Source organism: Stomoxys calcitrans, chromosome 5 (genome assembly GCF_963082655.1).
Source record: "Stomoxys calcitrans chromosome 5, idStoCalc2.1, whole genome shotgun sequence".
Lineage (NCBI taxonomy): Eukaryota > Metazoa > Arthropoda > Insecta > Diptera > Muscidae > Stomoxys > Stomoxys calcitrans.
In genome coordinates, this window is record NC_081556.1 from 33,332,874 (window position 1) to 33,451,265 (window position 118,392).

Sequence of the window (118,392 nt, forward strand, 5' to 3'; positions counted from 1 at the left end):
TCTTCCAAAAGGGACCCGTCTAGGGGTTCAATATTCACAATGGTCACAGAATCCTCTTCACATCAAGTGAGCCAAATTTCATTGAAACTCTGATCAGATTTAAACATAACGTCGATATTTGACTTTTATATAATATGCTCACCAATCTTTCGAAATCTGTGTTGTAGGTCATTATTTGGTCTGCTCTGCCCGACTTTTCATTTTCCTTACGACTTTTGTTTTATTTTGTTGCAAAATCCCAAAAATCTTCCAAAGAGATTTTAATTGACCTCTTTAAAATTTTTATTACATTTTTGGGCGTAGGAGAAGAAATCAACACAAATTGAACTACTTAAGTTTAATAGTGGGCAATTTCAATTATTAGCATTGAAGTCACGGAAAATCACTTAATAAATGAACCAAAAATGTTAAGGAAAACAAGAAGCAAGCGGCAATCTCAGATACCAGCACAACATTTTTTTTTTCGTCTACTGTTATTCAAACAATCCATTTCAAGCAATGAAAGTTTATAATAACCTCACTGTTAGATAGACAATCAAAATATAAAAAAAATAAACGATAGCCACTATTGCAGCAATGCTAAGGGAAAGGAACATTTGTGCAAGTTTGTTGCTTAAGTCTTTTGTTTGCTTTGGTCTTTGGCCTTTCAACAGCCAGGGAAAATTATGAAAAACGTAACACCTAAGGTTGGCTTCTGTTTGAGTGCATGATTTTTGATTTATAATTGAAATATTAGATTTAATGAGAGAGTTGACTCTTTAAGGGTAAGGCCTTAAGCTTGAAAATATTTGTATGTTTCTTTGCTGAAACAGCAACTCAAACCAAGAAAAGTGATATAATAGCGATAGCTAGCTGGCTAGCTGTTGGCAGGAAATTACATATATCAATGTCACATAAAATTTTTGGAACTTACCTAGGTTAACTTTGTTTTCATCTTCTGTGTATATTTGGTGTTAGAAAGATGAAGCTGAAAGAAAGTAAAGAAAATATTAGTGAGAAAAGATTCATTAGAGTAAAAATTAAAAAATAAGATAAATTAAATTAATAAAGCAAAGTAAAATAGGATAGAATAAAATAAAAAATAAAAAAAAATTAGAAAACCGTTTTGATAACCACTCTACTGTCTGTCTGTCTACTACACATACTGTCTGATGTTCTTAATCTATATCCAGCAATATGAGTTGAGGTATTTTACATGTACTCCCTAATCCATATCGATTGCCTCGGTCAAAACGGTCAACCTAAGCCCAAAATCCGTCGTCGTATTGGTGCTGTACAAAATTTTCACCTATAATCATCCCCTTTATATTTTTCAAAAATTTTAAGCAATTTTTGCAGAACCATCATTAAAGGCAGCTGGCGAGCTATCTAATACGAGGCTTTATTGCTTCAATGTTAACACATAGAAAGCCATACCTTATCTTGTCTAGGGTAAGCAGATCATGTAAATCTGATTCCACCCAATCACAGGGAGAGTTTTTTCGTCCGCCCATTTCTTCACGACAAAGTCTTTCTCAAGAAAACTCTTGCTAACCTTAACGTTACCGGTTGATGACAGCTAGTTGAGCTTTAAGCGCTACACCAACCACAAAGAGAGTTCCAGAGTGTATCCCCCATTTGAAGGTTTTTCAAGTCTGCACGACAATACCGTTGTCTAGTGAACAAGCTGATCTTTATGGGCCGAAGGAACCCATTTTTACAAACCAATTCGAGCTCTGAACACTCTTGCTAATACAAATCTAAGCATCAAAATAGAGCCTTTACACTAGCAGTTTATTATCAGTATATGTGGCCCCTTCGTTAAACAAAACCTGCACCAATTAAATTCTCGCAAATTTTTCGACAATGCAGTTTCCTAGTAAAATTGCCACCCTAAGTTTGGATTTTAATTGCACACCGAAAAAATTCACATTTACACGCCAAGTTGAGTTTTTAGGTGTGAGAGCGAAGATCTAATTTAGCCCTACCCTCCTCATTAGCCCTACCCTCTGATCCAAGGATACTTCCCTCCTCATTTTTACCGCAGAATACCTTCTATCACTTCACCACAATACTGTTGTCTAAGGCACTTACGCCCCTAACCTTTGAGTTAGGTCTTTTCTTTTATAATCCTAAGGATTACACGACAATAAGTCCCGTATTGAGCCAATAAGTCCCGTATTGAGCCTTTCTTGAATCGAGAGAGATCTGACAATCAGACCTAATACAAGAAAAATTCATTCCAACTGTTTCTGCCCGTGCATCAAAGTCCAGCTTTCTAGAATGCAAAGAAATCTGAATATCCAGACCTACAGAAGCAAGAAAAAATTCTTTCCAGCTTTTGCTTCTTCCTGCTGAAGATCGTCAATTTCTGGAGAAAAATTTCGTTGCCTGGTTCAACTTGCGGCGCTAACCTTTGAAAGGCGTCGTCACTCACTGAATCAAGCTTGAAGCTTTAGGATATAGAAAGACAGGAACCTATCCTGATCCAAGGAGAGTTCCTTCTTCCTTCTTCTCCATGTCTACCATTTCATCACGAAAGAATTTTTAACAATTTTATGGACTTGCCATAAACTTTTAGGTAGATATTTGTCGGATGATGCTATTCCATCACACTTTGTCATGCTTTGAACCCTTCCTCGGTATAGGGAAGTTCCCTCTTCCTTCTTCTCCATGTTGTCTACCATTTCATCACGAAAAAACTTTTAACAATTTTATGGACTTGCCGTAAACTTTAGGTAGATATTTGTCGGAAGATGCTATTCTATCACACTTTGTCAAGCTTTGAAACCTTCCTCGGTATAGGGAAGCTGTCTATGATTGACTTCCTCAAGGTGCTAATGCAAATCTTTGCTTAAAAATATACCCCTTACTTTCGTAGGTCATTAACTACATAGTTGGTCACTGGTTCGGTTGTTCAATCATCTAAAATCAGTTGTCCAAATCATCCAGACTGGTTTGCAGCCTGGTTTGGATTTTTGGCATAAGGAGTTGGCTCCTTACTTCTATTAGCTACCAGCTTTCCCTTTTTCTCTTCTCAAGGGTATCCTTTGAAATCTCCTCTTCTTTGCAGCCATTCAGATTTTGTGAAAGAAGTCTTTTGCGAGGCTCTATTCTGAAAACCTTGGCTCGGTCTTTTCCAGTTACTTAGAGGGAAGCTATTTATCAGCTGTATTCGAATTCGTGAGGAAACTGTTACTATTTTCAATTCCCATAGAGTAGTAGGACCAAAATTGCCATATTTTGGTCTTGTTGTCTACCCACTCATCTCACTATGAGTAATTCTTAAGGAAACTGTTACTATTACGAATTCTTGAGGAAACTGTTACTATTTTCAACTCCCATAGAAGGACCAAGATTACCATATTTTGGTCTTGTTGCCTACCGACTCATTTCACTATGAGTAATTGCCTTTATCCTTCTTTGTCATAAGTTATCACATCAATATTTCGAGTAGTTGCAAACAAAGCGAAGAATGGAGGTCATCGCCCTTGAGCTTAAAACTTAAATTGGACAGCACTCATTGATATGTGAGAAGTTTCTCCCCTGTCCCTCAATGGAATGTTTATAGGCAAATTTCCATTTGGAGGCCACCAAGGCGAATAGGTTCAAATATTGGGGAAATTGACAATATTCATCCCCTAACTTGCGAGACTAGGAACTACCTTACACATTCCAGGGGAACTGTATTCTGTGGGTTTACCTCTAGCAACATGTAAGCTAAGTCTTCAAGGATCAGGCCCGAATGATAGATGGTCACCAATTTTGAACATTTCAAAATTATGTGGTCTAAGTTAGACTTGAAGAGGTATTTTTGAGGATTTAGGCGGGGAAATTAGGACTCAAGTCGAGACGATCAAGAATATATACACTTTATAGAGTCCTAGATCAATATTTCGAGGTGTTACAAACGGAAAGACTAGATTAGTATACCCCCATCCTATGGTGGTGGGTATAAAAATGATGTTGCTCAACTGAAGTTGTGTATGTTTCTTAAGTCTTTTGATTTGTTTTCCAAGTCATTTATATTTGTAGGTATTTTTGAGGATTTAGGCGGGGAAAATAGGATTTTGAATATGAAAATTGTACTAAGACAATAAAAAACAATATGGCTTATATTATATATTAAATTCTTTGATTTTAGGTTTAAAAATTTATTAAAAATTTAAAAATTTTTTTTTAAAAAATATTTTTTGATAAGCTTTTTAGTGCCATCTATCTGAATTTTTTTTTTAATTTTTTGATCTTCTTATATTTAAATTATTTTAATTTTATAATCATATTCAAATTTGTTTTTATTTTTTTTTGGATTTTTTTAATTTTCTATTTTTTATTTATTTCTATTTTTTCAATTTTAAATTTTAAATTTATATATTTTTTTGTTTTTTTATTATTTTAATTTTAATTTATTTTTATTTTTTTTTATTTTTTTATTTTTTTTTTTTATTTTATTTTTTTTTTCTTTATTTTGCATTCAAAAACTGCAATGTCTATACATCATAGGCCCTTATCGAAAATTATTCAGCAATTGTTAAACTATATAAAACACCAACTTAAAACAAAACTTGTTGCCTTAAGTTGTTCAAAATTTTTCCTCAAATCAAAGAATGCCGCCCGCTAGCATATGCATCACAAAATATAAGCCAGGTTTATGCATATTTCTCTTTTATTAAACATTTTGCCCAAATCAACCCTCATCATAAGAAGAAGCAGGCGATGAAAAAGAAATAAACCGCCCGCCACCACCATAATTAATAAAACACTACAATTTCTCACTGTCAGCGCTCAATGACATTTAAATCACTGTATTTGTCTTGTTTTTGGTGGCTTTCTGCATCCTCTGGGGGGCAAAATAAAAAAAACCGACATAAAATACATGATTTAGATTTTATATTTTTTTTTTTTGGAATAGGATGTTATAAAAAACGAAAAACTACTAAAACACCCAAAGTTCAAGTTCATGTCAAAAAATGCAAAAAAAAGAAGAGCGTATACAAATTTGCGCATGCACGCATATTTTATCGATTATTTTGATTTTTTTTTTTTTATTTTGAATTTTCAACAAAATCATTAAACTGTCCAAAAGGCTTGACATGCAACACATTCCAAACATATAATCATTTGCAGCATGCATATAACGTGGCTATTATATATTTGTTGTGGGGTTTTTTTTTTTTTTTGGTTTAATTAATTTGGATGTTAATAAGTGCCTATTCAGCCAACATCATAAATCAGGGCTGGACTTTGGCATTTATTAAGCTATTTGAATTGATATGGCCGATATGGTCTGCCTTCCCTTTTGAAGAGTTTTTTTTATCAATGAAATTTGCTTTAATCTGGGATCAAAGCAGATGGCGATGATGGCGGTAGAGCTATTTAGGCGCCATAATGACAGCAGTCATCACCATAGTTTAGGCCACACTTTAGCTGTGTCTTTTGGTATTTTTATGATGATTAATTTTAGCACCAATATTAAACCAAAGCAAAAAAAAAAAGATGTTTATGGCCTGGGTTTAGGTATTGTGATGAATGATGTAAGACAAAATATTTGTAGGCTTATCTAAATGGTATATTAACAAACCGTGGCATTTTTATGGTAATAATTGTCTTCACAAGGGGGGGTGATAATTCATATAAATTTATTACTGAAATATCAAAAAAAAAATAAAAAAAAATAAAAAAAAATAAAAAAAATCAAAAAAAAAAAATAAAAAAAATCAAAAATTTTTTATAGAGATTTTGACAAAATATTGCACATAGCTTTTCATTTAGGATTTTCCTACATCTGCCACGTAGCATAAAAAATCATTGCTGGACTTTCCCTTATGGGGTCACACATAGCTATTTTTATGTTATTTCTTTTCGGTTTTATGAACGCAAATTTCTTTTCGGTTTTATGAATCAGGCTAATCGGTTAGGTTGTCAAGCCACTGTAGACATACAAACGACCTATGTTTTAGATTTTTATACCCTCCACCATAGGATGGGGGGTATACTAATTTCGTCATTCTGTTTGTAACTACTCGAAATATTCGTCTGAGACCCCATAAAGTATATATATTCTTGATCGTCGCGACATTTTATGTCGATCAAGCCATGTCCGTCCGTCTGTCCATCCGTCCGTCTGTCTGTCGAAAGCACGCTAACTTCCGAAGGAGTAAAGCTAGCCGCTTGAAATTTTGCACAAATACTTCTTATTAGTGTAGGTCGGTTGGTATTGTAAATGGGCCATATCGAGCCTCTAGAGGGCGCAATTCTCTTCCGATTTGAGTGAAATTTTGCACCTAGTGTTTTGGTATCACTTCCAATAACTGTGCGATGTGTATGGTTCAAATCGGTTCATAACCTGATATAGCTGCCATATAAACCGATCTTTGGTCTTGACTTCTTGAGCTTCTAGAGGGCGCAATTCCTATCCGATTTTGCTGAAATTTTGCATGACGTATTTTATTCTTACTTTCAATAACTGTGTCAAATAAGGTTCAAATCGGTTCATAACCTGATATTGCTGCCATGTAAACCGGTCTGGGATCTTGACTTCTTGAGCCTCTAGAGGTCGCAATTATTATCCGATTTGCCTGAAATTTTGTATGACGGATCCTCTCAGGACCATCAAGATACGTGTTTATTATGGTCTGAATCGGTCTATAGCCCGATACAGCTCCCATATAAAACGATGTCTCTATTTTACTTCTTGAGCCTCCAAAGGGCGCTATTCTTATTCGAATTGGCTGACATTTTACACAGGTCTCCAATGTATAATTTAATTGTGGTGCAAACCGAACCATATCTTGTTTGTTTTTTATTTTATTGACTTAATATGTCAAATTCTCATCGATTATTTAGCCTTAGCCAGTATTTCAATTTTATTTTATTGCTTTATGCTCAGTGAATAGTTGTAACTTCAATGTTATATTCTTTGCAATTTATGTTTCTCAAAATAAAAAAAAAAATCATAAAACATTAAAACCTCTCAAACTTCCAAAACTTCCAATAACAATAAAAAAATATCATTACAATCATAAACAAAATTTTGATAATAAAAATATTTGCCTCTCTTGTGCCTAACGCATGTGTCTTAAGTCTTTCGTTATTTTCCAGCTGCCATAGTCACCAAGTTAATCAAATTTACACCAAGCAATGGCATAAATCTAAGACTCTAGTTCAGCTTAAAAAACACATCATAATCAACAACTTTTATAAATTGATTCAAATTTACATAGTGAATTTCAAATTTTCGTATAAAAAATGGATTTTCATAAGAAAAACACATGGAACACCACAATATATACACAAGACAGACCACCTCGAAGGCATAGCAATTACTGAACATAAACAAGCAGCTAATCAAATTTAAACATAAATGATTGCCAAACTTGTCTTTGATGATCTTAAAACAGATTTAAGATATTCACAGGCACATAAATGATAAAAAGGAGATTGCATATAAATTTCTTGATTTTTAAGAAAATTCAGTTTTCCTCTCAAAAAATTGCCTATGTGACATTTAGATATACTTGGTATAATAAGGTTTAATTACTCATTTTGGATCCCAACAAAAGACAATCCCTTTTCTTTTGAAGCAACAACAAGCCTCCCACATCATAAGAAACCCCACAAACATGCAAAATGCATTGTTTGCTTATAGGCATCTAACCTAAGACTCAAAATTGTCTTATTAACCTCTTACTGACAGCATGTGACAACATAATTTGTTACCAGCAAATGAAAATCGAAAAGAAAAAAAAAACAAATTCAAATATTCCTCAAACAGCAATTGAACAAAATCGCTTTATAATCTTAACATCTTGTACAACAAGTGCCCCCCTTAACGGAGAGCAACAAAATGTTTTCGTCAGTCATAATCTAAGCAAGGCAAAGCTTCCCATGAAGATTTATGGCTGCCAAACTAAGTTCATGTCTGTCCAAATATACATCCAGCCATTCATAGCAGTGTTCAACTTATGCCGCGTTTGTGTGTGGCAGGGCTCTTCACATTTTTTTTTTACTTCTTTACTTTTAGACCAGGTTGTTATAGTTTTTTCATGATTTTTTTTTTTCTTTAACATTTTTTTTGCTGCTGCTTTTTATTGTTTCGGCTATCAACATTTTTTTGTTCTCTGATATAAATCATGAATATTTTAACTATTCTATTACTACAAGCCTCAGTCTGTCTGGCTGATTCTTTCCGCTTTAGATGCGACTACTCAGCGCCATGGTGGGGTGGCCATCATTTCTGCTCAAGTAACTGCAATGTATTTTCAAGTAAACGACGTTACATTACATTGTCGGTGCTTAAGTGAATTGTGAAAGATTTTTCTTAACTGCTATAACATTTGACTAATTCATTTTTGTCTTGCCACTCTTATTAGCATATGCTTGCAAATCATACGACAGCTTTCAATTAAAATAAAGATCAGATTAAACTAAACAGATAACTGTGAGTAAGGCATGACTACATTATAACAGATTTCAACATCATAAATTGTAAATTGAAGTGATTTAAGAAAAAAATAACAAAAAGAAACGAAACATTAAATGACAGTAAAACTATTGTTAAATATCATTAAAATTTTCAATTAATTTTATTAATACTTGTTTCAGAAGAAAACAATGTAAGTGGCATTAAATCATATACCCATTAAAAAAAATAATAAAATTTTTTAAATGGCTGAACTTTTTAATTCCCCTGCTGCCATTAGAAAACTTATTTTGGGAACTTTATATCCTATAAGGCTTATATTACAAATTTTGCCCATGAACATTCCACTAAGGAACAGGGGCTAACTTCTCACATATCAATGACTGCAGTCCGATTCAAGTTTTTAAGCTCAATGATAAGACGCCTCCTTTTTATAGCCGAGTCCGAACGGCGAGCCGCATTGAGACACCCCTTTGGAGAGAACTTTTTACATGGCATAATGCCTTACAAATGTTGTCTGTACTAGGAGGGGAAAACCACCGCTGAAAAATGTTCTGAAAAATCTTAGGTAGACATGATAACCTCTGCGCTACGGTGGCCTTATATACAGAAATTAAATTTTTAAGGACCTATAGAACCTTCCCTAAGGCCTTCAGAGAGCGTAAGGCATCCCACTTATAGCGCAAAAATTTAAAAAAATGTTTTAATATTGTTATCCCAATCTTAAATTTATATATTTCCAAATTTTAAGGAAAAATTTCCTTTGGTGAAAGATTGTTTACTTGATATTAAGAAATCTTAATTTAAATGATATTTTAATATATCCTTAAAATATTTCAATTCTTCAAAGAAAACGCTACTTTTGATGAAAAAAAAATTTACTTGACTTTAAGAACATTTTCTTAAATATTAAAGAAAAATTTACTTCGGTAAAAGAATTTTTTTCCCATATAAAGGAAATGTTATCCCAAATGGTAGTAATGGTTGTATAATGGATTCTTAGCATTGCATCTGAATAGCTCCTTTAATAAGGGCCAAGTTTTTAAGATTTGTCACTTGAAATAAGGAAAGGCAAATTTGCCTTGTGAAAGATTTTTTACTAGATATAAAGTAATTTTTATCCTGAATTGGAATACTACATAATTTCCCATGAACAATTTATTAAGGAACAGGGGATCTTCTTCACTCATATCAATGAGTGCAGCTCGATTAATATTAGGGCACAAGGATAAGGGACCTCCTTTTTTGTGTCTAGTCCGAACCGCGTGCCGCATAGTGACACCACTTGGAAGAGAAGTTTTAACATGGCAGGATACCTCACAAATGTAGCCAGCATTAGTAAGGGGATAGCCACCACCGAAAAATTTTCTGATGTTCTCGCCGGGATTTGAACCCAAACGCTTGGCGTCATAGGCAGACATGCTAACCTCTGCGCCACGGTGGCCTTCATACTAAACTTTTACTTTTTATGGAAAAATTGTATTTTGTTGAAAAAGTTTATACTTGGCCTTAAGAATTTTTGGCTTAAATTTTATAGAAAAATTTACTTTTGTTAAAGTTTTTTTACGGGTTTTAAGAAAGTTTAATCCTAAACTAAAGAAATGGTTTAACTTAACGAACTTAACTCTTTAAGGAAAAATTTTCTTTTATTGAACAAGTTTATACTTGATTTTAAGGAATTTTTCCTAAATATTATAGAAAGTATTACTTTTGGTTAAGATTTTTTTACCGATATTAAGGAAGTTTTTCCTAAATATTAGAAATGGTTGTATAATGGATTCTTAACACTACATGTGAATAGCTCTTTAAGTAAGGGGTCAATTTTTCAAGATTTTTTATCTGACATAAGGAAATTTTTTCTGAAATTTTAAGACACCTTTGCCCGGTAATGTTAAATAGTTTTTTTAATCCTCTTTATAGGACGGGCGTATACTAATTTCGTCACTCCGTTTGTAACACATCGAAATATTGATTTGAGACCCCACAAATTATAAGGAAGATTTTTCTGTGGTGATAGATTATTTTACTTGAAATTAAGATTGTTATTAAATATTAAGAAAAATTTCCTTCTATGAAAGAAATGTTACTTAAATTCTTGGATCTTGACTTCTAGAGCCTCTAGAGGGCCTCTATTTGACTGAAACTTAGCATGAAGTGGCTTGTTTGGACTTCCAACAACTGTGACAAATATGGTCCAAATCGGATCATAACCTGATATAGCCCCCATATAATCCGAACTTGGATCTTGATTTCTTGTGCCTCCAGAGGGCACAATTGTTATCCCATTTGGCTGAAACTTAGCATGAAGTGTTTTGTTTGGACTTCACATAGGTTCATAACCTGATGTAGTTGCCATATAAACTGATCTTCATATTTTACTTTTTGAGCCTCTAGAAGGCGCAATATGACTTCCAACAGCCGTGCCAAGTATGGTTCAAATAGGTCACCTAAACCTATTATAGTTACCATAAAACCGATTGGGCGATTTGACTTCTTGGGCCTCTAAAAAGCGCATTTATTATCCGATTAAGCTGAAATTTTGCACAATGACTTTCGACATACGTCCCAAGTATAACCTGAATCGGTCTATAACCTGATATAGCCCCCATATCAACCAATCTCCCATTTGCACTTCTTAAGCCCCTAGAGGGCGCAATTCTTATCCGATTTGATTGAAATGACTCTACTTTGGTCTCCAACATCCAAACCAATTGTGATCCGAATCAGTCCATAACCTGATATAGCTCCAATAGCACAGCAAATTCTTGTCCATGAGCCTTTGTTTGCCTATAAAGAGATTCTAGGCAAAGAACTTAAAAAATGCGATACATGGCCGGTCGAAAATAGCATGATTTTAACTGTTAGTAGGAATTTGTTGTGTATACATTGCACGCCTACTGCCAGCATAGGGAAACAGAGACATGCCTAAAGTAGACCAAATTGGCCCAAAGTTTATTATGCCCGTCTATGACTCTGAACTGTTACTTGTTTCAATTTGGATTATAGCAAATATTTTGTATTTTATAAAAACTGTTTTTTATATCATAACTAAACATTTCTTCAACCTTCCCTTCTGTCATTTTCTTGCAGTGCTTCGCTACAATTGCTTTCTTGGTCTGCCTTTCCGTCGTCTCTGGCGAACCTCCAGTACCCCAGAATAACTATTTGCCCCCCAATCAACAACAGAGCCCCTCCAGCAACTATCTGCCACCCCAGAACACATATCAGGCACCCAACAGCAACTATTTGCCTCCCCAGCGTGGTGGTAGCGGTGGCGCAGCTGCAGCTCCCCAAAATAGTTATGGTGCTCCCGCTGTGACCGGTGCCATCTTCCCCAAACAGGGTGGTGGCGGTTATGCTGGTGGTGCTGGAGCTGCCGGAGGTTATGGTGCTGGTGCTCAAGGTTCCGGCTATGGCGGTGAAGAAAACTACGGTCCTGCTAAATACGAATTCAAATACGATGTCCAAGACTACGAATCCGGCAATGATTTCGGTCATATGGAATCTCGCGATGGTGACTTCACTACTGGCCGTTACTATGTCCTCTTGCCCGATGGTCGCAAACAAATTGTTGAATACGAAGCCGATCAAAATGGTTACCGTCCCTCCATTCGTTACGAACAAGTCAACAATGGTCAACAAGCTGGCGGACGTGGTGGCAATTACAATAACGGTGGTTACGATAGCAATGCACAACAAGGCAAATTTGGCGGTTATCAATAAGGCTCACAAAGTATAGGAAAACTAGGCTTAAAGAGAGATTTTATTTCATCACTTAGTCGTTATGAATTTTTTTTACCATAATTTTAGTATTTAAAAACGAGCATGCATTGGAGGGCCTAAAGTAAGCTTTAGCTTTAAAAGCTGTCGAAAAGCTTTTTTAGAAGTATTCCTTAAGTGAATCCATAATTCTCTCTTAAGATCCTTTATGCTCAGTCTCTCTCCCTCTTTTCAAACACTCTCACATTCTCTGCCTGTATTATTTCATCGAAACCTTAAACCGAATTTTGTCTCATTTCATAAAAGCCTTAGCCTTAAGCATTAACGCCAACTTGCCATAAAGCTTTTCTCTATTCATGGCCAAAGACCAAATAAGTTTTGGTCTTCTCCAGCTTTCAAATGAATTGAGAAAAGCTTTTTTGTTGTGTATATTAATTATTATTAAACATTTTTATTTTGTTTATCGTTTTTTTTTTGTATCATTTTTTTTGCGCTACTCGTAATATCACCGTCGTCGTTGAGTGCTTTCATTGTTCTCTTTTGTATATTTCAAACCTTTTTTATGCTTACACACAAACAAAAGCACAATCACACACACACACACTCAAAAACCCCCCATTTATATGTATACACAAACATTAAAAAAAATGAGCATACAAATCACACCATGCACACATGAAAAACGAACATTTCTCGTCCCATACATCCACCCACATTAAAACAAAAATCAAGAACAACCATTTAAACTTATTTTATAATACTCATTATTTTAAAATATGTATTTTTTTAAATCATAGCAATTCATGTAAAGAAAAAAACATGTAAAAAAATATTAATTAAAAAATAAATGCATTTTTGTATAAAACAAAGTAAAATTTTATGAATGTGTTTTCCTTTTCAATTTTTAATGGTTGCCTAGAAAGTTTACTAAGGGAAAAGTAAAGTTTGTGGATCAAGAATTATGAAAACATGTGGACACTACATTTGTTTCTATTATAAACTACTGATCTTTCGTCTTGATCTCATGTCATAGAGATAAAGGACAAAGTGGTACAGGGCACGACGCAGTGGGTAATTTCATCGCCCATCCTATGGGTGGCATCCATAAATAAATTGTATAGCATCTGCAAGGACTGCCGCCTCAGTGTACAACACATTGCTAAAACAACAACAACCATAAATAATCTTCACGGATCCTGACTGAGAAGGGTTTTGAGCCCATCTGTTTCGAAGACGATGTTATACTACTAAAGGGTAGGAGTCGGAATCTGCTATACAGAAGGGCCGAAAGGGTCAAAGATATGGAATACGAGGGGTCCGAAAGATAGCCCAGAGAAGACTGAGATTAGCCTGTTTACGATGAAGACAATGGTGGGCCAATTTGAGGCGCCAAATTTCCTTAACAGAATGATTTTGACATCCGACAAAGTCGAATGTTTGAATGTGATCTTTAATAGGAAATTGAACTGGAAGTGCCACAACCAGCAGCGTACAAAAAAAATTCACCGATGCTGAGTATTATGTAGACCGTAGGCTTGAAATGGGATCTAAATCCGAACATAGTCCTCTGTCTCTACAGGAGCGTGTTTAGTAACTCACGACCCTTCAAGCCTTCAGTTGGTGGTTGAATCCTCTTTTGCAGGGAAAAACAGACTCATTGTAGGAAGTGATGCTAGTGCACAGCACCCGGAAATGGGGAAGTTCACATATCTACGGAATGGGTGAGATGCTAATAGAATGTTGCCCAAAAAGTAATTGCGGATTTTTCATATAGTCGGCGTTGACAAATATTTTCAAAGCTTGTGACTCTGTAATTGCATTCTTTCTTCTGTCAGTTATCAGCTGTTACTTTAAGCTTGCTTTAGAAAAAAAGTGTAAAAAAAGTAAATTTGATTAAAGTTCATTCTAAGTTTTATTAAAAATGCATTTACTTTCTTTTAAAAAATCCGCAATTACTTTTTGGGCAACCCAATATATAAACATCAATTTGTGTTTGCTTGTCTGTTCCGCATAGACTCAAAAACGGCTGAACCGATTGTCTTTAAATTTTCACAGTTGGTGCATAATGATCCCTTGGTGAAAATAAGGTACTAAATTGTTTGATATCTGAAGGGGGCGGACCTTCCCCCTAACTCTAATATTCAGAAATGCCAGATCCAAGAGATGGATGATGCGATTTAAGCGAAATTTTGTTAAAAACAAACATTTTCCATCCAAATTTCAGATGGGATACCTAGGGGGGCCGCCCCACCACAAAAATCCACCAAATGTATATATAGAGCAATCACGACAACATGGGATCCAAATGAAAAGTATTTAGGAGTAGAAAACATATCCTGATATCCAATAGTGGGGCCAAGTGTTTGGGGAACCACCCCAAGCCCTAAAACACCGCTATATCGGACATATTTACCGACCACAGCAATATGACGCTCAAATGAAAGGTATTTGATAACCACTTTCAGGACCAAGTTTCTGGGGGTCCACCCCTTTTCCAAAGAACCCCCCACACAGGACTTATTTACTGACCATGATAATATCAGGATCAAATAAAATAATATCCAACTTTGAGTGTAGAATATGAATCTGCTATCCAAATATGGGACCAAGTGTTTGGGGGAGCCGCTCCTCCCCCAAAACACCCTCCAAAGAGGACAAATTTACGACCATAGCAATATAGGACTCAAATGAAATGTCTATGGGAGTAGAGCACGAATAGGATATAGGATATCAATATTCGGGAAAAAGTATCTATGGGCCCATCCTACCCTGTAACACTCCCAAACAGGACAATATGGGGGTCAAATAAAAGGTATTAATCATGAATTGTCTTACAAACGAATAATACTTGCAAAAAATAGAATTTTATAATAAAAATGAGTGCTCTGTTAAGAAAGTTCGTCGCGCGTCATCCATTTAATGGTTAAACTCAATTTTGGCTCAATGGGTAGGTACATAAGCAGAATTGTCGATTTTGGAGTGAAGATCAGCCAGAAGCATTGCAAGACCTACCAATGCATCCAGAAAAAGTCATAGTTTGGTGCGGTTTATGGGCTGGTGACATCTTTGAACCTTACTTCTGCAAAGATGATGCGAATCGTAACGTAAGTGTGAATGGTGGACGCTATCCTAAAATGATATCCAACTTTTTTTGACCAAAATGCAAGAGCTTGTCTTGCATGACATGTGATTTTAACAAGACGGTGCCACATGCCACACAGCACGCTTAACAATGGCTAATGAAGATCACCGGAGGTGGTCGAAATATTGGTAAAATCTACAAACAAAACAATTACATAAAACACCAACACCTGTTTTTGTAAATTGTTCGCTGACCTCGAGCCAAATCAAGAAGACAAAAGTAAAAAAATTTTAGTGATTTTTTTTTTTAAATATTTCTAAAAACAACATTTCAATGCAATTTTCTCTAAAGACAAAATATGAATGAGATTTTTTTCTAGAGATAAAATTTTAATAATGTTTGTTAAAGACAAAATTTTAATGAAATTTTTTCTCAACACCAAATTCTAATGAAATTTTTATTTAATTTTATCTTAAGACAAAATTTTAATGAGATTTTTCTTAAGACAAAGTTTTAATAAATTTTTTTTCTTTGGAAAAAATTATTGAAACCTTCTTTAAAGACAACACATCAATAGAATATTCTCTAAAAACAATTTTTTCGATAAAAGTTTCTCTAAGAAACATTTCCTTGAAATTTTCACTGTTGAATTGTTTAATATTTATGTTTCCGCAGCCCTGGTCTTGAGTCCATAAGAGGCGCATTTTCAAACAGAATTCGATGAAATTTGTAACAGACTCATTGACATTCGTCTGTTCGAAATTGGACCATATTTGGATTAAGCTGCCACATAGCCCGAGGTGGCTATCCAAAGATCGGCAATGTCGAGCTTTCTCGTAGTCATTTGAACTCATAAAAAAAATATCGTTTGGATAGGTAACACCTCGTGTCAGCTACTTTGTATAATGAATGAATAATTAGATGAATTTCAAACGGAATTATCAGATTTATACACCCCCCACCTTATGGTAATGGGTAAAATCACAATAGGATAACTAACCATTTTTTTGGTGAATGTTAAAATTCCTATTTGCCATTATTTTTACATCTAGCCCGCATTTACCAAATGAAGGAATAATTTGCAACTTAAGTATTACAAATACATAGGCATTTGGAAAGAACCATAGGCTCACTGTTCCATTCTAATCTTATTCATTTAAAATCCCTCAACTTTTCAAAACTTAATTGATATTTCTCATCAAAAATGAATCGATCATCTGCCCAAAGGTATGCAAGTCTATAACAATTATAGAGGTATGTTAATCTTCGCAAACTTTGACACTCACAGACATAACACTGTGCGTCATCATCATCGTTTGTAGAAGTGATTTTTTTTTTCTAAACATCATTAAAATGGCCTTGTCACAAATTTTTTTGGGCAAATTATTTTTAAATGCTACCATTTTTTCTTAGCTTCTTTTGAATACAGACAAAAACCAAAACAAAACAAGTGTAACGGTTTTAGTTGAACTTTTTGCCAACAATATATTTTTATTGAAATTAATAGTCTTTAAATCACATATTATCGCATACGTGAACTAAAAGCTAGTTTAACATATTATTTAGAAGAAAATATTTCAAGTAATTTATGGTTAAGGTGTTTTTGGAAAATAAGAAAAAACCATTTAAGTTCGCAGAAAAAAATGACTTTCAATTCACACCAACTTAATGGTCAAACATAGCCTGCTAGTCATTGTGTTTTTTTCGTTTTTGTTTTTGGCAATTCACACTACTTGGAAGACTCCAAAGTAATGGCAAATTAGTATTAGGTTGCATTATTAGAGCTTGAAGAAAAAATTTAGCAGAGAAAAAAAATTCGAAAACTAAAGTCATAATTAGCAAACAATTAGCAATGATTTTTTTATGCTTCCATCTATAGATGGCAGACCAAGGAAATTGGTGTTAACAAGAACAAAAAAGTGGCATTCTTAGAGACATTGGTTAAAGTACTGAGCAGAAGTCGACCAGTAATGTACATGTCAATAGTGTGCGCCGCACAGTGGGATAGAATAAAAAAATAGTAAAAATAAGTAGTTTAGGTTGAAAAGAGGGTGCAGATATTATTCCGCCCCATGACACTACAACAAGCCAGTAATCGGCTTGTTGTGCGCTCTAAAAACTATAAAGTAACCTCTAAAAAGAAAATTTTATGTTAGGAATTCCGTGCTACTTACAAAATCCTTAATTGTTTTCAATGCCACTCCCCTAAATTAGTTTATGTCTAATATTGTGTCTCAACCTATGTGCCGGTATCTGTTGGACGCGAAAGCCGGGCAATGACAAGGAAATGCTCCAACGTCTCACCATCTTGCCCGCATGCCCTACACATGCTATCACTTGCCGCACCGATTTTATATAAGTGAGCTCGTAGTCCTATGTGTCCCGTTATGATACCTATAGCTATACTGACCTCCTTCTTACTTCCTTTCAGTAATAGCCTGGTCTTCTCACGATCTGGATCCCCTCATAGGATTTTCGCCGTCCTACCGACTGTTTCGCTGTTCCACAATGTTGCATGCGCATTCGTAGCCCACTCCCTTAACTTGGACTGCGTCGACCGAAAGGGTTCGGGTTTACCAAGTTTATTGACGGCAGTCCTCTGGCCTTCACCGCCAAATCGTCTGCCCTTTCATTTCCCCTTACTCCGTTATGGCCCGGCACCGAAACCATGCGAATTTTCCCATCCTCAGAGAAGGCGTTTATCTCCTTCTTACACTGCAAGTCTGTTCGTCCTGGTTGTTATTGCCCTTATGGCAATTTTACTGTCCGTAAAGATGTTAACACTGGACGTCCTCGCGTTAGCACCACACCACTTCACGCATTCCTTGATCGCCCGGATCTCCGCCTGCAGGACCGTATTATGGTCAGGCAGTCTAAAACAGACATCAGTCCCTAGGTTTTCAATGTAAACCCCCAGGCCCACTCTGTCCTCTAGCTTTGATCCATCCGTGTAACATGATCTTCCAGATGGCCATACTAGGGTTCCGTCAATCCAAGACTGTGCCGATGGCAGTAGTGCGTCGCACTAAAAATAAGTAAATGTGTGTTATGTTTGGCCAGGCCGAATCTTATATACCCTCCACCATGTATCGGATTTGTAGAGTTTTTTTCCCGGTATCTCTTTTTAGAAAAGAATTGCTATGCTATTGGAGCTATATCAAGTTATGGTTCAATTCAGATTTTAATTAAATTTAATGTTGGAGAACATAGTAGAAGTCATTGTGACAAATTTCAGCCAATTCCTTAAGAATTTCGCCCTTTAGAGGATCAAGAAGTAAAATCAGGAAATCGGTTTATATGGGAGCTGTATCAGGCTATAGGCCGATTCTGAAAGTATTTCACACGTATGTTGACGGTGAATTTCAGCCAAATCGGATAGTAATTGTGCCCTCTAGATGGTCAAGAAATCAAGATCCCAGATAAGTTTATATGGCAGGTATATCAAAATGAAAATCGAACCATAAATGCCTTCGCAAATCACAAAATATTTACGACGCCAATCCATGCCAACATTTCAAAAAATAAAAATTAAAAGTCGAATATTCCCAAAACCAGTGGAGATGTTGTGTACCTCAAGCGCACTTTTTTAGTAGGGATTTTTGAGCACTATCCAAGAAAAATTTATTTTTAAAATCGGACCACAAATCAAGATTTGACAGCCCAAACAATTGTTCGAAATGGCGAGGTGATCTACTTTAGGGCCATGAAAATGTGCACATGATCTCGATAACACCCCAGCTCTAACCATATAACAATTCCAATTTTTACTAGTTTTTTGCGATCCTATTCCACTGTGAGCCGTAGCTTCAATGACAATGCAATGAATATTTACCCTTGATCATTTCTTTGAAGAACAGTGCCGATATTTCTCTTTTAGTGCTGTTCGATTTAAGTTTTAGCTCATTGATAAGTGGCCTTCTTTTTTATGCCGAGGTTGATAGGCATCCGAAGTTCGACGTGGCTTCACAAATATCGCCAACATTAGTGAGGAGATAACTACCGCTGACATATTTTTCTGATGTTCTCGCCAGGAATTGAACCTAGGCGTTCAGCATATTAGGACATGCTAACGTCGCCGCCTCAACTACTAAGGCGCTAAGTAAAAAAAACTATTGTTAACCCCTTATTTACAGAAAATAAATAAATGAAATTTTCTCGAAATTTAATTTCGAAAAATATTTTTTTACCAAGAAAATTAAAATTTCTATGTTAATCATTACAAACCGTTGCCATTAACTAATATCACCAATATTTCTAAACGCCTTTTCTCACAATGCATCACAAATAATTACCAATCATATTGCAGTCAAATCATAATAAATATAAATTTAATGATCTGTTTTTAGATATGAACCAAGCAAATAAAAAAAAAAAACATTAGAAAAAAAACCCCAACAATAAGGCAGGTATTGAGCATGAGGATAGAACCAAACAAAAAAAAACATCACCCATAAAGTTCATGTACACACCAAAGAAGCCCTTGAATTTGAATGTTGTTCGTTGGGTGAAACGTGAGTTAAGTTTTTTGTTGAACTATTCCTTTTTTTGTTTTTGGTGTTCTTTGTTGCATGGGTTTTTTGGTTTAGTTTCTTGTTTTTGTTCTATGATTTTCAAGTTGTAGAAAAATGAAACCATTTTCAATTTATCTTCTATCTAAGTATCACAATAGCTAATGGGAATTAGAAGACTTATCATGAGTAAGCCAAAATTATGGATGGTTATTTTTCTTGATTCTTTTTCTTAGGATGGTATTAGCAGGGATTGTTAATGGTGTGAAGATATTTTTAATCATAGATCAATTGCAAATTAGTCCAATGAATAAAGGCTATAATGTGATTTTAATTTTCATTAGCGCCATATTATAATTATATTCGATTTTTTCTAGGTTATCAGATAGGTGTACAAAGAAATAAAAAACGAAAAAAAATAAATGTAACACGGTGGGATAGACTCGAAAAAAAAACTATTAAAAATAATGCCATTTGAGCTCTATACATTCTCAAACATTCTCAACTATTTGAAATTTTAAATTCAATTTCGTGACTCTAGGTGGCGAAATACTCGGGCATGTTTAAAAGCATTCAGAACAAATCCTTTGTCTCGTATTGAACGGTTCAGCGAGATTCTATACCTTTCACCATAGATCGGCGTATACTAATTTCGATTTTGTAATTCCGGAATTTTTCGGAATTCCTAATTTTCAGGTTAATTTTTTTAGTATGTAGAGCGCACAACAAGCCGATTTCTGCCTTCCGCACCCTCTTTTCAACCGAACCTAATCTAATTTCGTTATTCCGTTTGTAACACATTGAAATATTGATCTGAGACGCAACAAAGTGTATATATTTCAGATCGTCTTGAATTCCAAGTCGATTCAGCCATGTCCGTCCGTCTGTCGAAAGCACGCTTACATTCAAAGCAATAAAGCTAGGCGCTTAAAAATGTTCACAAACACTTCCTATTTCGATATCGAAAAATTCTTAAAATCCATCGGTAACTGCGAATTTGATATTTGAAATTTTTTTATGGTAAATTGTAGTCGATAATGGGTCCAGGAAGTGGCCTATCGGCGGTGATATTTAGTTAGGTTGTTAGGTTGTGTATTGGTTGCTAAAACAATAGTTTAAACTAAGATGGGCCTTTTCAATTATTTTGTTAAATATTTCGGCGATTTGGCTTCAGTATTACAGAACGGATTTTTACTTTTGTTAAATATTGCAAAAAACCCAAAACATTTAATAAACAAAAATTTTAAGATATTTCAAGAATATAAATTTTGGCCAAGTTTTACAAAAAAGAACACCTACATTCTGCTCAAATGACGCCATCAACTTCTTCTTCGAATTTCAACAAAATCGAAAATCCTTTTTTCATGTAAAGATATGGTGAAAATCGCATGCAAATAATGCGCCATATGCCTATTGCTCCTACATTTTGCTAGGAGCAAAAATCGTATATATATTGTCGAATTCTTTTCCCGACATCTCTTCTTAGGCAAAAAAAAGATAAAAGAAAAAATTTGCTCCGCTATTAGAGCGATATCAAGATATGGTCCGGTTTGGACCACAATTAAATTATATGTTGGAGACCTGTGTAAAATGTCAGCCAATTCGAATAAGAATTGCGCCCTTTGTTGGCACAAGAAGTATAGTAGAGAGACCGATTTATATGGGAGCTGTATCGGGCTATAGACCGATTCAGACCATAATAACACGTATGTTGATGGTCATGAGAGGATCCGTCGTACAAAATTTCAGGCAAATCGGATAATAATTGGTTGATATATGATAAAACATGGTTGTTGAAAGTAAGAATAAAATACGTCATGCAAAATTTCAGCCAAATAGGATAGGAATTGCGCCCTCTAGAGGCTCAAGAAATCAAGACCAAGATCGGTTTATATGACAGCTATATCAGGTTATGAACCGATTTGAACCATACTTGGCACAGTTGTTGGATATCATAACAAAACACGTCGTGCAAAATTTCATTCCAATCGGATAAGAATTGTGACCTCTAGAGGCTCAAGAAGTCAAGACCCAGGATCGATTTATATGACAGCTATATCAGGTTATGAACCGATTTGAACCATACTTGGCACAGTTGTTGAATATCATAACAAAACACGTCGTGTAAAATTTCATTCCAATCGGATAAGGATTGCGCACTCTAGAGGCTCAAGAAGTCAAGACCCAAGATCGGTTTATATGGCAGCTATATCAGGTTATGGACCGATTTGACCCATACTCGGCACAGTTGTTGGATATCATAACAGAACACGTCGTGCAAAATTTCATTCCAATCGGATAAAAATTGCGCACTCTAGAGGCTCAAGAAGTCAAGACCCAAGATCGGTTTATATGGCAGCTATATCAAAACATGGACCGATATAGCCCATTTACAATACCAACCGACCTACACTAATAAGAAGTATTTGTGCAAAATTTCAAGCGGCTTGCTTTACACCTTCGGAAGTAAGCGTGCTTTCGACAGACAGACGGACAAACGGACGGACATGGCTATATCGACATAAAATGTCGCGACGATCAAGAATATATATACTTTATGGGGTCTCAGGCGAATATTTCGAGTAGTTACAAACAGAATGACGAAATTAGTATACCCCAAATCCTATGGTGGAGGGTATAAAAAGCCTGGGTGTAATAAAGTGTACATTTTTAGCAATTATCTTCTTGCCAACACTGGTTTAAACACCTCACGCACGTTTCGTGTTTTGCTTCACTGTCAAACATCTTCAGTTTGGTCTATAATTTAACCATGAATCGTCTTACAAACGAACAACTCTTGCAAATTATTGAATTTTATTATAAAAATGCCTCCTCTGTAGAGAAAGTTCATCGCGCCCATTTTTTATTTAATTTCGAAGCTAATTTTTCGCTCAATGGGCACTTAAATAAGCAGAATTTAGGATTTTGGAGTGAAGATCAGCCAGAAGCATTGCAAGAGCTACCAATGCATCCAGAAAAAATCACAGTTAGGTGCGGTTTATGGGCTGGTGGCATCATTGGACCGTACTTCTTCAAAGATGATGCGAATCGTAACGTAACGTAAATGGTGAGTACTATCGCGAGATGATATCCAACTTTGTTTACCCAAAATGCAAGAGCTTGACTTGCATGGCATGTGGTTTCAACAAGTCGGCACCACATGTCACACAGCACGCGTAACAATGGATTTACGTAGAGGCAAGTTCGGTGAAAATTCCATTGCACGTTCGGGACCGGTCAATTGTCCGCCTAGATCGTGCGATTTAACGCTTCTAGACTATTTTTTGTGGCGCTATGTTAAAGCTCATGCAGATCCCGCTTCATTTGACGCATTGGAAGACAACACTGGGCACTTATTCGTGAGATACCGGCCGAAATGTTGGAAGAAGTATGCCAAAATTCGACTAAACGTTCCGGGCTTCCTCCTGGGCAGAATTTTCCGTACTCGTTATCTAAACTGATTTTTCTTTCATATGAGTACCATACAACGTAGATTGAAGGGGTCCAAAATTCTCCGGACCCTCAGGACTCTCAGCGCTTCCAATTTGGCCCAATTTAACGATTTTCGTAATCAATAGGAAATTTCCAGAATTTCCGATTGTCTGACAACCAAAACGGAGTTCAGATTCGTTATCCTGAATTCGAATAATGAGGGTGTGCAAAAAATCAAAAAGAAAATCGTATTTCGAAATAGAGGTAGATTATTACCTAGCCGCATTCCACCTTCCACTTTGCCTAAGTAATAATTAATATTAAATCGAAGCTACGGAGGACATGTTGAGGCTTTTGATGAAAACGCATTTTCCACAGGATACGACAGGGCTGACGGAGACATCGCAGTCTTGGAATAATGCGATTGACCGAAGGTTTATCATAACGGAATTTATCAAGCAAGCCTTGAGAAGCTTTAAACCATTTAAGTCACTCGGACCTGATGGAATATTTCCGGCGTTACTACAAAAGGAGGCGGACTATCAGGCCCCTCATCTGGCCACTATTTTCACAGAGTGCGTGGGACTTGCAGATACTCCGAAAGCCTGACAGGAGTCAAGGGTGGTGTTTACACCCAAGCCCTTGCCAGGCTAGTTATGCGACCCCAAGGGCCTACAGGCCTATAAGCCTTACGTCCTTTCTAATCAAAACCATGGAACGCATTGTGGATACCATGATAAAGAGTAGGACATCCAGCGAACTGCTTAAATACAAACAGCATGTCTATGTCAAGGGAAGATCGGTGAAGACTGCCCTGCACGAGGTTGTGTATAAAATAGAAGAATCCTTCGATGCCAAGAGGTACACATTGGCGGTTTGTACTGACATCGAGGGGGCTTTTAATAATGTGCGGACCGATACATTGATCCAATCCTTAGACCAGCGCCGGGTGGACCGGGTCTCTAGAGACTGGATAAACCATATGCTAAGGAAGAGGTGGATAAATTGTGGGTCCCACGACATAAATATAAGGGAGAAAGTGGCACAAGGCACGCCACAGGGGGGCTTTTTATCGTCACTCACACTTTGGGTGACCACCATAAATAACGGATGCTGATGGAGGAGGGATTTGACCCATCTGCTACGCAGACGATGTTATAATACTTCTAAGGGGTAAGGATCCGAACCAGCTATGCAGAAGGGCCGAAACGGTCTTGGATATGGCATATGACTGGGCTAGACCCCGATATCTCAATGTTAACCCAAAAAAGACAGAAATATGCCTGTTCACGAGGTTGGCGAAGGTAAGCCAATTAAACGCACCACGTTTTTTCAATAAGACGATTTCGATAGGTCAAATATTTAGGTGTGATCTTGGACACGGAACTGAATTGGAAGTGTCACTTTCAGGAGCGTACTGAGAAGGCTCACAGATGTTGGGCACCATGTAGACGGGCCGTAGTCTCGAAATGTGGCCTGAATCCGAGGATGGTCCACTGGCTCTACAGAAGCCTGAGTAGACCAATAATTACTTACGCTCAGTAGTTTGGTGGACTGCTGTGGAGAAAAAGTGCGACATAAGGACCAACAGGTTCGGAAACATGTTGTCTTGGCATAGGCGAAGCGATGACGTCCACGCCCACTAGGACACTGAAGACTATTTTAGATATCCGACTCATTGACATACAGATTAAGTGTGAGGCAGCCACTGCGGCTATGAGACTTAAGTCGATGGAAGAATGGATTGAGGATGAGGCAGCTCATACCATTGCGGTATGATCGAGGCGACGATAGGAAACCTGGAAGGAAGGGAAGAGGTTTCCGATCGGATACCAGAGATGAACCTCGAAGTCGAGTGCGAGGCACTGCTGCTAGCGATACAGTCTTGGACTGACGGAACCCTAGTATTACCATCTGAAAGGTCAAGTCACACGGATGAATCAAAGCTAGAGGACTGAGTGGGCTTGGGGGGTTTACATTGAGAACCAAGGGACTAAGATCTGCTTTAACTTGAGGTCAGGTGCGAGGCACTGCTGCCATCGGCACAGTCTTGGACTGACGGAACCCTAGTATTACCATCTGGAAGATCAAATCACACGGATGGATCAAAGCTAGAGGACAGAGTGGGCTTGGGGGTCTACATTGTGAACCCAGGGACTGAGATCTATTTTAGACCATAATACGGTCCTGCAGGCGGAGATACGGGCGATCACGGAATGCATGAAGTGGTGTGGTACAAACGTCGAGTGTGAACATCTTTACGGACATTAAAATGGCCATAAGAGCAGTAACAACCAGGAGGGTAAGGTCACGTACAGTCTTGTAGTGTAAAAAGGAGATTGCAGCCTTCTCTGAGTATGGCACAATTCACATCGTTTGGGTGCCGCGCCATAACGTAGTAAGGGAGAATTAAATGGCAGGCGATTTGGCAGTGAAGGCCAGAGAACTGCCGTCGATAAACTTAATAAACCCGAAGCCTTTCGGGTCGACGCAGTCCGATTTAAGGGCGTGGGCAACGAACGCCCATGTAACAATGTGGAACAACGAAACAGTCGGTAGGACGAAGAAAATCCTATGGGGTGATCCGCATCGAGAGAGGATGAGGCTACTACTGAAAGGAAGTAAGAAAGAGTTCAGTATGGCTTTTATATAGGTATCATAATGGGAAACATAGGCCTACGAGCTCACTTATGTAAAATCGGTGCGGCAAGTGATAGCATGTGTAGGGCATGTAGGGAAGATGATGAGACGTTGGAGCATTTCCTATGTAATTGCCCGGCTTTCGCGGCTAACAGACACCGGTACTTAGGTGGGGACACAATACCAGACATGAACCAACTTGGGGGAGTGGTATTGAAAACAATTAAGGATTTTTGGAATTCCTAACTTAAAATTTTCTTTTTAGAGGTTATTTTATAGTTTTTAGAGCGCACAACAAGCAGATTGCTTAGGTGTATGGCCATACTGGCATGGGGCGGATTAATATCTGCACCCACTTTTTAACCTAACCTAAATCGAAGCTATTTTTGTCCATGCTTCGTTAGGTTTAGAGGTATGTCACTATTTTTAGCACTTTCCTCCAATGACATGTCCATGTTAAAGGAATATTGAGGGCATAGCTGAAAGTAATCGGTTACTGAATTTTGTTTCGGGCTACCCACTGACTTCCATAGTGACATGGGGCGAATTAATATCTGCACCCACTTTTCAACCTAACCTAAGTCGAAGCTATTCTTTTCCATGCTTCGTTGGGTTTAGAGGTATGTCATTATTTTAAGCACTTCAGTATTTGTACATCTGGTGGCATGTTTACTCTGAAGCATTTTCCGCCAATGACATGCCCATGTTAATGAAATATTGAGGGCATACCTGAAAGTAATTGGTTACTGAATTTTGTTTCGGGCTACCCACTGACTTACTCCGTAATGTGTTTTTTTCTGGGAAAGATCACGAGTAAATTTGTAATTTGCCCCCAGAGAGAGCTATTATTTCCCAATTTAACCGAAGTTTTGCACAATGAATGCCACTTTGACCTCAATTATTTGTGTTAAATATGGTTTACATCGGTCTTTAGCCATATAAACCGATCTCCCGAAAGTACTTCTTGAGCCCCTAGGGAACACAATTCTTAACCGATTTTGCTAAAATTTTCCAAATGGCTTCTTCTATAACCTCCAACACTCGTGCTAAGTATGGTCTGAATCGGTTCATAAGCTGATATAACCCCCATATAAACTATTTCTCGATTTGACTTCTCGGTCAACTAAGGAAAGCAATTCTTATCTGTTTATTGTCCATTTGCCCATTGACATATGCGATCCATGATGGAGGGCCTATAACATTGGGCCTCGCCGAACTTAGCACGCTTTTACTTCTGTCTTTTTTTTTATAAAAAATTTAGTTCAAGAATTTTCCTTATAAAACTATTTTTTTCATAAAACCAAAACGAACCCTTTTCTTAGTAATTACCCAATCTATCATAATTTAACACTGACTTTTAACCGTTACTCTTTTTGTTCCAAACATTTTCCAAAACTTGCCAAAATAAATAAAAATTCAAAACCAAATTTTGAAATCCGAAACCATGTTAAGGTGTGATAGTGTTAATGAATCGTGGTGTCTGATGGGTGATGAATTTTGGAAGTTGTCCAGAAAAAAAAAATATTTTTTTTTTTGGCAAATTTAACATTTGGCAATGGTGGGTCAATGTTATCCCCCAGTTAGTCATGAGCGCCAATCAACAACAGATGGGGGAGAATTTTAACAACAACAATGTGGCTTAAAATACATTTGAGTTTTTTGTTATAGGTTTCCTTTGGAGTTGCTTCGTAAGTCCTCTTCACACCACTCTCCAGTTTTACGTCATGAATGAGTGTGTTGAGTGTGCTTTTATTTGTTTATTTCTTTTGGATAGCTTCACGATTTGTATGTTAATTTTAAATTTAACTTTTTTTTAATGTAATTTAAAGTGGAGAGAATCCCCCATAGAAGAGTTGAAGAAGAAATGAAGGCATATGTATATCACAAGGGCCAAAATTACAAACATTTCATTTTCAGTTTCAAATTCACTAGACTTTCTGTTTTATTTGGAATATTTTTGGTTGATTTGTGGCTTAATAATTGCCTACTTTTTAAGGTATTATTGTGTAATCGCTTTTTGATGTTCAAGAGACTTTTCGAAATACATTCCATTGTAGCGTTAAGTACAACAAATCATTGACACCATACCAAAAATCCATCAAATCCCTGGTATCGAAGTATATATATTTTTTTTTTTATTTTGCCGACAGCACCAGCCCCTCAAAGCCATCAAGGCATTGTATCATCATGATGATCATTTTTTTTTTACCCTCACCACTTAGAAAATCCAATGTGCCATCTTTTCTCCATGGTCTTGATTATTTTCAGTTTTGTTTTTTTTTTCAACTCCCCATAATGATGACACTTGACACCAATAACAAGTGTAACTAGCGTCAACGTCTTCCCTAGATAACGCCACCACACCAAACAGACATCTCTAAAAATTTCACATAGAAACAAAAACAATCAAATGGTAACAATTTCATCGTCTCATTGCGTGTCATAACGAAGCTGGTGTTGTTTTTTCAATGATTATGAGGTGTTTTTTGCACACATGAAACAAAAACAAAAAACAAAATGTTACAAGAAAAAAAGAAGAAAATTATAAAAAAAATAATCATCAAAATAAAAAACTGAACTTAAAGAGGGGGACATTTTTTCACCTTTGTTTTATGCCAACAGTATATAGCACTTTAAATTTTTTTTTGCGGAGTGAGAATATGCCTTCAACCCTTTCAAAAATGTTTTCTAGGCTTAACTAAAATAAATTAGCCAGAAAAAAAGACTTGTTACATGGCACTTGTTTTGACACAAAACGTGCTGCACCACTGAGAGATATAAAGGGTGATTTTTTTGAGGTTAGGATTTTCATGCATTAGTATTTGACAGATCACGTGGGATTTCAGACATGGTGTCAAAGAGAAAGATGCTCAGTATGCTTTGACATTTCATCATGAATAGACTTACTAACGAGCAACGCTTGCAAATCATTGAATTTTATTACCAAAATCAGTGTTCGGTTCGAAATGTGTTCATTCACCGTAACGTTGCGTCCAACAGCATCTTTGAAAAAATACGGTCCAATGATTCCACCAGCGTACAAACCACACCAAACAGTGCATTTTTCGGGATGCATGGGCAGTTCTTGAACGGCTTCTGGTTGCTCTTCACTCCAAATGCGGCAATTTTGCTTATTTACGTAGCCATTCAACCAGAAATGAGCCTCATCGCTGAACAAAATTTGTCAAAATTTGAACACATTTCGAACCGAACACTGATTTTGGTAATAAAATTCAATGATTTGCAAGCGTTGCTCGTTAGTAAGTCTATTCATGATGAAATGTCAAAGCATACTGAGCATCTTTCTCTTTGACACCATGTCTGAAATCCCACGTGATCTGTCAAATACTAATGCATGAAAATCCTAACCTCAAAAAAATCACCCTTTACAAAAGAAACTATTTGAGGCATTTGACAATATTTCATCTTTCTGCCAATGGAATTCCATCTTTGGCTCTTTGGGTGGGAGACACGAATCATGCGAATCATAAATTAAATAATAATGATCTTGTAAACTGTAAGCGCTAAGATCATTCTGAGGTGAGTATAAAGGTGAAACTAAATGAGCAGCAAGTATGTGTCTTAAGTCTTTTGTGTTTGAAAATCTACAACACCACCATTGCCCCTCATTTCTTTAGGAAAATTTGTCAAAATTTGGGTGGGGACACGAATCATAAACTAAACAGTAATGATCTTGAGAACTGAGAGCATAAATATACAAGTAAGCGCTAAGTTCATGCTGAGCTGAGTATAAAGGTGAAACTAAATGAGCAGCAAGTATGTGTCTTAAGTCTTTTGTGTTTGAAAATCTACAACACCACCATTACCCCTCATTTCTTTAGGAAATTTTGTCAAAATTTGGGTGGGGACACGAATCATAAACTAAACAGCAATGATCTTGTAAACTGAGAGCATAAATGTACAAGTAAGCGCTTAGATCATTCTGAGGTGAGTATAAAGGTGAAACTAAATGAGCAGCAATTATGTGTCTTAATTCTTTTGTTTAGGAAATTTTGTCAAAATTTCATTTTCCTTTTGTGTTTGAAAATCTACAATACCACCATTACCCCTCATTTCTTTAGGAAAATTTGTCAAAATTTGGGTGGGGACACGAATCATAAACTAAACAATAATGATCTTGTAAACTGAGAGCCTAAATGTACAAGTAAGCGCTAAGATCATGCTGAGGTGAGTATAAAGGTGAAACTAAATGAGCAGCAAGTATGTGTCTTAAGTCTTTTGTGTTTGAAAACATGCAACACCATTACCCCCATTTCTGTAGGAAAATTTGTCAAAATTTGGGTGGGGACACGAATCATAAACTAAACAGTAATGATCTTGTAAACTGAGAGCATAAATGTACAAGTAAGCTCTAAGATCATTCTGAGGTGAGTATAAAGGTGAAACTAAATGAGCAGCAAGTATGTGTCTTAAGTCTTTTGTGTATGAAAATATGCAACACCACCGTTACCCTTCATTTCTTTAGGAAATTTTGACAAAATTTGGGTGGGGACACGAATCATAAACTAAATAATAATGGTCTTGTAAACTGAGAGCATAAATATACAAGTATGCGCTAAGATCATGCTGAGGTGAGTATAAAGGTGAAACTAAATGAGCAGCAAGTATATGTCTTAAGTCTTTTGCGTTTGAAAATATGCAACACCACCATTACCCCTCATTTCTTTAGGAAATTTTGTCAAAATTTGGGTGGGGACACGAATCATAAACTAAACAATAATGATCTTGTAAACTGAGAGCATCTCCCAAACATTTTAAACGCAAATTGGATATTAAATTCGTTTTATAATCTCAAATACCCTTCATTTGACCCACATATTGCCCTGTTCGATAAATTTGAACTCTTTAGGGGGTGCTTTGGGGAAGGGGCGGTGCCCCAAATACTTAGTACCGTATTTGGATATCAGATTCATATTCTACTCCCAAATACCTTTTTAAGTCCCATATTGCGATGGTGTTTTGGGTCAGGGGTAGAACCCCAGAAAATTAGTCCCGAAAGTGGGTATAAATTTCGTACTCTACTCCCTTTCATTTGAACCCCCCATTGACCGTTAAATATGTCCGATTTAGGGTTGTTTTGAGGAGTGGGGTTGTCCCCCCAAACACTTAGCCCTGAAAATATATCAGCATCGTGCTGCACTCTTAAATATCATATTTGAACCGCATATTGCCGTTAACCTCAAATTCGATATAAAATTCGTTTCTAATCTCCAATACCTTTCATTTAAACCCCTTTTTGCAAAATTCAGCAAATATGTCCTGTTTGGGGTATATGCCCTAAAAACTACCAATATCGAGCTCCACTCTCTTGAAGACCCAAAATGTCATTGTGAGCAAATACGTCCTATTTGGGGGTTGTTATGGGAGTGGCACGTGCCCTAGACATTTGGTCCCGAATGTTGATATCTGATTCGTGGTCTACACCTAAATACCTTTCATTTGAGGCCCATATTACCATAGTCGACAAACATGTCCGGTTTGGCGGATGGGGCGGCCACTCAGTCACTTGGCCCTGAAAATATATACAGATTCGTGTTCTACTCCAAAATACCTCTTATTTGAGCGCCATATTGCAACGGTCAGCAAATACGTCCTATTTGGGTGGTGTTAAGGGGGTGGGGTGGCCCCATAGACACTTCTTCCCGAATATTGATATCAGATTCGTGCTTTACTCCCAAAGACCTTTCATTTGAGCCCCATTTTAGGCGCCGTTTTTGGGGGAGGGGCGGACCCCCCAAACACATGGTCCCCCATTTGGATATCAGATTCGTACTTTACTCCCAAAGACCTTTCATTTGAGCCCCATATTGCTATGGTCACAAATTTGTCCTCTTCGGAGGGTGTTTCTGGGGAGAGGCGGCCCCCCAAACACATGGTTCCACATTTGGATATCAGATTCGTATTCTACACTCAAATACCTTTAATTTGAGCCCCATATTGCCATGGTCGGTAAATATGTCCGATATAGCGGTGTTTTTGAGGGGTATGGGTGGTCCCCCAAGCACTTGGTCCCACAATTGGTTATCATATACGTTTTCTAATCATAAAGACCTTACATTTGAGTCTCATATTGTCGTGATTGGTCTGTAGATACATTTGGTATGTTTTTGGGGTGGGGCGGCGCCTCTAGGTACCCCACCCGAAATTTGGAAACAAAAATTTTGTTTTTAGTCAACTAGAAGAGAACACAGAAGTGCACCAAATGTATTTCGCGAATCAGAACATCGCTTATACCGGGGGTGAAAAGCATGACTAAAGACTGCTAATAGGAGTCCTGACTGTTAATTGCAGCAACGTCAGGGAAGTTTTGATATCCTTTCCCTTGGTAAAGGGAAGTATTGATACCCTTTCCTGTGGGAAAGGGTAGTTTTGATACCCTTTCCTTCATGGAAAGTTAGTTTTGATACTCTTTCCTTTGGGAAAGGGAAGTTTTGATTCCATTTCCTTTGGGGAAGGGTAGTTTTGATTCCATTTCCTTTGGGGAAGGGTAGTTTCGATATCCTTTCCTTTGGGAAAGGGTAGTTTTGATACCCTTCCCTTTGAGGAAGGGTGGTTTTGATATCCGATCTTTGGGGAAAGGGTAGTTTTGATACCCTTTCCTTTGGGGAAGGGTTGATTTGATACCCTTTCCTTCATGGAAGGGTAGTTTTGATACTTTTTCCTTTGGGGAAGGATAGTTTTGATTCCATTTCCTTTGGGGATGGGTAGCTTTGATACCCTTCCATTTGGGAAAGGGAAGTTTTGATACCCTTTCCTTCATGGAAGTGTAGTTTTGATACACTTTCCTTTGGAGAAGGGTAGTTTTGATACCCTTTCCTTTGAGGAAGGGTAGTTTGGATACCCTTTCTTTTGGGGAAGGGTAGTTTTGATACCCTTTCCTTTGGGGAAGGGTGGTTTTGATACCCGATCCTTTGGGAAAGGTAAGTTTTCATATCCTTTTCTTTGGGGAAGAATAGTTTTGATACCCTTTCCTTTGGGGAAGGGTAGTTTAGATACCCTTTACTTTGGGGAAGGGTATTTTGGATACCCTTTCCGACATCGAAGTGTAATTTTGATACACTTTCCCCTAATGAAATAGTTTTGATACCGTTTCATTTGGGAAAGGGTAGTTTTGATACCCTTTCCTTCATGGAAGGGTAGTTTTGATACTCTTTCCTTTGGGGAAGGGTAGTTTTGGTTTCATTTCCTTTGAGGAAGGGTGGTTTTGTAACCCTTTCCTTTGGAAAAAGATAGTTTTGATACCCGATCCTTTGGTAAAGGGTAATTTTGATACCCATTCCTTTAGGAAAGGGTAGTTTTGATACCCTTGTGGTATCTTGAATGGTTCTGACACCGTTTCCCTTGAGGAAGAGCAATTTTGACACCGTTTCCCGTGGGGAAGGACAGTTTTGATAGCCTTTTCCTTGGGGAAGGGTAGTGGTGGTACCCCGTTTCCCGTGGGAAAGCACAGTTTTTATAGCCTTTTCTTTGGGGAAGGGTAGTTGTGATACCCCTTGGGAAAGGGTAGTTTTTATATCCCTTTAATAAGGGTAGTTTTAATACCACTTTAGGGAAGGGTAGTTCTGATACCCTTTTGGCGAAGGGTAGTTTTGATACCCCTTTGATGAAGGGTAGTTTTGATATATTCTTCCTTGGAGTAGGGTTGCATTATTGATGAATTTTCCCTTGAGTAGGAAAAGTTTTGGTACATTTCCCCTTGAAACAGAATAGTTTTGGTATATTTCCCTTTGAAACAGGATAGTATTGGTACATTTTCTATTAAAACAGGATGACCATTGGGGGTTGTGAATACCCCAAAATTATGTGGCCCTATTTAGACTTGAAGAGGCCTACCGTTTTGCCATCGCTGGCTGGAACAGGCGTCTTGGTCATTGTGTCCGTCATGACAGGTCACTGTTTGATGGCACTACATGTTGACAGGTTGCAAGTAACGACTTTATCAGAAGCTGTAATTACGTCGAGGAAGAAGATATTACCGAATATCTGCTGTGTGTGTGTCCCACACTGGCAGTCAAAAGTATTTCCACTTTAGGTTCTCATTTCTTTGAGTACTTGTCTGATTTAGCGGATGTGAACATTGGGCTTTTAAAAGCGATCTGGATGGCTTGACGCTAGAAACTAGAAGCCCTGTGGTATCACGATTGACGAAAATGTCAAGTGTGTCTGATGGCAGACTGCCACTTAAAACTAACCTAACCTAAAAGGGAGAGAGAGATGGAGGCCACCGTAGCGAAGAGGTTAGCATGTACACCTATGACGCTTAAAGCCTGGGTTCGAATCGTGGCGAAACAACAGAAACATGTAAATGCGTGCTAAGTTCGGCAGGGCCGAATCTTGGGAACCCAACCACTATGGATTCTCCAAAAAATTTATACCAAATAAATTTAGTTTAAAGGCATAATTTTATTTTACATATCAAACTTCAATCAAACCAACAAAAATTAAAGTTTCTAGAAACCGAACAAGGATGATCGGGAGTCCACTTTACATGGGAGCTATATCAGATTATAGACTGATTTGAACCGCATTTGGCAGAGTTGTTGGAAGTCATAACAAAACACTACATGCTCAATTTCAGCCAAATAGGACAAAAATTGCGGCTTGTAAGGACTCAAGAAGTCAAATCTCGTGATCGGTTTATAAGGGAGCTATATCAGTTAATTGACCGATTTGCATCGTACTAGGCAGAGTTGTTGAAAGTCATTACAGAACACTACATGCTAAATTTCAGCCAAATCGGACATAAATTTCGAAATCGGTTTATATGGGAGCTATCAGGTTATAGACCGATATGGACCGTACTTGGCGCAGTTATTGAAAGTCTTAACAGAACACTACATGCTAAATTTCAGCCAAATCGTACAAACATTGCGACTTGTAAGGGCTGAAGAAGTCAAATCTGGAGATCGGTTTATATGGGGGCTATATCAGGTTTTTGACCGATTTGCATCGTACTAGGCAGAGTTATTGAAAGTCATAACAGAACACTACATGCTAAATTCCAGCCAAATCGGACATAAATTTCGGCTTGTAAGGGCTCAAGAAATCAAACCTGGAAATCGGTTTATATGGGAGCTATATCAGGTTATAGACCGATGTGGACCGTATCCTGCACAGGTATTGAAACAGAACACTGCATGCAAAATTTCAGCCAAATCGGACAAAAATTGGAGCCTATAAGGGCTCAAGAAGTCAAATCTAGAGATCGGTTTATATAGGGGGGCTATCTCAGGTTATTGACCGATTTGCATCGTACTATGCAGAGTTATTGAAAGTCATAACAGAACACTACATGATAAATTTCAGCCAAATCGGACAAAAATTACGGCTTCCAGGGGCTCAAGAAGTCAAATCGGGAGATCGGTTTATATGACAGCTATATCTAAATCTGAACCGACATGGTCCGTTGGCAATCCCCAACGACCTACATCGATATTAAGTATCTGTGCAAAATTTCAAGCGGCTAGCGTTACGCGGACGGACGGACATGGTTAGACCGACTCGAGATTTTCTTTATGGAGTTTTAGACGAATATTTCGAGGTGTTACAAACGGAATGACTAGATTAGTATACCCCCATCCTATGGTGATGGGTATAAAAATGTTCACCGGTGGTTATCCCCTCCTAATGCTGTCGACATTTGTGAGCTACTATACCATTTGGAAGACTTGAAAAACTTCTCCACCAAGAGGTGTCGCCCGACGGCACGCCGTTCGGACTCGGCCATAAAAAGGAGGTCCCTTATCATTGAGCTTAAACTTGAATCGGATAGCACTCATTGGTATGTAAGAAGTTTGCCTCTGTTCCCTAATGGAATGTTCATTGGTAGAGATGGGTTTTTACCGTGTAGAAAATGTGATCCGATCTGGACCATATTTAACAAGAATGGGAGGAGGGGTCTTCCAAAACTCACTGATTCAAATTTCATAAAAATCGGATGAAAAATGCTCCTTTTGTGGTGTCAATACTCCATATCATAGGTGGGGCTGTATGTACCATAGGTGGGGCTGTATGGCAGCTATATCCAAATATAGTCGGATCTGGACGATATTCAACAGAACAGGGCAGAGGTCTACCAGAACTCACTATGCCAATTTTCATCGAAATCGGTTGCCCAAAAAGTAATTGCGGATTTTTTAAAAGAAAGTAAATGCATTTTTAATAAAACTTAGAATGAACTTTAATCAAATATACTTTTTTTACACTTTTTTTCTAAAGCAAGCTAAAAGTAACACCTGATAACTGACAGAAGAAAGAATGCAATTACAGAGTCACAAGCTGTGAAAAAATTTGTCAACGCCGACTATATGAAAAATCCGCAATTACTTTATGGGCAACCCAATAAATGGATCTTTTACGGCCTTAATACCCTATATCGGCAAGTCGGGCGGCCGGTCTATAGGGCAGCTATATCCATATATGGCCCGATCTAGACCTAACATCACAGAAATGGGAAGGGGTCTATCAGAACTCACTGTGCCAAATTTTATAGAAATCGAACGAAAAATTACCAATTTACCAGACTTTTAATCTGGAGATCGGTCTGTATAGCGGCTATATATAACAAAATTCCGATTTAATGGGATCAGAAGGTCAGTTTTATATGCAAAGAATATGAAATAATCAAAAATTGTTTGAAAAATGTTTTTATACCCAAGATATGTGCAAAATTATAAATACCCAGCATTGGGGTATATATGGGTAAATAGCCGGGTACATCGCCCATCTTTATTCATGGGCAAATGTGCAGTTTGCACCTAAAAGAGAAAGAGAATAATGCCATCTCTATGCCACTCATCTTTTGGGTAATTGATAACACAAACAAAAACCACCTCCTTTCTTTATCCCAAAATTTTAGGTTTGTGTCTTAAGTCTTTTGTTCTTTCCCTGTAGCACATCGTTTCATCATTGGGTTATTAATTTTATTCCCTATAATAAATTTTAATAATTTTTGTTATTAATTAAACATGATTAGCTGCCAAATGAAGTGTTAATAGCTGCGTTTCAGTTTCTAGGGCACATTATGCACCAAAATGGAAATGCCACTAATGACTTCTTTGTTAATTTGTCAACCAAAAGACAATACTGCTTGAGCTCACACATATTTTAGCCTCATTGTGAAGCATAAAATTGAAATAAAATCAAGCTTAAACAAAAAACCAACTCAAGAGGTGGTAAATAATTGTTGTAACAACATTGAACTTGAAAACTGAAATCAAGACTTCATTTTGGTAGGCTGCTAATTAGAAGCACATATGCGAAAAGAAAATTTTCTAGTGAAACAAAAAAGCCTACTTAATTTAATATAATTTAATTTTTACAGATTTCACGATTTCAATGTTTTGGTGATTAAATAAGAATGATGCAGAAAACAACTACAGTTCAATAAACATATTAAGACGTGACCAGAAAGTTTAAGTTGGAAAAAAATCATCAAAATTTTCGAATTTTTTGGCAGACACCTCCTTTTAATTGAATCATTCCTCACAAAAAAAAAATGCGACTTGATGCATTTCGGCGTGTTTAGCATACAAAATGCAATTGCAGTCTAGTAATGAGTTTTGTAAATAGTTTTGCCTATAAAAACGCCTTAAATATTCTAAACTGATAACAGTCGCTTATTTTGTTCAATAAAGGCAGATATTCAGAGGATACTCAAAATGCTTGTAAAAGTAGGCATAGATAGCAAAAGGAAATTGTTTAAAGTTTATTAACCCATTTTTTCTTTTTTAGTTACTTTTCATATCCTCTTTAGCTTCTGTTCTAGCCGAAGCTCCTTTGAGTCGCCAACGTTCTGCGCCTTATGCCCCAGCTGGTTTTCGGCCGCAAAAACCTTTTCATTTACCTGGAGAATATCTACCTCCCACAGTTGATGAGTCCGCTCTAAGTGGCCAGCAAGAATTCGATCCAAATCAAGGATTTTCCTATGAAATTACCCGGCAACAAGTGGATTTTGCAGGTCAAGAGGTTCAATCGTTTCCCATAAGCCAACCTCACAGGGCATATGGCCCTCCACCTACAAGTGGCACTGATCAACAGCCCGGCCAAGATTTACCCCACCACAATAGCGGTCGGCCATTTTTTGACCAACCACCTAGAAGACCAGCAGCTGGCGGTCAAAAACCCTCCCAAGGCAGACCTCCCACCCGTTTTCCACCTCAACAAGGACCTCAACCCAGCTATCCTCAACAGGGAATTTTCCCCACCCAACGTTTACCCAATCCCACTACAGATGAACGTTTCGAACCTCAACAAAATCTGCCCGCAGCCCAACAGCAACCTGCTGCTCAATATGGAGCCCCCATTAATGTAGATCCTCGCTATGCAGCTCCTCAGGAGCAACAACAGGACAATATTGATGAATTACAAAAACAATATGCCTTGGATGCTCTAAAAGCGGCTGTGGACAATTATAATCGTCTACAGGAAAATACCTCTGACAGAATTACCCAGGGACAATATTTTGTTGTAAATCCCGATCAGACCATACAAAAGGTGCAATTTACCACCAAACAAAGCGACCAGGAAGCCGAAACCAATGATTTCACTGCTGAATTGAAATATACAAAAGTGGGAGAGCTAAAAGATCCCCTTTACAAATACAATGCCGAGGGCCAGCTAGTACGTATAGTTAAAAAATAAATCCATCATCTTAGCAGATATTTAAAAAAGAAAAGGATAATCTCTCAAAAGTTTAAAAGTCCTCTTTCAAAATCACCTAAATTAAATTCGACATATGTTTTTTTATTTAACTCTTTTTAATTTAATTTTTCTAATAAAAATTGCGATACCAAACGACATCGACTTATAAATTATATGCCTTTCGTAAAATTGCAGCGTCGATGAGCGTCTAAGCTCCTAGGAAAGCCAGATTACTAACTTACTCAGTCTTAACGCAATTCTTTTTCAGCACATTTAACTGTCAAGAGCAATGGGTTTGTTGTTTGCATTTTTTTGAGGAAGAGTATTTTTGGCACTCTTTCCCTGAGGATGGAGAAGTTTTGTTGCCATATCCCTTGGAAAAGAGTAGTTTTGATTCCTCTTCCTTTGGGGAACAGAAGATTTTATACCCTTTCCTTTTAGAAAGGGTAGTTTTGATACCAGTTTCTTTGGGGTAAGGTTTTGGTAACCTTTCCTTTCGCGAGGGTTGTAGTTTTGATACCCTTTCCTTTGGGAAACACAAGTTTTGATACCCTTTCCTTTGGGTAAGGTTAGTTTTGATACCCATTACTTTGGGAAGGGTAGTTTTGACACCATTTCCTTTCGCGAGGGGTAGTTTTGATACTCGTTCCTTTGGGGAAGGGAATTTTTGATACCCTATCTTTTGGTGAATGGAAGTTTTGATACTCTTTCCTATGGGTAATGGTAGTTTTGGTACCATTTCCTTTTGCAAAGGGAAGTTTTGATACCCTTTCCTTTGGGGCACAGTAGTTTTGATACCTTTTCCTTTGGGGCAAAACAGTTTTGATACCCTTTCCTTCATGAAAGGATAGTTTTGACACGATTTCTCTTGGGGAGGGGTAGTTTGATACCCTTTCCTTTGGGGAGGTACAATTTCCTTTGAGGAAGCTTAGTTTTGATACTCTTTCCTTTGCGGAAGGGTAGTTTTGATATCCTTTCCTTTTGGGAAGGGTAGTTTTGATACCCTTTCGTTTGGGGAAGGGTAGTTTTAATACCCTTTTTTTAGGACAAAGTAGTTTTGATACCCTTTCCTTTGGGGCACAGCAGTTTTGATACCCTTTCTTTCATGGAAGGATAGTTTTGATACGATTTCCCTTGGGGAAGGGTAGTTTGATACCCTTCCCTTTATGGAGGGTAGTGTTGGTACCCTTTCCTTTGGGAAAGGTTAGTTTTGATACCCTTTCGTGTGAGGAAGGTTAGTTTTGATACCCTTTCCTTTGGGGAAGGTAGTTTTGATAGTATTTCCTTCGGGAAGGGTAGTTTTGATACCCTTTCCTATCGGTAAGTAGTCTTGAAATCCTTTCCTTAATGGAAGGATAGTTTTGATACGCTTTCCCTTGCGGAAATTCCCTTGGGGAAAGGTAATTTTAATACCCTTTCCTTCATGCGAGGATAGTTTTAATACCGTTTCCTTCATGGAAGGGTAGTTTTGATGCCTTTTTCTTCATGTCATGGAAGGGTAGTTTTGATACCCTTTCCTTTGGGGAAGGGTAATTTTGATACCCCTTTCTTTGGGGATTGGAAGTTTTTGTAACCTTTCCTTTGTGGAAGGGTAGTTTGATACAATTTCCATCAAGGAAGAGTAGTGTTGATACCCTTTCCTTCATGAAAGGGTTATTTTGATACTCTTTCCTTCATGGAAGGGTAGTTTTACACCCTTTCCTTAATGAAAGGTTTGTTTTGATACCCTTTCCTTCATGGAAGGCTAGTTTTGCACCCTTTCCTTTTGAGAAGAGTAGTTTTGATACTCTTTCCTTCATGGAAGGGTAGTTTTGATACTCTTTCCTTCATGGAAGGGTAGTTATGATACCTTTTCCTTTGGGGAAGAGTAGTTTTGAAACCCTTGCCTTTGGGGAAGTGTAGTTTTGACACCGTTTCCCATGGGGAAGGGTAGTTTTGAAACCAATTCTCTGGAGAAGGATTGTTGTAATACCCTTTCCTTGCGGAAACGATAGTTTTGTAGCCTTTTCTTTGATACCCTTTCGGGGAAGGGTAGTTATGATACCCTTTTGGGGAAGGGTAGTTTTGGTACGCCTTTGAGAAGGAAAGTGTCTTAGGGAAGGATTTTTTTACTACCTTTCCTTGGCGGAGCACAATTTTGGTCCCTTGAGCTTTGGAGGCCATCATGCAGAACGTCTGGGTTCGTATCCTGGCGAAAACAACTGAAAAATGTTCAGCGGTATTATCCCCTTCTAATTCCGGCATCATTTGTGAGGCACTTTGCCATGAGGTACTATGCCATGTAAAAACTTCTCCCCAACAAGGGGTCGCACTGCAGCACACGGTTCGACTTGGGTACAAAAAGGATAATTCTTCCCTTTGAGAAGGGTATTTTTTACACCCTTTCCTTTAAGAAGGGAATTGTTTGAACCCATACCCTTGGCAAAGTTCAGTTTTAATTTGATACTCTTTTCGTTGGGGAAGCGTAGTTTTAGTACCCTACCCATGCGTTCAGATTTTGATATAGCTCCCATATGTATCTTTCATCCGATGTGGCCTTCTAAGTCTTTAGTATCCATGCTTTTGGTCCGATCTTTAAAAAGTTTTGGAAGAGCTGTGTGCAAAATTTCATTTAAATCGGATCAGATTTAGTATAGCTCCTATATATATTTTTAATCCGATATGGCTTATTAACACTGTAGAAGCCACCATTTCGGTACACTCTTTACAAAATTTTCCATAAAGTTTTCTATTTGACGTCCCAATTTGTATACAAAATTTCAGCAAAATTAGCCCAGATTTATATGAAGCTCCCGTTTATATATATTTTAACCGATATTCGCCTTTAAAGCTGCGGTAGGCAGAATTTGGGCCCTATTCTAAAAACATGTTGCTGTTCTCTATATTTCAGCAAGTATACAAAATTGAAGTCCAACAAGATTTAGACATAAGTTCTACTTTTTAAGGATAGACTCGATGGTGTAGAGTATTACATAGTCGGCGGCGACCGACTTTAGCTTCATCTTATTGGCATTTAGTTGTTCGGGTAAAAAGTCTGTGGCAACCCTGAACTTGCAGACTTCTGAGGGTAAACGAGATGGCAACCCTTCAGCTGCCAGACGAAGACGAAAGCAATTACTCTAGTTGCTCTTGAGTTGTTCAGCCTTCAGATGTGGACTTTCGTTAAAGTTAATCGAATTAATTGTGGCACATTTTTATATTAAATAATATAAAATAAAGATAGATTTAAATAGTTGTGATGTTAAACTTGGGTATATTTTGGCAACAACAACTATAAGTCGAAGTCAGCACTAGGCTGTAAGTTTAATTTTTTTAATACGTTCATCTAATTTCAATTTCACAATTCAAACTGTGCGAATGACGGCGATTTTTAATGCTGGCAACGCCTAAGTTACACGTTTGACTAACTAAACAGCCGTTACGCTATCAAAGCGACATCTGCAGGTGTGCAAGAAAACCACGCCAACTGTCATAAATAAGCCTTACGACGTCTATACATTTATTTAATCGTCTATGCCATCGTTGTTGTTATTCTGTTCATATGTATCTTTATTTTTCTACTCAAAAAATTAATAAAATTTATAATAAATTGTGTGAATAATCTAAGAAAAATAACATAGAAATGTTATTTATATCCTAATCGATTGAGGTATATAGAAATTCTACGGATTTATAAGTGAAAAGTAAAGAAAATCATTAAATTAAAATGTGGATTGCTGTTTTTTTTCTCGCTCAGAAGTTTAAGTGTGTGTTTGTGTGTACATATGTGTGATGGCATGTATCTAAATATGAGTATCTGTGGCAGCCTTTGTTGTTTGCCGCCGTCGTAGTACAAAAAAAAACTAAATCAAGCAAAGGCGATTGTAAATAAACAAAAAAAAATACACTGTGGGTCTTAAAATGGAATTTTGTGGGCAAAAACAACAACAATAAAATTGTTAAAACAACGTGATATCTTGCTTTGATGTACATTTTGCCATTCACAAAAAGCAACTACCAACCAACGCACCACGGAATGTTATTCCTTTTTTTTATTGCCCTGCGGAGGAGGGGAGCAAAATTTTTTGTTGGTCATATACTGAGCAAAACCTAAAGGGGAAAAGGGTTTTGAAACTTGTTTGGCTGCTTTAGTTGGTATAGATCAAAGAATTCGCATCATCAAACGGAAAGGATAAATTTGTACGAATTTAAAAAACCTACAAATCAGCAGATAAAAATATGGATCCATTGACACTGCAAATGATTTGCGATAAGGAGGGGCCAGTACGCATATGCTTGGCGCATAAGTGAATATTAAATGTTTTGTTCTTGAATGGAAATTGACAATATAAAAATGCTTATGGCGAGTGTATTGACAATCAGGGCTACTTTAGGAATACTAATCTGTCATCTGCCACAATATCTACAAGCCTCAGTGCATCATTATTATGGAATCAATACTTTGGAATCTACTACAATGACAATTGGGACTCAATCCCATGACAGCCGGTTGTAGGTACCGGATTAACTCGATGGATTCCTTCATCGGCAAGGGCCGCCGCCTCAGTGTACAATACACTGCTACAACAACAAAAACAACAACAATTGGGACTATTTGACTCGGCTGCCAATGATCGACTTCAAAGTTTAGAGGTTGAACGCCTACCTAACCGATCTCGAAGCTTATTTCTCTGCAAGGAATGTGAAGATATCCGCTACCAAATCCAAATCCACCATACAGTTCACTCCATGGTCAGCGGAAATGGATCGGCAGTTGGGTATGAAAATACTTCGCTATTTGACAGTCTTCATAGTTCTTCCGTACATGCCACTGCAATCTGTGACAAGATCAGAAGTAGAAACAAGGTCCTCATGTCGCTTGCTGCCAGCACTTGGCTTTGCTGACAAAAAAAACTTATCGACCACATACAAAGCAATTGGTCGGTTAATGAAAAACCTTGCAGCTCCAGTGTGAATTCGCCAGCTGATCTATACACAGTGGAATAACATTCAGAATTGGCATAACGATGCCAACTGCGACGGGCTGTGTCCTCATTTTTCATGTGACCTCCCCCCATTTGGAGGCAAAAATCCTACTCGTACGGAAGCACCACTACATATTGTCTAACCAGAATCTGCTGCTGTTATCGCAGAAACCATGTTAATCTCCATTCTATGTATAGGCATCTACCGCCCAGATATTTCAGGTTAGATCTACGAGTTAGAGCAAGAGTTTCAGCGCTACAAGCGAAACCCTATGGATCAGGCAGTTTTTCAGGCGAGACCAGATAGCTTTCATGCAGACACGGAAGCGCAAGCAGTGAACAGCTACCAAGTTAACGTCGTTCTTGCAGTTCGTACGTCTCCAATTGCACCTGTAGAAGTTAGTTTCCCCCAGCAAACCACCAGAAGAATTCTGGTTCAATTATGTTTTGGCATATGCTGCCGCTTTCATTCCTACAGAGCTGTGGGATGTTTGTCCCAATTGTAACCTTGCACCAAACGATACCGGTTAAACTGTCCAGCCAATACTGTCGAGAAAATGGAAAAAATGTAACCTGTATCATACTTGCAGCGAAAGAAATTGAAGATTTAGGGATCACAGTGGCCTCTGTAATCTTTAAACACAAAAGGTCAAAGAAACATGATCTTTATCTCCCAATGGAGGGTTACGGAATGGTCACTGCAATAATTGATCACTTTCATCGCACTGCAAACATGTAGGGGGATTAATCAAAATAGTATTTGCGTGTAGGGGTTGTGATCCTAGGCCAGCTATCTTATTGATGTTAGATCGTTTCCATAGAACCAATCGCTGCGGGAACGACAAGTGCTGTTGCAGTGCTCTGCACCATCAAAACACATATCAGTCATGTTCTGGAAAAGGTCAGTGAACGAACTGATCTCTTGAAAGCATTGGGATAGCTGTGAGTACCACACAGGCTAGAACATTGAGCTTAGCTGAGAGCTACCGGGCGCGAATAGTGGAATCCTCCATACGGAGTAGCTGCAACGACAGTCGCGGACAATTAGCGGTATCGAGCGGAGGGTCTCAATGAAAGGCCGGCCGGCGCTGGCTCTTGCACAAATACTGAGTGCCAAAGATGTTAAGGCGAGTTTTTTTGGCGCCTTTTAATAACCAATGGCCACCCTGTTCCCGCGGCGATCGGTCCTTTGTACTGGAACGAGCTTTCTCACACAGGAGCTTGACGAAGATCGCCACCTCCACATGAAAATGTAGCTACAACAACAAATGTACTGTTTTCTATGACGTCATCAAGCCTGATCTCCCAAACTCGAGGAGCGCCCTGAATGCGCTGAATACCATTCCTCTTTCTTAGGTCTTTGACACAACGAAAATCACCATAAGACTCAGGGAGTCAGATACATATCACTCCTCAAACGTTGGTATTCATCTATTCTGTAGAGAAATGGAAATGTTGCGTGGCGGCATGCTGCATGTGCGGCGCGACTGTTTATACAGGGGAGTCCTTCCCTGTTGACGGGTTGAACGTCGCTTTCCCGAAATAGGGATCTCTAGGCTAGGGTCACCCCACCACTGCCGGAATCCTCTGTACCGGACCAGGAATCGGGGAATCTAATAGGCTTATGGAAGGGTTCAGCGTACTTCGCGGCATAAAGGCACTGGAGGCGATGTTGATATACGTGAAGAGTTAGGCGGCGCTGAAGGCTCTGAATCTGATGCCATGATCGTACAATCGTCTGCATATGATACTATGATACGTGTGGAGGGGAATAGAGCATAGGAAGAGATTAAACAGTGCCGGAGATATCACCCCGCTTTGGGAAACTTCCTGTTTCACTCTACGGGGTTTCGACATCTTATCCCTAAATTCCATAATTCGTGGCCTAGCGTTTCAGGGCTTGATTTTGTCAAATGCTTTCGGTAGGTCTAGCCCTATCACATGGCCTAGGCTGATTGAAGCCACGACGAGTGATGGTGATGGCATGCAAAGGAGTTGTTGTCTTCGAAATCCATGCTGATGCTCGGCGAGTGGAAATTCTCTAGAGAGACTCGGCAGAAGTAGTCCCTCAAGCGTCTTGGATACTCGGGAGATGAAGGAGATCGGACTGACAGTTGCACGTGGACACTATACGTGGAGTTTAGAAGCGGTAAAACGAGACCCAATAGAGCTAATCATCGACTCCCTCCAAACTCCCTCCCCCCTCTACTAGTGTAATACCGTATGGGAAAGACTGCGTAATCTTGGCGAGGGTCAATAGAATTACCGACCGCATTGACCACAAATTGGTTCAATTGCTCTGAACAAGTAACCTTAGAATCTCCCCTGAGCAATCAAACTGTTTACTACTTAGACGATTAGCTGTACTTGGCAAGATTCCTTTTGGACAGCAAGGTCGTTCCTGTACATTTTCCCGATCCTATTGCGAACATGGAGCTATATGTCGATGAAGTCGATGGACAAAAAATTCAGGCTATATACCATCAAAACATCTTAGGGATTACCTGGGGCATTCTCTTCCCATCGTCTGCCTATATTACTGCAATCTTCCTTAGAACAAGAACCATGAACTAGATCTTTAACTTTCTACTGGCAGGACTTGGGGTATGGACAAAGAATTATTATATAAGGCGATTGGCAACAGGTATTAAATTTTGATGAGCCATCCCGGATAACAAGAGCAAGTAAGACGCTGTAGATGACCCGGCAGACCTCTCAGCCTTAAGGATCATCACAGCAACAGATAGCATATTTCGACCATCTACATTAGAAGACCAAAATCCTTATCCACAATTTCTCTAAGGTTGCCATTCAAGGTCACCGAGCAGCTTGGGGAATACCTGGTTTTTTTATATCCACCACCATAGGATGGGGGTATACTAATCTAGTCATTCCATTTGTAAGACCTCGAAATATTGATCTGCGACCCCATAAAGTATATATATTCTGGATCGTCTCAACATTCTGATTCGATCTCCGTCCGTCCGTCTGTCGAAATCATGATAGTGGTTGAACGATTAAAGACATCCGCTTTCAACTTTGTACAGATACTTCTTATTGATGTAGGTCGTTACGGATTATAAATGGGCCATATCAGTTCAGATTTGGATATAGCCCCCATAAAAATCTATCCCCAGATTTGTATTCTTTAGCCCCTACAAGCACCAATTGTTATAGAATTTGGATGAAAATTTGCAAAGAATATTTTGTTGTGACTTCCAACTACCGTGCCGAATATGCTCTGATCGTTCTATAACCTGATATATGGGAAAACCGAACGGTTTATATGGAAAACTCTCTCTCTCGAACTCTCGATTTGACTTTTAGAGCCTCTAAACGGTGCTATATTTGTTCAATTTGGCTGAAATTTTGCACTTTGTGTTCTGGTATGACTTCCAACAACAGTGCCAAATACGCTCTGAATCGGTCTATAACCTGATGTAGCGTTTCCATATGAACGGACCTCCGATTTGATTACTTTGAGCTGCTGGAAGCTCCAATTGTTGCCCAGTTTGGCTGAAATTTTGCCCCTAGTGTTTATTAAAACTCTCAACAACCAAGCCAAATACGGCACAAAATCGTTTTATAACCTGATATATCACCCATAACACTCAACAGAATCAAGCAGACGAAAGATAGAACACAGCAAACTGATACAACAACAACAACTAAGTTTGAAGAAATTGGTTGACCCCGCCAAGCCAGAGTAGTTCTGGCCCAATTAAGATGCGGTAGATGCAGCCGCTACAACCCCTACAGAGCTAAAATGCATGCCAATGAGCAGGATGCATGTCCCGATTGTTACCAGGGGCCACACGACACACTTCCTCTGTTTAACTGCCCATCAAGACTCAGACCCAGATCCCTGTAGACACACCCCTTCTTAGTCGTAGAGTTCCTGGGTCTTGACACTCAACAGAATCAAGCATACGAAAGAAAGGACACAACAAACTACTACAACAACAACTAAGTTTGAAGAGATTGGCCGATCCCGCCAAGCCAGAGTAGTTCTGGCCCAATAACGATGCGGTAGATGCGGCTGGTTAAACTCCTACAGAGCTAAAATTCATGCCAATGTGCAGGATGCATGTCCCGATTGTGACCAGGGGCCACACGACACACATCCTCTGTTTAACTGCCCAGCAAGACCCACTCGACTCAGACCTTAGTCCCACCGGACGCACCTCACCCTAGTCGCAGAGTTCCTGGATCTGCATATTCAGCAGAACCAAACAGACGAAACACAACACACTGCTACAAAGGCAACCAATCTCATGGCAGCCGGTTGTACGCACCGGATTGACCCGATGGAGTTCTTTATCGGCAAGGGCTGCCCCCTCAGTGTATAACACACTGCTACAACAACAACAATACTAAGTTTGTATGTGCAAATTTTTGGCAGAATCCATGTTGGTGGGTACCTAAGATTCTGCCCTGCCGAAGTTAGCACGTTTTTAACTTCTTAAAACCTATCATAACCGTATAGTACATCATAACTATTGGGTTGCCCAAAAAGTAATTGCGGATTTTTTAAAAGAAACCTAAAAGTAACAGCTGATAACTGACAGAAGAAAGAATGCAATTACAGAGTCACAAGCTGTGAAAAAATTTGTCAACGCCCGCTATATGAAAAATCCGCAATTACTTTTTGGGCAACCCAATATTACAACAGATTTTAAATATTTGATTAACTCTTTAACCTAAAAAATTTTTTAAATTAATTTTTATATAATTTTTAGTTGAAACCCGTTTATTCTTTTTTGCAGAATCCCATCATTGTCTTAGAATCCAACGTAGAAAATTTACCTAAATGCTGCAAATATACGTTAAAACAAAATGCCCACATCTTCCAAACATACGCTGCAATGGCTATATGTGATTCTAGAGATAATCACTGTATTAACTACTATTCCACACATGGTTTACACATATCAAACCACCAATTCAAATGCAATACTACAACAACAAAATGTTCCTCTAACACCAACTATACAGCAACAACAACAACAAGGAGAGGCAAAAGTTGCCGCACTCAATATACCGGCAACGGTGAATATTGTTAAGCAAACAAAAGTGCCTTTACACTATGATAATGCCACAATAGAATTGGTTGTGACCCCACAAATCAATCATAATGTTGCGCAGGCGGGGCCTGGAGTTGTGGCATCGGCCGCCTCTACATCCTCGGCAACATCACAAAGCAATAACAATGCGGGACAACTAGCACAGCAACAGCAATTCCTACAGACACCGGCCAATGTCTTCTTTACGAACTACAATAGCCAACAAAATGTACGGCAACTATTAAGGAATATGGATGAGCGTTTCAAAAATATGCGTAATGTGGAAATGAGAGTGGCCACAATACAGGTGAGTGGCCAAAACAAAGATAGAAATACAAAAGCAACATATATTGATTTTGTGTCGTTTACTTTTTTTTTAGGAAATTTTCGATTCCATGCATTTTTCCACCTCAACATCGTTTACTTTTAATAAAAATCTTTCCATAAACGGGGATCGCATACCCTATGCGCTGTTAGATTTTAAGCTACAACAAGATCTACACCACTTTAGCAAGCGTTTAGCCGAAAAGTTGGAAAAGGCCTTGCACATTGTGCGAGACTTGAAAGAGTTCTTCCAAACAAACATCACCCAAATAATGCAGTTCACTGCGGAATATGAGGAAGACCTCGAAGAGGATGATTCCGATGTGGAGCCTGAGTTCGACATGGAATCAAATGATATAGAACGCCCCATAAGCTCACATGTCAAACCCTTGTATCTGAACACATTCATACAATCCTGCTATGACATGGACTCCTCCAGTTTCACTGCAATGCCCGAGAACTACAACAAACAACAAATACAAATACTCAATTATGATAAGACTGATTATGCTCCCCTAATGAAAAACTACATAGACACCTCTTTGCTCAACGAGAACAATGAACTGACCGTAGAGGCCAATTCGTATATTAAGGAAAAAATAAAATCCCTCAAGATGTCGCTGTTGAAAAACGAAAAAACTCCCTGGAACATGGAAAAGATCAATATAGGGAATCACATAAAACACATCTACTTTTTGTCACGCAGCGATGATGCCAGTGATGCATTTACAAAATTCTATCATGATGCCCATTTTCGTTACCTTTTCACATCAGCCATACAAAAGAAATATGTCTTCCTATTGCTGGATGTGGGCTCGGCTATGAGCGGCGAGCTGCTGGAATTGGCCAAAACTTACATATCAAATATTTTGCAATTACTTTCGGCCAATGACTTGATATCCTTGGTTTGTGTGTCGGATGAAGTTGAGAATATGTTGCTCTTGGATGCTTCCGATATTGATGCAGCCAATGGTTTGTATTTAAGTTCACGCGAACGTAAGGAGGAAATTATCAACTACATCAGCAGTTTGACATTGAGTCGAGCCCTTACCAATCACTCGTTGGCATTTGAGTATGCTTTCAAAATGCTTGCCAGACTAGAAAATGCCAGCTTAATTGGAGCTCAAATGCCAATCGAATTTGTTTACATAACAAGGGGCTTGTTGACAAACTTTTCGGATGCCATGCATGTCCTGAATGTGGTGGCCAAGGGACAGAAGTTATTGCAAAAGCCAATTGTTATCAATGCATGTGGAGTGGTGTTAGGTGAGTGTTTGCATTTTAAATAGAAAAAAAATATTCTTTTCGAAAACAAATTTTGGTGAGACTAAATACCCCGAGCAGCGGAATTATAATGGGCAGATTTATACAAGAATTCAGGCCATTGAGCTGAGAGATAAGCATGACGCTTGCAGCTTGGGTTCAAACCCATGCATGAATATCAGGGAAAGCAATTTCAACTTTAGTAATTTAGTAGGTAGAGGTCACCGTAGCATAGAGTGTAGAACGTCGACCTAAGACGCTGAATAGCTGGGTTCGAATCCTAAACATCAGAAAATTGTTCAGCGCTGGTTATCCCCTCCTAAAGCTGGCCACATTTGTGAGGTACTTTGTCATGTAAAAATTTCTCCCCAAAGAGGTGTCGCTCAGCGGCACGCCGTTTGGACTCGACTATAAAAAGGAGGTCCCTTAGCATTGAGCTTAAAATTTAATTAGACCGCACTCATTGATGTGTGAGAAGTTTGCCCCCCTTCCTAAATGTTCATGGGCAAATTTACATTAGCAGAGGTGAAACAGTGCCTGAGATATCACCCCGCCTTGAGAAACTCCCTGTCTCACCCTACGGTGGTTAGACTTCTTATACCTAAATTCCACAAATGACAGGCGGACACGCAGAAAATTGACGACGCAATGTTCAGGCCTGGCCGAAGGGACGTTTTAGCGATGTCCTCAAATAGTTTGGCATGCCTGACCGTGTCGAATACTTTTAATATGTTCAGTGCCACGTGGGCCATCCTATATAAGGCCTGGGCTGTTTGAAGTCACGGCAAATATTTGCGGTGATGGCATGCAAAGCAGTTGCTTTGCTAAGAAGTCTTCGAAATCCATGCTGATGCTCGGCGACTGAAAATTCTCCAACCACGCTCGGCAGGAGTAGTAACTCCAGCGTCTTTGCTACTGGTGAGAGAAGGAAGATCTCTTCTAACCGACTGCCTCTTACTCGGGTTATTCCCAGTCTTCAGTAGCAGGATCACTCTTCCCATCTTCCAGACATTGGATACTATAAGTCTTCAAAAACTGGTTTAGGACAGTAGTAAGGTACTCAACTCCTGGTAGATCCAGATTCTTTAGCATCAGTGTAGATATTCCGCTGGGGCCCAGCGCCTTGGGTGACTTGGCGCCAGGGATGATGTTCGTAACTTCGTCCACGTTAAACTGTGATAGCTGTTCATCGGCTCGAAGACCACGGATACGACGTATGGGTCTCCTCCTAGCATTTTCACTCTCTGGATGCTCAATAAATGGATGGTTGAACAACATGACCTATCTCTTCGGGTCAGTCGTAATTACATCGCCAAAAGTGACTTAGGTCCTGTTATCTCTTCTACCGGGATTCGAGAGAGACTTAACAGTAGGCAACAGCTTGCCTAAACCGGTGCCTTAGTTACATTGCTCCAAGTGTTCCAGCCACAAATTCCGACTATGTTTGTTGACTACCCTGTATATTTCCAGATTCAGCATGCTGATTCTGGATTTAAAGGGGTACGTGCAATGAATCCCATCGGGGAATAGGACCGCAGTTGGGTTATTTGACTGGCTGGTATAAAGCGAGCGGCTGCATTAATGATGTCTAGAAATTTCCTTTTGGGGCACATTTGATGAGGATGTCAGCTCACTGAAGCGACGATTGTTGTATTCTCTGAAGCCGACCCAATCGGCCTTCTTCTGATTGATAAACTTCCGGCGCTTCCGATTATGAAATCGGGTGGTCGGTTAATTTTGTGATGCCCCCCTAGTGTTGGCATCCACATTCACCGTATAAAACGTGGAGCCTTCAATCTGTCTGCCAAAGCTATGCCCCGCTCGTCGTTATGTAAGGGAGAATGCCATGAAATGTGATGCTCTTTAAAGTCTCACAGAACGAGACGATTATGGCCAGGCAGTGGCCCACATATGTCGGGCTTGTAAGCTTGGCCAATAATTCGGACACAGCTACCAAACGGCGGTATGTACACGTTGTATAGCTCTATCTCCGGACCTGACTGCTATCCCCAAGGAGTCCATGTAGCGGCAGGCGCAGGCCAGATGGACTTGGTAATCACGAAAGCCAATCCGCCACTTCCATTCCTTAAGCGATCCTTATGAAGCACATTGTATCCGTGACAATTGTGCAAGCTGCAGGTGTTGGACAGCTTTGTCTTTTGGATCTACAACCAATATGTTCTTCCAACTCAAAAAATCCTCTATCTCATGGATCTTGCCTCGTAGACCGTTGCAATTCAATTGCAAAAATGATACACTTCCCGCCACGGGCCTGATAATATTGGGCACGGTAGGGGTCGGGGGTCACATAGTCCGACGAAGTGGTCCCAGAAGGCGACAACGACGACGCTTATGACCTACTGCTGTCTATGTTCGCACAGCTCCTTGCAACATATTCAGTGTGGCTATACTCCCGTGGTGACGTAAGGCCAGAGCATGATCGGAAATGTACCAACTCCATGCACTGGTTAAACCTCACCGACACCGACCGATGAGGTGTAAGCTGCGCCAGGCGCATGCCAGATGGGTCTATACTGCACGGAATTGTGCATCACGAAAGCCAATCTCCCACCTCCATTCCTTAAGCGATTCTTACGTGGCACATTCTATCCGTGACAACTGTGAAAGCCACCTCCACATACAAATGTGGCTACAACTACAGTGACAGCAGGCGGCGAATGTTAGGATTATTATCCTGTGGTCTAACTACCAACTGATCGTATCTACACGTTGTGTAGCTCTATCTCTGCATTTCTATACTTGACTGATTCTCCCATACATTCCACGTAAGAAAGTGTCGCTAGCCCCAAACGCTGGCGTTATCACGAAAGCCAATCACCCACTTCCACTTTTTGAGCGATTCTTGTGGCGATGGATTCTATTGGAGCCGGGACAACAGTGCAAACTGATATGCTACTTAGCTTCGTTATCTAAAAAAATCGTTGGCACCACCCCACATTGTAGTCAGTACGACTTTACTCCCTGATCAAGATTAAGCTAGACTATGTTCGAAAATGCAACCTGTCCATGCATCGGTTAGATTAGGTTAGGTTTGAGTGCAGTCTATTTTTCTAAACAGCCTCACTTAGATTATTTTGTTGTTGTTTTAGCAGTGTCTTGTACAATGAGGCGGTAGCCCTTGCCGATGAAAGACTCCATCGGGCCAATCCGGTACGAACAACCGGCTGCCATGAGATTGCACATAGACTATTTTAGTCCATTGTAATACCACAGTAGCGACAGACCAGACCTCTGGTAGGAATCGAACCCACGACCAGGGCTGTGGAGTCTAACCCTCGATTCTCACCCCCGGTCGGAGTATTAAGCCGGAGTCGGAGAGCGGTTCGGGGCAAGCGTGCTCAACTCCGAACCGAACCCCAAAACTCCGGCTCAATAGGTTGACTTCGTCTCCGGCCTCAAAAACTCGACTCCGGTCGATTCCGCAACCATGCTATCGGTTAAACATTACGGAAACGCAGATAGAACAGTGTCCGCACAAAGGAAGCTGCCTTACTTTAACTCAGAGGCAGTCTTCTCAACAACTTGCCTAGACACAATATCCTCCAGAGTATTGAGCAATGGCTGGATATTTCAAATGATGTCCACCATACCACAACACCATATAGACTTATAGACCTGACAGCTGGAGTATGTAAAGTCAATGTATGACGCGGTTTTTTGGAGGCCACCGTCGCGCAGAGTTTAGAATATTCACCTGAGACGCCGAACGCCTGGGTTTAAATCCCGGCGTGAACATTAGAACATTTGTCGGCGGTGGTTTTCCCTTTCCCCCTACATTTGTAAGGTATCCTCATTCTCTACCAAGTGGTGTCACAATGCGGCACGCCGTTCGAACTCGGCATAAAAGGAGACCCCTTACCATTGAGCTTAAACTTTAATCGGATTGCACTCCTTAATGGGAAATTCACTAAAAGCCTTTTTTTGCCTAATTTTTCAACATTTTTGTACCATTTCAGATGAAAAGCGCATCATGTACGAGAGGCAATTTCTGACCGATATAACATCACAGAACTACACCAAATATGATATAGACGTCAAGGATTGGTACAAAACCGATTATCAATTGACGGGAAAGCTTTTCTTTCTAACCAAAATGCAACAGGATAGCATTATACAATCGGCCACAGCGATATTTCAAAAAGATTTTCAAGATCCTTATCTGATAAAAACTTGGCAAGTTCATCCGCCGATTGTGGATGCCACCAGCAGAGGTATGTAGTTATTATAGAATCACCCAATAAAGTTCAAAATGTACAAATCAACTTTCATCTTTCAGATACCATAGTCTCCGTGACTCATGCTGTTGCACCCTTTGGTGTAGTGGGAGTCAATCTCTACTTGTCCGATCTAATAGAAGATGTCAATAGCTACCACTACCAACAGCAACAGTTTACCCTTAACAATAAACAGGACAATTCCTATGCCTTTTTGATTGAAACTAATGGCAATACTTTGACACATCCAGCCTTTCCAAGGCCTATAACCCTAAACCAGACACCCTTCCCCGTTGACATACAATACTTGGAGAACTCCACTAACTTTGCTGATATACGGCAGAAAATGTTGACCGAAGAAGATGGCAATGAGACCACAACAATTTTCCTAAACAAGAATCGTAGGCAAGAGAAATTCATACGCACGTATCAGTGGCATAACATTTTGGGTTTCTATGTCTTGTGTATGGTGAACACCAGAAAGGCCGAAGAGAATGGAGCCAAGACTAGTGATACAAAGCTGAATTTGGCCATACCAGCCGCAATGCCCTTGACTTTAAAACATTTCGCTTCGAAGAACAATATACCTATGTATACACATTCCGAGGACTATGAGCAATACTTTACCACCATTGATTTGATATATCATCGTTTGGATTTGCTGCCATCCAGAGGGTCCAGCAATATATGTCGTTATTTTCGACAAATTTCCACCATGGATGCGGCTACCCTGTTTTTGAGTTCATTGGCTTTCGAGTCTCCTTTTACATTCCTGCACAACAATCGTTTGAGCTCGTCACAAACCCAGCTGAGAACCATATCAGAAAGTATTATAGCCTACTTAAAGGACTCCACTGGGCTTCTGGCCAATCCAGGTCTAAGGCCGCAGATACGCACCGAAGTCAATGCGCTCTACACTGCCATGCAGCATCTTAAGAAACGACACCAAGATGCCAGGGGATCATTGAAAAATTTTATAATACGTCGTTACATAGCCTCGGTGAATGGTGTGCTGCAGGTCTATCCGGGCTGTTTGCTCAACAATAATTTTGATCCCTCCCAAAGGACATGGTATCGCAAGGCCATACAAAATCCTGGAAAAATTGTTACCACCGAGCCATATCTGGATGCTGCCGGAGCGGGCTATATAATAACTATAGCCCATACGATATTTGAAGGCAAATCGAATGCTTTACATTCCATTGAAAGAGATCAACCGGTGGCCATTGTGGGCCTGGATGTACCTTATTCGTATCTGTATAGAATGATACTGGACTCCACCCCCTTGTGTCAAATGCATAACATCAAGTGTTTGCTATTCGAAAATGAGGGTTATTTGGTGGCCCATCCCTCCATGATGGAGGCCAAGACGGCAACACGCAATCAACGCAGACCCCATGAGCATTTAACCCACAAAGAGTCGTACTTGGCCAATGACATATTAAATCACAAGACTCTGGTGCGTAAGTTGGCCTGCGCGAATTACCAAAACCGCACCTTGCAGCGTTACTATGTATTCAATACCTCCCTCAGCGATATGTTGACAAATGTAGTCCATGGTGAGAGAACCAAGTATGCCATAGCCCTTATCAAAGGTTCTAATATTTTTGCTGCGGTACTAAATTCCACCTGTGATGGGGGTGCCTTTTGTCCCTGCAGCACCATTGATCGCCAGTGTTTGAATTGCAAACGCATGGATCAATCGGATTGTGAGTGTCCTTGTGAATGCCCCATGCCAGTGACAAGTGTGGGCGATACCGTCTCCTCATTGACCGATGATGAGGAAGAGAGCACCACAAATTTTTCCTATTTAAATATAACCAAACAATATTCGTATTGTGAACCTCCCTACGAGGTGTATATACCGGAGCCACAGATGTTTTTGACGCACGAACAAAGCATGGAACTGCCAACTTGTGTCAATATAAACTGTGATATTTATAGTACACAACGTGAATGTTTGGGTGTTATGGGTTGTGAGTGGTGTCAACAGGATGTGGATGGCAATGGATTTGCAGCGGCGTTTTGTAGTGTTCAGTCCACATGTTACAATGGTGAGTGAGAGAGTGAAACAAAAGTAAAGTCTTGTGTTTTAATATTTTTTGTTTATTATAGGAGTTCTTGCCAGTCTTTCACCCTATGGTGATCTTTATGATGATGATCTTTTGGTGGCTCATGGCTACAATCCCTCCATTAAACCCAGCACCTATTCCGCATTTGGACCGGTGGGAGGGGCTATTATTGTCTTGGCCATAGTCATAGGCTTTGCCATCTACTGTTATCGCCACAATGTGGACAGCTCTTCGCAAGAACAATTCTACATGGATTCAATGCAAGAAGAAAACTATGGCCTGCCATTGTCACGCTTTAATTTTGATGACTGCCAGACTCATGATGATCCTCCCGGCGGGGGGCCTAGTGGAGGTTATGATCATGCCGCTGCTCAACGCAGCCTTATGAATGCTGCCGACATTTCACCTTACCACATGAGTACGGGCAGCAGTTATCGCCGTCCGCCTAATGGCGAATCTGACCATGGTTACTCAACCATGACACCCCATGAGGATTCATCGGATCACCAATGTTTCACATTGGCCGAACCCCTATTGCTCAATGACAAACGTCACAGTAAATCCGACACCATGTCCATATCAACATCCATATCATCGCCCACGAATCGCCAACAACAACAACAGCAGCAGTCATCCCATTATGGATTTCCCACCAAGGAGTCCCGCTACAACATAACATCACCCAAAAAATATCATTCGCCCAGCAGGGGTGTTTATGAGGCAACCACAATTCCCCTGCAAACATCTCTGGCCAATGCAACAGCAACAACTGGAGCTGATGATGTGCTTGTACCCGGGGCCACACATCTCATTTTGGCCCCCGTCACTGTACACCGGCATATGGAAACTTCCGAATCATAGCCCTAAGCTTGTAGCCCTATTCATTTGTATGTTTATTTTTGTAATAATGCCCTTTGTTAATATGTAATTTTATCTTAAATCTAAGTTAAGAAAAATAATTCCACCCTACATACACACACACACTTGATTGCCAATATTAGTTATTAACTTCCAACCAAGAATTTTAGTTAAGGTAAAACTTTTTTTCTATAGTTTAACTATACAAAAAAGAAAAAAAAAAAGATGTTGCTATTTACTTAGCAGGTTTGCGTTGAGGTTGAGGAGAGACGAAGCAGATGCAGAAGTTGTTTTCCAACTCTTAGGCATTAAAATGCTTAAATATTTATGTTAAGATTGTTTTTAAATAACTGAGTATTATATTTTTATAATCGTTCAATGAAGTTACAGAGAAAGTTTGAGAGTTAGAGATAGAGCGAGAGTGTACTACTATTAAAGAGCATAAGTGTTCACTTATCATGCCACAGCCCCCCATTGTCCATTTAAATTATGAATAAAATGTACTTATTTAAAAGTATTATTGCTTTACATAACATAAAATCAAAATTATAAAAAAAAAAATCATACTTTGTATACTATTGCGTTAATTTAAGCTAAAACAAAAACTACAACAACAACATCAAATAAAATTTAACAACAAAAACTTACTTATTTTTCAAAATCAAAATTGGTGTTTTAATAGAAAAATAAACAAAAATATAAAAAAAATTAAAAAATACAAAAAAAACCAGTAACGACGGCCAATAATCGGGAGGTGCCGACTGTATAATACCCTACACCTACCTTCTGAACCAATTTTGATGGAATCTCGGCGAGCAAATATGTTCAAACTGTAAAAACTACTGTTGACAAATGACAACATTATTTAATTAGCCAAAATCTGACGAACGTATATATGGGAGCTATATCTAATTCTCAACCGATTCCGGACAAACTTCTAAGATAATGTGGTAATCGTCAAGGAAAGCTTTGTGCAAAATTTCGGCAAGATTGGTCAATAAATGCGCTTGCAGTGGCTCTAAAAGTGAAAATCGGGCGATATACATATACGACAGCTATATCTAAATCTCGGCCGATTTCTATGAAATTCATCAGTAATATTGAGAGTCATAGGAAAACCCTTCCTGCAAAATTTCGACAGAATCGGATAACAAATGATCACTTTTTCGCAATATTCCTGGAAATCGGATGAACATATATATGAGAGCTATAACTAAATCTGAACCGATTTCGAGGAAGCTCCTCAGATACTGTGGCAGTCGTTGAGGAAAGCGTTTTGCAATATTTTAACAAGATGGATCAATAAATGCGCTTGAAGTGGTTCTAAAAGTGAAAATCAGGCGATATACATATACATACATATGAAAGCTATATCTAAATCTGAACCGATTTCGAGCAAACTCCTCAGATACTGTGGCAGTCGTCGAGGTAAGCGTTGTGCAAAATTTTGGCATGATGGATTAATAAATGCGCTTGCTGTTACTCTAGAAGTTTAAATCGATCGATATATATATATGAGAGCTATATCTAAATCTGAACCGATTTTCATGAAATTCACCAATAATATTGAGAGTCAAGAGAAAATCCCTCCTGCGGAATTTCGAGAAAATCGGTTGACAAAAGACAATTTTATTGCAATATTACTGGAAATCGGACGAACATATATATGGGAGCTATATCTAAATCTGAAGCGATTTCGAGCAAACTCCTCAGATACTGTGGCGGTCGTCGAGGAAAGCGTTTTGCAAGATGTTTGCAAGATGGATTAATAAATGCGCTTGCTGAGAGTCTAGAAGTTAAAATCGGGCGATATATATATATATATGAGAGCTATATCTAAATCTGGGCCGATTTCTATGAAATTCCTCAGTAATATTGAGAGTCAAGAGAAAATCCCTACTGTAGGACATTTTCTCAAAATTTCATTTTTATAGGAAATTTTTCAAAATTATGGGATATTTTGTCAACATTTCATTTTTGAAGGAAATTTTGTGAAAATTTCATTTCTATAGGAAAATTTCTTAAAATTTCATTTCTATGGGAAATATTGTCAAAATTTCATTTCTATGGGAAATTTTGTCAAAATTTCATTTCTATGGGAAATTTTGTCAAAATTTCATTTCATGGGAAATTTTCTCAACGTTTCATTTCTATGGGAAATTTTCTCAAAATTTCATTTTTATGGGAAATTTTGTCAAAATTTCAGGAAATTTTCCCAAAATTTCATTTCTATAGGAAATTTTGTCAAAATTTCATTTCTATAGGCAATTTTGTCAAAATTTCATTTCTATAGGAAATTTTGTCAAAATTTCATTTCTATAGGAAATTTTGTCAAAATTTCATTACTATAGGAAATTTTGTCAAAATTTCACTTCTATAAGAAATTTTGTCAACATTTCATGTCTATAGGAAATTTTGTCAAAATTTCATTTATATAGGAAATTTTGTCAAAATTTCTTTTCTATAGTAAATTTTGTCAAAATTTCATTTCTATAGGAAATTTTGTCAAAATTTCATTTCTATAGGAAATTTTGTCAAAATTTCATTTCTATAGGAAATTTTGTCAAAATTTCATTTCTATAGGAAATTTTGTCAAAATTTCATTTCTATAGGAAATTTTGTCAAAATTTCATTTCTATAGGAAATTTTGTCAAAATTTCATTTCTATAGGAAGTTTTGTCAAAATTTCATTTCTATAGGAAATTTTGTCAAAATTTCATTTCTATAGGAAATTTTCTCAAAATTTCATTTATATAGGAAATTTTGTCAAAATTTCATTTCTATAGAAAATTTTGTCAAAATTTCATTTCTATAGGAAATTTTCTCAAAATTTCATTTCTATAGGAAATTTTGTCAAAATTTCATTTCTATAGGAAATTTTGTAAAAATTTCATTTCTATAGGAAATTTTGTCAAAATTTCATTTCTATGGGAAATTTTCTTAAAATTTCATTTCTATAGGCAATTTTCTCAAAATTTCATTTCTATAGGAAATTTTCACAAAATTTCATTTCTATAGGAAATTTTCTCAAAATTTCATTTCTATGGGAAATTTTGTCAAAATTTCATTACTATAGGAAATTTTGTCAAAATTTCATATCTATGGGAAATTTTGTCAAAATTTCATTTCTATGGGAAATTTTGTCAAAATTTCATTTCTATGGGAAATTTTCTGTAATTTTCATTTCTATTGGAAATTTTCTCAAAATTTCATTTCTATGGGAAATTTTCTCAAAATTTCTTTTCTATGGGAAATTTTGTCAAAATTTCCTTTCTATGAGAAATTTTGTCAAGATTTCATTTCTATAGGAAATTTTGTCAAAATTTCATTTCTATAGTAAATTTTGTCAAAATTTCATTTCTATGGGAAATTTTCTCAAAATTTCATTTCTATAGACAATTTTCTCAAAATTTCATTTCTATAGCAAATTTTCTCAAAATTTCATTTCTATGGGAAATTTTCTCAAAATTTCATTTCTATGGGAATTTTTGTCAAAATTTCATTACTATAGGAAATTTTGTCAAAATTTCATATCTATGGGAAATTTTGTCAAAATTTAATTTCTTTGGGAAATCAGGTCAAAATTTCATTTCTTTGGGAAATATTGTCAAAATTTCATTTCTATAGGAAATTTTGTCAAAATTTCATTTCTATAGGAAATTTTGTCAAAATTTCATTTCTATGGGAAATTTTGTCAAAATTTCATTTCTATGGGAAATTTTGTCAAAATTTCATTTCTATGGGAAATTTTGTCAAAATTTCATTTCTATAGGAAATTTTGTCAAAATTTCATTTCTATAGGAAATTTTGTCAAAATTTCATTTCTATGGGAAATTTTGTCAAAATTTCATTTCTACAGGAAATTTTGTCAAAATTTCATTTCTATAGGAAATTTTTTCAAAATTTTGTCAAAATTTCATTTCTATAGAAAATTTTGTCAAAATTTCATTTCTATGGGAAATTTTTTCAAAATTATGGGATATTTTTACCAAAGTTTCATTTCTATAGGAAGTTTTGTCAAAATTTCATTTCTATAGGAAATTTTGTCAAAATTTCATTTCTATAGGAAATTTTGTCAAAATTTCATTACTGTAGGAAATTTTGTCAAAATTTCATTACTGTCGGAAATTTTGTCAAAATTTCATATCTATGGGAAATTTTGTCAAAATTTCATTTTTATAGGAAATTTTGTAAAAATTTCATGTCTATAGGAAATTTTCTTAAAATTTCATTTCTATGGGATATTTTGTCGGAATTTCATTTCTATAGGAACTTTTGTCCAAATTTCATATCTATGGGAAATTTTCTCAAATTTTCATTTCCATAGGAAATGAAGGCTTAATATTTTATCCTATATTGCAAGAATTTACCTCTTTTGAAGAAATTTCTATGCATTTTAGATGATTTCTCTTTGTGCAAAAAACACAATCTCTTATTGTTGCATAAATACTGGCCTTGTGGGTCGAGGGAGATTTGAAAAATGTTAATGAAATTTATTTTTAAATTTTCAGTTCTGCATGCAACATGGTTTGAAAGAAAGCATCTCACGCATATTTAGTTTTGAAGGCGAGTTATGCACTCTGAGTACATTTTGGCATTTCTCTTTCCATAGGAAGTAGACAATGCAATTGCATTAAAATTTGTTTTTTTTTTTTTGTTGGTCAAAACCAAAACAAAATCTCATTAAATTTTCAAATCAATTTTGAAAATCATTTCAGTTGTTGGGTGTTTAACGAACGCGTAGCATACGCTAATTCCAATACCAAAAATAAAAGAAAAACGGAATTTATTCTTTTCCAAAGGGAAAATAAATTTCGTTTCAAAGTAATACATTTTTCATTAAATAAAGTGAGTTTTGACAAGACAAAATGAACAATAAATATTTAAAAAAAATAAATAACAAAAATTCGTATATGGACTTATGACGAAAGCGAAAAAGGATTTAGAAGTGCCAGTTACCATGTTATGCAATATGTTTTGTAGAAAATGTCATTGGCTGCAATAGACAGAAGTCTTACATACTACATATGAGAGCTATAAGTGAATTATGGAAAATTTTGTATTTTCTGAAAAAAAAAATTGTTTAATCTTTAAATAAGCGAATAGCTAGAATAACGATCCTTATAAGAAGAATATACATTGAACTCTTGGTGATCCTTGAAAGCAAAATAAAATAAGTTTTAAAAAACCCTCATATTTAATATTCTTGGCCATAATGCCATAACATATTATGTCAACAATAATTTTTTTTTAGTTTTTCAAAGTGTTAATGACATTTGTTGAACATTTTCACGGTTGCATCAGTGCCAAATGAAAAATTAGTTACATCATTTTTGGCAAATTACAGGAGGTATACATAACCTCAAACCATGATATCGCTAATAAACCTTAAAAAATAAAATCAACAATTGCTAGGCCTTTGTCCAAGTATAAAGGCCAGTGATGGCCTTTAATGTAATAAGCCTTGAACTTGTAAAATTGACCTATTGAGTTATAAGACATTGAGGAAGTGAAAACGAGTTACTTGCCAAATGGCTTTAGCATTGATATTGAAAATCGAAAGTGTGCTTGAAAAAATGTATTTAGTTGGAGTAGAGCCAATTTACTCATTGATCATTAAGAAATTAAAAGCTAAAATACTGGGATGAAAAAAATCCCTTGATATTAACCCTTGTAAACACTCACAGAAATTTGTTAGCGAAAATGTTTGCTGTAACAGCAGACAATTTTTTCGTTTGCTAAAACAGCAACAAATTTCTGCTGTTTTCAAATGGTAACAAGTTAAGAAAATCTCAAAAATTTTTATTTTCCATCTTATAGCACGTTAACATTGAAATTTTTATGATCTGGATTTAATTAAATCCAAAAACAAATCCTATTCGTTTACACTGCGTTTTTGGAGATTTAAGTGACCTACACAAACGTACATGCGTATATATGAATGTGCATATCATACATAACCAAACACAATTTTTGAAAACAGTTGCATATTTTGGTACTTTTATCGATTATTCAGCCAAGAAATCGCGTTTATTTGGGATTTAAAAATAAATCCTGCAAAAATGGGAAAAAAAACTTAAAAAAAACAGGATTTAGCACTTAATTCTCGAAAAGGCCATCAATCCGGATTGCAATTTCAATTTTAAAAGCATATAACGTAATTTTTTTTCCAATATGCTCATTTTTGAACGAATTAAAAAAGAAACAGCAGAAAAAATAACTACTCACTCCGCAAGAATTTTCCTGTAACTCGTAATAGGTCATTATTTTTGGACGAAAAATGTAAGTCACTCAAGGATAGCTGCGATAGAGGTATCCATTAGGCGGTTGATGATCTGCGTCTGTGTCCAGTGAAGCGGCAGATCTAGAGCCCGAGAGTAGGCTTAGAATGGACTCCAAAGACCCAACAGCTGCGGTGGTGATATCAGGCCGTAGCATGTTGTCTGCTACTGAAACCTCGACTGGTCGAGCTGCTGCTCCAGGCTCCACTAGCCTAGAGACAACTGGTCGCAGGGGCTTTTGACGAAGATACCTAGTTCGAGTCTCAAGAACAAGGCCGAAGCTATTCTTTCTTCGCACGCCTATAATGGCCTAGGCCATCAGCCTTCCCCGGCAAACCAACACGCTCTTTAAGAGGTTGGAATAATAGAAGACGCATCGCTCTCAGGTTTATTGAGAGGCTTGATCCTAAGACTCTCACTAATAGGGAGAGAGATTCCCTAAATTGGGCTGGGGAATTCGCTGAACAGGCTACCCCAAAGACTACACGTCTAGATTCGGAAACTGCACCGCAGTCAACCAAAAGGCTGCGGTCACCTGGAGGGCATGCCATGCCTAAAAGGACTATGGCGAACAACAGTAAGAAGGGTCAAAAAAACCTTTGCTTTTGTCGCTAGGGACAGTTTGGTGATGGCAGTTGTCGACAAGGGAAAATAACAGGGCTGCATACCTAGGAATAATTGGAGTGGGATAGTCAATGGACTGTCAGCAGTATACTCCGATGTCCTTGCGGAATTTCCTGGGTCTCCTCCAAAAGAAAGAGAAAAGAAAAAAGAACTAGGGCGAAGAACAGTACAAAGGGTCAAAGAACCTTTGCTAATGTCGATAGGGACAGTTTGGTGATGGCAGTTGTCGACAAAGGAAAATAACAGGGCTGCAAACCGAGGAATAATTGGAGTGGGATAGTCAATGGACTGTCAGCAGTATACTCCGATGTCCTTGCGGAATTTCCTGGGTCTCCTCCAGTTTGTGACGATGCAGGCTGGTATCGGGACCGATACAGACTAATTGCCATCGGGGATCAACGCTCTATTGAAATGTATTGTAGTGCTCTAAAAAAGATTGGTGAGGTGCCGCACTAGATTTGATCAAGACGGAAGATATTCCTTCTCGACCAATGGCGCATGCTTGGATACCAAGGATTCCCTCAGGTCTTGAATACTTGGGAGACTAAGGGAATGTAATCCCATTCTTTCAACCACCGATTTGAAGATTGGATAAGGAAGATGGTGACCGGAGACATGCAGTATTCGTACTAAATTCTGGCTGTCTCGCAGACCTCAACAAGTCGGAAGGGGTTTTATCCTACGAATTTAACAAGTTAAAACTGAAGGTCTATAGAAGCGGTGGTGTTGGGGAATCAGGAGACGACTTAGCAGTTGTTGCTGAACACTTGGAACTATTGACTACATCGCTATAGTCTGGCGTATTGCAGGAGACTGAAAATCCCCCTGCCACAATCAAGACAGGAGGGGATGGCATCGAAACGGCATCCGACAAGCCCACACAAAGTTGGACTGGACTCAAACTGTGAGCCAGCGGGGAAGCACGGAACTCAGAAAGTATTTCGACAGCAGCAGTTAGTGAAGCTTCTAAGGAGAAATCGTCAACACCGCAAGTGCCCAGTGTCCTGCGGAAAAGTGGTTCCACAGCTTTCTTACCTGCCCCTGGATGCGTACGAAAGCTCATCATGACAAGTTCTAACGAATCTTGTGAGAATGAACTCCTGGTGGAATCAGAAGACGAAGCTAACACAAGAGTGGTTGAAGTTCTGAATCCTGACTATGATCCGGTTTCTACAGATAAATCTCCACCATTGTAAGACCGCTTCGGCTGCACTAAAGGTCCTCCTGATGGCAGGGGGATTTGACGTGGTTCTTATCCAGGAACCATGGGTGTGTGGAAGAATGGTTCGTGGACTAAGAATTCCTTGTCAAGGGTACGGGGAATGGAAGACACAAAGCCTGTACATTTTTTTCATCTTCCGTCTAGTCTACATTTTTTTCTTCTTCCGTCACTAAGCACTGAAGATTTAGTAGTAGCCAGCCTTGAAATAAACAAGTCTCATTACAGGCTGGCTTCCCTACATGTTGCACATGTTTCAGAGATGCCGCCATCAAACCTTAAGTCGCTGGTTGAAGCCTCTTCTGTAGGGAAGAAGAGCCTCATTATAGCAAGTGATGCTTATGCACATCACCAGATATGGGGAAGTTCGGATATTAATGAAAGGGGCGAGCTGCTTATTGAAAATAATATAAATTGCAATCTGGCGATTTGTAATAAAGGGGATAAACCGACCTTTATTTCCAGGAACGGGCAGGAGGTACTAGATATTACCTTTGTATCGTAAGATATAAGCGGAAGAATGTGAGACAGGGAAGTGTTGAATGGCCACAGTTTCTCTGATCATCGTTATATTAGTTTCAGACTTGGAGAAAATACTGCTGAAGTGGTCCCTTGGCTAAACAGAAGAATGGCGGATTGGGATAAATTTCGGCACAAATTCCCTTCTAGACCAGAAGAGGAAGTGGAAACTACGGAGGATATAGACATAGTGGTCAAGCGGATCACGAAGGCCCTGAATGACTCGCTTGTGTCAGCATTTCCTAGTGCCAAGCCAAGCCAAGGGGCAAACAGCGACCGCCATGGTGGATCCCAGAGGTGGTTGGTCTAAGGAAGGACTGCAAAAAACTCTTCAACAGAGCAAAAGCCACATGACCACCACATGATTGGGACATCTATAAGGCTGAGCTAAGAAAATATAAGTGCGAGCTGAGAAAGGCTCAGAACAAATCCTGGGTAGAATTCTGCAGCTCCGTGGAGGATACATCTGAGCCCTTGAGACTAAGGAAGATTCTGTCCTCGAGACCTATTACGGTGGGGTATATTCAGAAGTCAGAGAATGTATGGACAATGTCTAGTGAGGAAACACTAAAACTGACTCGTCCGGAAGCAGGAAAACGCTACCACACGAAGGCGAAAAATTTGTGTCCTATTAGTCTGTCATCCTTTATGCTGAAGACTCTTGAGAGGTTGATAGAAACATATCTTAGAGCAAAGATCCCCGGAGATCGCCTGTCGCGGCAGCAACATGCATATAGTAAAGGCAAGTCTACTGAAACAGCCCTTCACGACCTTGTCGGCTACATTGAGTCTCCTTGGGTGGAGAGAATGTTCCATTTACAGAATGCGCAAAGTACCTGGGTGTTTTGCTGGCCAGGAAATTTAACTTCGAATCCAACATTTTGGAAAGGGCAAAAAGGCAACTCTTGCCCTATACACCTGCAAGAAAACCTTTGGCAAAAGTTGGGGGTTTAGACCGCGTGTCATGCATTGGGTATATACTGCAGTTGTCAGACCTATAATGCTATATGGTATTATGGTCTGGTGGACCGCGCTTCAAAAGTCCACCTACTGCTCAATACATAACTGGATCCAAAGGATGGCTTGCTTGTGCATCACAGCCGCATTGAGGACGACACCATCTGATGCACAGAATTTAATCCAACATCTTCTGCCTCTGGACATTGTGGCTAGACAAATTACAGGGACCACTGCCGTGAGGTTAAGGGAGCTTTCTCATTGGTGACTACGGACATGTGGCGGCTACGGACAATGTGTTATCCGATGTTCCAGGTAGTGGGGATTATGCCCTACCTGAGCCGCATCTTGATAAAAAGTACTGTGCCACTATTCCTGATAGAACCGATTGGAACTACGATATCCCTGGTAACAAAAGTTACATAGACTTCTATACGGATGGTTCCAAACTAAACGACCAGGTGGGCATTGGGGTGTACTCTAAAGATCTAGAACTGGTCATATCGAAAAGGTTACCAGACCACTGCAGTGTGTATCAAGGAAGTGATGGAATGGCTAAGATGTAATGCCATAACGACGATTCGCCAGGCAGCCTTTAAATCCCTGGAGAACGTATTGCTGAACCCAAAAACCGGCCTCGACTGTCGCAGATCTCTCATCGAGATGGCTGATCAGTTCAAAATTCGTAAAGCGGGCGAGCTTGCGAGACTAGGAACTACCCTACACATTCCAGGGATACTGGATTCTGTGGATATGCCTCCTTTAGCTTAGATTTCGGGACCAGTCCCGAAGGACAACAAATGATAGATGGTTACAAATAGGGGGCTGTGAGCATTCCAAAACTATCTGGCCTAATCTAGATTTGAAGAGGTCTACCGCTTTGCTGTCATTGGCTAGAACAGACGTCTCAGTCATTGTGTCCGTCATGACAGGTCACTGTCTAATCGGAAAACATGCTGACAGACTAAAGGTTTCCAGCAACGACTTTTGCAGAAGCTTTGAGGACATCGAAGAAGAAGAGACTATAGAACACCTTCTGGGTGTGTGTCCCGCACTACCAGTCAGAAGGAGTTCCACATTAGGTTCTCATTTCTTTGAGAACCTGTCTGATTTAGCGGATGTGAACATTCGCAAGTTATTAGACTTTTTAAAGTGATCTGGATGGTTCAATGGTAGGAACTAGAAGGCTTCTTCTGTCACAATGGATGAAAATGTCCAAGTGAGTCTGATGGCAGACTGCCACTTAAACCTAACCTAACCTATTGACTGGTTTGAACCATGCTATGTTGTAAGTCAAAACAGAACAGAGCAACTACACAATTTAAGTGAAAAATTTTAAAAAACTGACCATGTGTAAAAGCTTTTGAATATCTTATAATACCAGAACCGTTGTTCTTACCATAGTCCAAGTTTAGTGAGCCATATTAAAATTTTCTATATATGTGTCTTTATAGGTATTGTCACACCAAACCCAACAAGATGTTGTTCACTTCACTGATAGAGGCTGCCCAAAATTCCCCCTTTAAGAAGCCATTCACCACAGCTAGCTGCGAACCAGCTATGGAAAAAGGTCAATTGACCAGGCATCATACTATCCAAGCTGCGGCAGCTTCAGAAGGTGGTAAGTATTTTTAGTAAAAAAAATCATACATACACACACAGATATGTCTCAACGTGTTTCCATTTTCTTTCTATAGATTCCTGTGAGTTTGGCTCCAATCACTATTTCGCCCTTTGCGGTTTGGGCGGTATTATTTCCTGTGGTATCACTCACACCATGGTTGTGCCATTGGATTTAGTTAAGTGTCGTTTGCAAGTCGATCCTGCCAAATACAAGAGTGTCGTCAATGGCTTCCGCGTCACATTGGCTGAAGACGGTTTCAAGGGCTTGTCCAAGGGTTGGGCCCCCACCTTCTTTGGCTACTCTATGCAGGGTCTCTGCAAATTTGGTCTCTATGAAGTGTTCAAGGTTATGTATTCCAACATGATTGGCGAAGAGAACTCCTATTTGTACAGAACAACTTTATATTTGGCTGCCTCTGCTTCGGCCGAATTCTTTGCCGATATTGCTTTGGCCCCCATGGAAGCTGCTAAAGTTAAGATTCAAACTACCCCCGGTTTTGCCAACACTTTGAGGGAAGCTCTGCCCAAGATGTCCGCCCAAGAAGGTATGGGTGCTTTCTACAAGGGTTTGGTGCCATTGTGGATGCGTCAAATTCCCTACACAATGATGAAGTTCGCTTGCTTTGAAAGAACTTTGGAGTTGTTGTATGCGTAAGTCTTGATATGGAAGCAACACAAATGAAACCTTTGTAATCATATGCTATGTTGTCATTAGGTATGTTGTGCCCAAGCCTCGCCAGGAATGCACCAAGGGTGAACAGTTGGTTGTTACCTTTGCTGCTGGTTACATTGCTGGTGTATTCTGCGCTATTGTTTCACATCCTGCTGATACTGTTGTCTCCAAATTGAATCAAGCCGCCAAGGGCTCAACTGCTTTGGATGTAGCCAAACAATTGGGCTGGAGTGGTAAGTTTTGAATAGCAAACTCCTAACACTGGCTCATTTGGTTCCTCATACTGTGTTATTTACTTTACCCATTTTAGGTCTGTGGGGAGGTTTGATGCCCAGAATTGTCATGATCGGTACCTTGACCGCCGCCCAATGGTTCATCTATGATGCCGTTAAAGTATACTTGCGTATGCCCAGACCACCACCACCAGAGATGCCCGAATCTTTGAAAAAGAAGATGGGTCTCACATCATAAATCGAATTAGGTTTTATTTTTTAGCTAATATTTTAATTTAAAACAAAACTCGCAATTGTCAGCGAATTAACAAAGGCGCAAACTGCAAGCGCTGCCAACATTCGCACAGGTATGTGCGTATGCACTTGTGTATGTATGTAATCATCATTTAAACTAAGTGGAAAAGTATACGATTGAAGATTCTTAAAACGAATACAATAAATAGAGGGACGATGATCTTCAAACAATTTCAAGTGTTTTTAATTTCGATAAGTGTTTGCTTTTTTAAGAAATGCAAAGAGGATTTTTGTATGCACTGCTAAATTGCCTGCTCTTTCATTCCGCCTTACTTTGCCATGGCCCGGCATCCAATCGATGTGGATCATGCCATCGTTGGAGAAGGCGTTAATCTCCTTCTTTAACTCAAAGACGGTTCGTCCTTACCGTTGGTTGTTAATGATTAGCCCAACTCTGACTAACTTTGTTTTACTTACTACCTGTCCCGGTTGCTAAAATGACTAACCCCAAATTTTGGGGGGCAAAATTTGTCGCGCTCGGGTTTTGGGGCTGGGACGGCCCAAAGACAAATGGTTCCCAATTTTAATATCAATTTCGTACTTTACTTTCAAACACCTTTTGTTTGAGTCTCATATTATACCGATCGGTTTACACATCCTATAAGGGTTTCTTTTGGGGTGGTGGGAAGGAACCCCAAAAACTTGGAAAGAACAGAAGGAACCCCAAAAAATTGGAAGGAGCCCCAAAAACTTGGAAAGAACACTTATCTGACTTCACTTCACTTATGTACGATCTCCAGTAAGATCTTGACTGGCTACTAGTATCACTACCAAGGATTTTGTTTGAGATAAGATTGTGACTAGAAAAAAACCCCAGAGTATGGATATATGTCCCCTCTGTGGCTTATTGGCTATCAATACGTTTTCAGGTCTTTTGAGGAGAAATGGGTGAAGGTTGTTGCCTAAACAGGTGACTGCATCTTCATGACAGTTGGGCCTTTACTCTCTACCGTTACGGACCTAATCCAGGGTAATTTGAGGTCAATAGGCTTGGCATAACTCCCAGAAAATTAAGAGGTGGTACTATTTACAGGTATTGGGAGCTGCAGCACTCAACAGAAATCGGAAGCTGAAGTATTCCCGGAACCTTGCCTGCATCAAATGGAGAGACCTAATCCGGGGACTAAGTACCTGGGCGTGATTCTTGACCAACAACTAAACTGAAGAAGGAACGTCGAAGAGAAGGTCAGAAGGGGACAACTTTATAAGCAATAGTGGGGGCTTAAACCAAGTACTGCGCACTTAATGCATTCGGTGGTGGTTCGACCGATTTTGATCAATCGACATTTAGTTTGGTATCAGGCTTTGGCCAGCAGTGCCCTCCGCAGAATAATCTACAAGGTACTGGGTACCACATCAATGCTAATCTCGGAGGAGGAGCGCCCCGCTGAATCCCTGAAGATCAATGAGCTTTAGACGTTCTTCCAATCTACTTGGAGCTGGCATGACTAGCAGCCTATGTATCAAGGCATCCTTTCTTGGTGACGGATTTCTACAACAAGAGGCTCTGGCCTAGAGGTATCTCAACTTTACCTGAACCTGACACGAGATAGCTGTGAGCACCACACATGCTGGAACATTGAAGTCCGATCTGTGTGGTATTCATTGCTGTCACAAGAAGCTTAGCTACGAGCTACCGGACGCATCCACAGGTTGCGGATAGTGGAGTGCTCCATTCGGAGTAGCTGTAACTGCAGTCGCGGACAATCAGCGGTATCGAGTGGAGAGTCTCAGTGAGAGGTTAGGTGGCACCGGCTCCTGCACAAATTCTGAGTGCCTATGATGCTCGATGTGACAAGGCGAGTTTTTGGCGCCTTTAAATAACCAATGGCCACCCTGTTCACCTACAGGAGCTTGACGAGGATCGCCACCTCCACATGAAAATGTAGTTACAACAACCGCAACAACAACCTGAACCTTCTGTATACACTGATTATGTGTACAGATTAAAGGAAAAATCAGATTGGAGATTGTGCATACTGAGTCCACTTCTCCTGTGTCGAAGACTAGGGCTGAACTTCTCCACCTATAAACGAGTTTTCAGTCAGACGATGCTCCGTGCTGTAGATATCCGAAATTTCCCTTGATTGCTGAATACATTGTATATGGATACAGATTGAAGGCCCGATATGGGATAGCTATGAGCACCACACAGGCTGGAACATTGAGGTTCGATCTTTGTGGTGTTCAACGCTGTCACGAGAAGCTTAGCTGCGAGCTACCGCGCGTCCACAGGTTGCGAATAGTAGAATGCTCCATACGGAGTAGCTGCAACGGTAGACACAGACAATCAGCAGTATCGTGCGGAGAGTCTCGGTGGGAGACCGGGCGACACCGGCTCTTGCATAAATACTGAGTGCCAATGATGCGAGCATCATATGACAAGGCGAGTAATTGGCGCCTTTAAATAACCAATGGCTACCTTGTTTCACGGCGATCCGTCCTTTGAACCGGAACGAGCTTGCTCACCTACAGGAGCTTGCCGAGGATCGCCACCTCCCACACAAAAATGTGGCTACAACAACAGATTGGAGGGGAAAACCAAGGGAAGGCCCTTTGTTGATTTCCTAGATATGAGGAAAAGTGATTTAGGATTCTGAATGGGATCGGCGTTTTTCAGGTGAAGGTGGAGTTTTTGCAGATCTGAAGTCGATGCTGAAACGGTTGCCCGGTCTGTTACGATATGCGTGGAAAGTTAGGCGGCGCTGTAGACTCTGACGCTGATTACTTTTCCTGTGCTGCCCCTTGGTAGTAAACATTTTCTACAATGACTCCGCAATTAGGGCATGAGCTGATGCAGTGGGTTGTAGGGTGGCCAAGGAGTATGGTCGATTTTTTTTCCCCAGAATAGGACGTCACTTATCCTTTGGCTGACCTCTGGCAGCTGAAAGGATTTTCTTCTGATCCTTGACGTCGCTCTGCCATAGAGAACAGGTTTGTGGTGATCAGGGGAAGTGAGAGATGGTTGAGCTATTTGAGTCAATGTAATGGGTGGGGAAGCCACAAAATTTTGTATGCATATTAACCCGAATCACCCTGAAACTTTTGGTCAATTTTTATTTTAGCGATTTTTCACCATTTATTTTTGGGCATAAACGATTTGAAAATTGACAAGCGACCACTTGTTTGAAAAACGCTCTCCTCACCTCTCAAAAAAATGCAGATTTTCTTCAAATTGTCAAGCCGTTGCAATGAAAGCGTGCTAAGTTCGATCGAATCGAATCTTATATACACTCCACCAAGGCATTTGTCAATTTGTTTGCCCGGAATCTCTCTATAAGCAAACAAAGGATAATGATTAAGAATTTGTACGCTATTGAAGCTATATCAGGTTATGGACCGATTCTGACCATAATCGGTGTATATGGGAGCTATATCAGGTTATGGACCGATTTAGACCATACTAGGCATAAGAAGCCCTAACAAAACACCTCAAGAAAAATTTCAGCCAAATCGGATAATAATTGCGCCCTCTAGAGGCTCAAGATCCAAGCCTAGCCAAGATGGCAGCTATATCAAAATAGAGACCGATATGACCCATTTACAATACCAACCGGCCTACATTAATAGGAAGTATTTGTAAAAAATTTCAAGCGCCTTGCTTTATTTCTTCGAAAGTTAGCGGGCTTTCGACAGACGGACGAACATGGCTAAATCGAGCTAGAATGTAAAGTTGATCAAGAATATTTATACTTTGTTGGGTCTGGAGATATAAAAATGGGGGTATAAAGATGAAAAAAGCCCAACGACATTTTTGCGCTGCAGTATATCAACACCAGGGTGCTCCGGTTTAATCCAGGACGGTTAGGGGCGTGGTATTGAGAGCAATTGGGGATTTTGAAAGAAGCACGGAATTCATGATTTTATTTTTCCTTTTCGAGTGAAAAAAGTCAATAATCTGATACAGCGCCTATATAAACAGATCTTCCAATTTTACTGAGCTTAACTACGTGTTTTAAATTTGTTTGAAACGTTTTTTTGTATCAGGCAACAATATGGTAACTTTAAATTTTGTCATTTGAAACAACTCTGTGTCCACGGCCGGTAACCATGATTTGACAGCATAACAAAGCAACAACCCTGCTTTTCAAGACAGAGGGGGAGAAAAAGAAAACAAAATCATAACAACAAAAAAACACGTGCCGGAGGAAGCAAATGTTTTTGCCTCATACAAATATTTAACAAAACTGGAAAACTATGGTTCAAAATAAACAGAAAGGAGGCCCTAAGGCCAAACTTCAGAGTCTTAAAACTAAAAGCAGAACTCCAAACACTACAGAAAGCAAATGGGAAAAAGTTAAACTTAAGGGCAATGTTATCACTGAAGATGGAGTGGGCTTAGAAGGTTTGATTGGCCTAGAAGTTTTGGAGGCTTATGATCCTTCTCTGGTGGAGATGTCGAAGGTAAGGTCACAGATATCATATCGTTAAGAATTATAGAATTATATATTTTTCATTACTTATTATAGCCAAAATCAACACGCAAGCAAAAACGAATGGAACGTAAAAAGGAAACCAAGAAATCTAATTCAAAAACCAAAAAGCCTTCAGAAGATAATGGAAGTGATGATGATGCTGAAGAAGAGGAAGATGCTAGCTCTGACTCTGAATCCGAAGACAGTGAATCTGAGAGCAATCCTATGAAGAAGAGTAAAAAACAATCTTACAAAGATCGTGTGGCTATGAAATTAGAAAGAAGGCGACAAAAGAGGGAGCAAAGGAAATTGGAACGTAAATTGTCCAAAAAGAAGGGAAATGATCCCAATGTCAAGAATAAAGAATGTAAAAAGACAAAGGACAAAAACAAAAAGGGAGCAGATACAGTGGATAGTGGCAGTGAGGAAAGTGTGCCAGAAGATCGTTTCAAGTTTCTAAGGCCTCCTCCACCTGTGGATGAGGAAGACATTGAAATGGAGAAAAATATTGCTGAGGCAGAAGAAAACACCGATGACGATCAGGCACCTGAACTAGTGAATAGCAAGGCTATAAGCATAGATGATCTAGAGGTAAAAAATTATTGTGTTTAGTCCAACATCCTCTTCATATATCCCATAAATGAAATCCTGATACCAGTAATACGCTCTCTGACATATTTGCACATAATTTTCGAGCCCTACGGCCTAATATTGTATATGTTCACAATGTGCTATAACATTTGGTTGTTAGCCCATCGCTGCTTTATACGAAGACACATTAGCCCCATGAAGACCACTACAAAATTTAATTCATCCATTACTTTTATTTTAAAAATCCATTCTTTAGGGTTGGAATGGCTTAGGTGTTCCCCAGTGCATTTTGAAAGCTTTGGCTGAGAATGGCTTTAAATCACCAACGGAAATACAGACAAGAACGCTACCTGCTGCCATTATGGGTAAAAAAGATATTCTAGGAGCTGCTGAAACCGGCAGCGGTAAAACATTGGCTTTCGGTATACCTCTTCTGGCGGGTATAATGGAACTAAAAAGAAAAAATGTCAAAACTGGCATAAGAAAACCTTTAGCAAAGGCTAAAGGTCAACCCAAAGAATCTGAAGAAATATTTGAGCATGAAGAAATGCCGATGGATATGGATTCAGAAGTAAGTGAAACCGAAGAAGATAAGGCTGAACATAGTCCATTGTATGCGTTAGTTTTAACACCCACCAGAGAATTAGCTGTACAAGTTAAAGATCATTTGGTGGCAGCGGCAAAATATACCGGTATGTTTTTTTTTTGTTATATTTTTTTACCAATCACAATCAATTATATTTTCTTTTTATTATTTTAGGAATTAAAATTGCTGCAATTTTTGGCGGTTTGTCTGTGGCCAAACAGGAAAGAATGCTAAGCAAACAACCAGAAATTGTGGTAGCAACACCTGGACGTTTTTGGGAACTCTATCAGCAGGACAATAAACATTTGAGAAACCTGGAAGATATAAGTTTTCTAGTTATTGATGAGACCGATCGTATGGTGGAAAAAGGCCACTTTGAGGAACTCAGGAGTTTGCTAAAGCTACTAAATGACAATGAACAGAAGAAACAATCCAGGCAAAACTTTGTGTTTTCTGCCACACTGACTTTGGTTCACGATCTTCCTGAGCATCTTCAAAGTAAGAATAATTAACTCGCCATATTTCGATTTTTTTATACAATTTCCACACTTACTGTTATATAGAGAAGAATTTGGGCAAAAAGCCTAGATATGTCAAGCAGACCTCAGAGGTAAAAATTCAAAGTCTTATCGATGAATTGGGTATATCACAACCAAAAATTGTGGATATTACCAGATCACAACGTAAGTTAAATATTTATAAAGTTTTGCATAAAATGAAAGCCAGTAAATGTTATTCCTCTCATTAGAAACTGCCCAAAATCTAACGGAATGTCGCCTTATATGTCCATTGGAGCAGAAAGATTATTATTTATATTATTTTGTACAAAAGCATCCAGGCCGCACCATAGTCTTTTGCAATTCCATTGACTGTGTTAAGAGACTGGCAAATCTTTTTGGCCTATTGCAATGTGAACCATTGCCTCTGCATGCCAATATGATACAGAAACAGCGTTTAAAAAATCTTGAACGTTTTCGTGATAACCCTTGTGGTTTTTTAATTGCCACCGATGTTGCTGCCCGAGGTTTGGATATACCCAATGTGGAACATGTTATACACTATCAGGTCTGTATAGAAAACCAAACAAATTATGCCAGAACCTCCATAATATCTTAATAAATAAATTTTAAGGTTCCCCGCACCAGCGAAAACTATGTTCATAGATCAGGAAGGACTGCCAGAGCTAATAAAGATGGAATTACAGTCATGTTTATGGAACCGGGTGAAGTCAAAAGTTATGTAAAGCTTTACAAGACATTAGAAAGAAGTAAGTTTTTTAAATAGATATAAAATGAATGTAAAAAAAACCATAAAGGGGAATTGGAGTTGTTTGAGGAGATATTGCTCTGCGAAAACTAGCTTACAGCAAACGATCCGGTAGTAGTAGTTAAGATTTCACATAGTTTTTTGTACTAATGTTCTTAACTATAAATACTACGAACAACTGACTGGGAAGCTGTAGGCCGGTCAGACGGACGGTCATGGTGAGAGAATCTTAAACCAATTATCGAAACGCGACCACCAGTGGTGTGATATGTGTTGTACCTTATCTGAGAAATAAGAGATATTGCTCAGTGAAAACTAGCTTACAGCGCACAGGATTTGTACTGATGATCTTAACTATAAGTACTACGAAAAACAGACCTTGAAGCTGTAGGTCAGTCAGACGGACGGTCATGGTGAGAGAATCTTAAACCAATTATCGGAATGCGTCCACCAGTTGAATGATATGTGTTGTACCTTGTCTGAGAGATAATAATTTCCTTTTTTCCAAAACTTATTTAAAACAATCTCTCCTTTGCGTTTAACATTTACTTGATCATTAAAGCTCCAATGCAAAACAATAAAACAGTAAAAAAGCAACCTTTTCTTACCTTATCTTGAAATTTCAGCTGAAGATTTACCTCTATTTCCTGTTTCTGATCGTTATCTTGCTGCTGTTCGTGAACGAGTCGATTTAGCCCGTGAAGTCGATGTGCAAGAATTAAAATTAAAGCGTGTGCAAAGTGAAATTGGCTGGATGAAGAAAACCGCCGAGGAAATGGATATGGTTATAGATGGTTACAATGATGAATCGTTAGTCATAGCCGATTTTTTTCTTTTTAATTCTTTTCTAATTTTATAATCTCTTTCTGTTCTTGCAGAGGTGGCAGTGATCAGGATGAGGATGCTTTTATCATAGAGAAACGGCGTAATCGCATACATTTGGCCAATGTCAGGCATCAATTGAAATCATTATTGGCTAAGCCCATATTTCCCAGAGGCTTTAGTTTCAAGTAGGGTTTTTATATATATAAAAAAAAACTGGAAACTGACATTAACTTGTTCTTACATTTTTTAGATACCCAACTGCTAGCGGAGGTCTACAAATGCCTGAAATATCTAGTGGGCCAAAAGTTGCTGCTAACGCTGAGAAACCCAATAGTGCCGTAAAAGCTATGCAAGAAGCCATTGAGGATATGAAAAAAGCTAAGAAAATGCGCAACAAAAAGAAGAAAACATAATCTTTGTAAATACAAAATTTTAATAAAAAATTAAGAAAATATTACCTCAATGTTTAGTAACGTAATAACGAACTCCATTCTCCATTAGGGAACGGGCGTGTTTGGCCATTAGGGTGGATACGGAAAGCACTGGTGTGGTAAAACATCTATAAAACAAAATGTATAAAAATAAATACCTATGGGTATATCAACTATAACTCTACTTACTCTATGTAAGGCTCTATTTCCTCTAAAGTCCATTTTGATTTAGTTTTAAACAATAATCGCATGCGATCATGTATATTTAAAGGAAGATTATCCTCGGCCAGCGAGCGTATGCAGGGCACCGCACCTTCTTTATCAAATATGCCCAAGCCTCTGAGATATTTTTCCTAACGGAAATAAAAACCATTTAAAAATTTTCTTATTCTAGTCAAAATACTTCCCATACTTACATCGCATTTCATGCCTTCGGGTACAGCTTCTTGCCATGTGCTTAGAAATTCATCTACTCTAAATTTTAAACCAGGCTGCAAAATATTTTGCGCCACAATGCGAGCCACCAGTTCTTCTTTATATGTAAAACGATTTTCTTTGCCTTCCGTTGCAATTGTATACAAGTCGAATAAACCCTCTACAATTTGCTTAGGCGCAATGCCCTCTAAGGCATTTATGGTCTCTTCACGCTCAACTTCATCCAAGGGCCAAGAGTTTTCCGATATTATGCCCACCATTAAATTTACAATACGATATTCATATTCACATTCTAAAACACGCATCCAACCCTCAAACTCCATAGCTCGATATTGCTTGAGACCTTCCAGAAATTGTTTACGACTGCATTGTATGGTGTCCAATAGTTGATCGAAGGTAAAAAGTAATTTGCGGTCTATGAACTCTTCATGTTCTGGACCTGCATAACGTGTCAATTGCAAAAGATCTCCCAGCTTACGAAATCTTGGACGTATTTCACGACATTCAAAGTATTCATGGAATATTTTCAAAATTTTTTTCTGTTCCAGAGTACGCTCCATAAGTAAGTCATCATCGGCACTATCGTTTAAGCTACGCTCCAAAGATGTATTATTACCGGTACGTGGACTTTTCAAAGGTGATGTGCTGGTGGCAGCGGCATATTTTAGCTCCGGTACTAAAAGAAGGCTATTCGATATTTCTGCCGCTTTAATGTCGTATGTCTTTTCATCAGTACAGAGAACAACTTTTTCATTATGACCACCTTTGAAAAATAAAGATTTACCCTCGTGTATTTGTTTGATCATGTGATCATCCAGTTCCAAAAGTTTGAGGTTATCGCTTATAATTTCAGCAGAAGGGTAATAAATGGCCTATAGTAAAACAACAAATAAACAAAAATAAAAAATTAAGGTAATCAATCAAAAAAAGTTCTAAGGAGTCAGCCATTTCAGGTCCCTACATAGTATAGAATGATGAAAGACTTCAGCATGAAGAGAATCCATACCCGTACAAGTAAAAGCGCGTCAAGTTCGGCCAGCCCAAATCTTTTATAACCTACACAATGGATCGAATGGGATAGGATTTTTTATTGACTTTTTCAAATATGTAGGAGCTCTATCAAGTTATGTACCGGTATGGACCGTACTTTTCATGGTTGAAAGAAGACATAAAAAATACAACGTTTAAAATGTCAGCCCTTCCTTCCGGATAATTGAGGACTCAAGAAATCAAATCAGGTAATCTGTTTATATGAGACCCATATCAGATTATGGACCGCTTATACTTGGCACTGCTGCTGGAAGACAAAGCAAAACGTGACGTGCAAATTTTCTGACAGATCGGTAGGAAATTGCGCCCACTATAGGCTCAAGAAGTCCGATCGGTTTACGTGCAAGTTTCAGTCAAATAGGATGGCAATTGCTTCTTCTATAGGCTCACGAAATCAAGATCCGAGATCAGTTTATATGGGAGCTATATTAAAATATGTACCGATATGGCCCATTTACAATCCCAACCGACCTACAATAATAGGAAGTATTTTTGCAAAATTTCAATCGCCTAGATTTACTCCTTTGAACGTGCATGGCTAGATCGACTTAGAATGTCATGGCGATCAAGAATATACCAACTTTATGGGCCTTAGTCCATTATTTCGATGTGTTACGAACGGATTCTACCGTGGCGCAGAGGTTAGCATGTCCGTCTATGACGCTAAAGCCCGGGTCGAAACCTGACAAAAATATAACAAAAAATGTTCAGCGGTAGTTATACCCTCCTAATGCTGGCGACATTTTTAATGTACTTTGCCATAGATAGAAGCCATGCAAAAACTTCTCCCCAAATAGGGTTCCCACTGCGGACTAGGCTATAAAAAGAATGTCCCTTATCACTGTGCTTAAACTTGAACGGGCCAACATTCATTGATATGTGAGTAGTTTGTCGCTGTTACGTAATGCAATGTTCATGGACAAATTTGCAATAACGATGGCAAACGGAATAACGAAGTTATTATACCTCCATTCTACGGTCGAGGATTCCTTCCGGTTATTGCAGGGCATCAGCACAACAGTCCTCAACATACCTTTATATCCTCAAAAGACTGCAGAAGTCTATCTCTATTGCAGGGTATTAGCACAAAAGTCGTCAACATATCTTTATCTCCTCAAAAGCCTGCAGAAGTCCGTTTCTATTGCAGGGCATTAGCACAACAGTCGTCAACATATCTTTATCTCCTCAAAAGCCTGCGGAAGTCTGTCTCTCCATTTGTCCACAGCGATTTCAAAGTCCTACCATTGCTATGGCCTGTCATGATCCTCCTATTGCTATTGCAGGACAGTGGTACAACAGTTTCAACTTCTCTTTATATCCGCAGAAGCCTGCTGAAGTATGCCTCTCAAAGATACTCACAAATAGCGACAACACAAATGATGATAAAAACCTACCTAGAAAAACTAGAGCTACTCTGGCCTAATTAAGATTCAGATGGTGTGCAAAATGAACTTATACTTATACTCAAGGTTAGACGATACCGTACCCAATATCTGCCCTTATGCAATACTGGACCCCTAGACACCAATTACCTATTTAAATTCTCGGAGAAATCTACTAATCTGACTGCAATACCGCTCCAATTAAAGCAGCCAGACTCCTGGGGCTAGACCAGGAGGCGGTAGCCGGGCCGGAATAATCTTAGCCTGAACCACTGTCTATACTTAGAGCGTATGTAGCTACAAGAAAAACAAATAAGTCACAAGATTGGATAACCTGCCTGCTTGGTAGGTGTTCCCTTAACCATAACCTTCATGATAGAGGCCTGTACTAGTGCCCCTAATTAGCATTATACCAACCTAATTGTTGTGCTGTTGTAACAGTGTGCAGTACACTGAGGCGGCAGTCATTGCTGATGAAGGAATTCATCGGGTCAATCTGGTACGTACAACCGGCAGCCCTTACCGATGAAAGTATTCATCGGGTCAATCCGGTACGTACAACCGCCTGGCATGGGTTGATATCAACCTAATATTTTAGGTTGGCATGGGGCGAATAAATATCCGCACCCTCTTTACTAACCTAATTCAAAAGTAGAGGAGGAATCCCTTTCTTCACCGGAGTCATATATAGACACCAGCCGGTTATACGTACCGGATTGATCCGATGCAGTCATTTATCGGTAAGGGCTGCCGCCACAGTGTACAACACACTGCAACAACAACAACAACATGTAGACACTAAACTCATGCTACTAAATTTTCCTTCTATTTGCAAAGTCGCCTAATCCTAATTTTCAATCTTTGTAACCCACCCGGCGTAAAGGGTATTGCAAACCGACCGATGTTGTTGTTGTTGTATCAGTGTGTTGTACACTGAGGCGGGAGGCATTGCCGATGGCCCAATCCGATACGAACAACCAGCTGCCATGGGATTGCGAGGCTTGTCACTTACCTGTGTAATATGGGTTAAATTTCGTTCATCAAGCTTCGCATGTTTAATGATGCCTTTCACATCTTCCAATGTTCGGTAGTACCTTAAATAAGACAAACAGAAGGATGTGTTAATATGTTTTCACAAAATACTTGTTGAATGCTACAAACATCTATTGCGGCACTCAAACTACAATCGAAAAAAAGTTAGAAAACATTGTACACTTACAGCTCATCATCTTGCTCTACTTCCATATGAGATGGTTCTTCCATAACATCCTCCATTGTGTGATTTTTTAAATTTATTTCACTAAATTAATTTTGTTTATTTGCTTGCTAATCAGAACAAAACAGAAAAATGTTAGAATGAGAATGGCGCCAATACAAAACAACTGAGTGTAGGAAGTGATCTGAAAGCTAATTTTGTTAGTTAGCGACAATGGCCAGATTGTTAAAATTTTGCTTTATAGCGTTTGTCAAAAAAAAAATAAATATTTTGCAATAGTGTTCGATTTGAACTTTAAACTAAATATGAGGTTAATCAGCTCAAATAATTGTATGTTTATTATTTTAACTTTGTATTGAACACTTTATGGACTTTAAATCGAGTTTGCCTGCTTTCATTGCTTGTATCCGCACAGTCGTTTTGTAACATATGGCATCTCTCCCAGGTCCTTCGGGAATCCATGAGTAACCGGATCATCCTTGTCATTTGTTGTTGTACATAAAATAAGAAATAAGAAAATAGGAAAAAATCACACTCCCAAAAGAATTTTAGTATTTTTTTATAGATAAAATGTTGTAAATTTTGTTTAAATTTGTGTTAAAAAAACCGCCTGGTGTTAGAGAAACGTATTTGAAATGGAATTAAATGAAATTTCCATGAACGTGGATGTCAAGTTGGACATTTACGATAAACGCCCCGATTCTTTGAAATTTAAAACATGGACCAAAAGTGAAGTTAAAATAGAAGCCATTAAATGTTTGCCTTGCTTTCTGCGTATCACCATCAAGTCCATAGAAGATGACCCACATCATCCATGCCACCAGCTAAATGTGAAAATCAACGTTCCTGGGGTCTCAATAAGTTTGGCCACATCGCGCACAAAACAATTTTCCTATGGCTTATTTTGGAACAATCATCGCAGGGATTGTTTCATTTATTTTTCCGCTGATACCGAAACAACGTGTCGCAAACATATGAAATGGATTAAAAAGTCTATAAAAAATTTAGAAATCTATCGACAAGTGTTCTTTGAACAAAGAAGGAATAGCCGATATGGGCTTGCCGTGTTGCCGCTTAAAGGCGACACTTTACAAAATACAAATAAAAAAGTGGAACTGGTGTAAGTCTTTGAGGTCACATATGGATCAATTTAGGTTTATTTAAAGTATAAGTTAAAAAATGTTGGCACCTGTTTCAAAAAGTTTCATAAGGAAGCTAGCAACAGTCTTATATATTGGACACTGACAGACATAGAGGAAAAGTTATTAATGGAGTTGTATTTTTGCGTACATGCTCCGCATTAGGGTTATATTTTAATACAATTTTTAATTTAAACGGTGTATGGCTTTTTTATAGGTTATGATGAAAGCTAATCGTTGGGAGGCCATTCAATGCCTACAACTGTTGCTTTTTCTTGTAGCTTTAGGAGAGAGTTTTTGTGAATTGAAGACAGTTTAATTGATATATGTAGGTACATATGAATATTAAAACAAATAAATGTTTAACCTATAAAATTGTGGAAGAAGATCGAGAGACATATTTTCAAAGTTTATCAACATCGGATGAAAAATACTCCTCCTTTGAAATAAAGGATTAAAATCATTCGAGCTATATGGGGACTATATCGAAAAGTATACCGATTTATGACATGGTTAGGTAAGTTTAAATTTAAAGTCCAGTAACCTTGGTTGCTAGCTGCTTGCCTCGGATACCTTAACTCCATTGTGTTCCATCGAAGAAAACAGAGGAGAAAAAAGTGAATACTGAGATTCACCATAGTACGGTGCAAGATATTAACATGAAAAGATAATGAAAGCAGCAACCAAAGCACATGTCACAAAAAATATCGGCATGGTATGACTGTGAGCACTACACGGTCTGGAACTCTCCAATTTGTATGGTGTTCTTCGTCACCGCGAGAAGCTCAGCTAAGAGCTACCGGGCGCGTCCAAAGATTGGGGATGTGGGAATGCTTCGTGTATAGGAGTGGCGGACAATCAGCGTAATCGAGTGTTAAACCGAGTTTAACGAGGATCGCCATCTCCACATACCAATGTGGCTGCAACAACAACAAACAAATCCAGGCGAAACAGAGGAATGTTTTGTTGTTATTATTGTAGCAGTGTGTTGTACACGAGGCGGTAGCCCTTGCCAATTTTCATTGATTCCATCGGGCTAATCCGGTACGTACAATCTGTTGACATGGGATTGGAGGATTGTTTTCAATGGTGAGAGAACATCATAAAAAATGTTCAGTGGTGGTTATCCCCTCCTAATGCTGGTGACATTTGGAGATACTGTACCATTTGGTATGTACCATTTTGGAGGTACTGTACCATTTTGGCACCTATGTAAAAAAAAAAACTTTTTCCCAAAGAGAGTTGTCGCACTGCGGCACGCCGTTCAGACTCGGCTATAAAAAGGAAGCCCCTTATCATTGAGCTTGAAAACTTTTAACGGACAGCACTCATTGATTTATGAGAAGTTTGCCCCTTTTCCTTAATGGAATGTTTATGGGCAAATTTGCATTACATTGGTCCAGGCTAACGAAAGAGCTATGTGCCTGCCTAGAATCCCGTCACGGAAAGGTGTGGCCTTCCATAACCCTCTACTTTCTCCACTCACTTAGCCACCTCTTGCTTTTTTCAGCGATATATCAAACACCTGACAATGCAATGATCAATTGGGACTCCCTATCAACAGTCCAAGATCATGATTGCTAAGCCGGAAGAAAAATGGCGGTTTGTTTTGCATGAAAAATCTGCTATATTTTGTAGCCACCCTATAATCCACAATATCAGGCCACAACCAAACCCGTGCAATCCCATGGCAGCCGGTTGTTCGTACAGGATTGACCCGATGGGGTCCTTCATCGGCAAGGGCTGCCGCCTCAATGTACACACTGCAACAACAACAACAACACAAAACTCACCAACCTTTTGATTCCTTACAAATTTTTTTATCGACCAGTACCCGGCAAAGATTGATTGCCAGCCTTTCCCATGATTTGAAGGTATTCTATGGATTACCAAACCAATCTTGACATAAGATTCCCAAAGTCAAAGCCTTAAGAACCGCTTGAAATTGTTGTAGAAATTGTTAAGAAATTGTTGTAGTCCGTCCCGTGGCATATACCATTTCGACACGTCGTCACCCTTTCAATAGAACGAAAAATTTTGCCAGGAAAACCAGGTTCTTAACCTGACTTTACTAAAAGACCTTTCTATATCAAAGAAGGCCGCCAAACCAACCAAGGGGAGCACTGTCAACCGACCGACCCGTTATTGTTGTAGCAGTGTGGAACAGGGGCTAACTTCTCAATGAGTGCTGTCCGATTCGAGTTTGTGCTCAATGATAAGGGATCTCGTTTTTATAGCCGATTCCGCACGGCGTGCCGCATTGCGACACCTCTTTGGGGAGAAGTTTTTACATGGCATAGTACCTCACAAATGTCGCCATAGTACCTCACGAATGTAGTGCGACACCTCTTTGGGGAGAAGTTTTTACATGGCATAGTAACTCAGGAATGTAGCTCCTCTTCTCTCGCTTCATTTTTTTGTATATACTGGCTACCTAATGAGATGCATTATTTTTCTTTATTTTAAGCCCTGCAAAAGATGCCCTCGATGCTCTTGGTCCACTACCACAAATTCCTGTCTCTAATAACAGTTTCAATTGGTCGGGTGTCAGTCGTGTATCACGTGCTTCCGACATTTATGAGGAAATATTGGATGGCATCATACCTTCACATCTCCCACGACGACTTTCACGAGCTTCTATTGCCTCAGGCATATATGAGGAAATGAAGCCATGTTCGCAGAGTGTTATTAATGCCATAGTGGAGGAGCATTTGGATTGCCCTCCTCCATTGCCACCTTTGCCGCCTCATCGTAAACGCGTAAACACATTTGGCATTGATTTGGAAAATTCTCTAGGAGAGATTCCCCGTTCAAATACAAATCCTGAATCCGATTTGGCCAAAAAGAAGAAATATAAAAATGTTCTGGAGAATATTTTTGGCTCGGGACGCTCGAAGCGTGCTGAAAGTGTTAGCGAGACTCAAGCTTGTACCCTGGAGGATATCATCAACAGTGGCTCAAACGAAAACTTTGATAATCCTTTATATGCCAATGATATACCGAATAATCCCGATTTGTTAGCCGTAATAGGCAATAAACGCAATAGTTTTTCAAGTCCTGACTTGTCGAAAATAAATTTTTTAGATACTTTCGATGAAGAAAAAATTGCCGCTTTGCTAATGCTACAAAAGTCCAGTGATGATTTGGATGAACACAACGATTTTAACGATGAAGAAAATGATTTGATTGATGGAGGCATACATAACTACAGCTCCCTGAGTTTGGATGATTCCTCCATAGGACATTCCACTTCTAGAGCTGTACTGAAACGACTACATGCTTTGAAATCTAAATCTGGTTCCATGGAAAGTCTTAACATTTCGGAGCAATTGCCACAAAATTTCAATTTCTCTGCCTGTAATACTTCTTCCATTAATTTAGTGGGGTCAAGTGGTGCTGTGCCTTCATTGCAAAAACTTAAACGAAATAAAATTGTCATTGAAGATGATTTGACGGGCTATTGTGTTATGGCTCCTATACAAAATAAAAAGACTGAAACTCGTGCCACAGCAGTCACAGCTACATCATCCACAACATCTTCGACTTCATCGGGTTACTCCACCGGTTCGTACTGTTCCACAACATCCTCATCATCATCGAACACAAACTCCTCAGAGCACAATAAAGATGGCCATCTGGAAGTAGCACCAAAACAGCAAATACAGGCTATTAAAAAAGTTACTGAAAGTGATTACGACTTTGTGCCATTACGAAAAACCCCCATACCGGTAAATGAGAGCAGCAATATTTATGAGAACATGCAGGGGGGCTCGCCAATAAATGTCAGTATTATTTTAAAACCCAATGAACAAACGCCACCTTTGAACAAAGACTTTAGTGGAAATCTCTATGAGAATTTATTAACAATAAAAGCCGCACAAGAATTGGAACAACCATTACCGGCCAATGTCTGCACTAGTACACCCACCGAAATGACGGGAGAAAAGGAAACCACCGATAACGGATTGGAAGAGCAAGAAAACTATTATCAAACTCCAAGAAAGTCCATTATAAGTGTGGATGACAAAGTACCCTCGTACTATCCAAACAGTTGTGATACCATTAAAACGAAAAGGGGATCTGTAAGTCCTATGAAACAACAATCACCACCGTCCGCTCAAAAGTCCGAAGAAAAGGAGGTAAGTTTTCATGTGGATGTCTTCAGAAAAGATAATTTTTTTTAATAAGTTTGAATGGTTCAAATAAGCACAATTTAATTGTAGAGAAATTATATTTAATTTTTTTTAAGTTACCTTTAGTATAATTGGTCCATATTGTAATATAATATAACTCTTCAACTCTAACAACATAATGAAATATCGTCTATGGAATCTTGTATTTAAGTTTTTTTTTCTTGAAACTGAAGTCCGCTTTGAAATTTTTTCATTGATTAACTTTGCTGAGGTTAGGTTAGGTAAGAAAGCAAGCGATCAACAATCTCGGTTGCCAGCCGCTTCACTCGAAGATTTTAGTTCCATTGTGTTCGCCCTTTAAGAAGATAGAAGAGAAAAAGAAGATAAAATAGCAGGAACGATAGAAGGAAAAGATAACTAACGCACTAGACAAAACAGTACGGAGCCAAACGGACCAGGGAGAAACTCTAAATTTGTGAGAACATCGTCCAGTCAGACAATTCAGGCCTCTTTAGAACTTTAAAGTGAAATCTAAGTACACGAAGGATATCCACGCACTGAAACATATGTTCACTCATTAGTGAGAACATCGTCCAGTCAGACAATTCAGGCTTCTTTAGAACGTTAAAATGAAATCTAAGTACCGGAAGGATATGCACGCACTGTACCTGATGTTCACTCATAATCTTCTATCTTCACCTCGCAATTGCGGCCGGTTGTTCGTACCGGATTAACCCGATCGATTCCTTCATCGCCAAAGGCAGCCGCCTCAGAGTAAAACACACTGCTACAACAACAACAACATGATCTCGACCATCTTCAACTCCTCTTTGTCATCACACACCTTCAGAAGTCCAAATTTCCATGTGACGAGCGCGACATCAAAAGCCTGTTTCCTCAGCTTCAGGATATGTAACGTCCTGTTTCGCGAGATACTCGGGTAGGTTTTACTAATTCCGTAGCATGATCTGAGATCCATTCCTGGCCAGCTCGTCGGCCAACCCAATGGTCCAGGACTCAGCAGACTCTGACAACCTTCCCTAGGGCTGGAAGAAAAAACTTGTGTCTTCTCGCTCCCATGTGGTCGACGCCACTGCCTATAGCTCAGCCTGACTTTCTACCTACATCGCGGCAGTACGAAAGAGCAGCCGCTTCCCCGTCAAAATCGTCTTCAGTGCCTTCAGGACAACGAAGACCTCCGCCTGATAGACTCTACACCCCTCCAGATTCCTTGATTTCAAGGAACTCGGTGCAGACTCTTGCCCCTATACCCCAATCAATGTAGACCCTTCCATGTATACAGAAAGTACAGGAAAAAGCACGGATTAAATGTAAACATTATGAGAAGATGAGCTGGGAGCTGCAGGGTGCGTCCACAGGTTGCAAATAGTGGAATGCTTCTCAGTTAGAGGCCGGCTGGCATCGGTACTTGCTTAAATACAGAGTACCTATGATGCTCGATATGACAAGGGAAGTTATTGGCGCCTCACATTTCCGCGACGAAGGGTCTTTTGACACGACCTTGCTCGCCTATGGGAGCTTAACGAGGATCGCTACCCCCTCATGCTGATATGTGGCTATAACAACTACATCGACAACCTATATCGGGAAAACTATGTCCAACCCGTCAGTTGGACAGACTCTTCTGGTAAAAATCGTTATGTTGTTTTTGTTGTAGTCATATTGGCATGTGGAGGTGGCGATCCTCGTCAAGGTCATATAGGCGAGTAAACTTGTATCGATCTATAGGAAAGATCGCCGCGGGAAAATGGTGGCCATTTGTTATTCAAAGGCGCCAATATCTTGTCTTGTCGTATCGAGCATCATAAGCACTCAGTATTTAAGCAAGAGCCGGTGCCAGCTACTCCGTATGGAGCATTCCACTATACACAACCTGTGGAAGCGCTCGGCAGCTACCACACAGATTGAAGCAAAAAGTTCCATCCTGTGTGATGCTCAAAGTTATCCCGTCCCCCGAAAAAAATTTTTGATCGCCATATCCTAGCAAAACGAAAGAATGTGCGGAGTTTGGGGAACACCAAGTTTCTGACTTCCTTAATCTATGGACGACTTTCGTTGCTCCACACCGAACATAACGGTGCAAAGGCCTAAGATCTAACATGGCATTCAGCGCCTCTCTAGGACGCTGAATTCTATGCTATAGAGATAATTTCTACAGTACACTGTACCTTCTTGATCAACCCCCAGGTAGGCGGCACAGTTGTCGAGAGCTCGATGCCTTAACTTGCACCGATGCCGCCCGGCCTCTCACTAGACTCTCTGCTCGATTCCGTTGATTTTCCTCGACTGCAGTTACAGCTAAGGCGTATAGGGCATTTCACTATCCGCAACTTGCGTACGCGCCCGGTGGCTCCCAGCTTCTCGTGATAACGATGAATACCACACAAATCTGAGCCTGAGCTCAAAGTTCCGGCTTTTGTAACGCTCAAAGTATTCCCGTGCCGTACAAGAGAGCATACTGTCCTTTTGAATCCTTTCCTCGGCGTTTCTTCTCCAGTTTAATCTCTTTATCGTATAGCGCCCCACCCCATTCAGGAGACGTCCTCCTGAAAATTCCCAGCTTTTGCCTTCTGGTGAAGAGTACCACCAACTCGAAATCTATCCATATGTCGGATTGGTTGGTGGATTTGCCACATCAAGCGGAGGTCTTGAAAAGTATTTAGGGGATACCCCCTGTCGGCCATATCATATCTTTTGAGGAACTACACTATGACATTCTTTTGAACTACTCAAAAGTCATTATTCTCGGTGATTTAAACAGCGATTTGTTTAATGTATCGAGGTCTACCTTATTGCGATCTGTTTTTAGTAGGCTTGATTTATATATTGTACATAATTCTAGACCGACCCTTTATAGTGTTGCTCATGGATCATCATCTTTAATAGATTTTATGCTCGTAAGTGATGGCTCAATGACCTGTTACTCTAATCAAGTTCAGTGTCCATCCATTTCTCACCAAGCACTTATTTTTCCATCTTTTAATATCATTTTGGAGGCTTTTAAGGACATAATAGAGTACCGGGACTATGGAAATATTGACTGGGACGGTTTGATGCAGTGCTTATCTGCCTTAGATTATGCAGCCTTCTTTAACACTTCTGATGTCGATGACTTGGGTGCTCGTATCACCTTGCTTTTTGATTATCCTTTTGCGTTCGTGCCTGTTGTTAGAAAAAGGATTCATAATGATGGCGGTGATTGGTTGAGGTGCAGTAAAATTTTGTCTGCTCAGAATCTTAGAGATTTATCCTATAGTGCATATCAAGAGCATCGTACTCCTGAGAATTGGAAGACTTTTTGTAAATATCAGAACAAGGCCAAATCCGTTATACGAAAGGAAAGAACCAAATCTGAACGATTTGGTAGTTTAGATTCCAAGGGCTTTTGGAGTGTTCTTAAGGGTTCTGGTTGCTTTGGCGATGACAGTCTAGTGTAGTAGTTGATAGGGTTAAAAATTTTTTGGGTTGCGGTGTTCGAGCTAACCGACCTATTAATATTGATTTTGAATGATTTCCCGATATTGGTGATTCAGTTTCCTTTCGTTGTGTAAATATTGATGATGTTGCGGTAGCTTTGGGAAAAATTAAGGCTTAGTCCATTGGTGTTGATGGTATTCCTATCAAGTTTCTTAAACTTATATATCCCTATACTTCTGAATTGATTTTGTATTTATTTAATTAAATAATTGCATATCTTTCACATAGGGCTGCATAGTTGGAATAAAATTAAGCCCCAAGGGTCTTTAATGTGTATTGGATTTTTCTAATTTCAATTTTGTGTGTTTTTTTTGTGCATCTGTATGTGTTTGCATGTGCGTGTTTTTGTGTTACTGTCAAAAGAATCAAGCTAAACTTCTGAATTCTGAATTCCCTATTTGTTTTAGAAAACCCTTGGCCTCAAACATTTGGTCAATATTAAAATGAAACGGGAACGCAAAGAAAATCTATACATATCTTCACCTCAAAAAATACTCGATCAACGGAAAAAGATCGCTAACGATACGGCTGCAGCTTCAACGACTTGCACCATACCCCGTCGATCACAAAATGCTCAGAAAATTTCCGATAACGTGTACACAGTCAATTTAAATAAAAGAAAATCTCTATTGCTGCCCACCAACAATAATAACAATACGGAAAAATCATCATACAACGAAGAGAACGATGCCGCCCAAATGAATCAGAAACTCCAAAAGGAATTATTACAGTTAGCTTTATTACAAAACATCGATTTTAAATTTGATGACACCTCTGAGACAAGTTGCGGCGTTAGAGGCACAATGTCTGCCAACAGTTCACCTGCTTCAGCAGCCACTACACAGAGTGGCATACGACGCCTAGAAGAAGCCGAACTGGAGTATGAAAACTGCTTTAGGGCCAGCAAAGATGCCACAAGATTGCTGAATAAATATGCCACTTTGGCTCCCAAACAATCGATGCGCATTCGCCAGTTGCAGCAACATTTGAAGAACAATCAACAAGCTACTAATCAAAAGGATCTAATGACACAATCCACAAAAGTGGAATCACCTGCCGCAACAGAGATGTCCGGTATGGTGGGCCAGGTAATGGGTTCGAAAAAATTTGCTTCTTTGCCAAGATTCAAGAAAATCGATTTCTCACCGCTTAAATTGAAAATCAATAATGTGCTTCAGAGAAATAATCATCAACCCGATTTCTGATCTGTTTCCTATTGTAAGTGATATGAAATGTGCTCGCTTGATCGTTTATCATATAACATTTCCATTGCGTTTTGAAAGCTTTAATTTATTGTTTTTCGTTTGCTTGTTTGTTCAAAAAAGAAACTAAAAAATATTTGCCACCAATGAAACATCCTACAATTCAAATGTTTTATCTTGTTGATTATTTTCTATATACTCATATTCAATACTCTATACAATATACTGTACATTAAAAACTAAAACCTAAAAAAAAACACACAACAAACACTTGTAAATTATTTTTTGTAATGTGAGTGATAAGATGTCTGTATCATTTTTACTATGTTATTTTAAATAAAACTTTTCTTATTTTTATATAAATAGTTTTTTCTTTTGTTTTATTTTTGGTTTGGTTAAATTTTTATGATTTAAAGCAGACTTATATGCGACTTAGTATTATTTTGTAGATTAATTTTCTTAAGTTAGGTTTAAAAGTGGGTTGAATTTTAATCCGCCCCATGCCATTTAAGCCAGTAATCGGCTTATTGTGCGCTCTAAATCCAAAAATATCGCCGGCAAGATCTATGTTAGGCCAATGGCTATACCATTCTCGCGGCGTTCGGTCTTATGTACCGGAGTAGTTTTACTCGCCTATGGAGCTTGAAGAGATACGCTACCTCCACACTGAAATTTGACTACAACAAAAACAACATTTCAGGAATTTCATGCCGCTCACAAAATCTTTAATCGTTTTCCATATTATACCCCTAACCAGGTTCAAATCTACTACACAGAAAGAAAAACGTTCGTAGTATTAATGATTTTGTCATAACGTATATGAAAAAAATTTTAAATACGTCTTAAGAAACGTTTCATAAATAAATGCATAAATCTCAATTCAATGAAACGTGTCATAATATTTATGAAAACCAAACATATAGTTTATGAAAAGTTGTCATAACATTTATGAAAAACTTTCATAACATTTATGAGTATTTTTCACAACATTTAAGAAAAAATTTCGTGGAAAACTTTTTTTTGGCACAAAAAACACTAAATTATCGGCAATACTTACTTTTTACACTATTCACTTCACTGCAAAGTTAAAACACCCAATACCTTCAAGATTTTACATTACAAAAACAAACAAACAAACAAACAAACAATGAATGATGCAGGGATCAAACTCTGCATGTTGTGCATTGTTGTAATGTAAAACACGCATATAGGTATGCGTGTGTGTGTTTTTTAATTATTTCTTTTGCACACAACGAAAGCCTGTGAGCAAAAATGGACAACAAACGGGAAATAGTGGCAATGTGCTGAACCTGTTCCAAGTATACATTGAGTAATTAACTTGGAGAATTTCCCCATCAAATTTTCATAAATGAGACAATTTTCATTGTATACCTACGTGGACTTATTTCAATACCATAATTTTTAAATTTATGATAAAAATTATTAATATTATGAAAATTTTCTTTACATGTGTGAAACAAAGTTTCGTAAATATAAGAACTTTTTTTTTTATAAACGATCATATTCATACATTTTCTTTCATTAACAATTTTCATAATATTTATGATTTTCCATTAATATAATAAAACTTATAACTCATAATATTTATGAACAAGAGGTTATGAAACCCGATCATTACATTTATGAAGGAAAATTCTCTTTTTGTATCGTATCGTAACTTCATCCAAGTGCCAGGGTCTAATGACATAGGAAATGCTCCAACGGTTCATCATGCCCTGTACACCAGAGCTGGCAAACCATTGATATTCGACAAATTTCATCTAAAACAAGTAAAAACCCGTGAATTTGACTGTACCGATCTTTGAATACATACTACATATTTGGATACCTGCATAACAGCTATACTCGAGCTTTATTCAAGAGATTAGTTGACCTGTCTTTGATCTGTTTGATTAAAGAACTTAAAAACCTTTTGGCTTTGCCCTGCTGATCTAATACTATCACACAAAGTTGGGTTTAAAAGTGGGTTGGATTTTAATCCGCCCCATGCCATTTTAGCCAGTAATCGGCTTACTGTGCGCCCTAAATCTAAAAATATCGCCGGCAAGATCTATGTCGGGCCAATGGCTATAGCGTTCTCGCGGCGTTCGGTCTTATGTACCGGACCATGATCCATGTGCCCACCGCAGCGTAGAGTTTAGAATGTCCGACTTTGACGCTGAACGCCTGGGTTCGAATCCTGGCGAGAACATCAGAAAATATTTGTCAGCGGTGGTTATCCCCTCCTAATGCTCGCAACATTTGTGAGGTATTTTGCCATGTAAAAGGGGCAAAATTGCATTTGAACAATTTCTTGATCATGGTCGTGATCAAGAAACTTTTCCACAGTGTTATTATTTCAATTTACTGGATTATTGTTATTAAAAAGTGTTATTAAAGAAAGTGAATCGGCCAATGATTACAGCTTTTACGTGTTCAAGAAATTAAACCCCGTGTTTGGAGAGATGCACACACAAATTTTCATCGTGATTAGCCAAGAATTGAGGTTTCTTGGGGATAAAGAAGCTATACCATATTTCAGAGGTCAACAGTTATGGATCCTAGACGCGCAAGTACTCAAATGTACAAAATTGCATATTTGCCGTACCTATTCTTATTCGTAATGCATCGTCTCGAAAGTTTTCGAGTTAGATTTTGCCTTCACCACGTCATCTCATACCCGTATGGGTCGATTATGGATGGCAACCCAACTTCAGTTGCGGCCAAATTAGTTACAGAAATGATAATTTCTGTATTGAATTAAGACACCTCTTTGGAGAGAAGTTTTTACATGGCATAGTACCTAGAGCTGGCAAAATATCGATGGCACTATCGATATTTAATTTTATGACTGAATATCGATTGATATTTTTCCGATGGATACTATAGCAAAAGTTAAATTTTTGGCAAAACTAAACAAAAATAAGCAATCCGACACTGAATGTATCCTTTAAGATACATAGCGCCTATAGAGGGCTCAATTTTCATCCGATTAGGCAAACATTTTATACATTGATTTCTCTCATGACTTCCAACTGACTTTATTAACCTTGGTTTATTTGATCTGTGCATTGATATTGTGCTTCTATATAAATGGATCTCCTGATTTTACTTCTCATTTTCGTTTGAAATATAGGGGATGAGAAATTTACTATCGATATTTATCTATCGAACATATCGAAAGTTATGATTATCGATAGTTTGCCAGCTCTAAAAGTACCTCATAAATGTTGCCAGCATTTGGATGGAAAACCACGGCTAAAATTTTTTCTGATGGTCCCGCCAGGATTCGAATCCAGTTGTTCAGCGTCACAGGCGAACATGCTGACCTCTGCGCTACGGTAGCCTCCTAATTTTTACTTCGTGATTTTGTCTCCTGGCAACGCAACTGTAGTCGAGTTGCAATCCATAATCGACCCAATAGACACACCCACCCACTGTCTTCTCGCCTGGTCAGCCCAGCGCTAATAGGTGTTCTATATTAGAGTGCATCCTCGCAGGATCATGCGTGTGTGTCTACATATATTCACTTCTCCTTCTTCGACCTAGCCGGACCAGTGCAAATGGTGGCAGTCCTTTGACATTTACTGTCCACCTTACTGCGCTATGGCCTGGCATACAAGCGATGCGGATCGTGCCATCCTTAGAGAAGTCGTTAACCATTCGTAACCTTACCGTCCTGGTTGTTATAGCCCCGATGGCTAGTTTACTGTCTATAAAGATGTTCACCCTGTTGTGAACTTGTTAGAGGGCACCGTAGCACAGAGGTTAGCATGTTCGCCTATGACGCTGAACACCTGGTTTCGCATCCTGGCGAGATCGTCGGAAAAAATTTTTCAGCGATGCTTTTCCCCTCCTAATGCTGGCAACATTTATGAGGTTCTATGCCATGTAAAACTTCTCTCCAAAGAGGTGTCGCACTGCGGCACGCCGTAAGGAGGCCCCTTATCATTGAGCTTAAACTTGAATCGGACTGCAGTCATTGGTATGTGATAAGTTTTCACCTATTCCTTAGTGGAATGTTCATGGGCAAAATTTGCATTTGCAAAGATGCGCACACTCGACGTCCCCGCGTTAACACCATCCATCTCATGCAGATCTCCGCCTGCAGTACCGTATTTATGATGGGCAGGCAGTCGGAAACAGATCTCAGTTCCTGGGTCCTCATCGTATACCCCAGGCCCACTCAGTCCTCTTGTGTTAATCTATTAAAGTAGCATTAAATGGCAATAGCAGAGTTCCGTCAAATCGAAATCGTGCCGTTGGCAGCAGTGCCTTGCACATGACTTCATGTGCCGTCTCAGATATCCAATCCGAAATCTCTTCCATTCCATCCAGTTTTCTTTTCGTCGCCTCCATTATCCTGCCATGATATGACCTGCTTCTTTATCTATCCATTGTCTCGTCGGCTTAAGACTCATATCCGATCCGAAACCTCTTCCATTCCATCCAGGTTTCTTTTCGTCGCCTCCATTATCCTGCCAATGATATGACCTGCTTCTTTATCTATCCATACTCTCGTCGGCTTAAGACTCATAGCTGCAGTATCCGAATATCTAGAATAGTTTCCAATATCTGTTAGCCTTCTCGGTACGATTCTGGATGTGACAACACTTCAAGTTAAATTTCCTTTTCAAGATTCGTATTTGACCTTTTCGGATGTCGAAATGGCGTTATTAAGGAAATGTGACGCGGTTCAGCTTTCTCTTCTTATTAAACAGGCAGATCTCAGCCTTCTCTGGATTTTCATTTAGAACCCTAGGTCTTGTCCAGTCGCATCTCTAAAGCTAATTCGGACGCCTACTCCTTATACGTATCATAACATGATCTGCGTAACTGATGGGTTCCAAACCTTTCTTAATCAGCATCCGAAGAAGACTATTTATGGTGGTCATCCATAGGAGTGGCGATAAAGTGCCCCCACTATAGGGTGCCCTGTGCCACTTTGTCCCTTGTACCTACATTCATACATCATGAGACCTAATTTTTATCCACCTATTCCTAAGTATGTGGTTTATCCAGGACCCGGTTAACCGGTACTGGTCTAAGCATTGAATGAGTGTATCATGGTTTGAACATTATCGTTCTGTTCACAAAAAAAGTTTCCAGGAGGTACGTTTTGCCCCTCTAATCATCGTATTGTATTCCTTAAGCTGTGTGTAACACACATCCCAATAAAATGCCGCTCTTTTATAACGTGCTCCTTATAATTTTATTTTATTTATTTAAAATTTATTATTTTATTTAACATAATTTCGAATTATTATTTTTTTTTTGTTTATTTTAGCTCTTATAATAAGGTCAATTAAATTAGATTTTATTAAAAATATCTATTGGGTTGCCCAAAAAGTAATTGCGGATTTTTTAAAAGAAAGTAAATGCATTTTTAATAAGACTTAGAATGAACTTTAATCAAATACACTTTTTTTACACTTTTTTTCTAAAGCAAGCTAAAAGTAACAGCTGATAACTGACAGAAGAAAGAAAGCAATTACAGAGTCACAAGCTGTGAAAAAATTTGTCAACGCCGACTATATGAAAAATCCGTAATTACTTTTTGGGCAACCCAATACAATATATACCTAACATAAAGCTTGGAAAGCAAATGCTTACATATCTAAATTAATCACAGCTTGAAATGCTTTAAAAATACTCAATATAAAATACGACATTTTTTAATAGGCCCTTTTTTATATCATTGCATTAAATGATTTTTTATATAAAGGGCTTTTATTAACAAAAAATATAAGAACATCAGGAATAGCTCTTGTTTACTGCCAAGCAATGAGGATGTAACATTCTTATGGGTTGTTTTTTTGTACAAGTATTATTAAAAACCATATATGATATATAACATTTTTATGCCCTACATATGCATAAATTAAAAAATCTTTGTCTATTGTCTATAACTCAAAAAAAAAAAAAAAATAAATAAAAAATGTTCAAATTACTAAAGCTCAATTATTATATAATGTTTCACGTTAACAATACATATTTTTAATTATGAATATATATTTTGTAATATTTCGAATTTTAACTATTATTTTTTTTTTGAGTAAAGTTACAATATCGATAAAATGCTACGTCATATGGCATTTAATAATAAAAACCACAAACATTTACCATTTAAAGATAGAGGGTGCTAGAGGCTTATTTACAGCTGAGACGAAAACCATCTATAGATGCCTCTTTTATCATCGGACTGTTAATGCTGGAGGAGGCATCCGCAACATGCTGTGCCTCGAAGGCGGTTAGAAAAAGACGCGTGGTAAGATATATTCGTCTCTACACATGAGTGGGAGAGACGGTTGAAGACGCGGCTGCCGATTATCACCGGTTCGAAGATGACGTGCGGCAAGCATGATTATCTCCACTATTGAGTCGGAGAAACGGTTGAAGACTTGGCTACCAGGACAGACGATTCGAAGAATACGCGCGGTAAGCGGGATTCATCTCCATACTTGAGTCGAAGAACGGTTAAAGTCTCGGATACCGGGCTGAAGACGCGGTTGCCGGTTATCACCACGAAAGACGGTTCGAAGATGACGTGCGGCAAGCGTGATTATCTCCACTATTGAGTCGGAGAAACGGTTGAAGACTTGGCTACTAGGACAGACGATTCGAAGAATTCGTGCGGTAAGCGGGATTCATCCCCATACTTGAGTCGGTTAAAGTCTCGGATACCGGGCGGAAGACGCGGCTGCCGGTTATCACCACGAAAGACGGTTCGATAATGACGAGTGGCAAGCGTGATTATCTCCACTATTGAGAAACGGAGAAACGGTTGAAGACTTGGCTACCAGGACAGACGATTCGATGAATACGCGCGGTAAGCGGGATTCATCTCCATACTTGAGTCGGAGAACGGTTAAAGTCTCGGATACCGGGCTGAAGACGCGGCTGCCGGTTATCACCATGAAAGACGGTTCGATAATGACGAGTGGCAAGCGTGATTATCTCCACTATTGAGAAACGGAGAAACGGTTGAAGACTTGGCTACCAGGACAGACGATTCGATGAATACGCGCGGTAAGCGGGATTCATCTCCATACTTGAGTCGGAGAACGGTTAAAGTCTCGGATACCGGGCTCGGCAACACGACAGACGTTTCGTAAAAGGCGGGCGATAAATGGAATTTGTTGCCACCCTTGAGTCGGAAAAAGGTTGAAGACGCGGCTATCAGGTTCGGCACCACGATAGACACGGGATTCGTGTTTGCTCTTTTCTCACATGTACATTTCCCCACGGTAACGAGGGGACGTATATACATGCCTACGCTTTGTCTTAGACGGGATATAGCTTTCACGGGTTAGTTATGCCCACTCACACTTCAAGTTGCCACTAAGTTTTTGGTAGCAGTGATCATCGCACATTGCTGCTATGATGTTGTTTGTGTCTATAACGGCAACTTTTTTTTAGCATTTTCTGATAAATGTTGCAAACAACGAGGGACGGTAATTAAGGTAGGAAATCCGAACACTTGGTTTCATTGTTCTTTAATGCAGTATGTTGCAAAACGAGAGACTATATAGATTTGAGTGAACAGAAGAGGTTTTCACCCATAATCCTACGTGTTATACCCTTCATCGTGGGGCACAGCAGAAGCTTAATCGTCTCCAACTCCTCCTTATACCTATAGATCCTGCATAAATTCTTATCTTCCCGAGACCCAGCTGGCCAGATCGAAACCCATCTTACTTACTGCCTAAAAGACACTGTCCCATGCAGAAATCTATGTGACTACCTTATTCCCATGAATTCAACAAAAAAAAACCCAGCCCCGGTGCCCCCTTCAGTTTGGGCCCATCCGTGTAGACAGATTGAACCAAGAATGGCGGGAAGTCCCCAGACCAAAGCTCCCTCCCCGAGATGACAACCTCCAGGTCTCGATCGAAGAAAGATCCCCCCACCACATAGTTCGTTCCGCCGTAAATATCGCGAATAAACTAATGCCCGAAATCACGAGAGCCCCATTTCCCTCACTTCCTTACTCTGAGACGCCTCGCACTTCAGGTACAAATCCAAAGGTCTCAGATCATGTATCGCACTCAGCGGTCCTCTCGAAGCACTCCTCTTCGCCCCCGATTTCAGCACCGCCGCAATACCCCGAACCTTCTCCAACATATTGCGAAGATACAGTTTCTCGACCAACAGGTACCGTGCGTGTTTTTTCGAGAGTATTGCCAGTGGGAATCTTGCCACCAGAGGAAAAATTGCACTTAGTTATAAACCGGTCGCTCTTCACCTTTTTTTCGATTCTGCATGGATTTCACTCTCGACTACTGATGAGACACGGCTGCCGCCACAGATAGGCCCGTCAGCAACGGCAATCCCATGGCAACCGTTTGTACGTACCGGATTGACCCGATGGATTCCTTCATCGGCAAGGGCTGCCGCTTCAATGCACAACACACTAATACAACAACAGCAACGTTGCCATTTAGATCCTAGGCTCGGACCCATAAAAGCCTGGCCTTTAATGCCGCCTGGCTGACACTAAAGATGCAGGCATCCGTCAGGTCGGTGTTCCGTGGCAGCAATATTTCCGCAGCTATGGCAATCGTCCTCCTTAGAGAATATGCTGCAACCGTCCCTCATACGAAAAGTGATATTTATGTTTGCGTAGTGGACTCCACATCCCACTTTATCCGCCCCTTCTGTTGTTGTTGTAGCAGCGTGTTATAAACTGAGGCGGCAGCCGTTGCCGATGAAGAACTCCACCGGGTCAATCCGGTGCGTACAACCGGCTGTCACGGGATTGCCGCCCCTTCTGCCCCAAGGTAGGTAGCTGATAAAGTTGTAATAGGTTAGGTTGAAAAAAGGGTGCGGATTTTAATCCGCCTAACCTAACAAAGTTGCTGTAACCTAAAATAAAGTTGCGTCCACTCCCCGACAATTGGCTGGATCTGGTTGCAGTTGTACTCATAGCACCACATATTAATCCTAATAACACCCTATTCAGGTCTTGCACATGCATCTCCGTCACAGGCCAATAGACATGGCATTCATAGATCCGAACTTAAACTGAGTACGAATCCGAACTTAAACTGAGTACGAAACCGAACTTAAACTGAGTGAAATCAGTATTTATTATTACTTGTTTTGTTTTATGCTAAAATTACCATTATAATCAAGTAGCTATTTAAAGTCCCATATGAAGGGGATAATAATTTTGTTGTCTTCTTATCACACATTATGCAATTATTTACGGCCATATTCACAAAACTTAATGAAGCCATAATGTATGTTTATTTGACAGTTCTATAAAGGAAATCTGTCAAATAAATCCTTTTTCAAATCTGCATTAAGTTTTGTGAATACCGGCCATAAACTCCGTTTACACTGCTCTTTAAATCCGGATTTAATGGCTCGATCATCTGTTTTCCCTTTATAAAATCAGCTGATGCGAGCATTAAATTCGGATTTAATGAGCAGTGTAAACGGGGTTTTAGACCTTAAGAAATAAGTAATCTGAGATATTGTTGACTATAAACTATGCTTGTTGTCTAACTTTTTATACCATTTACGTTGCAAAATTCTAAATTTGAAGACGCTTTTTAAGTAAATAAAAAAAAAAAACATATCAAAAATATAAAATGTATGCTAAATAAAAAACATGTTCTATGCAGAGACAAAAAAAAACATAGTTTTATATAGTTTAAAATAAATTAGAATAAAATATTATTCTTCAATCAAATTCGGCCATGTCGAATCAAGTAGGGTATTCAATTGCTGCTAAGCTTGGAAATAAATATGCTCAATGTTTATATACATATAAGTTAGCTTAAGAAAAAATATAAGTTAGAGAAATTTTATAAATTTAAGTTTGTCGAAATTATGATCTTTAACCCCGATGGTATAAATTATATTAATTTGTATTAATATTTAGATTTTAAATATGGCTAATTTTGACTTAATTAAGACAGTTGTAGATTTATCGCATATATATAAAATGAAAGAAAAGGCAAAAGTCAGGCGGTGTCGACTTTATAATACCCTACACCTACCCTTTAAATACAAAAGTGGGATTATATCTAATTCTGAACCAATTTTGATGGACCTCAGATAGGTTATTAAAATTACTGTATCAAATTTCGAGCAAAGCAAATATTTTCAAAATGTAATAACTACGGTTGGCAAATGATGGGAGCTATAGCTAAATCTGAACCGATTTCGATCAAACTTTATGGATAGTGTGGATTTCGTCGAGGAAAGCGTTGTACAAAATTTTGGGAAGATTGGTCAATAAATGGGCTTGCAGTGGGTCTAGGAGTGAAAATCGAGCGATATATATTTATGTGAGCTATACCTTAATCTGAACAGATTTCTATGAAATTCACCAGTAATATCGAGAGTCATAAGAATTTTGAGAGAATCGGTTAACTAATGACCATATTATTGCTGTATTACTGCAAATCGGACGAACATATATATGGAAGCTATATCCAAATCTGAACCGATTTCTATAAAATTCAACAGTCATAAGAAAATCCTTCCTGCCAAATTTTGAAAGAATCGGTTAACAAATGATTATTTTATTGCATTATTACTGCAAATCGGACGAACATATATGTGGAAGCTATATCCAAATCTGAACCGATTTTTTTCCAATTTCAATAGGCTTCATCACTAGGCCGAAAAACATGCCCATACTAAATTTGAAGACGATCAGATGAAAATTGCGACCTGTAGTTTGTACACAAATTAACATGGACAGACGGACGGACAGATAGACGGACATAGCTAAATCGAATCAGAAAATGATTCTGAGTCGATTGCTATACTTATCAATGGGTCTATCTCTCTTCCTTTTGGGTGTTACAAACTAATTCACTAAGTTATAATACACTGTACCACAGTAGTGGTGTAGGGTATAAAAATTCATTTGTGTTGGTTTGTAGGTTTGTTTGTTTGTGTGTTCCTTATAGGCTCAGAAACGGCTGAACCAATTTTCTTGAAATTTGCACTGATGGTGCATAATGATCCGGTTGTAAAAATAGGGTACTACATTTTTTGATATCTGAAGGGGGAGCGGACCCTCCCCCTTAACCTAATTTTCAGAAACGCCAGATCTCGGAGATGGGTGTTGCGTTTTAAGCGAAATTTTCTGTGCTCTCTTATAGTTATCTATTGTACAAACAAAAATTTGGTATCCAAATTTCGTATGGGGTACTTAGTGGGGGGCGCCCCATCCCAAAACCTACCAAATATATATATACACCAATCACGACAATATGGGACTTAAATGAAAGGTATTTAAGATTAGAAAACGTATCTGATATCCAATTGTGAGACCAAGTATTTGGGGGACCACCCCAACACCCAAAACACCCCTAAATCGGACATATTTACCGACCATGGCAATATGGAACTGAAATGAAAGGTATTTGCGAGTAAAATACGAAACTGATATTCAAATTTGTGACAAAGTTTCTGGAGGTCCACCCCTTCCCCAAAACACCCCCCAAACAGGACTTATTTACTGACCACGACAATATGGGGCTTAAATAAAATATGGGACTCAAATGAAAGGTCTTTGGAAGTAAATCACGAATCTGATATCAAGGTTCGGGAAAAGTGTCTATGGGGCTACCCCAACCCCATAACACCACCCAAATAGAAAGTATATGCTGACCATTGCAATGTTCGAGGCTCAAATAAGAGGTATTTTGAGTAGAACACGAATCTGATGTATATTTTCAAAGCCAAACAGCCCCCAAACCGGTCATGTTTGCCTATGTTCAACAATGAAAAATGGAGCTCAAATGAAAGGTATTTGGGAGTAGACCATGAATCAACACCAACTCCATCGGGACCAACTGTCAGGGGGACGTCCCACCACCATAACAACTCCCAAGGGACGTATTTGCTCACCAAGACAATTTGGGTCTTCAAGACAGTGGAACTCGATATTTATAGTTTTTAGGACCCATACCCCAAACCGGACATATTTGCTGGCTTTTTCAATAAGGAATTTAAGTGAATGGCATTTGAATGACATTAGTAAACCAATTTGATATCCAATTTTGAGGCCAATGGCAATATGGGGTCCAAATATATGACAATAGAGCACGTTGCTGATACATTTTCAGGGCTTAGTGTTTGGGGGACCACCCCACTCCTCAAAACACTCCAAAATCGGGCATATTCCCCGACCATGTCAATGTGGGGGTTAAATGAAAGGAAATTGGGGGGGGGGGGGGGGGGTTAGAGAAATAATTGATACCCACTTCCGGGACCAATTTTCTCGGGGTTCAAACCCTTTCCCAAAATACCCCACAAGCACCAATTTTTTAGTGACCATCGCAAAATGGGACCCAAATAATGGTATTTGGGAGTAGAATACGAATTTGATATCCAAATGTAGGACCCTGTATTTTAGGCATCACCACTTCCCCAAAACACATCCCCAAAGGATAAAAAATTTTCGACCATGCCAATATGTGGCTCAAATGGAAGGCATTTGAGATTAGAAAACGAATTTGATAACCAATTTTGGGGCCATGTGTTTGGAGTAGACCTTATGCTGTAAACTCCCATTAAAACCAATGGCAATATGGGGTTTAATTAAATGGTATTTGAGAGAAGAACACGATGCTGATATTTTTTCAGGGCCAAGTGTCTGGAGGATCACCTAAATAAGACATCATGAGAATATCGGGGTGAAATAAAGTATTTTAGGAATGGAGTACACCTTACATCCAAACTCAAATTCGTAGACCAATAAAGATCATATGGGATTCAGATAAAGGCACTTATATTGTTAAACTGTTTGTCAAGCGATATACTATTCTCGTAGCATGGTGATATGAGAGAGATATTTAGAAATAGTATTATAACTAAGTTCAATTAAAGAATTTCAAAATTTCATACATAGAGGATTTAATATCCAAATAATATTATTTATTAAATTATTTTATGCTTAGGTTAAAAAAACAAATCACAAAAAAATAGCTAAGAAAATTTCTATCAAAATGCCAACTTACCTAAATAAAACTTCATCAAATCCACATTCCATTACGGGTGTATTTCGTAAAAACTCATATATATAATGACTTGAAAAATATTTGCTCCATATATTTTACTTGTAACAATAAAGAAAAAACCACCAAATTTTTGTAAAGATTGTTTGAAATGGCAAATTCCAATTTATACAATACAACATATAATCTATATATTATATAAACTTTATAATGTTTATGATATACAATACCTATAAAAAGCTTTTTTGAGAAGGGATACTGCAATATTTGCTTACTTGTTGTAAAAATATAATTATATACAAATATATAAATATTTATATGTAAAAATGATAAATAAAGCGCTTTGACATTTTTTGAAAAAAAAATTTAATTTTTTGTATCAATCACCAGCTTTTGGGTCTGAATGGGGACTTGCACTTCTTACTTTGTTAGCTACACTTCTTTTTTTGCTAGGGTATTACAATGGGTAAAAGCTGCTCATAATGCCCATTCGGCCCCATTTACAGAAGGCGCAAAATACCTGGCTGTTTTGCTGGACAGGAAATTGAACTTCAAATCCAAAATTTTGGAAAGGGCAAGAAAGGCCACTCTTGCCCTATACACCTGCAAGAGAGCCATTGGCAAAAGTTAGGGTATAGACCGCGTGTCAGGCATTGGGTATATACTGCAGTTGTTAGACCTATAATGGTATATGGTGTTGTGGTCTGGTGGACGGCACTTCAAAAGTCCACCTACTGCTCAATACTTAGCCGGATCCAAAGAATGGCTTGTTTGTGCATCGCAGCCGCACTGGGGACGACACCAACTGATGCATTGAACTTAATGCTACATCTTATGCATCTGGACATTGTGGCTACCCAAATTGCAGCGACCACTGCCGTGAGGTTAAGGGAGCTTTCTCATTGATCATGTGGCGGCTACGGACACTGTGTTATTCTTGATACAATATCCGATGTTTCAGGCAGTGTGGATTACAAATTACTGTGCCACTATTCCTGATAGAACCAATTGGAACTACGATATGCCTGGTAACAACAGTTACATAGACTTTTATACGGATGGCTCCAAACTAAACGACCAGGTGGGCTTTTGGTTGTGCTCTAAAGATCTGGAACTGGTCTTAACGAAATGGTTACCCGAACACTGCAGTGTGTATCAAGCGGAGATCCTTGCAATAAGGGAAGTGGTGGAATGGCTAAGGTATAATGTCATAACGACGATTGGCATAAATATCTTCTCAAACAGCCAGTCTGCCATTTAATCCCTGGGGAACGTATTTCTGAACACAAAAACCGCCCTCGACTGTGGCAGATCTCTCAGCGACATTGCTTAACAGTTCAAAATTCACCTGTTCTGGGTGATATCCCAGGGAATTGTAAAGCGGATGAGCTTGCGAGACTAGGAACTACCCTACACATTGCAGGGATACTGGAATCTGTTAGTATGCCTCTAGCGACATGTAAGCTAAGTTTTCAGAATGAGACCCGGAGGACAACGAATGATAGATGGTGACAAAGAGTCGGCTGTGAGCATTCCAAAACTATGTGGCCTAATCTAGACTTGAAGAGGTCTACTGCTTGGCTGTCATTGGACATCGAAGAAGAAGAGACTATAGAACACCTGAGTGTGTGTGTGTCCTTACTAGCAGAAAGAAGTAGTTCCACTTTTGGTTCTCATTTCTTTGAGAACCTGTCTGATTTAGCGGATGTGAACATTCGCAAGTTATTGGGCTTTTTTAAGCGGTCAGGATGGTTCAACGGTAGGAACTAGGCATCTTCCTTCTTCTGGTCCTGTGGTATCACAATGCAGGAAAACGTCTAAGTGAGTCTGATGGCAGACTGCCACTTAAGCCGACATGCCGCAGCGGGGTAATTTATCGCTACTCCTATTGGTAACCACCATAAATAGTCTACTACGGATCCTGACTAAAGAGGATTTTGAACCCGTCCGTTGCTTACACGATATTATAATACTTCTAAAGTGTAGGAGTCCGAATTGGCTATGCAGAAGGGTCGAAAGAGTCTTGGATATTGCATACGACTGGTCTAGACCTAGGGGTCTACGTTGAAACTATGAGAAGAAGATCGGTATGTTTGCGAGGAAGATGAAGATGTGACTATTTGGGGAGGAACATTGAGGTCCGATCTGTGTGATGTTCATTGCTGTCAAGAGAAGCTTAGCTGCGAGCTACCGGGCCCGTCCACAGGTTGCGGATAGTAGAATGCTCCATACGGAATAGCTGCAAAGGCAGTTGCGGACAATCAGCGGTATCGAGCTCGATACCGCTGATTGTTCGCAACAAGGCGGGTTATTGGCGCCTTTAAATTACAAATGGCCATCCTGTTCCCGCAACGATCGGTCCTTTGGACCGCAACAAGCTTGCTCACCTACAGGAGCTTGATGAGGTTCGCCACCTCCACATGAAAATGTGGCTACAACAACAAATTCAGAGATCATATTATCTTGGCCTAGGCGGGGCAATGAGAATCACGATTACCAGGGCACTGGAGACAGTTCTAGGTGTCCGACACACAGACATTCGGATTAAGTATGAATAAGACCATGTGTAGTCAATTGCCCCAAATATACCGATCCTAAACTGAAGAATTAGTTACCTGTCACAATACATATCCTACAGGGATTGAGAGTCAATTGTCATAACTTATGATGTTTTTTTTTTTTTTAAATCGCTTAATTATTATTAAAAATTGCTTATCTGTTAAATATATTTGCTAACTAATGTAATTTCCTTAAAAATACTTGCAAAGTATACTCATCCTTTTCGAACTGTCCCAGGAACTATGATACGGTGTTAGAATTGTGCCAATTCGTCACCTTGAGCGACAAACCTTTATAAAAATGATAGGTTTTTTCCATGTAAAGGGGCGAGAACTGGGACAGGACCCTATCACCAGAGCACCTATCCCGGGACAGGATTGGGACCTTTCCCATTTCCCGTAGGATAAGAGCAGGTCATACAATCGTGGCGGAATAAAGGCGACGATAGGAGGCCAGGATAGATTGGAAGAGTTTTCGGATTGGATACCTTGAGATCGAGTACGAGGCACTGCTGCTGTCTTGGATGGAACTCTAATTTTGCCAGCTGATACCTCATGCTTCCAGTGATGCCAACAATCTACCACCAAAAAGCACAACAAAGGGTAAAAAAGTAGAACAAGACAGCAGAAGCCGATGGGTTACTCACTCAGCTATTTAACCCTTTAACACCTGACCTGAATTCCCTCCCTTGTCCGATTTTGATGAAATTTCATTATTTCTTACTGGATTGACCCGATGTAATCCTTCATCGGCAAAGTCTGCCGCCTCAGGAGGCACTATGCTGATCTGCGTAATCTAGCAGCATGATAGGTAGGTAGGTTGGCACATATGAGACTGATATAAAAAAAAATGAATTTTAGGCAAATTGTGGATAGGATCTCAATCATCAGAATGATATGTGTTTCACTCTCCAACTAACTACAAATCCGCAGTCAAATGCATGTCTTGTAACTTTTTTTTATAATCAATTATGGAATGTCTTCACATAATCCAATCTTATGGCACCAAAATCCTTTATAGGTTTAGTAATTTTAAAAAATTTTCTTAAAAATACCAACAAATTTACATATATTAATAGTTTATACAAAAATCTTTGTACATTAGATTAGTCTAAATTTATATACACAAAATTATTTAATTAAACCACGACGTTCCTCGTGTATAAACTTTTGTTCGACATGGGAATCCTTGGGCACAATGTAGAATAACAAAGAGCCACCGGTTACAAAGAAACTGAAAATCAATAATATGAGAAAATCAAGCTATCAATTTTGTTATAGCTATGTCTATACTGACCTCTTTTCATTTATAATTTCCTTTATGGTCTTTTCCAATTTAATTTTGTGCACACAGCCAACTTTTCGATTTTCATAGTAGACATTGACTTTGTCCACACCGTAACTGCCATTGTTATCCATTGGTAAGGGTTCAGCAAATAAAGAATCCAAAACGTCCAACATTCTATACAATAATAGATGAAATTAAATTACTATTTCGGTAACCATAACATTTGACCTAGATATGCTACAATATTTCACTTACGTTGCTTCCTCTGACAGTTGCTGTTGATAATCGCTATATAAGAACTCAGGATATGAAAATGCCGCTGGCCATATCAAAGTTTTATTATCATCATCCAGATGTACGGGATAATCTTCCAAAGCTAGAAATTTCGGCTTTAAGATCTCATCTGTGATTGGTTTGCCTGGTTTAATGTCATCATATTTGATTTTGCGCTCTTCCAAAGCATTCAATAAACTTTGGAAGCGTTGTATTCTTTTCTTTTCGAGAGCCATTTCTTTGCGCTTGTTTCGTTCCAGATCTAGTTTTTTGGCTTTGTTCTTTTTCAACAGTTCCTGTGCTTCTTTGTTGTCCACATCATTCTCAAGGATTTGTTCACAAAGTTCAGTGCATACATCAAATCTTTCCAGTTGGTAGGCACACTGTGCAGCACGCCAGCGTGCTTTGGCATAATCGGTTTTGTACTCTAAAGCCTTTTGGGCATCGGCCAGTGAAGATCTATAGTTTTTCAAAAAGTATTGGGCTGCCGACCGATTATTGTATAAAACGGCCAAAACTTCAGGCTTCTCACATTTGGCTTTTAGGCCTTCGCTAAAACTATAAACAGCCATGCGAAATTTCTTGTGTTTCATATAGAAATTGCCATCTTCTTTATAGTTTAAGGCTAACTCTTCGCAGGTATTTTCTTCGGGGTCATATTTAAGCTTTTGCAAACCCTCGAACATAGGATGAATCTCATCGCCAGGTTGTGGTTCTTTTTTCATGAAAAATGGATGTTTATCCATTTCCTGTAACAGTGGGAATAAATAAATTACCAATTTCTTTTTGTTTTATGTAGGTATGCTTACCTCTTGCCACCGGTCCTCGGGCCATCCTTCCTCATAACGTTTCTTCTCCAGACCATTGATGAACTCATCTAATTCTTCATCCATTTTGGCAGCCAATTCCAGGCGTTCTTGTTCCGTCCATTGTCTTTGACGCACCTCTTCTTCTGTGGGCATAATTGTATGGGGTTTTCAGTTAAAAAAAATAAGTAAAACTTGAAAATACACTTGGTTTAGTTAATTGTTCGCTTTTGTTATTTAAGAAACGTCATAACAAACACATGTGCTTGAACAGTGTTGCCAGTATTGGGGACTTCTCCCCAAATTGAGGATTTATTTTTGAAAATGGGGACGAATATTTCGACTTGGAAATATGATAGGGATTCGGAGCAAAAAATGAGAGGGGGAATTTTCGGTTCAAAATTTTGTATGTTACCTTTACTTTTTGTTATTTTCTATTTAGATAACATGACATTACAACTTACACCATGTTACACTTGCTGTGCTTTATTTTTATCGATAACTGTCAGGGACAAGTATTACAGCACAGCGTTTTATAACGTAGTGAATTTGTTTGTAACACCCAAAAGGAAAAGAGGTAAACCCATTGATAAGTATAGCTATAAATAAGTATAGCTATGAACTCAGAATCACTTGCTGATTTGACTAAGCCTAATCGATCTGTCCATGTTAATTTGTGCACACATTACAGATCATAATTTCTATCTCATCATCTTCAAATTTGACACTGACATTACTACTACTACTACTAAATTTCCCATTAACATTCCATTACGGAACAAGGGAGACTTCTCTCATATCAATGAGTGCAGTCCAATTAAATTTTATGTTCAAAAATAAGGGGCCACCTTTTTTATGCCGAGTCTGAACGGTGTGCCGTATAGCGACACCACTTGGTAGAGAAGTTTCAATATGGCGGGATACCTTACAAATGTAGCCAGCATTGGTAAGGGGATAACCACCGCTAAGATTTTGTAGATGTTCACGCCGGGATTTGAGCCCAGGCGTTCGGTGGCCCCCGTCATTCCTTTTTGAATAAATATTTTTGTCAGTTTTATACTAATATTAGAGTAATGTGGTCATAACCAATCCGCACAACGCACGAAGGATTCTCCTATGAATTCTGACATTATTGGTGAATTTCAGAGAATCGCTTCATATATAGCTTATATGTATATATCGACCGATTTCCTCTTCAATACTCTTGATAGCGTATTTTCCAACCAATCTTTATCAAACTTTATGCAATGTTTTCTATGACAACTACTAATGTACAGACTTTAGTGGAAATCGTTTCAGTTTTGAATATAGCTCAAATAAATATGCATCCCCTAACAAATACCAAATATTTAGTTGTAGCTAAAATAAACACTCAAAATTTTTTGGGGGTATTCACTTGTAATTGGGGGCAATGGACGGAAAGATACTGGCAACTCTGTGCTTGAGAGAGGCAAGAGAGAATTTTTGGGAAAATCGATTTTCGATAAATCGATTATTACTTTTGAACACAGTAGAGAAACGTTGCTTTGTTCCGTTATGGATCGCTGTGTTCAGTAAACTATTGTCATTTAACCGTTTTTTTGTGATTTAAATTTAAAAGTTTAGCACCCCTCCTATGGGTGACCACTATAAATAGCTTACTGCGGATATTGACAGAAAGGCGATTTGAAAGCATCTGGTACGCAGGAGATGTTAGGAAAGGGTCCTGAGCATGCAATTAGAGATGGGTTGGTAAATACCAAAAGATATTTACCCGGTAAATTAGTAAATACCTGGGTATTTTCTCATTTATACCCAAAAGCTGGGTATTTATAATTTTGCCGATATCTTGTACATAAAAATTTTTGATGATTTCGTATTCTTTCTATATAAACCTGATCTTCTGATCTCATAAAATCGGATTTAAGTTATATATAGCCGCTATATAGACCGATCTCAAGACCTAAAGTCTTGAGGCAAAAAATTGGTCATTTTTTGTGGTCCAGATCGGACTATATGTGGATTTGGCTGCCATATAGTTCGATCTCCCATTATAGTATAATGAGTTTGCAAAAGGAGCATTTTTCATCCGATTTCAATGAAATTTGGCACAGCGAGCTCTGGTACCCCTCTAAACCTTTTTGTTGAATATCGTCCAGATCGGATCATATTTGGATATAACCGATCTCCCGATATGGAGTATTGATCTCAGGAGCATTTTTCACCGGATTTTGATAAAATTTGAAGGAGTGTAAACACAAACTTGACATCTTAATACCGTCAAACCTGGCCGGCTGTTAACAGCTCTTCGCGTGAGACCACCTTTTTAAATCCGCCTTGACAGAATGAGCGCGTTAAGAAGCGTCGCGTTGAAAAATGCAACTCTGCAAACAAATGTTAAAAAAGCAACTCGCAAAAGTTAAACAATTTTTAACTTTGACGACCTAGTGCCAAGCCAAGGGGCAAACAGCGACCGCCATAGTGGAACCCAACTGGTTGGTCTAAGGAAAAACTGCAGAAAACTCTTCAACGTAATCCACAAGAGCACCACACGATTGGGACATCTATAACGGTAAGCTAAGAAAATATAAGGGCGAGCTGAGAAAGGCTCAGAACAAATTCTGGGTAGAATTCTGCAGCTCCGTTCAGGATACATCTGAGGCCTCTAGGCTAAGAAAGATTCTGTCTTCGAGAGCCATTACGGTGGGGTATATTCAGAAGTCAGAGAATGTATGGACAATAACTAGTGAGAAAACACTAGAACTACTCGTTGATACACATTTCCCCGGAAATTCTCCAACGGACACCGTGGCGCCAGAAGAGGTTGTCACTGGTATGCATTCGTCGGAGGTTATTAGGGAAATTGTGTCTAAGCTGAAAATCTTTGGGGCGATAAGAAGTCTGGACTCCTTTAAGTCGTCAGGCCCTGATGATGCATCACCGGTTGAATTACAAGCTGTGTCTAATAGACTGGTTCCTTGGCTTAAGGAGTTATACTATGCTTGTATTAGCATGTCATATATACCTGTGAGATGGAGGGGCAGGAAGGTAATTTTCATTCCGAAAGCACGAAAACCGTACCACATGAAGGCGAAAGATTTTCGTCCTATTAGTTTATCTTCCTTTATGCTGAAGACTCTTTAGAGGTTGATAAAAACATATCTTAGGGCAAAGAACCTTGGTGATCGCCTGTCGCGGCAACAATATGCATATAGTAATGGCAAATCTACTGAAACAGCCCTCCACAACCTAGTCGGCTACATAGAGGGTTCTCTCGCTGTCAAGGAATATACAATGGTAGGTTTTCTTGACATTGAAGGTGTCAATAATGAAGGAGTTGGAGTTTCTAGGCATCAACGCTACCGTAAGAACGTTTAGTAATAAATTACATACTCAAAGATGCATTACGGCAGACTTGGGATCTGTGGATCTAAAAATATGGGTCTGCAGAGGAACACCTCAAGGAGGTGTACTGTCTCCTCTACTTTGAAATATAGCCATTAACAATATATAATTGTCTCTGGAAGAAAAATGTGTAAAAGTGGTCGCGTATGCTGATGACGTGGCAATTGCGGTTATGGGAAAGATTCCCAACACTCTAAGAGATATACTGCAGTTGTCAGACCTACAATACTATATAGTGTTGTGGTCTGGTGGACGGCGCTTCAAGAGTTCACCTACAGTTCAATACTCAACCGGATCCAAAGTATGGCTTGTTTGTGCATCACAGTCGCACTGAGGACATATGATACACTGAATATACGCTGACCACTGCAGTGTGTATACAGCGGAGATCCTTGCAATTAAGGAAATGGTGGAATGGCTAAGATATAATGTCATAACGACGATTGGCCGGGCAGCCATTAAATACCTGGAGAACGTATTTCTGAACACAAAAACCGCTCTCGACTGTCGCAGATCTCTCAACGAGATGGCTGAACAGTTCAAAATTCACGTGTTCTGGGTGCCGGACCACAGAGATATCCCAGCGATATGTAAAGCAGATAAAGAACATGGAGAAAGTTGGGAACCACAACTTTGAGATAGTCAGTAACTTTATCTACCTCGGCACCGCCGTAACCGAAACGAATGACACCAGTTTTGAGATAAAGCGAAGAATAATACTGGCAAACAGATGCCATTTTGGACTAAGTAAGCAGTTTAGAAACAAGGCCATCTCTCGACAGACGAAGACTACACTTTACAAGACACTGATACTACCCGTGCTGTTATATGGTTCTGAAGCATAGGTACTTGTGAAAGCAGATGAGGCAGTGCTTGGAGTATTTGAGAGAAAGATTCTTCGTAAAATATATGGACCAGTTTGCGTTAACGGAGAATATAGGCGACGTATGAACCACGAGCTGTATGAGCTGTATGACGACGATAGCATAGTTACATGCATCAAAATACAACGGCTGCGTTGGCTAGGTCATGTTGTCAGAATGGATGAAGAAGCTCCAACAAAGAAGTCTTTTTGAAGGCAAACACGGTGGTACACGCAAACCGGGAAGACCAAAAGCCCGATGGAAAGATCAAGTTGTGGGAGACACCTCGAAACTTGGTGTCAGAGATTTTAGAATGAGCGCAGAAGATCGAGGCGCTTGGAACGCTATTCTACGTTCAGCTAGTGGAAGAAATATTCTGTCTTAGCCAATTAAAGTAAGTAAAGTAAGTTTGTTTCAACTTTGACTACTGTATGACACATTATTTTCTACAATGACACATTTTTTTATTTCTAGGCAAGTAAGTCAAGCATATTTGGGTAGGTCGCTTCTTCAAATGTAAATTAGGTTCTGACCTACAAATCCCTAACATTTTTGAAATTTTACATTGTTTGGATACTTAAATCTGGAGCATACAGATACAGATTTGAATCTAAATCTTAATTTTGCTTCTGTTTCTTCTTTGCTTCTTTCTTCTTTGCTGTTTTCGTTATAGGTGTTGGTGTTCTAGGGTTACGTTATAAGAAAAAAATCCTAATTTTTACCTTAAAACCTTTGATTTGCCCTTAACTAACGAAATACAATTGAACCATTTCAATTTCCATAACTCGTTTCCTCTAATCGAGTGATAATTGTTTGGTAAATATGCTGAAAGCAAAAGTTCACAACACCACCAGCAAAATCACACCCAAGTAACTTTTAACCCATGGATCTTCGCTAAAATGTTGTAGAGCAGGAAAAGATTTTTTTTAAAGATATTTGCATGCTTTATCATTTACATACTCATCAATGGGGAGTTTGAAATTATCATGAACGGTAGATCTATATAAATGGGCACAGTGGAAGAAAATTGTATAGTGCATGTATGGAGACGTATGTATCAGTGTATTAAAAGTTTTCATCACGATGTAGCCTAAGAAGGGGGACAAGCCCACACCTAATGGAGGTGTTGTTAAACGTTTACCGAAAGTTCATGGTGGTGGTTATACAATACTTTCGAAAAAATCTAAGTCAGGAATTCCGTGCTATTCATAAAATTCCTAATTGTTCTCCATTCCCTGCCCCCTATGTTGGTTCAAGTCTGGAATTGTGGCCCTACCTAAGTGACGGAGTCTGTTAGTGGCAAAAGCCGGGCAAACGGCAAACAAGCTATTACTTGTCGCAACTATTCTGTTTAAGTGCGCCCGTAGTAGATCCAGATCTCCCTATTTGATTTTCGTCGTCCTACCGACCGAAAGACTTCGTATCCACCAGTCCTTGGCAGTCCTTTGGCCACCGAGGCGCAGAGATGGGCATGACCGCCTTTGACGCTGAATGCCTGGCGATAAAATCAGAAAAAATTTCAGCGTTGGTTTTCCCCTCCTAATGCTGGTGGGGACAACCGCTCGACAACCTTGTCTATTAGCTGTACTTTGCCCAATGCATGTGTCTTTGCACGTGTCTTCTTTCGCAAAGAAAAATCTCCGATCATTGAGCCCGTCTTGACAGAGAAACAAACAGAAATTGTAAAATTTAATGATCTTTGTCCTAACAGGCAAACAACTTGATGATAAGAAATTACGGCAGAGCCTGGCCGGAACTCGAACCTGAGCACACGGAGCAACAGCGAGAGCCGTTGCCATTGCCTAGCAATCGAAGCAAACGAAAAAACAAATCTTCTAACCCCCCCCCCCCCCCAATATTTACTGTCAAAGTGTAAACGAATCCTAATTTTAAGTGCATTATCACAATTCGTAAAGAATGTACCATTTTGTACGTCTTAGTACCTTAATGTACGATTTTGAATAATCTTCTGGTCACCCAAAATTTGAAGACAAGGTCAACTTGTATCTTTCTTCCACATGTCGTATTTTATTTATTTAGCTACCCATCATATATTTCTTAGTTATACCTACATGCCAAATTTCAGACCTCTAGCTCCATCTGAACAGAAAGTACCAAAATGTACGATTTTTTTAATAGAACACTTAGTCGCGCATCATATATTTCTTAGTTCTACCTACATGCCAAATTTCAGACATCCACCACCATCTGAACAGAAAGAACCAATTTTGGTACCAAACTGTACGAATTTTTAATAGATCATTTAGTTATCCATCATTTATTTCTTAGTTGTACCTACATGCCATATTTCGAACCTTTAGCTCCATCTATAAAAAAAAGTACCAAATAGTACCAATTCTGTTACCAAAATGTCTAAATTGTAAAAAAAATCATTTAGTCGCCCATCATATATTTCTAAGCTTCACTTACATGCAAAATTTCAGATATCTACCTCCATCTGCACAAAGCCACCAAATGGTACCAATATTGGTACCAAAATGTACGAATTGTAAAAATATCATAGTTACCCATCATATTTTTCTTAGTTGCACCTGAATGCCAAATTTCACACCTCTAGCTCCATCTAGGAAGAAAGTACCAAATGGTACCAATTGCGGTACTGAAATGTACGAATTTTGAATAAATCATTTTGTCACTCATTATATATTTCCTAGTTGATGTTGTTGTCCCAGCAGTGAGTTGTACACTGAGGCGGCAACCCTTGCTGATGAAGGAATCCATCGGGTCAATCCGGTACGTACAACCGGCTGCCATGGGATTGATATATATTTCCAAGTTGTACCTACATGTCAAATTTCAGGCCTGTAGCTCCCTCTGTAAAAAAAGTACCAAATGCGGTACTAAGCGTACGTTTTCCCCCGTTACCAGCAATTTTTTCCATTTTTTCTTTTCACCCTCTTCTTTTTGCACCAGAAGTCTTTTAAGTCAAATTTCAAAATTCTACCTCTATCCATCTGGCCTGTATAAAGTTCAACCATTTCGTACCTTTATGGTACTTTTTTTTAGTACCTAAGTGTACAAATTTCCAAGAAATCTTATAGTCACCCAATTAAGTTTCCCATAGTACACATACCAAAAATCGGAGCTCTAGTTCAATTAACAAAGAAAGTACCAAATAGTACCAATTGCCGTACTAAATTATTATTTCTCCCACTTCCGGTACGGTTTTCCAAAATTTTTTTACGAAACCATATTTTTTCGAGACGATCTTTAATTTGAGTCCAATAACATAATTCTAACCCTTTCCGTTCGCGCTTGGGCAAATATGTACCATTTCGTACTTTTTAGTACCTAAACGTACGAATATCACCAAGTCCAGCCTTATCTCGTGCCTATGACCCAAGACCAATATTTCATAATAATAGCATTAGCCGTTTGGGCTGGGCGATGATCAGTCAGTGAGTCAGCAATCAGTTAGTCACGCAACTCTTTTACGTATATATAGGGATAACCTCAGGATATGGTTCAAGGTCTCACATCTTCTTTCTCTTCTACTTCTTTCTAGGGTATCACAATGGGCTTCCGAGTGGATTCTCCTATGGTGGGCAACCCATTCAACCTGAAATTATTTATAACTTCGGTACATAATCTGTAATAAGTCCAATTTAAACTGGTCCCCCTACTTGGATTCTATAGCCGCTAGAGCACGCTGTATTATCAGATTGAGGATTTCCAAAATCCATTCCAAGTACTATCCAAATACCTGAATATATCTTCTTATATATTTTTGTGTTTGTTTGTCGGTTTGTTCCGTATAAACTCAAAAACGGGTGAACCGATTACCGATTTTCACAGATTGTAGGTTGGTCTGAAAGGAAACATAGGCTATATAATTTTTTGATATCGGGAGGGGGGCGGACCTTCCCCATTACCCCAAAAGTACTACCCAAAAATAAAAGTGGACCGATCGGTAGAATATGAGATTCAAATGAAAGGTATTCAAGAGAAGAGTACGAATTTCTTAATAAAAGTTGAGCCCAAGTACCTGGGGGGGAGGGGGCGCCCCAGCCCCAAAAACCCCTTAAAATAGGTTTATTTGACAATCATGACAATATGGGACTCAAATGAAAGGTATTCTGGAGTATATTACGAATATGGTCAGGAAGAAGGAATAGGCTTTATAATTTATTGATAACGGAAGGGGGCGGGCCCTCCATCGTTACCCTAAAAACACCACCCAAAATCAAAAGTGGACCGGTAAGGACAATATGGGTACCAAATGAAAAGTATACAGGAGTAGATAACAAATCCGGTCACCCCACCCCACAAAAACACCCAAAACGGGCACATTAGCCAATCACGGATATAAGGGATTTGGTTAGTTTGTTCCGTATAGACTGAAAAACGGCAGAACCGATTTTCTCGAAATTTTCGCATATTGTGTAGGATGGTCTGCAAG

At 38.9% G+C, this 118,392-nt stretch overlaps 8 protein-coding genes across 9 annotated transcripts in view; 6 read left to right on the forward strand and 2 right to left on the reverse strand.

Annotated features, from left to right (window-relative positions):
• The window catches only part of LOC106096342 (pro-resilin), a 16,384-nt gene extending 3,988 nt beyond the window's left edge, over window positions 1–12,396 (forward strand). The window contains exon 2 of the mRNA XM_059368798.1: window positions 11,492–12,396. Within this exon, the coding sequence (XP_059224781.1) occupies window positions 11,492–12,124 (633 nt within the window). The 3' untranslated portion in view covers window positions 12,125–12,396. The remainder of the gene's footprint in view (window positions 1–11,491) is intronic.
• A 25,023-nt stretch (window positions 12,397–37,419) lies between these two features.
• Window positions 37,420–38,446, forward strand: LOC106096376 (calcium-binding protein P). The gene is made up of 2 exons (XM_013264087.2): window positions 37,420–37,476; window positions 37,538–38,446. Exons 1-2 carry the CDS (start codon window positions 37,465–37,467, stop codon window positions 38,444–38,446), a joined length of 921 nt encoding a protein of 306 aa, XP_013119541.2. The 5' UTR covers window positions 37,420–37,464.
• A 3,533-nt stretch (window positions 38,447–41,979) lies between these two features.
• Window positions 41,980–57,872, forward strand: LOC106096371 (VWFA and cache domain-containing protein CG16868). 2 transcript variants are annotated; one of them, XM_013264082.2, is made up of 6 exons: window positions 41,980–42,095; window positions 48,177–48,780; window positions 48,854–50,063; window positions 54,038–54,292; window positions 54,358–56,349; window positions 56,411–57,872. In XM_013264082.2, exons 2-6 carry the CDS (start codon window positions 48,247–48,249, stop codon window positions 57,226–57,228), a joined length of 4,809 nt encoding a protein of 1,602 aa, XP_013119536.2. In that variant the 5' UTR covers window positions 41,980–42,095; window positions 48,177–48,246; the 3' UTR covers window positions 57,229–57,872. The 2 variants fall into 2 exon arrangements, with proteins under 2 accessions (XP_013119536.2, XP_013119537.2); XM_013264083.2 differs by lacking the exon at window positions 41,980–42,095 and adding an exon at window positions 42,486–42,625.
• A 4,055-nt stretch (window positions 57,873–61,927) lies between these two features.
• Window positions 61,928–69,819, forward strand: LOC106096375 (solute carrier family 25 member 3). The gene is made up of 5 exons (XM_013264086.2): window positions 61,928–62,073; window positions 68,280–68,446; window positions 68,523–69,099; window positions 69,164–69,354; window positions 69,432–69,819. Exons 2-5 carry the CDS (start codon window positions 68,305–68,307, stop codon window positions 69,590–69,592), a joined length of 1,071 nt encoding a protein of 356 aa, XP_013119540.1. The 5' UTR covers window positions 61,928–62,073; window positions 68,280–68,304; the 3' UTR covers window positions 69,593–69,819.
• A 4,302-nt stretch (window positions 69,820–74,121) lies between these two features.
• Window positions 74,122–77,788, forward strand: LOC106096372 (ATP-dependent RNA helicase ddx24). Its single transcript, XM_013264084.2, has 9 exons — window positions 74,122–74,654; window positions 74,911–75,346; window positions 75,415–75,738; window positions 75,804–75,923; window positions 75,989–76,305; window positions 76,372–76,507; window positions 77,133–77,316; window positions 77,385–77,516; window positions 77,582–77,788. Exons 1-9 carry the CDS (start codon window positions 74,145–74,147, stop codon window positions 77,742–77,744), a joined length of 2,322 nt encoding a protein of 773 aa, XP_013119538.2. The 5' UTR covers window positions 74,122–74,144; the 3' UTR covers window positions 77,745–77,788.
• On the reverse strand, window positions 77,388–81,985 carry LOC106096374 (sister chromatid cohesion protein DCC1). Its single transcript, XM_013264085.2, has 7 exons — window positions 81,849–81,985; window positions 81,642–81,723; window positions 78,179–79,069; window positions 77,952–78,115; window positions 77,790–77,890; window positions 77,573–77,709; window positions 77,388–77,504 (listed from the first exon to the last, which is right to left on the reverse strand). The coding sequence occupies exons 1-5, from the start codon at window positions 81,902–81,904 to the stop codon at window positions 77,791–77,793; spliced, it is 1,293 nt and encodes a 430-aa protein (XP_013119539.1). The 5' UTR covers window positions 81,905–81,985; the 3' UTR covers window positions 77,388–77,504; window positions 77,573–77,709; window position 77,790.
• A 387-nt stretch (window positions 81,986–82,372) lies between these two features.
• LOC106096406 (uncharacterized) lies at window positions 82,373–91,918 on the forward strand. Its single transcript, XM_013264148.2, has 3 exons — window positions 82,373–82,965; window positions 85,452–87,123; window positions 91,023–91,918. The coding sequence occupies exons 1-3, from the start codon at window positions 82,481–82,483 to the stop codon at window positions 91,818–91,820; spliced, it is 2,955 nt and encodes a 984-aa protein (XP_013119602.2). The 5' UTR covers window positions 82,373–82,480; the 3' UTR covers window positions 91,821–91,918.
• Window positions 91,919–105,471: 13,553 nt separating this feature from the next.
• LOC106096353 (DNA polymerase interacting tetratricopeptide repeat-containing, protein of 47 kDa) lies at window positions 105,472–109,902 on the reverse strand. Its single transcript, XM_013264057.2, has 4 exons — window positions 109,729–109,902; window positions 108,902–109,668; window positions 108,656–108,820; window positions 105,472–108,592 (listed from the first exon to the last, which is right to left on the reverse strand). The coding sequence occupies exons 1-4, from the start codon at window positions 109,879–109,881 to the stop codon at window positions 108,490–108,492; spliced, it is 1,188 nt and encodes a 395-aa protein (XP_013119511.1). The 5' UTR covers window positions 109,882–109,902; the 3' UTR covers window positions 105,472–108,489.
• Between the last annotated feature and the right edge of the window lie 8,490 nt (window positions 109,903–118,392).

Bases quoted from the DNA above. Each gene is read 5' to 3' on its own strand.
- LOC106096371 (XM_013264082.2), top strand. From the start codon at position 48,247: ATGCCCACATCTTCCAAACATACGCTGCAATGGCTATATGTGATTCTA. The intron at 54,293-54,357 runs GTATGTAGTTAT...TTCATCTTTCAG, and splicing joins TGTGGATGCCACCAGCAGAG to ATACCATAGTCTCCGTGACT. The intron at 56,350-56,410 runs GTGAGTGAGAGA...TGTTTATTATAG, and splicing joins TCAGTCCACATGTTACAATG to GAGTTCTTGCCAGTCTTTCA.
- LOC106096375 (XM_013264086.2), top strand. From the start codon at position 68,305: ATGTTGTTCACTTCACTGATAGAGGCTGCCCAAAATTCCCCCTTTAAG. The intron at 68,447-68,522 runs GTAAGTATTTTT...TTCTTTCTATAG, and splicing joins TGCGGCAGCTTCAGAAGGTG to ATTCCTGTGAGTTTGGCTCC. The intron at 69,100-69,163 runs GTAAGTCTTGAT...TGTTGTCATTAG, and splicing joins ACTTTGGAGTTGTTGTATGC to GTATGTTGTGCCCAAGCCTC.
- LOC106096372 (XM_013264084.2), top strand. From the start codon at position 74,145: ATGGAACGTAAAAAGGAAACCAAGAAATCTAATTCAAAAACCAAAAAG. The intron at 74,655-74,910 runs GTAAAAAATTAT...TCCATTCTTTAG, and splicing joins TAAGCATAGATGATCTAGAG to GGTTGGAATGGCTTAGGTGT. The intron at 75,347-75,414 runs GTATGTTTTTTT...TTATTATTTTAG, and splicing joins GGCAGCGGCAAAATATACCG to GAATTAAAATTGCTGCAATT.
- LOC106096374 (XM_013264085.2), bottom strand. From the start codon at position 81,904: ATGGAGGATGTTATGGAAGAACCATCTCATATGGAAGTAGAGCAAGAT. The intron at 79,070-81,641 runs GTAAGTGACAAG...GTTTTACTATAG, and splicing joins ATTTAACCCATATTACACAG to GCCATTTATTACCCTTCTGC. The intron at 78,116-78,178 runs GTAAGTATGGGA...TATTTCCGTTAG, and splicing joins CCGAAGGCATGAAATGCGAT to GAAAAATATCTCAGAGGCTT.
- LOC106096406 (XM_013264148.2), top strand. From the start codon at position 82,481: ATGGAATTAAATGAAATTTCCATGAACGTGGATGTCAAGTTGGACATT. The intron at 82,966-85,451 runs GTAAGTCTTTGA...CTTTATTTTAAG, and splicing joins AATAAAAAAGTGGAACTGGT to CCCTGCAAAAGATGCCCTCG. The intron at 87,124-91,022 runs GTAAGTTTTCAT...TATTTGTTTTAG, and splicing joins AAAAGTCCGAAGAAAAGGAG to AAAACCCTTGGCCTCAAACA.
- LOC106096353 (XM_013264057.2), bottom strand. From the start codon at position 109,881: ATGCCCACAGAAGAAGAGGTGCGTCAAAGACAATGGACGGAACAAGAA. The intron at 108,821-108,901 runs GTAAGTGAAATA...ATTATTGTATAG, and splicing joins CAACTGTCAGAGGAAGCAAC to AATGTTGGACGTTTTGGATT. The intron at 108,593-108,655 runs GTCAGTATAGAC...ATTGATTTTCAG, and splicing joins GAAATTATAAATGAAAAGAG to TTTCTTTGTAACCGGTGGCT.